Raw genomic sequence first — 144,179 nt, 5'->3', positions numbered from 1 at the left:
TGCTGGGCCGCCACACAGAGATAACTAGATGGCAGAAAGACCCCAGAGGCACAGCCTCAAGTTGCCTGGAAAATAAAAGTCAGAAAATGTAGCAGAAAAATTTAAGTTCAGGAACCAGAAAAACTGAGTTCCGGTCACAGTATCTTTAGATCTCAGCTTATCATTTTATTGTGAAAGGACTGACTCAGTGGGAGACTTTCATATTGTGCTTCATACAGCCCTCGGGGTTTCCAGATGTTTTTCAAGGGCCACATCAGGGGAAGAGATGTCGAGGGAGTGGATGCAGGTCCCCCAGAGCATCCCCACTCTTGTCCGATATTCTGTTCCTCTGTGTAAGATCGCATCTGAAGAAAGGGTTATGTTGCTTAAAATGCATTGGAAAACCTGAAAAGAGATGAATACACAGCAGACATTTCATGAACCGACATACGCTTCATCTTCTCCCAGGGTTAAGGAGGACTTGTTGACCGATGTGGTCAGTGGGAACTGGGCACTGCTTGTGGCTGTTCCCTCAGCAGCCTACCTCCCCTGTTCCCTCCAGCTGGGCTGCATACCGTCCGAGGATCAGTTGGACTTTGTCCCCAAGCCCATCAGTGCCAGTTGTGCTTATGATTTTGATTGTATTCTTTTAATTACATATTATATACACCAGTGTAATACAGTGAAATGAGTTTCACGAGTATTTCTATGAATGCTAAGGAGAAAGCTTTGGAAAGACAATGAAAACAAGTCACTAAAACTATTGTTATGGAATTACGTGTGAGCAAGTTGATTCTTTGGGGAAAGACTGTAAACACCTAGATGGAATCTACTCTCAGATTGTTTCACAGGTATCTTGGAGTTCTAATTCCACTTTAAAGAAACCCAGCCGGGGAATTGTGCATGGGGCATCAGAAAGTGGGGTTCACCTGTAAGAGGCAACAACACAACTCCAAGCAGTGTGTCCACACTCAAAAGAAGACCTGGGGCTTCCCTGGTGGCGCAGTGGTTGAGTCCGCCTGCCGATGCAGGGGACACGGGTTCGTGCCCCGGTCGGGGAAGATCCCACATGCCACGGAGCGGCTGGGCCCGTGAGCCATGGCTGCTGAGCCTGCGCGTCCAGAGCCTGTGCTCCGCAACGGGAGAGGCCACAGCAGTGAGAGGCCCGCGTACCGCAAAAAAAAAGAAGAAGACCTGGCCCTAAATTAGACACTGGAAAATAGACATCTATGTTTTAAGGTAACATAAAATATTTAAATATATATATGCATATTATTTTTATCATTTTCCACTTCGATTTTTTCAATTATCTGATAGTCCGACCACCAATGTATGTTTGTGTATATATCTAGAGACAGACTAGAAAATATTCTTTCTGTAAAAACAAACAAACAAACACAAAAACAAACCCAGAGCAACAGCCCAGGATCCGAGGTTCTGTTGCCATTTTTCCTCCAAACAGAGAAGACACTTCTATCGAAGTGGACCTTGACTGGCCTTGCATTTGTGCAGCTGTCAGGCTCCGCGGCCACTATAACACAGACAACACGGTCGTTTCCAACTTCAACAGGTGTCCCTGATTTTTAATCTTTCTTAAATTTCAGCAGAGACTGCAGTATGATCATGGAAAAAAAAAATTTTGGACTAGAAGAAGAAAGATAGTCGAGGGTGCGGAATGAATGGTGTGCCCTGGGGGCCTCTCTAACTGGTCGGTACATTTGTGGTACCAGAGGGCTCTTCTTGGCAAACCCAGTATCAGGAAGATTTACTGATTCTGCTTTCAACTGTGATCAGTCACTGAATGACTTAGCTCGTTTGCGTCAGGTAGTGACAGCGCATCTACCATACAAATCCATCTCTGCCCAGTGGTAGTTGTAACTGTTTACAGCAACATCAGCATCACTAGAGGTCAACAGGAATGTACCAACTGGGTGGGCACTGGCCTAAAAAGAGTAATACATTAGTGAAAGGGAGATGCCCTATTTCAGTTGGTGGAGGTACAGCCATTGTGCAATCTGAGTGTGGATCCCTGGTATGTAAAGCAGTTTTGTGAAAGAATAATAATTTATTTTATTAGGAGTTTCTATGACCTGTAATTAAATTACAACCTTTAGTAAACAAATCAAGAGCTTAGTGCCTTAAATTATAGATCAGGCATGAGCTCCCAGAGTGGCATCTTGGCCCAAGTAGAATTCCACCTGGGAAAGTGGACTAGGTCTCAAAACACCTCCAAAAAGTAAATCTCTCCTACATCCAGCCACTCTCTGACCTCCGCAGCCCCTCTTCTTTATGATAGCCATTGTCTCAGTTCGACAGATTTTATGTATATTAAAATATGTTTTCTTTTTATAACACAGTTGAAATCACATTTTATATACGTTCTGCAACTTGCTTTATGCGTCTTATTTTTTACGCTATATCTTGGTGCAGAGTTCTCTTCATAACCAAAGATTATTTAGCTAGCTAGCTCATGTCATACTTTAACGAGGGAATATGGGCATAGTGGGGAAAAAAAGCATGAAACCAGTACAGAAGGATACAACTTTTTCAAAAACTGCTGACAACATGAAAGATACAAGAGATCATGTGAGGGGTGGGGAAGGGGCTGACATCTGAGAGGAAGACATTTTCTTTTTAACATCTTTATTGGAGTATAATTGCTTTACAATGGTGTGTTAGCTTCTGCTGTATAACAAAGTGACTCAGTTATATATATACATATGTTCCCATATCTCTTCCCTCTTGCGTCTCCCTCCCTCCCACCCTCCCTATCCCACCCCTCTAGGTGGTCACAAAGCACCGAGCTGATCTCCCTGTGCTATGCAGCTGCTTCCGACTAGCTATCTGTTTTACATTTGGTAGTGTATATATGTCCATGCCACTCTCTCACTTCGTCCCAGCTTACCCTTCCCCCTCCCCGTGTCCTCAAGTCCATTCTCTAGTAGGTCTGTGTCTTTATTCCCGTCTTGCCCTTAGGTTCTTCATGACCCTTTTTTTCCCTTAGATTCCATATATATGTGTTAGCATACAGTATCTGTTTTTCTCTTTCTGACTTACTTCACTCTGTAGGACAGACTCTAGGTCCATCCACCTCACTACAAATAACTCAATTCGTTTCTTTTTATGGCTGAGTAATATTCCATTGTATACATGTGCCACATCTTCTTTATCCATTCATCTGTTGATGGACACTTAGGTTGCTTCCATGTCCTGGCTATTGTAAATAGAGCTGCAATAAACATTGTGGTACATGACTCGTTTTGAATTATGGTTTTCTCAGGGTATATGCCCAGTAGTGGGATTGCTGGGTAGACATGTCTTTTAAGAGCAGGGATAGGCCTGCTGTGATGAGCCTTACCACCTTCTGTGAAAAGCAGGGCTAACCTCAGTCTCAACGAGGCTTCATTTTCCAGGGAGCAACCTGTAGAACAGAACTTGAGGAATATCAGGAAATGTCTTCCAGCACTGTCATTATCCCCAGTTCATCTCTGCTAGTTTATAGCACCTCAAGTAAGGTACTAATTAAGTAGGAGTCAGAGTTTTTGAACGCCAGGCTTTCTGGTGGAGTGGGAGTCAAGCTATTATGAGGGCTCTTTATTCCCTTGGTTAATATTTTTCCTTTCCTCCAGGACTGTGCTTACTCTTTGTGGGGAAGCTGAGAGAGTTTAATGGAGACCTCTGTATTAACAGGGCCAACTGGAGCACAGTTCTTAAGGAGTTGAAGAGTCTTGGGTGTCTTTACCTTCCATCAGCATGGATGGAGTTGTTGGATTCTACAAAAAGGGCATTGGCTTTGGGGTCAGACCACGGGCTTCAGTTCAAATCCAGGGTCTACTACCTACTAGCCATGTGACCGAGGCATGACTTAATCCTTCAAGCATATATTTACTCATATGTAAGATGAGGGATATTAATAATATAATAATATATAATATTATATATAATAATATATATAATATATAATATATATAATAATATATAATAATAATAAATATAATATTATAATATGATCCCATTATAGGGCTATTGGTAAAAGTCACTCAGATAACGTATGTTCTCATGGGTCAGGTCCCTAACCACACTGGGTCAGGCACTGTGCTAGATTTCCAGAGATTGGACACATGTTAAACACGTGGTGGTCAGTCACTAGAGACTTGTTGAGCTGACACGATCTCCTAAAGTAATAGGGAGACTCAAAAATAAAACAAATAAATAAACACCATCGTCAAAAGGGCTTTGGAACTGTGTTATGAGACAGTAGATTAAATAGCTCTTTCCACATAAGTTCCACAGGCCTTCTTCCCCAGAAACAGAAATAGAGAGAAGTAGGGAGAAGAAAAATAAGATATTTCTTGAGACTAAAAAAAAGATTCATAGAAATAATGTATGTAATACGTCTACTGCAGCATGATTATTAATGAAAAATTCCATTGTGAAGGGTCACAGCTTAAACCCTGGCCCTGTTCTCTTTGGATGCAGATACTGAGGACAGTGTTTCTCAACCTCGGCGCTATCGACATTTTGGGATAGATATGGCTTTGTTGTTGGGGGCTGCCCCATGCTTCTTAATGTGTTTAGCAGCACACCTGGCCTCTACCCACTAGATGCCAGTAGCACCCTCCTCCAAGTTTGACAGCCAAAAACGTCTCCAGACATTGCCAAATATCCCACGGGGGATAACATTGCTCCTAGCTGAGAACCAGGGCTCTAGGGTCTATTTGACCAAAGAACTTAAGAAAAAATATATCCCCAAGGAAGAGACTCAGTACCCAGGCTTAGCCCAATAGCAACACCTCAGTTGCTGGGACACTTCTGAGTGTGGGTGTTTCTGCCACCCAGATCTGACCTCCAGTCCAGCTGCATATTTGTGCCCAAAGGGGGACAGGACTACAAAAATTGGAAAGATCTGCTTTCACGGAAGTGTCTCCGAGACATTGAGAAATATCCCTCCTTGCCATTGCTCCCTCCTGCTAGCTTCCCTCTAGCCACCCCGCCCCTTTGATATTCCGCAAACATACTGTATTAATTGTGTCTTTTATTCTGTACTTTGGCATCTTGGGGCTTGCTGACCCTGGTGGGACTCCCATCCAAGGGCTAGGCAATTTCTAGAGAGAGCAAACAGCTTGTCTGTGAGTGTGCTCTCCTATGCAAACCAACCAACCCAGAGCCCATACCACCAACTGCCCCCTTGCACACTCAGGGCAACTATCATATTTCCCTGCTCTAACCACCTCAAGACCAGATACCAGACAAGTAGGGACAGTCCCTCTTGCCCAGAGCCTGCTGTAACTATTCAAACTAGCCAGTTCTAAGCTGCATACCCTCCTTGCCCGAAACCATGATAAAGGCTCTTCCATGTGTTTCTCCCTTACTCCCTCAGCCTCCAACCCTTTTGCTTCTCCATGTGTCCCTTCCTCGTGGGATCTGTGAGCATAAGAAATGATCTTTTCAATGGCAATTGTCTCCTGTTCCATTGGCCTCTCCATACCTGGAAAGTAACGGAACCTACTTTTAAAAACACCATGTTGTAGACGCTCACAGCTCCAGGGCTTTCTCCGGTTCTTCAAGCACACCATGCCGCTCCTACCATGGAGTGTTTGCCCTTGCTATTCCTTCTGCCAGAGATGACCCTCTTTCTTCAGACCTAGCGAGCTTCTCCATACCCACATCTCATCTCAACAGCACCTCCCTCACAGAACTTCCCTGAGACCCAGCCTGGGTCAAGTCCCTTTCGCATTGTTCTCAGGGCATGCTACTTTTTCTTTGTGGCACTTAACATAGCTTGTGTTTGATTTCCTGGGCGATGGTATGATTCAGGTTTGGTTTCCTCCATAAGACTGGAAACACCAAGAGAGCAGCAGCTCTGCCTATTTTTCCTCACTTTTGCATTCTCAGTGCACTGCCCGGTACATGCTATGTGTTCAATATTTGTTGACTGAATGAATGGATGAATCCCTTGGGGACTCCTAGAAATAAGAGGTGGAGCCTTTGAAGAGAACCTGAAGCCCAGCAAAAAAAAGTTGGAAGAGAGTCAGAGAAACGTATTTTATTATTGTTAACATGGCTTCATTTTCCCCAGGCAGCTGGATCGTAAGAGAAAACATAAAGTTGACAACATAAGGTGTTAAATAAATTGTGGTATATACACATGACGGAATATCACACAAGCGTCAGAAATCATCTTTGCAATCTAAGTGTCTCATACTTATGTCATAGTCATAAAGAAACACTATGTAGTTATTCAAGTTATATTGCAAATTTTTTTTTTTTTTTTTTTTTTTGCGGCACGCGGGCCTCTCCCTGTCATGGCCTCTCTCGTTGCGGAGCACAGGCTCCGGACGCGCAGGCTCAGCGGCCATGGCTCATGGGCCCAGCCGCTCCGCGGCATGTGGGATCTTCCTGGACCGGGGCACGAGCCCACGTCCTCTGCATCGGCAGGCGGACTCTCAACCACTGCACCACCAGGGAAGCCTGCAAATTTAATTGTGTTAACATGTGAAAATGATCCTGACATATTATTCAGTTTAAAAAAAAAACAGGTTTTAGAACAATTTGTAGAGGTTGATATTGCCTTGTTTAAAATTAGTATGAAATTATAAATATGTGCTTATGATATGCCAGGCACTGTGGAAAACATTTTCCCTTTATATCAAGTATCTTATACTTATATAAGTATCCTTACAAGGAAGATAATATTATTAGTAGAGATTTTAAAGATAAGAAAATGAAGCTTTTAGAGGTAGAACACTTGTCTATGGCTCAGAGATAACTATATTATTAGTGATCTTCTCCAGTTAGTTAGGACTATTTGCTTTCTCTATTTGCTAAATTTTCTTCAAATAAACATGAGTTAATTTAATTTTGCAATAAAACATAATAAATTTTAAAATACATTTAAATGTTTTTAATGGCAAAAATGTTCTTTATGCAGTATTTATTGTCAGATAAGACAATAAGATAAATTTTATATACAGGAGACCTTCAATTATGTTTTCTAAAATGCTGAGAGAACGTACTGGAAGGAAATGGGTACAACTGTTATAAATGAGTCTTCTTTTCTCTCTTTATTTAGGCGTGTTAATTTCCCAGATTTCTTACAATGACCTTGTATTTGCCGTCACTATTAAGCAATTTGCCAAAGTTGCCTACTGTGGAGCAGTTAGCCCTGAGATGCTTTAACTTCAGGCCAATTCCCCAAAAAGTATCTGAGGCAATTTCAACTCTCCTCCCACAGTGTCAGGTGTGCAAGAAAGAGATTGAAAATGCTTTCCTATAGCAATATTCATTTTTATTTCAAATCTTCACTTTCCAAGAATGGAAAATCTTGGTCTCAATACATTTCACTCTCCTTCATTTCCAGCCCACCTCTTCCTTCACCTCTGTCTGCACCCCCATCCCAGGGATTAACCGCGGTGTTTTAGCACATCTCGGATATCAGGGAAAGAGTTACATATGTTAGTATTTCAGAAATATTATCCTGCCTCACATCAGCGGTGCTGAAACACTGAAACAAGCAATCTTGATCCCAAACCAGACCAACCTGGATGTACCCGTCTGAGTGATTGGCCTTTGCGGGGCAGGACTAAATTATAAAATCCATCCTCCTGTGACTTAGTCAGCCAGGCCGACAAGAGCTCTCTTTCCTCAGGTTGAGAGTTTACTGTCAAATGGAGATAGAATCCTCTTTACCTAGAAAGGGTGGTCACACCAGGTCATCCTGGAGGGAACTAAAAGAGTACATTGAAACCTAAGCAGACAGCTGCTTTTGCCTAGTAAGTAGTCTTTCTGCTCTAGAGCAGATGGTGTTGGCAGTGCCACGCAAGTCACTCTGGAAAGACACAAACACATTTAAAAGTTGGCTTTGACGTTCCACATTGAATATCCTTTGAGTTTGTACCTACATTTAGAAAATATATCTTTTTGAGTTCACATATATATATTGTATATGTATATATATATCTTTGAGTTTGATACATACATGATATTGTATGCCCATATCACTAGCATTTATGTGATGTTTACTTGGCAGGCGGGTCTGTCCGTGAATTTTCAATGCCTATCTAATCCAGCACTTGGCACACACTGGGCGCTCAGTATCTCTCTGCTGTATCGATGATAAACAGAATCCACCTTTTCATAAAAGGTGAATGTCCACAGATAATATGCACATAGCTATGACACAATTCAAAAGTATTTTACCTATAAAATGACCCCTGGGGAGTCTTAGGGAAAAGAGTGTAACTAGCTGCTTTTCCCAGAGCTCCAGAGTTGGAGCAGAGTTACCTGGCTGCAGGAGTCCACCTGGAGTAGAAAATACTTAGAGCTGCGCCATGCTGAGTGTGGGGAGGAGGGAGTTCCTCGCGTCATCCTCGGGTATACCAGGTTCAGACCAGAGTGGAGGCATGCCAGGGGACCCGCAGAGAGTCAGCTTCAAGAGCAGCTTATCTCACAACTCAGGAAAGCCTCAGGTAGAAGAGCATCCCTAGATATCCTAGGACCAGCCAGAAGTACACAGGTGGTGACTCCTCATAATGGCTGTGAAGTAGGAGATAGATGGGCCCCTGGGCTGGCAGCTGGCGTTTGTCAGGTGGAGTAAAATGGAAGCTTTGTTCTCCCCCAGATGCTCCAAGGAGAAAGCTAGTGGCAGAAGCTGAGCTCTGCTGAAGTAAAGAGATAAGATGACCACTCCTGAGGTCGAGGAAAGCTTCCCTGTCTGCACATGCGCAGGAAGGCTCCTTGGGGGGGTCAAAAAGGGAGAGGCCACCACCCCATGACATGTGTGGACATGCACCCCCAGGCCTCTGTGGTGGGATCCATCTTAGCAAAAAGTTGCGTACGTGTGTCGGGGAGGGTCCTGGGACCAGTCAGGTGAAAAAAGAAACAAGATAATTGGCCAAATGTAAACAAAGACCCGGAAGGACTGTCCCATATAAGGGATTTTAATCTCCTCTTTACTGCGCCCCTCATTCAGGACTCCCGCACTCCTCTCTGGGTGTGTATTTCTGCCTAGCTAACTTCTGCCTTAAATAAGTAAACTTTCTCTGTGTGCTCTCCCATACGTTGTGCTGTGTCTCTAATAATAAACTTTGTACCTGTTTTTATATTTTTTGCCTCCTTGAAACATTCTTGTTTTCAAAGGGGGGAAAGAGCTAGGGCCCCTTTGCTTCTAGCCTCTAGCCCCTGGTGGTCGGGTGGCTAGGAGTCCTGGTTTTCATCCAGGCTTCCCAGGTTCAATTCCTGGGCAGGGAACTAAGATCTCTCCTAGGACTGCTCACTGCTGTCTCTCCGAGATCAGCTGTAGAGTGTTAGCCTGTACTCTTCAGAACCTGGTATTAGAATCAGACAAAAATCCAAGCTCAAATATAGATCTCATGAAGAGTTTAGGTATTTGGAACTTGGTGCCCGTGGACACCCTCTGTTTTCATTATCATCGTCATGATCGTTAACTTTGCAATTACATTTATTTGAACACCTACACACCAGGCACAGTGCCAAGTACTTTGTTTCTAATCATTGCAACCTCTCTGGACGTTTTCATTATCTCCACGTTACAAAAGAGAACATGTGCCCCAGAGAGGGCTTACATCTAGGAATGGGCTTGCCTTCTCAGCTCAAAAATCTATTACTGGAATCTAAAAAAAAAAAAAAAAGGTTCTGAAGAACCTAGGGGCGGGACATGAGTAAAGACGCAGACGACGTAGAGAATGGACTTGAGGACACAGGGAGGGGAAGGGGAAGCTGGGACGAAGTGAGAGAGTGGCATGGACTTATATATACACTACCAAATGTAAGATAGATAGCTAGTGGGAAGCAGCCGCATAGCACAGGGAGATCAGCTCGGTGCTTTGTGACCACCTAGAGGGGTGGGATAGGGAGGGTGGGAGGGAGACGCAAGAGGGGGGAGATATGGGGATACATGTATACGTATAGCTTCACTTGGTTATACAGCAGAAACTAACACACCATTGTAAACAATTATACTCCAATAAAGATGTTAAAAAATTAAATTAAAAAAAAATCCATTGCTGACTCCCCGTTACCTAAAGATCCCATTTGTATCTATATTTCAAAGAACCCCAGATGGAGCCACGGAGGTACCTCAGGAGTCGTCTCAAGGCAAGTCACAGAGTTCCTCCCTGAAGCACACATTTGATGAAGCTTCCCTGATTTCATCTATTTCCAATAATAGGCAGTCATGTATGATTTCATTTCATTTCTTCAGGGCTCTGCTCTGATATTTGATAAAAATAACAGAAAGAAAGAAAGGAAGAGATTGAAATAGGAAGGGTGGGAGGGAAAGATGAAAAACGACTGGCCTAAAGAAGAAAATCTAAACTTCTTAATTTTGGCATTTCCAGACCTTCAGAAACTTTCCCCAGGATATCATCCCTTAAGGAACCACAATCTCTATTCTTTTTTTTTTTTTTTTTTTGCGGTACGCGGGCCTCTCCCGTTGCGGAGCACAGGCTCCGGACGCGCAGGCTCAGCGGCCATGGCTCATGGGCCCAGCCGCTCCGCGGCATGTGGGATCTTTCCGGACCGGGGCACGAACCCGTGTCCCCTGCATCGGCAGGCAGACTCTCAACCACTGCACCACCAGGGAAGCCCGACAATCTCTATTCTTGACCACTTTTACTCCTGCTTTTAAAATTGTAAAGCAAAAGTAACTTAGTTTGAAGAAGAGCAGGGGAAGAGAGAGAATTTAAATTCTATGTGTCCTGTCTGATCTTCAACAGATCACGTGCCTTTATCTTTGCAATCAGTTTGATTCATTCCATAATGTTTCCTGAGAAGAAAATCCAAATGTTAAACCAAGGTAGGTAGCTATATTTCCAGTAAAACTAACGGATTATTCTGATGGTATTGCAGAGAAGCTATTATCTGTTGAAGCAGATATAAGAGCACTACTCGTGTAATTTACCTTTAGAAGGTATCCTTTAACCATTTGCATGCCACACGTTTCCTTTGATCACCACCGTGCTGCACACATGCTCAGGGCCGCCCTTTGACATGAATACTCGTCACAGCTGACACTGCTGGACACAAAATCATTTCTGACTGGCCAACTGGCTATGTTGACTCATCAGAATATGGATCTCTAATCTTTCTTAAGACGATAATGTGGCAACACAGAATGTTCTTTGATTAAGACAACTGCAAAAATATAAGCGACCATAGAAATAAATTTTCCAATAGAAAATAAATCTTAGAATTATAGAACATGCTTATGGGTGAATCAAAAACCCTGTACGTTTAATCAATGCAATGTCTAAATGCTGCCAACACTGCGTGCCAGAGATCAAATCTATTCTAAAATAACGTCTTACTTTTCCTGAATCATTCCTTTTGCTGTTGTAAAACAGTGAGGGTGGGGCTTCCCTCGTGGCGCAGTGGTTGAGAGTCCACCTGCCAAAGCAGGGGACACGGGTTCGTGCCCCGGTCCGGGAGGATCCCACATGCCGTGGAGCGGCTGGGCCCGTGAACCATGGCCAATGAGCCTGCGCGTCCGGAGCCTGTGCTCCGCAACGGGAGACGCCACAACAGTGAGAGGCCCGCGTACCGCAAAAACAAAAAACAAACAAAAAAACAGTGAGGGTTACAGGAATTTAGAAAACGATGTCTCAGAGTTTTCTCGTTGGTGAGTCACCGAGCAGAACCCGGGGCAGTGAGTAGACCTGTTTATATGAGTTTGGTTACTCATTGATAGCCTCTCTCATCTGATGAGCTAAGATCTAAAGGTTTCTTTTAGAGAGGAAATAGGTGAGGAAGATAAGCTTCTTTTGAGGTTGAAATGAACCTTAGCATCTCACTATCTAGTGAACGCGTGTCAAGTAAATCATACAAGTTGTACAGAGTGGATGAAGGCTTAAGGCAGAACATCTAGGGGCCCAATGTCACAGAGTCCTCCATGAATGGAGTTAATAAAATGATGATGGCTCAAGATAGAAAGCTTGAGTTCCCACAGACACTCTGAGAAATATCTTCCTCCCCAGGGGCCAGTGAAGGGGCAGAACTGAGGACACAGTGATTGAGTGGCCCAGGATCCCCCCAAACCTGGAGATGCTAGTTGGAATCAACTTTGGGAGAGACCATCACCATATTTTTAACAGTGCTCATCCAAATGTGTTTAATTTACTGTAGCAAACTCAGAGTGGGATTAATGACAAAAAAAAACCCAAGGTGCAGTATCTAGCTAAGAAGCATGGGATTAGGTTTAGTCAGATTAAGGGAAAAAATCTATGCTTTCTGTGTCAGCCAGTTCTATGCTAGAGTCAAAGACGAACGCTGCCTCAGATTAACTAAAAGATGAAATCATTTTTCTGACTTGGTGACAGTGAGGACGAGGGGAGCAATATAACATGTCCTGAGGATGCTGTGTGCAGATGACAGGGGCCATCCTAGCCAGGAGGCTGGAAAGAGACAGCGGTACAGCAACAGGAAAGGTAAAATACAGGAGGGAAAGAATCAGGACAGCTTAAGGATGTTTAACCTCGTCCAATCTGAAACTTTCCCTGTAGGCATGTTGATGTATTTGATATGGTCATTCAGTAGCTGGTGGGAAGTTTTGAAGTCCCCAGAGGTTACCAGTGGTTACTTCTAACGATGAAAAGAGAATTTACACAAGCAACAGCTTTGTGAACACAGCAGTGGCCCACAGCAATACTCTTCTTAACCCAACAGCAAGACTCAGAAAAGATTTATGATAGAAATCTTGAAATAGGACAATGTCTTGTGCAGAGTGGTGAGTGATACAGAAAGGCCTTCTTAGCCGCCCCAGGCCCACTAGGGCCTCTTTCCTGGGATAGTTTTCTAAACCCAATCTCTGGATTTTGACTTTTCAGTAAGGATCAAATATCATTTTCAGATATAACCCTTGTTAAGGTTATTGCTATTGGCCAGTTTTTAGAAATGTACACTTTAAGTGGGGCCATAAGCACAGACACTTTTTTTTTTTTTTTATTTGCGGTACGCGGGCCTCTCATTGTTGTGGCCTCTCCCGTTGCGGAGCACAGGCTCCGGACGCGCAGGCTCAGCGGCCATGGCTCACAGGCCCAGCCGCTCCGCAGCATGTGGGATCTTCCCGGACCGGGGCACGAACCCATATCCCCTGCATCGGCAGGCAGACTCTCAACCACTGTGCCACCAGGGAAGCCCCAGCACAGACACTTTTGAATGAAATAATCCTTTATGCATAAGTTACCAAACTTTGTATCACGTGATGGTGTTACCATGAGTACAGCTAATTGGCCAAGGGCAGGCAGGCCTTTGAGCCAAAGGCAGTCATCTATAGCTCGGCCAGTAGCTTATGAGCTGAGGAGCCATAATGATGCATAATAAGGACGCTCCCTAGGCACTTCATGCATATTGCAGTCAGATGCTCTCTCTCTTTCTCTCTCTCAGGGAGTTTAACTCAGGGAGACAGAAAAGAAAAGAAACTGAAAGATGAAGGAATAAGGCAGTAAACAGAAGCCTGAGACCGCCAGGTAATAGAGGCTGTTTTCAGTGGCAATAGAGAGGTAAGAGCAGTAGAGGCAAAATGTTCAGTCACCACAATGGTGGAACGCTGGCATAGACAGTGAAAGATGTGTACTGTTGATGGAATGTGGACGTAACCAAAGGCCAACCAAATGAGAACAAGAAAAGGCTCTTGCTTGTTCTGAGCTTGCTATAGCAAGGGAGTTTGCTACTGTCACCTGAATTTGGGCAGAGGCTCAAAGGCAGGTAGAGGAGTGCGAAAGCTTTGTAGTGGACAAAAGGGGAGGCTTCAGCTGTGCCCTGATTGGAGGCTGTTGGCCTCTATGGTGAAGCCATAGGCCGATTAACTAGAAGTGGGCCATCCAGTGGGGTTGGTTAGGGGTGGGTACTTCTCTTTCCCTAACTGGTTCTAAGTTGGAAGCAGGAACAAAAATTAGGGAAGCTGTCAGTTATTAAGCAGGTCCCAGCCATGTTGGACTGATTATTACAAAAGTTATTGTTTAGCATCCTAAACTGTGCTAGAGATAGCAATCTGGCTTCCTGCAAGTGTGACTTAGAACAGGTGGGCTTCCTGGGTTGTTTATTGCAGACAAAGGGTTGGTTTCCGGGGCAACTTGCTGCAGTGTGGGTCAGAGATCTGTTTTTATACATGATCTGGCCATTGTCCATTTGTATATTCGATCTCTCAGGAATCTTTAGCATTTGTGTCTGAACTGATAATCCAGTTCTCCATATGACCTGACACTATGGTGCTTGAGACAGTTCCCCTATATTTTCTGCTTCTGAAATGTTTTCTGTTTCCAAAACTGGGACTGTTTTAGGTTTAATACAAAACCTCCTATATCCTGGGAAAGCCCTCAGTTCCAGGCACATCGGGATGGTAGGTCAGCCTACTTGTATACATTCTTTCAGTAGCCCTAATTAACTGAGTTAATAAGCAAAGCATTGATGGTTTTTAAAATCTCATCATGCTCAATATTCTCTATCCCTTGAAAAATAAAACAGCCTAGCTAACGCAGGGCAACATGATATCCTCGTTTTGTATAATCAGAGTAGTGAAAAGTACATTTGTCTAATATCATTTGCATATGAGTGAGATAGAATGCCGCCCTGGCAATTAGGAGGCCTGCGTTTGCTGCCAACCAGCTCTGTGACCTTGGATACATTGCAAAAGAGCATAATGGTCACCTGCACATATTGTGGACACAGTGTACAGGCTTGGTTTTGACAGTTCCTTCTCTAAAACTTCGGAAAACTGATTTAATTTTTGAGCCCAAATTTTCTCATTTGTAAAAATAGACATTCTAATAATCTAGATTTTAAGATCATTGTAAGAAGCATGTGAAATAATAATGTATGTAAAACAGTTATCCCATTGCCTGGCATGTAATATGCTTCAATACATTTACGCACGTTGCAAATATATTTTCTTGCTGATACCTCCTGTTATGGACTGAGTTGTGCCACCCACACCCCCCCAAAAAAAAAAATTCGTATGTTGAAGTCCTGATCCCCAGTAACTCAGAATGAGAGTATTTGAAGATAGGGCCTTTATAGAGGTGATTAAATTAAAATGAGGTCTTAAAGGTGACACCTCATCCAATATGATCGGTGTCCTTATAGGAAGAGGAAATTAGGACCCATGCAAGAAGATGATGTGAAGACACAGGGAGACAACGGTCATCTACAAGTCAAGGAGAGAGGAAATCAACTCTGCTGACACTTTGATCTCATAGTTATAGCCTCCAGAATCATGGGAAAATTTGCTGTTTAAGCCACCTAGTCCGTGATACTTTGTTATGGCAATCATAGCAATCTAACGTACCGCTTAAAGATGATACAATCCTAATTTAAATAAATAACTTGAAATAGAGTAGCAATATATTCAATATTATAATCTGCTATTTGGTTGGTTATTATTTGATTTGATCTATATCTGATTCTCATACATAAACAAGAAAATATCGTGCAAAATGTTTCTATTCAAGAGATCGCTATAGTAAGCAAATGTTTGAATGTCTCAGAATCAGTGGGTTTCTAATGATGTCTACTGAAATTACATTACTTTTGTGCTATATAAATCTTAAAATCACCTATTGGAAAGCAGATTTCAATTTTTTCACAAACACCTGATTCCTAATCTCAACAAATGAGAAAATCTGTGTTTCAAAGAGCAGTCTACAGACTCCATGAAAAAATAGAGTGTTTTCATTGCCAGACAGGCAGGAAGATGCCTCTTAGAAGAAATGGCTGTTGTCAGGAGGGATTCCCTCTTCCCCATCAGTCAGGCTCGGTTGCCAGGACTACAGCCTGGCCTCAGGGTACAGTTGTGAATCTTCAGGTGCTGATGAGCTCTAGTGCGTTAACCACCACACAGCAGGGTACTTCATCCAGGGAACTGCTGGAGAGAGCCAGGGGTGGCCCTTGTCCTGAATCTGTCATCCCTGTGATAGATTAGCTTTTGATAAAGCACCCAGTTAAGGGAGGGAAGAATATTTCAGTGATTCCAGTTAAAAGGTCAAGGCTGCAACTTCAATGCATTAGACTTTTCAACCCAAAAGACTTCAATCCTTTTCTCTTAATTGTCTGATAACAGATGCAGGTTGTCTGCAAATGCCTGACTGGTTTTCAGAGAGACTAGGGTTGATCCATTTCCTACATTCCCGGAGGAGAGTGTGAGCTACTCTCACTGAAGAACCAACTATCAGCCTGGCTTTGGTGTCAATTTCCTCCAAAAAGACAGGATCAGTGCAAGAGAATAAAATCAAATTGAATTAAAAATAAAATAAAATAAAATAGGCAATCTTGCCACGCTAAGTTGCAACCACAACTAAAACAAAGTAACACCACAGCAAATATGCTGTGAAGCACAGTAAACTTGCCCTTTCAAGAAAAAGACATGATAATTTGGTGCCTTTCATTTGGAACACACACCGGAGCTTTGAAAAACAAAAAAAACTTGAGACAACCAAGCTCATGGAGGTTTAAAAAGGCCAGCAACATGGAGTATCTAGGAAGGAAGAAAATATCAAACTAGTATATGCGGAGTGCCAAAGCATCGCGTCGGTGTGAAGCCCCAATTTAGTCGGTCAGCTACAACTATACCGCATGCTTTGACGGCAGTTTGGGATATTTGGGTCTCCTGTAACATCAGCCTCCACATGCTTCTGAGCTCGATTCTCTTCTGCTCCCCTGATGTTAGCTGGGGGAAAGGGATGAGGGTCAAGGTTGGAGGGGGACATGAATTGCTTCTCAGGCTGTCAGAGAAACAGCTGTTCCCTCCTATCAGGGACTGGATTTCAATCACGGTGCTCTTTACCTCTTTTCCAGTTTTCCAAATTTAAATTCTATAAACATTTGGGTATTATTTATTACTACAGAAAATAGCTACACTGATTTACTTTTTAAATAGCCTTTCAAATATTTTGAAATCATTTAGCACTATAATTTGAGAATCCTTAGTTTGGGGAATGTTTTGTTCTCCAAGGAGACAAATGGCAGTTCCCAACCCACAATTACAAAGTTAAGGGAATGTTGCCTGTGACTCTAAACTCTCAACTTCATTTTTCCGGTCAAATGAAAAGGAAGGTTAGGGGAAAAGAGGGTTTAAGTCTTTAGTCTTTGGAAAGTTTGCTCAGCCTGCAAAATCCCTACCAGTCTTTCGCCTTTTCCAGGGACTGTGGCAGTGAAATGCCTGATGACTATAACTTAAAACAGTTTTAATAACCTTCTCCAAAGGTATGGTTTTAATTCAAATTTATACTTCTGTTCTCTCAAAAGCTGACTTCTTTCATGCTTGCTTAATTCCTTTCTTGCCTTGTGCTACCGTAATTATTTTAATATGAATCAAATGCAAAAGGATAGAATTTTCAACCACATCCCTTTACTTGATAAAGTCCTACTTTACACCACGGCCCAACTCAGAGCCTTCTAACAACCTTGAAGAATCTTCTCCAAATGGATCTAGTTCCATCCTCCTGATTATCCTACAGCATCATGTTTGTCCCACCTATAATAGCACTCAACACGTCAGAAATGTCTCTCAACACTGGATTATAAACTCCTTGAGGAGAGAAATAGTACATGATTCTTCTCTGCATTCTCAGGGTCCAGCACAGTCCCTGGAATACAGGGAAAGTAAATCCTTATTGAATTGAGTTTTCAAGGCTCTGTTGAAGTCAAAGACATCTTTGGACACCTCTGTTTTATGAAAACTCATCCATGATCCAGGTGCTAAAAAATAAAGACAGTCCCAAGACAATGTTTATACATGATAGTCTATCTTTGTGATGATTTTCTATAAAGTTACAGAAACAGTCTCAGACCTGTAACATGATGCTTATCAGGGCCGTTGTCCTCGGGATTCATAAAAATGATTGAGGGAAGAGCTGATGTCAAGATCCTTGCAACTCTGCAGGCCAGAAAATAGTAGCACAACATATTTTAAGATCCATGCAGCTCTGAGGGCTACAGTTATTAAAAGGGTGGCTAGAGCATGTGAAGGACCTTCTGAGTTCTCTCTCTTTCTATTTCATCAGGAAGGGCAAGGATCAAAAAGAATCAAATCAATCTTTGCCTTGCATGCTTGTCTCCATGACCATTAAATTTTCTCAGTCACATATATTAGTGACACCTGAAAAGGGCTTGTGAGTTCAGAATGTGACCATGACTTTTCTTAACATACTAAGGCCTCATTCAATAAAAGTGTATAATTTACTCTTTGCTGGGCACAATGTTAGATGCTGGGATTGTGGCAGTCACTAATGTTTTCCTACTCAGAGTCCAATTGTCTTGCCCCTTAGTTCCTTATTAATTTTGTTCAAGCTAACAATGTGCTGAGATGAAAGCCTCAGCTTCCCGGAGTCTCTCAGAATTGGGGGCGGCAAAGCAACACCGTCATGGACAATAACATATAAACTAAAGGTTTCTGGGAGGTCATCCTTATGCATTTAAGCCATGTGGGGGACAGGTCTCTGATACTTGCAGCTGAGTGAAGACAAGACAGCCAGGCGAACCCAACTTGGAGTGTGGCAGTTATCTGCCTGAGTAATGACGGGGCTTAAATGTTGACATCTCATATCCTGAGCCTTTTATCTCTCTACCGACCTGAAATCTTCTCCGTGGGTGGATGAATGAGAAGAATTGAGGAAATACACCTTCTCCTGTTTTAGGGAAGGAAGAGGATTATGGGCCCATATGATTACCATTCACGGCGTGGGCGTTTGCTGTAAGGCAGCATGCGTGTGAATGAATCCATTTGGATTTGGGAGTGTGGTCCCGGTGGGTAAAGAAGTGAAGTTCAAAGTGAAGGTCATTTCCCACAGTGCTATGAAACTCCTCCAGGGCAGCACTCTGGCCCTTCCCGGGGAGGAAACTCGATCATTACAGGACACAGAAGGCATTTATCTCCTATTTCTCTAAATCCAGATTTCCTTACAGACACTGCCATTGATGCCCTTGAAGAGGAGGCAGTCCAAGGTGAGAATTTCCTTATTAGCAAACAAATTATGGCTGAAAGCCAAGACCACTGGTAGAGGAGTATTGGGTTTGGGGAGAGGGGGCAATGCTAAATACAGTGAAATGGCATGACTGAGTTTCCTGCCTCTTTGTTGAAGTCACCTCAGTCCTGAGATCATCTTTGTAACCATCATTCGCTTTTGACTGGAGAAGCAAAGTCCCTCCCACTGTCACGGGTAAAGATAGTAAGAAACTGGAAATGCAAGCCTTTGAGGAGCCAGGATCCTCTATAGGGAGCAACCTCATCTCGATAACACAGAGATACTAAAGCAACTCCAGCTGGCCTGATGGGTGTTCTGGAGCTCAAACAGCTGCTTCCGGATGCAGCATTCCCACTTTTCACAGCCTTTTGGCAGAAAGAGTTATTGGCTCACTCATGGGATAGAAAATCTTTCCAATTAAGCAAGTTGTTGTAAAGGCACAAGGAGGGAGCTGGCAAAGTTTCCTGGAGGAGCCCACCTCGAAGGGCAGCCTGACTCCACACCGAGGGCAAGGGTGCTCTGTGCACATCAGACGCTTTAGTCACAGACAGGGGACCAGGGTGCCTAGGATAGGGTCCTGCCCATTTTTTCTGCATTATCTCATTTCTGGTGTTGGAGTCTTTAATTTTTTCAATCATAACCGTAAATCCTTTCTGGGCAGCTGTGTGTGTGTGTGTGTGTGTGTGTGTGTGTGTGTGTGTGTGTGCGCGCGCGCACATATGCCTGTATGTTTGGAGAGAAAGGAAAGTGGGAGGGAAGAAAAAGCCTCCTACTCCCTGGAGAGTGATATATTTGCAGTCATGAGAGATGTTTATAAATAAATATACTTAAAGTACTTTCTGAATGGCTCAAATATGAGAAACATAAAAAAGAAAGGATTGGACTAAAATAAAAAGTGAGTCTCAGGAAAGGGTCTTGCTGTTTCGTTTAAAGCGTAGGCTTTTTTCCCCTCTCCATCACCTGCCTATCCGGTCTGGGCTGATTCATCTCGCCAAGGCCAGTGACTCAGCAGAGCGTACATCCAGCAGCTACTGAGTGACACCCGGGGAGCCGCAACTGTTGGTCTCTCCTCTTCTGAGCGGCAGAGTGACCTACAAGGCATTGTGTCTTTGTTCTCGCCGTTCCTGTCTTGACATACATGCGCGTGGCTGTGTGCATTTTCCGCGCATTTCCGTGTTGCCTCCTTATCATAAAGTAACCCAGTAAAGGGCTGCTAGATAGGCCGCCTGCAGTCTTCTGTCTCAAGCCTGCAACTTTCTTATCTGACTTGACATTTACAACAGCTAGATGGCTCCAACCCCTGGCAAACATTGCTTGGAGCTGTGCACCGGGGGTGTGTTGCTTTGTGATATGATTAAGTAAAAGCACATGCTTTCTCTTTTGTTGACTTTCTCTGTGCTCAGAACTGCAGTCAACCCAATCAGTAAAATCCTGATGCAGCAGATGAGAAACCCCAAGCCCTCCTACTGTTACCAAGAAAAGCCCATACTCAGCTCCCTTGATCCCCTCAAGGGAGTTTACCCTTTACCTGGAGACCAGTAATTTCCCTCCATGTTGAAAAGCCCGGAATTGCCATTAGATGGAGCTCAATGAAAGAAAGAATAGAGGATTGGCTATTTCTGGGTTAGAAAGAAGTTTTAATGTCCGAGAGATGAAACCTCCATGTAAATTCAGTAGACATCTCTCGGACATCAATGTAATCAGTGCAAACTCATAAGCATGAATGTCAGTGAGGAAACTGCTAAGTGTGGAATATAAGGCTCTAGGAAATGATCTCAAAATCAAATAGAATAATCTAGTTGATATGACAGCGTGTAGAGCATACGAGCAAAGCCAGGGTCCTCGTAATGTGTAAAATGAGATCTCTCTAGCTTGTTCCCACTTCCTTGCTGCTCGGGCACCCACACCGCCATCTCACAAATGGAGCAGACTAGAGTCAAAGAGACGTGCAGCTTGAAAAGAGAAAGGTTTACGGTTAGAAGGCAGTTTCCAGTCTCGCTCTGTGCGATGGTGGCGCGACGGCCGAGCCAACTGCCCAGCCAGGCAAGATTGTTCTCCTTTGCTTTATGGATTGGGCCAAATTAGGTTGTACACGATCCTATGTGAAACAGGGAAAAATGTATGTGTCGTGGGAAAAGTACAACCCTTCCGAGTGACACAGGGGGAAAAACCCCTGAAGATGTTTGGTAACACCAAGCCAGTAATATAATTTAATGGTATCATCACCATTTATATTCCATTGAGTGACACTGGGAATTTGCGAAGGACATTTCATTTAAGCACTTCTGTGTGGTGAGGTTTTCTACTACTGTAGAGCTCAAAACATCAAGGGAAAGAAAAGAAAAATAAATAATTTCACTGCATTTATTCGTACCCATACTAAACCACAGTATGTGATTTCTGGCTATAAGCATTTAAAAGGTGAATTTGGTTCTATGAACTGATCTGTACTGATCAGTTTTTGAAAGAAGTCATTTTTCTGCTCTTTTCTAATATACACATATACAATTCTTCCCTTAATGCAGGGATTGACCATTTGTCCTTTCCTTTTCCCCTGTAGACATCACTTGACACATGAGAAGAGATGTGCCTTTAACACATTTGTTTGTAAATTAAAATATGTTTTAAGGGGCTTCCCTGGTGGTGCAGTGGTTGAGAGTCCGCCTGCCGATGCACGGGACACGGGTTCGCGCCCCGGTCCGGGAAGATCCCACATGCCGCAGAGTGGCTAGGCCTGTGAGCCACGGCCGCTGAGCCTGCGCGTCCGGAGCCTGTGCTCCGCAACGGGAGAGGTCATAACAGTGAGAGGCCTGCGTACCGTGAAAAATATATATATATATGTTTTAATTGCAGTGGGGCAGTCTTTATTACACTGTTAGGAATAATTTCAGAGGCAAAAAACACATCTTTTAGGAGGTGAATAATTAAACTGTTGTAAATCTTTTCACATTAATAGAAGTTGATACGCTAAGTGTGCATAGTATTAAATGTCCCACAGAATGTAGTAAACTGTGGCGCTCTCTACACCTATGGTAGGTGTTCCCAGTTTGACCAACTAGCTCTTGCTTTCCAGAAAGACGTCCCAGAGGTCCTCAAAGATTCCAGAGATCTGAGCTCCTCCACCAGAATTCTGGTGACAACCCCACGTGCCTTCACTGACATCCTGATTTCCACTCTGAAAATGACCTGGTCTTGAGTCTAGTTACATCTAAACACAGAGGTGGGAAGGTATCAGGAAACAATAAACTTGTTCTTGAGTCTCCAGGAAGATACTTCCTCCCAAAGAATCAGGGAAGGAATCTTGAGATGCAGGAAGGCAAGATGCCAGAAGAGGGAAAGGACAACAAAGCATAATTAAAGGGTCGTGACCTTAGCCTGTGGTTCGACATGAGGCTTACCAGTGAGTGCCTGGGTGGAATATTAATTTGGATTTCTATTCCTGCATTTACCTCCTTTGAAAAAGAAAAAAAAAATGTAGGACTTAGTGACTGACTGGAGAGTGAGAGGGAAAAGGAGATCGGGAGGATATTGGATTCCTGACGTGGATGACCCATGGGTGATGGGCTCTTCACTGTGCTCAGGGTGGACCCTTCTATAAGTTCAGTGCTAGGATAAATGCAGAACATGTCTGTCCGCAAGAGTAAAAGTGTTATAAAGAACAGCAGTACTATGACTTTATATTTATATAATGCCTTGTAGTTCTCCAAGTATTTTCAAAAACACTATCTCTTCTGATACTCATAGCAACCCAATAAAATATGTAGGTTAGTTATCAATAGCCTCGTTTTAGAGATAAGAAAACTGAGGCCGCAAAAGCTTAAATGATTTTCCAAAGGTCAAGGGGGAAATAGGTGGCAGGGTGGGGCTTGAACTTTAGTTGGCTGACTCTAAATCTTTAGGCCACTGAATTTAGTATTTAATTATTTTTCATAACTTTATGAGTGTTAGGTTGCTGGTTTGAAATTAGAGTATAAAGTCTCTGAAGCAGAGGAATCATAGCATATATTTAGTTCTGGAGTTTCTTGATCTTAGCACTATTGATCTTTTGAGCTGGAAGTTGTCCTATGCGTTGTAGGGTGTTTAGTAGCACCCCTGGCCTCTATCCACTAGACCACTAAAGGCCAATAGCCTTCTCCAAGTTGTGACAGGTAAATAGGCAATCAGTCATTGCCAAATATTCCCTGAAGGGCAAATCACCTCGGGTCAAAAATCAGTGAATTTAGTCATTTCACAATCCTGGGCACTAAAGAGAAGCCCAGTAAATTCCTGGTGATTGATTGGAAGCTAATACGCATTCTGAAATGTTTTTAATAGAAAGCAATCAAACAGGGAAGTTAAAATGGAGTGTAGTCAAGGCCATTGCCTTTTTAGAGATTGGAATGGTGCCTAACAAATCAGGAAGGCTGTGATGGTGACTGTCCTTGTGCTGACTAGCAGACTTAGTTTAATAGGGATCAGTTTGGGAACAGAAGAGGGACATTGTTTCTCTCAAACGTAGGTATGTGCACAGCCCTGCATCTCCCTGCACACAGCAACAGCGACTCTTGAGTAGAGGACGCACTCATGTATATTTCATTTGTTTAGAAATCCCAGCCACCATGCAAGAGCTCATTAACGGGCTGGAGTAGAAGGAACCCAGGACTTGAGCACCTTGGGAGTGGAGTCTATTTCTAACCCTGCTACTAATCAAGGAGTAAGACCTTTGGCAGGTCACTGCCCGGCTCTGAACTCAGAGTCCTCATTCATAAAACGGGGAGGTTGGAATGTATTATCTTGCAGGTACCTTCCAACTTGAACATTTATTTATGATTCTATGATGCAGGTCCTCAATCCTCTATTTGCAAACGTAGATATTGCATGTGTTCCTGAATTCAAACTCTTCCCATTCTTTCAAAAATAGTAAAGTGCATAAGCTAGTTTTTATAACGCTTCCAGTGAGGGCTGAGGCAACACTACCAAATTAAACACATTAGTATTTCTCCAGGAAAATGTATGGCTGTTCACACTCAGTGAAATAAATTAAGGTAATTAACAGCCTTTCATCTGTTCAGGGAAGCTTTTGTTGCCAAATGGGTTTGCCACAAATACAAACAAACAAAAACGCTTTTGGTATTCAGACCACTTTAAACTTCAGGATTGTGGATATGCTATCGTGTATGTGTACTCAATTCTGATTATTGATATTTCACTAATAAATCATGCTATAGGTAAGTAAATTCTGTTAAATAAGTCTAGGTATACTTTTTTTTAACCCTTTGAGAGGTATAGTTTCATTAAAAAAAAGAAGGTCTTTTCTTAATATTTATTTTCTTGGTTCCCCAGTTTCAAAGTTAACACAATAGGCATTTTTTTCAGGCCTCGACTTTTATTCTACTATTTCAGTATGACGCAAAAAATTATTATCCCAGGTAATGCGTATGGGAAAAGTACGAATGAAAATGAAATGAATTCCTTCTTTAGCTTAATGTAAAAGCATATAATAAATTTCATGAAAATAGTAACTGAATGAAAACTTATCAAAATAAATGTAACAAAATTAACAAATAAAATATTATTGTTTGTTTGTCTCATGTTATGTTAATTAGGGTCACGTTAACCTGCAGTTTGGCAAAATGAAAAGGGAACAAGATTCAGTAAATATCCTTCCCGGGGCAGTAATACCAGAAAGCTTGGGTCGTTTCCGGCTGGGACGGACGTCAGGCTCTCAGGTCGGACATGAGTCTCACTCCTACGGGGTCTCCGTTTTCCAAATGACTATTAATAGTACTGCCAACCGTGGCACCTTCCTTCACTCACGCAGCCCTTTCTGTCACATATTAATAACACTCCACAACAGAAAAAAACCTCTGAACTAAATATGTTTAAAAGTCTTTACCAAATAGAACATGCGTGCTCATGGTACTGAAGGGGAAAGTAAGGGAGGTCGTGAGTCGACAGTAAACGTCATGCGATCTTTCAGTCAGGAGCCAGGAGCAGAATACAATTGTCTCGCACTTTCTGTGAGCAGCCAAGTGTGAAGCTGAAGCTTTACATATTTCAAGCCGTAGAGAAATGAGAGAGAGAAAGTGTTGGGGGAGGGACAGAGGGAGGAAGGGAAGGAGGGAGGGAAGAGTTTGTGAAATGGTGTCGGTTACAGAAAATTTCCGTGCAACGTCCACCGGTTCAGTTGCCCATTTCGTCTCATTCATGACTCTGCTGCTGATAAATGTCAGTCACGGTGCTAGGGGTGGGGACTACAGTGATGAACGAGACGCTTGAAACTTAAAGCTTAGTGGTATAAACAGACAGTAAACAAGTTAAGAAAAATATAATTTCAGAAAATGCTGCGCAGGAAAACAATCGTGTCATCAAATGACACGCCACTTGTACGGGATGCTTCCGATGGGATTGTCGGAGAAGGCCTTTCTAGGAGGTGAGAGTTAGACTGAATCCTGAAGGAGGAGAATAAGTCGGCCCCAGGAGGCACTCCCAGTGCCAAAGCCAGAGAGAGGAAAGGGCTTGGAAGAGAAAGGAGGCCTGGGGATGAAGCGGGAGAAGAGGCAGGCTCCAGGGCTGCAGGGCCAGTAAGTCAGGTTGAGGAGGCCGAGATTTAGGCAGGGACAATGAGAAGGTCCTGAAGGGCTTCATTCAGCAAAGGAGAGATGGGCTGGTTTATATTTTAAAATGAACATGTCAGCTGCTTTGGGGAAAAATGGATTGGAGAGGGGAAAAAGTCAGAGCACGTCTGAAGGCTGATGCAGACGAGGATATTGCAATTTAAGAACGTTCTATTAGGGCTTCCCTGGTGGCGCAGTGGTTGAGAGTCCGCCTGCCGATGCTAGGGGACACGGGTTCGTGCCCCGGTCCGCGAAGATCCCATATGCAGCGGAGCGGCTGAGCCCGTGAGCCATGGTCGCTGAGCTTGCGCATTCAGAGCTCTGTGCTCTGCAACAAGAGAGGCCGCAACAGTGAGAGGCCCGCGTACCACACACACAAAAAAGAACGTTCTAATAGACTAAGGACTAGTTAACGAGAGAATGAGATATTACCTTTTCATATCATTGTCCTCCAAGCCTATAATTTTTATAAGCTTTACGTGTATCTTTTTATATTGTCAAATTGCAACCTCTTTATGATTAAAATACAGATGCATTTCTTGGTGTGGATGCTTTTTTATAATCCAAATATAGACAAGACTTTCACAAAGACCATATTGTTAAAGACCTAAGCATTCACACTGTCGTCAGATGAACAATTCCTCTTTAACTTGTTCACCTCCTGTAGGATATTAAAGACTTAAATTTTATTTCCTTTCAACCTTTATCTTCCTAGATTGAAAAATATCTGTCTCATATATATGCCCCTTTATTATTGTATCTATTTTCAGTCCTCCTGCCTCTCTTTTTTCTCCAAGTTGACTAGTGGATTTTCTTGAGGTGTGCAATTAGCACGGCATCTGAAAAGCCGAGCGTGAATCCTATGATTTATTTTGTTTCTTTTAGAGCAAATTTTTACCTTGTTTTGGAATTTGTATTATACTTCAATGGGTCAGCAGTTTGTTTCAGCTCAGAACCATGAAAGGTGAGGAGGACATCTGTTGTTGTTGTTGTTGTTGTTGTGTGTGTGTGTGTGTGTGTGTGTGTGTGTGTGTGTGCTGGCTTTAATGATCCTATTGTTAAACTTCTTAATCAGGATTTCATATGTTGATGTCAACTTTAGTCATCCTGTTAAGACTAAGCTTTGTGTTCATACTCATAATGACTTGCTGTTGAGTTGTTTGTAGTGACAGCTTTTGTTTGCTACACACCTCATTGGCTTGCTTACCAACACCAGTTAGATGTGGTTCCCTCTTTCGTATCCAAACCAGAACACATTTGGGTATTCCTGAGACTGTATAGAGCGTGTCTTGTTTGTTATATGAACCTAACCCACCTTGTTGTTTTCTCATATTAAGAAATGTAAATCTACTTTGCTTTAGTGGAGCTATTTTGGTAATGTTCAAGCAATTTTGGTTCTGTTTAGGGAGTGAATTCAAGGTTTCCATCACTTGATCTGGGCTTTGTTAATTTTGTCCCAGTAATACACCATTTTGATTTATCTAAATAAAACATTGCTTCCCCTCCCCTCAACCGAAAGACTCTGCTTTCATGGTTGTCTGAGTAGCCTCAGTGTTCTCACTGGTGAAATGAGGTTAAAGGAGGGATTTAATTAGTTATATGTTGGTGTGTAACCAATTTCCAAACCTAGCAACTTATAACAAGAACTATTTACTATCTCACAGTTTCTATAGGTCAGGAATTCAGGAGCAGCTTAGCTGGTTGGCTCTGGCTCAGGATGTCTCATGCAGTTGCAATGTCTGCCAGGGCTGCCGTCACCTGAAAGCCTGAAGCTAAAAGATCTGCTTCCGAATGTTCACAAACTGAATCTGGCTCTTGGCAGGAGGCCTCAGTTCTTTCACAGGGCTGCTTGAGTGTCCTCCTGACATGGCAGCTGGCTCCCCCCGGAGGTAGGAATCCAAAAGAGAATGAGGCTGGAACCAAAATATCTTTTATGACTCAGCCTTGGAAGTCACATTCCATCATTTCTGCAACATCCCATTGGTTACCTAGGTCAGCTGTATTCAGTGTACACCCAGGCATGAGTACCAGGAGGTGAGAGTCATCGTGGGCCATCTTGGAGTCCCCTACCATAGGACGTAAGCTAGAACAGGGAGAGGCATACAGGGGAGGAAGAGGCCGTGGAACCAGACACACGCCATGACAAGGAGACCAGCTGTTGTTCTTTTGGGGAAGTCCCACTGGCTAGATGCAGAAGCTGGAAGGTGTGGTAGCAGACGCCACTTCTAGAATGTAGAGAGCTGTGCAGTGTTACACATGTGTGGATCGGGCATCGAAACATGGCATCGGTTCATGTCAGAGCAGGAGGTATTCTGATTCAGATGGGCACTAAGCAGCATCTGGAAAAATATTTATTATTCACTTATATATTAAATATTTACTGAAGAACTATGGGCACTGGGCACTAAGGATACAATGGAAAGATTGACTCCCTGACATCATGAAGCTTTGAATTTAGGAAGGACTGCGTGTAAGTGAAAAGGTCACTATAATGCGATGAGGTCTGTGATAGGAGAAGCACAGGATGGTGGGGATTTCATAAGAGGAACATTTGACCATAATTTGAAAGGTCAAGAGAGATGAAAAGAAGAAGTGACATTGGAACCAAAGCTTGAAAAGGAGTTGGAGGTGAAAGACAGGAAAACAGAGAGTATTCTAGACTATGAGCATAGCACAGGGAGCAGAGATGACCCTGGAGCAAGAAAGAACAAGTCCCCTAAAGCAGATAAAATGTGTCCGGAGCTATGCATGTAACCCTGAGAAGCAAGAGTGAGAAGGGAGTGGCGATCCAGTGCAGGGTTTCAGATGGGGTGACGGGGCAGAACCACAACCTTGGGATGGGGGGAAGCTCAAGGGGAGGGAAAGGAATGTCCAGCCCTGGAGGCACAGGGATTCTCTGAAGTCTTCCAGACAGGAACTGTGAGACTGGAACCGACATGGGCGGGAGGTCACAACAACACAGGCAGCATCTAAGGTAGGAGGTCTCTAAACATCTAACCATCTAAGATGAGAGGTCTGATTGTTCATATCAGAAGCCATCACCTTCATGAAAGTGCTGGGATAGGGGGGACCAGGAGAGGTGGGGAGTGACCCTGAGAGGATGAGGCAGTAGATGTGCACAGGAGTCCTCAGACAATAGTGTCCAGAGGATAATGCAGAAGTGAAGATGATGCAAATAAGGGTCAGGAGATAAACCCACAAACTCTGGACAAACATCCCTTCATGCAGGGCCCTAAACTTCTTGCCAGGAGAAGAGTAGCTTCTCAGAAACCCTCCCCAGACTAGACAAGATGAGTAAGGGGAAACTAGCCTGCTTCAAATTAATGTCACAAGAACAAAGCAGAAATGTAGCTATCCCTGGAGCCTAACATTAGAGCAGACCTGCGGGAGTCAGACTGGGTCCTGTTGCCTCCATTAAATCAGAGATCTTCAGGATTAGATTGGGAGATTGCATGGGCTGAGCTTCCAGAAAGGGCTCATCAGTGGTCCTGATGGTGAAGAAAATAAGTAGGACCCAACATCCGACGGTTCTTGACCCATGGAAAATGTGAGGCTCTGCATTATTTCATACCGTGGTTCTTAAACTTTATAGTCTGCATTAGAATAAGGTGAAATCCTTATGAAAGGCAGATTTCTAGGGCCCACCTCCAGGCACTCCAATTCATCTGATTAGCAGTGGAGTGCAGAAATCTGTGTTTTAAGAAGACTTGCTGGGCAACATTGATGGACCTAGAGATTGTCATACTGAGTGAAGCAAGTCAGTCACTGAAAGACAAATATCATATGATATCGCTTACATGTAGAATCTAAAAGAAGGGGTACAAATGAACTTATTTACAAAGCAGAAATAGAGTCACGGATGTAGAAAAAAAACTTATGGTTGCCAGGTGATAAGGGGGGGAGGGATAAACTGGGAAATTGGGATTGATGTTATACACACTTCTATATATAAAATAGACAACTAATAAGAACCTGCTGTATAGCACAGGGAACTCTACTCAATATTCTGTAATGGCCTGTATGGGAAAATAATCTAAAAAAGAGTGGATATATATATAACTGATTCACTTTTCTGTACGCCTGAAAGTAACACAACATTGTAAATCAACTATATTCCAATAAAAATTAAAAAAAGAAAAAAGACTTGCGGGTAATTCTGAGGCCAAGAAGGTGGCAGATCACACTTTGAAAACAATTATTTGGAACTTAAAATTTAGCCTAGTGGGTAAAAGTGTGGCCTCTGTGTAGATATCAATGCCCAGCTCTGTCACGTCCCACAGTCTCCCAGAAGGTCAATCTATGCCTTGGTTTTCTCAGCTGTAAAAGGAGGTGATGATACCCACCTGACTGTGAGGTGGCAGAGGTTGGACAAGTTAGGAAATGTAAAGTACAGAGCCTGGCACAGTTTGAATACTTAATGTTAGCAATTAACTGCAAATTCATGCAAATAGTGCTTGAAAAAATGTTACATGTGAAATTCCAAGCCTCATGGATTTTTTCAGGGCTAAAGATTTATGGTAGAAGAAAAAAGAATAAAATTTACATCAAAATCCATTTCTGTCTCAGCTGATCTGTCAAATACTTTATTTCTTTCTGCCTATCCTGAAACTCTTAAGCTCAGTATAATTATTTGAAAATGTTAAAAATGGGAGGAAGTTAGAAACAATATTGGAAACACTGATTAAATGGTATAAAGATGATGATTGTCATTTGTGTGACATGCTTCTTGCCTGTCTGCATTCAAAGGGTGGTGTGTGTGATGAGCTCTGATTGGGCCCCCTCTGTCCACCCCACCACCCATCATGCTGGTCAGTGGGTGATACCACGCACTCGCCAAACTCGCTCGGCACTGATACTTAGATATCAGATAAGATAACTCGGCCCTGACCTCTGATTCGCTACAAGGAAGACAAGATTGATGGCAGCTTCCACCTCTGTAATTCTCAGCCATTCCCTCTGTAGGGATATAAGGCAAGTCATATTGTTCCCATTTTTATGAATGAGGAAGCTGGAGCCCAAAAAGTATACGTGGCTAATAAAAAAGAAAATCAGTATTCAAACCCAGGCCTTCAAATGCAGTCTAGTCTTTAAAAATATATATATATATATATTTAATAAAATGTTCTTTATATATATAAGATATATACATATCTTACTATGCTGTTCTTTTATATAATAAAAAGAGTGACCATTAAAAATAACATTCTACCTACCATTAAAAATAACATCTACCTAGGACTCAAAAAAGAGAGAGAGAGAGAAGGAAAGCAATACGCTAACTGTGCCCGTGAGGAACAGTAAGCTAGTGATATCACAGTCTAAATGTTTAGGTACCCTCACTTGAGGGGCCTCAAGTATGACACCTTTGTATGACACATGTAAGAACTATACATATAAAACCTGTACATATAAAATGATTTTGAGCTCTACAGATATGCAGAAATAAACGTCATGGCAGTTGTCGAAATAAGAGTAATATGATACAAGGGGTGTTATTTGATGCTTGTATGGAGATTCTGATAAAGGGTATTTTCACACCTGCTTTTGAGAATATGTAGGAGAACCATACTCAGTACTAGTTATTGCGCACCTACTCTGTACTAGGAATTTTAAAGAGGTGATCTCATGTAGTCTGAACACAACCAGAAGAGCTGGGAGTTGGTGTCCACATTTAGCAGAAGAGTAGCTGAGACTCAGAGTAGTTCGTCCAGTGGGCTGGGACTTGTAATGATGGAGAGAGTTGCTATTTGAAGTCTGGTCTGTCTGACTCGAGTCCACAGGGTCTTGCTCCTACACCAGCTGCTGCAAATTAACGGAACCTAAAGAATTCTCATTTCTTTCTCTTCCGATTCCTTGATGCTGAGTCTGCTAAAAACCTGTTCTCGTTAATTGACGTTTCTCCCAAATCTGCTTCTCCTCCTGTGTTTTCTCTCTGTGACTCCCCCAGCATTCATTCCAATTAGTCAGGCTTGAAGCCTTTCTTTCATTCATCCCCCATCCAATCTGTGGACCAGTTCTGGCAGTTCTAATCCTGTCTTCATTTTCACACCACTCCCCTATCTCTGCCTGACAGAAACCACCTACTGTAATGCCTCACTACCTCTAGCCTACTAGATGGAAATAACCTCTAAAATGGTCCCTGATGATCCCTGCTTGTTGATATTTACACTTTTGAGTAAACTCCTCTCCTTGCGTGTGGCCTGGGTTTGGCAACTCGCTCTGTATGAATAGAATAAGGCACCATAAGTAGAATAAGGCACATGTGGTGGGAAATCACTTCTGAGACGAGACTACAAAAAGACTGGTTTCCACCTTGTTTGCCCTCTTTTGCTCTCTGCCACACTGACTTTGATGGACGCTGGCTGCCGTGCTATGAGCTGCCCCTTGGAAAGGCTCACGGTGGCAAGGAAGTGCCTTGACCTATGGCATCGAGGAACTGAGGTTCCCAGTCCAAAAGCCTATGAAGAGTTGAATCCTGCCTATAACTACACCCAGATTTCTGACTTACAGAAACTATAAGAAAATGAATGTTTGCTGTTTTAAGCTGCTGTATTTTGGGATAATTTATCATGCAGCAATAGATAACTAGTATATTTCCTAATGGGTATGCCCAAATCCAGGAATAGCACTGTTCATTTTTCTGCTGCCAAATTAAACTTTTAGAAATACAGTTCTGATTCCATCATTCCCATGTTCAAAACTTTTCAATGAGTCCTCATTTGCCTGCAGAAAGTATCTAAGCCTCTCAGCTTGGCAATGATGATGCTTTATCACCAAGTCTCAGAACACCAGTTAATAATTAATTAGGGATTAGTTGAGTGCAATAGTGTATAATTCAGATATCAGCTGAGGCTGCTCTGTCCCTTAAAGGCTAAATAAGATTGACTCAAACCACTGCTACACATTTTTGTGGAAGATCCAACATCCTTCCCAAGATTCCTACCAATTCCTGGTGGGTTTATGTTCTCACAGTCACCTCTGGCTTCATTTTGCTTCTGCTGAATTAACTCAGGGTACGGATTACCTCTCCATCCCACACCTGTTATGGTTCCACATCATGTCAACCCAGATATGGAACTCTGTCCCTTCCCTTGACACACACACACACACACACACACACACACACACACACAACACACATAAATACTTCATACAACACTGTTGTGTGAAACAGACTTTACCAAATTTCAAGAATTTGCCTCACAGCTCAAATAACTTAAGTTGAATACTAGACATCACTATTAAAATATTTTTGGAAGGAAGGCAGAAAATAAAATATAAATTACTTTTGGTTTGTATTTGCACAAATACTGGAAAGAAGCACTAGAAAGTAAAAAGGCAATTACCTGGTGGGGATGGTAGGGGTGAGGGGGAGTGTGCCATGGAGTGAATGGGGCAGAAGTTGAACCACAACATTTCACTGTGTCCTCGATGTTATTTGGATTTATGAATTATGTAAATGGTTTTATTTTTCAGGCAATTAAAATTTAAAAATTAAATTAAATTAAGAAATCATTTAGATGCCCTCCACTGGGAAGTTCTCAGCGGCTGGACTCTGAACGACCCTCTCTCCTCCCATTTCTTCTCCTTTTACACTCCCTGCAGGGTTGAGTCCTTTATGGCTCTAACCTAGATTTTTCTTACTCTTAATTCAACCAAACACTCTTTCTGAACCTCATTTTCCTCAGACATCAAATAAGCAAACAGAAACGAGCAATCCCAGATTAAAGGCCCTGGCAATGTTGACATTCTATGTATACATGTTTGGCTTCTATACCTTCCTAACTGTATCCCACCACATCCCCACACTTCTTCACACATTCCATGTGTTAATCAAAAAAACAGCCCACAGTTCCAAGGTTCGCTTATTCCCTGCCACCTGCATGCCTTTGCTTTTATCTCAACAGGCCCATGCACATCCAGAATGCCTCTTCCTTCAGCAAGCTCTCTTCGATTTCATCCTGTTGGATACCATCACCCTCTCCTCTGACATCCTGGGATACTTAAAGTATATGTCTCCTGTGACAACATCATTTTCTACCTTATATTTTAATTATTAGTTTACATTTTGTCTATTTCAGACTCTGAGTTCATTTGAGAGAAAGATATTTGCATTGCTGAAATGTACTCTGCCCATCAGAGATGTTTACCAAGAATTTGTTGAACTACTTAATTCATTTAAGAATGTTAATACCGTCAAGGCACAACTTACATCACAAAAGAAATCTTTTCATATTAGAAATTTAATATTAGAATCTAATATTAAAACATCTGAATCAAGTGATCAAGAAGTCATCATTATTTTAGAGGACAATATGTTTCTGCGTCAAGGTTTGTCATGAGACAGCTAAATCAGTTGCGTCTGGTAATTGCTATCCCATAGGCCTTTAATCTGGAGAGAAGGACCATAAATGCCTGTCTGAGAAAGTGTGTGTTCATTTCTGAGACTGAATAGCACTACCTTCCTAAGTAGGGCAGCAGGGAGACAGCAGAAGAGCTGACTCTGTTTGTCTCATGTTGTTGGTCTTTCTCTCTCTGGCCTCCTGGGTGTAACAGATGCAAAAGAAAGGCTTTGCACAGTTATAGCTAAGCCAGGAGAACCAACCCCAGGGAAGGTTCAGTTAAGCTTCATTAGTTGCTAAATATCTTTTGCAGGTTGTTGCTAAATTAAGTTCTGTAGATTAGTGACTTTCAGTCTTTCCATGCACAAAGCCGACTGTTCTTGCTCCTGTGAGTACTCCCTAAGGAAGTCATAGCCGTGATGATCAATGTGGGCTTGAGAGCTAAACTCAAGACCAGAGGGGTTATCAGGGTAATAGGTTTTTTTTTTTTAAGTCAGAATATAACATAATGATGTAGAATGCTAGCAGGTATTAAAACACAGGTATCTTTCAAACAAGAACCTTTACAAAATGATTTACAGAGAAAAGACAGGTGTGTCTGTTGCATCTGCAAGGAAATGATGACATCTGGCAATCAAAGACCAGGGGTAACTGAGAACCTCCTTCCCTGGTTCTCTCAGATTTCACTCTACCTGGAAAGGTGTGTCACACTTCTTGTTCCAGGGAGAGTTTCTAAGATTCACAGCAGAACTGTACCTTGCCTTGAATCATAGTTACATTGTCAAGGAAGAAGAATGATACATACTCAGACATGTTTTGCTGAATTTGTTAAAAAGCATCTCAATTTTGAGTTCAGCACTTACTGGAAAGCAATATGAAAATATGTATTCAAAGTTTTAAAATGTGCCTGTACTTTTTTTTTTTTTTTTTTGCGGTACGCGGGCCTCTCACTGTTGTGGCCTCTCCCGTTGCGGAGCACAGGCTCCGGACGCGCAGGCTCAGCGACCATGGCTCACGGGCCCAGCCGCTCCGCGGCATGTGGGATCCTCCCGGACTGGGGCACAAACCCGTGTACCCTGCATCGGCAGGCGGACTCTCAACCACTGCGCCACCAGGGAAGCCCAATGTGCCTGTACTTTAACCAAGAAATTGCACTTCTGGAAATTTAACCTAAAGAAACAGTTCAAGATTTGCTCCAAATATGTACTTCTAAGAATATTTGCATGAGAACTGTTTGTAAGAGTGAAGAGTCAGAAATAACCTCAATGCCCAACAATAGAGGATTGGTTACATCAATTATAGCCCAGCCATATGCTTGAGTATTATGCAACTCTTTAGAGGGATGTTATAGAAAAAGTATCATTGCAATTAAAAGATATTCACTATACATTCTTAACTTGAAAAATAATATGTAAGTTACACACTGTTAAAAAAAACTCAACAGCTAAAATGTATTCAGTATTTACTATGTACTAGCATTTTGGTGCATTTTCATACTTAACTCTAAAACAGTTCTATGAAGTAGATATTACTATTACCTTCATTTTACAAATGATGAGTGTTCTCAAGGTCTTATGATAGTCAACAGCAGAGCCACAGGAAAAAAGAGTGAGAGAGGGAGAGAAAACTCAGAAGGGAGAGATAAATGAGGATACGACATTGAAAATGATCTGCTGCAAGATGTTAAAAGTTGATCTCTCTGATTGTATGGGATTGTGTGAATTTTGTTGTTTTCTTCTTTTTGTGCATATATTCTGTGATTTTTTTCCTCTAAGGGGCCTGAGTTGATTTCATAATTAGAATTGCTTAGTCTCTCAAATGTCTTTTCTTCTCCTTAGTCCTTTTCAGGATGGCCTCACATTTACAGGAAGGAGGTCTGGCTCACATGACCTCATGGTTGGGGGAATGGTGGGTAAGACATGAATCCACACAGAGTCCTCTAGATCTTGCCACGCTCTGCTGCAGAGTGGCTGGTCTCAGGTGCTCCTTGGACCAGTGAACACTGAGGTGCAATGAGTCTTAGCTGACTTTTTGGATAAAGTCTTCCATTGCCACATGGTCTTTGGCCACTGGGATCCTCATTCTCAGTGACCGCTTCTTCCCAACCCCAGGCTCTACAGATCAATGATGTTCTAAGAACAACTGTGCTCCTATAAGTCAGCACCTGGGCACATCTGCACCACATGAATAATCTGTGTAAACTGGAGTATTACCTCTTTTTTTATTGTGTTGAGAACAGATAACATGAGATCTACCCTCTTAGCAAAATTTTGAGTGCACTTAAACACAATGTTGTACGGCAGATCCCTAAAACTTACTCATCTTGCATTACTGAAACTTTATATCCATTTCCCCCGTTCCCTAAGCCCTGGCAACCATCACTCTACTTTCTGCTTCTATAAGTTTGACCATTTTAGATAAGAGGTTTTATCTCTTAAGCTCACTCCTGCTGGTACCCTTCCACCATCTCTCCAAATCTTGTTGGAAATGGTCCCAAGGTTGGCTTCTCATAGAGCCTTGTAGCTTTTCTCCAGCACACTCAAGGATGTAGGACTCCTCTGGGTTGTTCTTTCTCTGTCACCCTCTGAAAGCTCCTTTCTTCCCCCTCAGTCCATCCCCCTTAGAAGGAGGAAGGCTTTCCTCCCTTCTTCATTCTATCAGATCGGGACTTTCCTTAAAGCCATCTTTATGAACAAGTACAGCAAGCCTGGTTCTTGATATGCTAAAGGTGAGTATAAAGGAATTTTATAATTTTCTTTCTCCAAAATGCCTAGCTTTCAAAATTATCATTACAAAATCATATTTTGGATGCCAGAAGAGGAATATTAATTCTTTCTTTCTCTTGATATTCCTGATGCTACAATTCGAAACCTTCCTAAGTGAATCAGTCAGAGGTAGCAAATGGATTCCTTTGGAGGATATAGGGGAGCTCGGTTCAGGAAAATTCAAACACATAATATTTGTATTTCCCTAGTACATTGCTATAGAAAAGATTGAAATTTGACATAAAGATTGTGTAATTAGGGAACAGGACAAATTATGAGGACTTTCAAAGTTATAGAAAAAAATCTAAATTAGTGGAGGCTTAAGAAAAATGATCAGATATTTTGTCTTCCTATAAAGCTCTGGGAAAAATATTCTGAGAACATCCTCTGAGAGCGCTAGGTAGTGGTGTACTCTGAATGGGAGTTAGAACAGAAAGGCAAATGTGGAAATGGCCACACAGAAGTACTAGTGAAATAAGTAGGATACTTCGAAACAGAAGTCCGTGAAGCCAACTCAGAAGTAAGAGGAACTAAAAGAGATGACAGTGGAGAACCACATGTAACCACCTGTCACGAAAGCTGTCAAGAAGGAGGAGCCTGAGCTTTGAGGTCACACAGAACACAAATCAAATGCAGCTTTGCTAGTTACTGATGATATGACAACTGGAAGTGACCAAACTTCTCCCTCACCCTCAGTTACCTCATCTGAAAGATGGAAAGGGTAATACCTAATTCAATGAGATGTACAGAGAATAAAAATTAGATAAGGAGTCAATAAGAGTAAATAATGTATGCAAATTTCTCACAGCAGTGTGTGGCATAGAATAGATGTTCAGTAAACAGTGGCTAAGTAAAATGCATCATCACCATCACCGTCACCACCACCATCATTAGAAAAGGTATCGTATGAAAAACTAGGAAAAGGCTCCTGGTCCAGGCCTAGAGGAATCTGTTAGAGGTCATGACACAGATGATGAGTGAGAGCCACAAAAGAAAGTGGGAGATAAACCAGACACTTAAGGAACTCGGAGGGAAGGTAAAAGGAGAATGGGGGTGCATGTGGGATCCTTATGGATAGGCAAACAGGCGTGGTAGTAAAATCAGACTCCATGCAGCTGAATTCAGAAAGGTCATCTTGCTTCCTCTGCTTTGAGCCACACAACTCTGAAGGAAGAGGGAAGAAGCTGGGAGGAAGAAGAGGAGAAAAAAATAGTGTCCGCTATATTTAGATTTTCCCAATTGCGGTAAGAGCCATGAATCCTGTAAGCCTCCTCCACAAAGGTAGCTTCAATATCCAGGCATGAAGCCCCTTCTGAGCACAGGATATGTTGCAGCCTGGGTGTCCTCATGCTGCTTCTGCACAGGGCCTGCTCTTCCCCTTCTTCTCTTCATTTCCTCATCTTCCTGCGCAAGGCAGTTTTAACTATTGAAAAATCTTTACTAATTGCTCTGGCTGGTGCCATGCTGGGGACAAGGCTCCTGACACACGTGGGTGGGCACAATGGCTTACCACTCGGGATGGGTGTTTCAAGGAAAGGAGAGATGCCACGGTGAGGCTTCCTCTGGGAAAACCTTCCGTCTGGCACAGGATCTAGGAGCGGTGTTCCAATAGTTGCCCCCGTTTAAGCCTGTGATCTGTTCTTTCACAGCGGTTCTTCGAGTCTGTGGAGCCTGTTTCTAGCCTACAGCGTGGCAGGCCCGGCCCCCGTGATGAGTGTGTGGGTGAATGGCTGCCTCCCTCTTTGTCTCTCTGTGCTCTCCTCTCCAGGAGCCCCACACAACTACGCGACCAAAGAGCAGACGTGTCTGCGGGCTGCTTTGTGGTCTACTTCTCTGCCAGGCAGGACAGCGCTATGTGGCAACATTCTATCCTGGCGTGAGTAAAAGCTTGCTTACCTCTCCCAGCAGACCAATGCATATGTCTGTTCCCACACCACATACGGTTTCACAGCTGGGTGGCTCTAATGATAACAGAGAATTATTTTTGATCTACACTAATATTATTCTTTGCCTACAATCTCTTCTTAGAAGGACATTGTTAGGAAAGCGGGGCTGAATTATCTCATCTTCATCTATGCATTTCTGTATGTACAGAGGTTCAGGAAAAAGCAATGTTGCACATTCAGAGAACTTGGAAATGAATGTTTGCATTATTTATACTATAAAAATGCTCTTCTCCCGTAATACAACTCCAGAAATCCTTTACTCAAATCATTTACTATGATATAAATATTGTGGCTAAAAGTACTAGCCTTTGGCTTATTCTGTCCTCCAAGTCTCAAAAATGTCTCTTCATTTAATTAATGCCTCAGTCTCAAATCACATTTATTAGCATACGAAAATACTGGCCAGGTTCAGATACCCAAAGTCTTCTGAAACTCAAACACAGCATTAAAATCCAAAGTCAGCTTAATTGATTAACGATCCTTATTTGTTAAGGGCCTGCTAGTTTTGCTCCATTCCACTCAGTTCAACAAGTGGAATGTGCCTTGCCAGGCAGAGGGGAGACAAAGATGCCCTCAGACACCTGATGGTCTCCTGGGGACAGCTGGAGCACAAACACGTCATTTCAACCCGATGCCGGAGTGCTCCGGCTAGTCCTCCCACCGGTTGCTATGGGAACACAGAGAGGGAACAATTTAGCAGTCTGCAGTTTGGAGAGATCTGGAGGAATTCTCCACCAGACCTAAGATGTGAAAGATGTGTAGAAATTGATCAGGCCAGGGGAGAGGATGGACACCTGCATTCCAGCAAAGGAATTTACCCCCTCATGTGACGTATGAGTGAGGAAATGACAGTAGATGAGGCCAGAGAAGTTTTAGGTTACCCATAAAACATGGCTAGAGTCAAGCATTTTGACCTACAGAAATGACAATTTCATATGGTTCCACCATCTATCAGAGGGAGGCAGTCACAGACAACTTTGTATTAATTCCAGGTTGAAGAATTTGCACTTTTTCTTGCTTGGGGTGGGAAAGTAATGAAGAATTGTAACTAGATGAGTTTCAAACTTTACTCTTTTTTGTTTCTGCAGTGCCCCTTCTCTCCTGAGCAAGCACCTTGTTGCTTCACTTAGAATATTTCTGTGAGAAAAAGAGTCCCATGCCTAAAGGCTGTTCAGCTGGCAAGGGCACCTCATCTCCCTAAGGAGCGCTCACATTAATGATAGGTCTTTCTTGCTGCTCGAAATTAAAAGAAAAAAATTGCTGACATTTCTATAATGCTTTTTAGGTTATTTTATGTACATCATTACACAGCTTTAAATATGTAACATGTATTTAAATTTACATTGTATTCAAATTTACATTAAATTACATTGTAATTACATATTTAAATATGTAAATTATAATACAAAAAATTATTTAATTACAATATCTGTACATTTCCCAATTACCAAGAACTTTCCATAGGTGTATAATAACCACTTCCTATAACTGCAGTATCAAGTTTTCACTATTTTCCTTTCCTTTTTATTTCATCTGGAATGTGTCCTGTCCTTCCAGTTGGCTCTTCTGAATCTTTACAAATCTCTGACTTAGGCATTTCCACTAGATCAATAACCCCATTCATGCAAATGTGATTCTGTGTGTTTCTTTTCCTCCTTCAATTTGCTCACACCTGACCAATTTGTATTCAAAGAATTCAGAGACCCTGCATTGTTCTTTCCTCCAGCCTTCTCCATCTTTTGGTCAGAGTATGCTGTAGGCCCTGAATGCTTCACTGCCTGTAGCCAGCAGAGAGCTATGTGAGTTTTCCTTGTATTTCTGCCGTCTAAGCCCCTCTATTTCCTGAGCTCATGCCTCATCCTCAAGTCCACTCCTTCCTAAGGCTCTTCTTTATATAGTATAAAGCAGTTGTTTGGAGCTCCTTTTATCCATTCATCTGACAAATACTGTTTGTTGAGCTTATATTATGTGCCAGGCACAGGTGTGTTATCTCTATGTATCCAATGATGAACAAAATAGACATCATCCCAGATCTCAAGGAGCAATAAGGAAATATATGTTGTTTCAATTGGGTTAAGTGCCAGGAAGGAAATAACCAAGGATCACTGAGGAGAATAAAAGAGGAGACCTACTTAGAATGGTCAAGAAAGACTTCTTAATGAAATGTCATTATAGCTGGGATCCTAACAATTTTTCTATGATACACTTCCCTGATTTTCTCTTTGGGGACTTTTACCCTTGTCCTTCATTCACCTCCTAGGATTCTTTCATAGAGGTGCCTTTCTCTGTTAGCAAATCTCCTAGACTAACACACCCTTGCCCACACCTTTTTGCAGAACTGGAAAAACTTGCTTTCCTTGTTGTCATCTCTTGCCTTAGAAATAAAAGAGTGCTATCCTCTGGTGGCCTACACATGGGTACACGAGCCGCCAACCGTGCTCTACTATGTGGTCAAAATAAGATCCCCTCTATAGATCGCCCCACCACCCAGACAAACTTGGCCATTGGGAGAGAGATTTGGCACCAGGCGCCACGTGACCAATTTTATCCTGTTTTCTGAAAGCTTTTCTGATCCAGTCCTAAGATCTTTTTTCCACATTTTGATTTCCGAATTTCTTCTGCTGCCTCATCCCCTCTGAATGGCATATCAAGGTTCCCTTTAACCATCCTCCACGTGTCTAATACATCTTTAATGGCTTGAAGCGCCTTTATTCCCTGGACTCTCAGCTTTGGGAAGCAGAAAAGCACAGTGGTTAAGCACACAGCCATGCACTTGAACCCACACTTTACCACTTCTTCCTAAATGACATCTTTGGTGATATTATTAACTTCATCTTCCCCTTTCCACAGTTTACAGCACACTGTAATGTAACACTTTTTCTGATAGTTTTACTGGTGCTCTTGGGTTGGCCAAAAAGTTCATTCGGGGTTTTCCAGAAGATGTTACAGAAAAACCCGAATGAACTTTTTGGCCAGCCCAATATTAACTTATCACACCAGATTTAACCACTGCATAATACCATTTAAAACCCCTAATCAGTTCTGAAAGAGGATGAGAAGTTTTTTTTTTTCCCCCTGTCAATGGCTCTTTTTATCATCCCCTTTCCTTGATAAAATAAAGCTAATAAATGTAAAACAAATCTAATTACTTTGCTGTTCCAATGGGTGTGGGTTCCCCTCACACCCATTCAACAAGATTTGTTCCAGCAATGAAATTCTATTCTTCCACACATCTCTTCTTCCTTCACAGAATTTGAAGTGCTACAACCATTCCTTTGGTTTCATCTCAATGGAATTAATAATCAAAGTACTCAGTGCCTTGCTGTGGCCAATGTACGTTGTCTGCTTTCCTAGTAAATCCAGAGAGTCATGCTTTCTACATAAAAATGAAATTCCAAACAATACTAAAACCGTTATACTTTAGTAGGATGCTAAGGATAAACAGTAATAGATTTCTTAATCTCCAAAGGTTGAACCATATTCTAAACTTGATGAGAGACAGTTAGAAATTCTGTATTTTAAAACATATGTCTTGCAGAAGTTTCAGAAATGATTTTAAGCATCCAGCCTCTTCTGGTTCAAGATGTCCCCAAAAGCCCCTGAGCTCATCCTGCCCCTTTTGAAGGACCTCTCTGGCGGCTACTTTCCTCTCCATCATGTGACTCACAAGAGTAAAAACTGTGCCTTCCTTAAAGTCTCTCCCATTGAGATTCTATGAATGTTACTCATGCTGGGTAAGGAACCATCCACAAATTATTTAAGCTGTCATTGGTGTGAGAGTTGTTGTTGGAATATTTTTGGTCTTTAGGCAAATATATTTTTAAGCAACAATTCAGTTTTATTTTTGGTTTCTAAAGGATTTTTAGGAATCAGGGTGATCAAGAGACTGTTCTAGCAGTCGAAGCTTCCGACTTGATTTCAATGGCTTCCGAGATGTATTTGCCAAGTGAGACCATGGTGGGAGACAAAAGAGATACGTGACCTCAGCCCTAAAAATGCCTGCCTTCTGGCAGCGAAGATCAAACTAACTAGGATCTTTAAGACAGTGAAAGGCCAAGACATGCAAATTGGGTGGTACTGATGAGAAGTGTAAGAGCAGTTCAGAGAAAAGACAGAAGTGTGGGCTGCAAAATCAGGGAAGGCCTCAGGGAAAGAAACAGTATTTTAGACTGAACTTTAGCAGTGCTTGGGATTAGGGTTGATAGGGTAGGCAGGAAGGCACTGTAGTCAAGAGAAATAGCATAGGCAAAAGCATGGACATCTTTCCTGGAATTCTCAATGGAGGAGAAAAATCTTCAGCCTCCAGCCTTTCCCTCCAAGATGTGTGGGTGCCTGGCCCTCACAGGACTCTGAAAGCACCCCAACACTGAGGCCCATGTGTGTCAAGTGAGAGAAGACGTGGACATCTATCTCCAGAATACTTGTGAGCAGTCTCTTGATTTTTTTCCATTAGATTTTGAAAAAAATAAATGAGCAAATGTCAGATTCAAATAGATCCCCCAAGAAGGATAATTTTAATTGACTGTTTGGGACTGGCAGCCTGTCTGGGCACGTATAAGCACACAGATATCAGTTACCTTTGCTTACTGAGGAGGAGAACGTGTCTCAACAAAGCTTCTGCTAGCCAAACTGATTTAAAATGACACGGTCTTCCTCCGCAGCCTCAGGGATTAGCGAGCGCGACAGGCCCAAGATCACCTTCTCTACAGATGGCTTCTGAGGACATCTGTACTTAATTAACTGTCACAGTCGATGGCTACATCTGAACCTGATATTCTGTCCCAAAAGAAACACGAGGTTATAATAGTACAACGCCGTTGAGCTCAGGACCTGGAGAAAGTGACTCCAGGCTATCTGTCCCGGGTTCAATGACTTTTGGAACGATGCTGGGTCTCTCTGAGCTCCTGTGTAACTCTAAGTAAGTCAGGCAAAGGTACAACTTATTATGCTTTCTTATTGCTGTGTTATTACTTTTTCAATTTGTCAAGCATGTTTACTGAGCATTTATTTAGTCTGTGCAAGGCTCTCTGCAAATGTTTGAGGGAAAAAGGGAAACACAAAGGTGAACGAGGCAACTGATGTCTTCAAACAGTGTAAAATCTTCTCTGGTATCTCAGCAGGGCAGAGTAAGTCAGAGTAAGACAGGTACAGAATATGCCAAGGGAAGCAGGGAGTCGAGTGATTAATTCTGAGGGAAAGTATCAGGGATGACTCCTCATAAGTATCTTTTGACTTGTATTTGGCAGAACAGACAATATTCTGACTGGGAAGAGAAACATTCGACCATACTGGAAGTGTGTTAACAGAAGTACCAGAATATGCAAATGCAAGGTGTATTTGGAAAGGATCGGGAGCCCGGTGTGGTTGGAGGGGATATAATGTAAAATGTTTTCCAAGGTAGGTTGAAGTTAGATGACGGGGAAGTCGAATGCCTGGCTATATACAAATAATAATATACAAATAATAAAGAGTGACTCAAAGTTTTGAGGAGGATATAGCATGTAAACATAGTATGTAAATATTAGTATGTGAAGGATGGCAGAATATGCCACCCCAAAATAGGCCACTTGGGCATGTGGATTATTTTGAGCTGAAGGCAACTGAGAAAAAGCAGACACGAGAAAAGCTCCCCACTCTCCTCTTATTTGTCAGTCTAACTTACAGGGCCCCATTCAATAATCCTAAGGTGGGTGGAAAGAAAATAACTTTTCCCTCCCCTACATATGCTATCAGGAACGGGAATGCTGGATGGGAGATTTTTAAAAAGGCCAGTTAGGACTAGCATTCACCTTATTCCTAGAGTGAGATGATGGAGGCCTGACCTGGTCCAGAGAGGTTGAGAAGGGCTAAAAAAGAGGCTGATTCAGTACAAGGTACAGAGAGGAGGAGAGCATGGCCCCGAATCTAGCTGGAGTTGATGTTTGAAGGCCATCTTCCACCACGCTTTTCGCTAACATCCCATCTCATGGATGGGACCTCAACCCTATTCACAAGTAAAGAAACTTAAATTTACAGACCTTCTAGAACTTTCCAGACCACAACTAGCTATGAGTAGACTAAGGCTGGCCAAGGATCTGACTTCAAATCCAGTAACTGGGAGAATAAAAATAGTTGCAAATGAGGAAGAGGGAAATAACCAGAACCAGGTCATGAAGGGAGACACTGAGAGACACACTTGCTCTTCAGCTGCCTGGTGACCATCAGGGTAGCGGTCACCCAGGGGTGATGAGAGATACTCCCTCGTTCTCTCACAGCACTTGACAGAGGTGACGGCTGCTAGTGCAGATATTTGGGAACACTTAGGGTGATCTTTTGTTTGTTTTCTGTTCCTCTGTTTGGAAAGTTAACAATTGGGGAAATATAAGTTTCAGTTCTGGTGAACCTTCCAAACTAAAAACAAGAAGAAGGAAAATATTCTGAGATCAAATTTCTTCTAGAAAACTTCAGCAGAGTGTAGAGGCAAACGTTATGGGAAATCTCGTAACAGAGATACAAAGGCCACGAGCATTTGTCTTTTAAGCGGGGAGACCAGGTCTTTGGCCTGATGGCATGGGATGAGGTTCATTTATTTTAATTACATCTACTAAGACCCTTATCTACATAAGCAATTGCTTTTGGCCAATTAGAAAGCGTTATGCCTTCCTTGAATGCCATCTTGAAACATGCTCTTTCCCAAAGATTCTGAGGAGGGGGACTTGTGATCTTGGGGAGCTCCAAAGAGGTGGTCCCCCAAGAACACACCTCTGCTCTGAGAAGCCTGTAGGTCTTGCCTCAGGAACAGGACGGGCAGCAGCCCTTTGACCAAAGAGCTCATTCAGGAATGGCAGAAGTAAAGCAATTCGGTGGAATTCCTGCTGAAGAGTTTCAAATTCCTCTGAGAGAAAGTTAATGCGCTCGTGTATTTCCAGAGCAATTATTAAAGATTTTATTGGTTGAAAACTTTTAAAAGATTCAGATTACTGGAATTAATACCTTTAAGTGATCTTGCCCAGCATCTAGATAATCAACTTGAACAACTTCGGTAATAACATTTGCTTTTACTCCTTCGAAAACACTTGTAAAACACGATTTGGAAAATACACTCTCGAATGACAAACACAGAAATATAAAGCAAATTTGGTACCCAGATGTGGGCATTTTGATATGTTTATTCATAGTTATTATTGAGCAGTGTGTTGATCCAATTGACAATTATGATCATTGTTACCTTCAAAGGAATATTTACAGCGTAGGATTTCAGAGTAATTGTGTGTGTGTATACGTGAGTTTGTGCGTGTTTGAGGTTTGCCTCAACTTACAGAAGAAGACTTGCATAAATTTGCCTCGTAGGAAACTCTTTGTCCAAAAAGAGTTCTTGATTCCTGTACTATATCATTACCTTACAGTTTGAGGATAATGAAAACGTCATCTGAAAGGAAAAACGTGCTTAGGAAATTCGCTACGCCTCTTTTTGATTTTTTAGGTAGTTTCCACAAAGCTGACATGAGGTTTTTTCTTTGTGACTGTTTCTCTTCCAAAAGAAATGAACAAATATATGACTGAGAAGATGTTTTTAACAAGAGTGAGTTTTACCGCTGTATATGATCCTAAAACCAAACATTCTCAAGACACGAACGTCCCAAGCGAGGGGAAACAAACAATAACATTCTCTGTAAAAATGCCGTCTTGCCACTAATAAGAATGAGTGTTGGTGATTACAGCTAGCCGTGATGCAAATTCCCATGACACAGGGGCAGTGTGACATTAGGCATGGAAAGTACAGACCCTTTCTCAGAGCCTTGGACACCCTCTCCGGTCAAGTCCTCTCTGCCCCAGGCCTCTTTCTGGCTCATTCCCAGCCCATGGCCTCTCATGTGGAACCTTGTTTAAATCTGCCAGCTCCACCGGGTCCTACACTCGGTGGAAACTTATCATCTGCCCATGCTACTTCCCATCCTCCATGCTGGAAGACGCTGCTGACATGTAATACTCCAGACTTCCAGAGTCATTGCCAGGAATTCACTATGTTTCATGGCAGGCGTCCATGAACCACTCTCCTCTATAGATGGTCAGGCTGAGTCCCAAGGAGTGAATGACTTGCCCTTTGAAAACAGAGCAGAGGCAGAGCCAGATTCAGAAGGTAGGAGGGCCCCCCTAAAAAATGGGTCACCCCACATGCAAACTCAGGAAGTGAAAATGTGGCCTCAAGCTCTACGGCAGGGGAGGACTTTTAGTCCGGCTAAATATAGTGACCCGAACTGGAGGACAGCCAGCGCGCAGGGTACCAGCCTCACGGGAGCATTCTAGGATCCTTAATTGCCACAGGTGGGCTGCATAGTTCTTTTAAAGCTCGCCTAAAAATAAACCTTCAATGAGTCTAGCTCCAAGGGTTGATTGTATTATCATTATAAAAATCAGGATGAAAAAAGGTAGTGGTGAGGAAGAGAAAGAAGAAGTAGGTTATTCTTTGGAAATTGGAGGAGGTACCTTCCACGAGTTGCTGGGGAATGATGTTGAAAATCGATATTTTTTTCCATCTTCTTTTTAAAACTGTCTTACAGACAACTATTGTGTTTGCTGTTTACAGTATTCTCTTTGTTGTGTAGAAGCCCGAGAAATGTACCTGTCAATCTGTGATTCCTCACTGCCTGAGGTCTGACCATCTCACCTCCGGAGATGTCTATTTGCAGCCTGGGGCACCAGCCCTAAGCAGGGAAAAGTGAACCCACCAATAGGCCGGCAAGGTGCCTTCTCCACTCCCTGGGGAGCCCTAACCTCCTTGGGTGCAACAGGAGAACAGGGTGGGAATGAACAAGAGCTTTGGAGCCAGATAGACCCAGAGTTTGAAGCAGGGTTTCACTCTCACTGCCGTTTCTAGATGCAAGCCTTGGGTTTTTGTTTCTACCTCAGAAATAATAAAATACCCAACCTTCAAACAGAGGTCACGAGATCAGATGAGGGAATGGTACAGGGTGGCTTTCAAAGGGCCTGACACGTGATACCGTCAGTCCACTTTTAGGGGTCCTTGCTTAGCATCTAAATAATCACCTTGAACAATTTAGGTAATCGCAGTTACTTTTAGTGCGACTAAAACACTTTTGTTTAACAAGGTTTGGTGCTGGGAATAGAATACTGGGGACAGCATCAGTTTTACAGTGGCTTCCATGGGATAACTTGCAGAGAATAACTTATTTTATGACTATCAGAAATACAGAGGGAAGACCTCTTCTTTTTTTAAAATTTAAAATTTTTTTTATTTCTCTTTTTTTGGGCCGTGGTGTGGCATGCGGGATCTTAGTTTCCCACCAGGGATCAAACCTGTGCCACCTGCAGTGGAAGCACAGTGAAGTCCTAAGCACGGGACCAACAGGAAAGTCCCAAGACCTCTTCTTAATTGGTATTTCACATGTCCTCTGATTTTTTTTATTTGACTACCCACTTAAGGTCAAATGAATTTCCTTCCTGGATAGAAGGTGAGTGAATTACCGGGGCCCAACTATGCCGACCTGGCTCCTTGTTACACGTTTGCTATCGGGCATCCTCCATACTGTCGTGTGCCTTTTCCCTTCCTGAAAAGCAGAAGCCTTCGTAGCCACATCTGTTGTTCTCTTCTTCCCCAAGCTAGTGACTCTCTAGTGTTCTGTGAATTCTTCATCCAGTAACATTGGACTCACGTGGGACCATTTTCTGCTGAGAGATTTCTCCAGACACACAACCTGCAAGCTGAGTTTCCCGGTCCCTGAAAGCCACTTTCTCCTCTCAAACTTGTGCATTTAAATATCATCCTCAATAAACAAACAGTTTGTGCCACTACCAGTTGGCCCCTTGTTTTTGTTTGACTATTTTTATTTCCACCCAAGTCTACTCCTTTGTTTTCTTCCTGTAAAATCTTTTTAAAAACGAGGTTTTACTTGGAGACTTTTAGCTTTCCTGAGGCCGGGGTGGTGAATTTCTATTGGTTGAATTTTGTCGATGTGATTGAAAAATTCTAATTAGAACCCTCTGGGGAGTTTCTCTGCACACGGCTGTATGAAAGAAGAGCTGGAAGGATGACCTGACACACCGGCGAGGATTAAACAGACATGTCACTCTGGGGCTGGGCACAGCTGCCGCAGGTCGTGCCCCAGCCAGTAACCCTGGGACAAAGGTTTGCTGTGATACATTGTTATATTTTCCTGGGTGCTTAGAAGGAGACCTCTTCAAGGAAGGATTCTGTAGCACTGTTGATTCAGGTGAAATTGGCTGCCTCTCCCAGCTGATTTAGGGTCACCAAGGAGTCCCCGGAAATAATCCCCCTACCTTATTCTCTGAAAATGGTCCAAGCCTTTCACCTTATAATTAAAAGGTCAAGTGTGGAATCTAAACAACCCTGCTAAAGCCACCGTGTGCCACTTTACAAGAGAGTCACCAACTGGTCAGGGAACGGTCACAGGAGACGCCATGACGTCTTAGAAGTCCCCTTAGAAGGAAAAGCTTTGGAGAAAGGAATTTATGAATATGTGCTGTCCCTGGGCCAGTCCAATGAGAGGAAATAGATTTTCTCATTAAGGACATCCAGTGAGGTGTCTCAGGACAGCCACTGCCCCGACCCCCCGACTCTCACGGCCCTTGCTTTACCTTAGAGCCTACAATCCACCATGAACGTCTAGCCCTTTGGGCTAAGAATTGTCTTTTTCCCTGAGTGCCTATTTTTGGTTGCTGTTTGCAGATGTAGGGGCTGGGGGTGCTGGCAAGGAGAACACCAGGTTGCTTACACTTTTGCTTCTCAAAGTTCACCCTATGGCCCATCACCTGGGTTGATGTTGATGAGAAATGAAATATATGAATTGGAATTAAAGTCTGTATTTTAACAAGGTCCATGGATGACAAATACGCATATTAAAGTTTAGGAAGCACTGACTAGCAGCTTAATGTATACTTATTTTTGTTTTTGTTTTTGCAGTACGCAGGCCTCTCACTGTTGTGGCCTCTCCCGTTGCGGAGCACAGGCTCCGGACGCGCAGGCCCAGCGGCCATGGCTCACGGGCCCAGCCGCTCCGCGGCATGTGGGATCTTCCCGGACCGGGCACGAACCCATGTCCCCTGCATCGGCAGGCAGACTCTCAACCACTGCGCCACCAGGGAAGCCCCTAATGTATACTTATTTATTTGGGGTTTGCATGTCGGAAAGACAATGGACCATTTCTGGATGTTGAAAGAGGATATGAGGACACAAGAAAGTGGACCTCATTCTATTCCCTGGTAGATTTACTTGAATGTCTCCAAGGCCCATCAGCTTGGCTGTCCTAGGTAAAGCCCCTTTACCAGTTTGTCCCCGTGCTGACTCGACCCACACCCTCCACCCGCCAGTGGCCCGGTCCAAGTCACTCCGCATTCTTGTGTCTGTCTCGAGGGTCCTGGAAGGGGAAGGGAGTCTCTCACAGACACTCGGGCCTCTACCTACTGCTCCAGCTGCCGCTCAATTCTTGGGCAGTCTCTGCTTCCAGTCTCTGAAGTTTAATGCTGCTACAGACACAGGTCTCCAACCGCGCATGGGAAAAGTGGACACGTTCCAGACCTCCAAGCCCAGAGCAGCTGTTCTCTCTTCTACTGTCACCTGGAGCGCATTGCCATCTGCTTCATGGTCTCTGATACTCACCTCTTTTTCAGGTAAGAACATCTCCATCCACGTGGCCACCTCTTTTCTGGAGAGGAGGCCAGGGACAGAGAAAGTTGGGAGAAGAAAGGAGCCTCATGCAAGATGGTGGAGAATGTGATCAGACGGCAAAACTGATCCCCAAGTAATGCTCTGGGGAGGGGCTGAAGAAGACATTCAGCAGAGAGAGCCTAGTATTCAATGTGAAGATTTTCTCTGAGCTGTACTACAGTATGAGTCTCTCTCCATCTCTCCAAGCAAACCTTCAGTAAAGCTTGCTGTCTCCAACTCTTTGGCAGGAGAAGTGAAGTTCGAAGGACCACGTGTGGCCAGAGGTCGGGGGTGCAGTGAGGGGAAGCATCGCCTGACCTAAGAAGGCAGCCGGCTGGCAAAGTGACCCAGATTTCAGTGGAAGCCAGAGTGGAGGAGAGCAGTAACTACGAAAGTGTAATCTTGGGGAGATCCTTGGATTTGCCACAGGATATGGGATGGGGAAGGCTGGAACAAGTACTTTTTAAATTAAAGGAGTGAAAAAGAATAGATACATGTACATGTATAACTGAATCACTTTTCTGTACACCTGAAACTATCACAACATTGTTAATCAACTACACTCCAATATAAAATAAAAAGTTAAATACATAAATTAATTAATTAAAGGAATGAATACCCCCAAAACGGATGTGGGTCACCTAGGAAACAGTTACACTACTGAGTGTCATCGGGCCCTTTCCTTCCAGGACACGAAGTGCAAGAGGGTGAGAGAGGTTAGGTTGAGCTGAGGTCAGGAAAAGCCACTGCTACCTGCCTGCATCGAGCCCTGAGGACCCCCTTCGTCACTCCCCAAAATCCAGCTTCTGCCCCTGTCTGTCAGGCATGTGTGTGTCTGAACCCTAAGTCTGGATAAAGTTCAAATTCCCTTTCATGGGACTCCAGGGCCCGCAAATTGCCAGTGATATTGAATAATCCCTGACCCCTAAGAAGGCTTGGAGCACACAGGGGGATCCTCACGGGGGGCCACCACACCCTGACGCCTGCAGAGAGCTGAGTCTCAGCTGAGCTGCAGCTGAGAGACACGGGCACAAGAGAACTTGGCGTCACTTAGCTGCCCCCGTGCAAGCAGGAAGAGATCCTGGCCTTTCCTGCTTTTAGAAGTTCTCCTTTCTCCCCATCCCCAGCCCACTGCCAGCCAGCACACACAGATGTTTCAAGGGAATGACTGCGCCTACCTTGGCGAAGAATGTTGACAGGTGCAAACATGGGCAGCGGGCACGCCATGCCCAGCTTCCTCGGCCCAGGCTTACCGCACTCATCCTTTACCCGCAAGGCCCCAAATCTGTCACCATACCACTCTTGGTCTGCAGGCTCTTCCCTAGTCTCCAAGAGTCCTCAGCTTTTGGAGGGTATAAGAATTACCTGGGGCGATGGTCAAGGATGCAGATTCCGGGCCCTGGGCACGGCTAGGATTTTGAGGCTGTGGACACCCTGGGAGAAGCCCAGCTCCAGTGCTTGGTCTTGGTTATCCAGTGCGCTAACTCCAAGCTCCCCGCCCTCCAGGGTCTTCTGGAGCCATTCATTTTTCCGTCTACATGGCCTTTGGATCCTTAAATTCCCTTCAGCTTCATCCTTTCTACTTCTGGTATATTATTGTTTTAACAGTCACCTACTTCATCAATTTAGCCAAGGGCCCTCTTTTTTAGTTTCCCTGATCCCTTCATTTTTCTTTTCTAAAACCCTCTTCTAGTTCCTCATAATTCTGCCCTTCCTCCTGCTTTCTCACTCCACTTAACCTTCTAGAAAAAAAATCACCTTTGTAATAGTCCCCTTAATATAGACCAAAAAGACCAAAATAAAACACAATTACATTTTAAGGGAAACTTCTCTTTATTATCATTAGAATGTTTAAAATACCAAAGACCTCACATTTATATAGTTAACCAGAGACCTATAGGCCAGAAAGGAGCAGTGACAAACAATCTACTTCAAAATTCTTGCTGTGGCCAAATCATGTTCTGTGTCAATGAGCGCCACTCTCAATTTGTTGCTGCGTGCAAGTTTCCTCTAGTTGTGGCGAGCGGGGGTTACTCTTCATTGCAGTGCGCGGGCTTCTCATTGCGGTGGCCTCTCTTTGTTGCAGAGCATGGACTCCAGGCGCGCGGGCTTCAGTAGTTGTGGCATGTGGGCTCAGTAGTTGTGGCTCGCCGGCTCTAGGACGCAGGTTCAGTAGTTGTGGCACATGGGCTTTAGTTGCTCCGCGGCATGTGGGATCTTCCCGGACCAGGGCTCGAACCTGTGTCCCCTGCATTGGCAGGCGTATTCGTAACCACTGGGCCACTAGGGAAGTCCCTGAAATGAAACTTCATTCAGTGAAAGGATTCTGCTCTAGCCGTTTAATAGTTAACAGTTAATAATAAAAGACTTCTACTTTAGCAGTTTGATAGTCACCCACATGCTTTATTTTACATGAAAAATTAGATGCTTTGAAGATTTATATTTACTAACTGGGGGGGGAAGTAAGTACTTAAAATATATTGTAATTGCAGGAACAAAAATCATTTCTAGGTATACAATTGAAGTTTTAGGTTCAAATCTCTTTTTACTCATTCAAATCCTTTTGGTAAGGGTCGGAAAGCTTTAAAGGCAAGGAAGGCAGAATAATGAACGGAACCATTTAAAGCCCGATGAGAGAGGTAATGAATGTTACTTGAATCATTTAATGGTTTGGTTTTTAGTATATCTTCTACAAATGAGGTGTTGGGTAGTAGTGCTTAAATTCGGCTTCTTTAATAAAGAGCTATGCATACTTTTATAGATAAGAGGAAAAAGCAATGGATCTAATCTCCACTCTGGATAAAGCAGCCGCCGCAGAACCCCCTAACCGGTGCGGTATGACTGCCACCTAGTGGCGGCATATCCTCACCACAGGAGTCCTGCCCAGTGGAGGTGAAGGAGAGGGGGAGCCCGAAAGCTCCCGGATGGCAGGGCTGATCTGCAAGTTAAAGCACCCGGTAACTAGAATAAAGTTATATTTTTCTATCATGTCAACTCTTACAGCTTCTATCTTAAGGTCTATTTTAAGAAATATACTTTTATTGATTCAGTTTCAAAAAGAGTTATATAAGGACATGAAACCTTGGTTTTCACTTGAGAGTTTATCTTTATTCCATGCAGGCTCCAAATGGACAAATAATATATATCATATGTGTGTGTGTGTGTGTGTGTGTGTGTGTGTTTGCGTATCATATATAAAATATAAATTTGCATGAATTTAATTCTAGCCCAGAAAGCATTTTGTGACTTAAAAACCCTGAAGTTTGCTGGCTTTGGAATCACTGGAATCAGTAAGGAAAGAACCATGAGCTAAGTCAGATTCACTCAGCTCCACCACTGACCAGCTGCCGGACCTCAGACAAGTACTTTATTATGTTCCAACCCATTTGCCCAACGTGTTAAACAGGGGAGTTGAAATAGATTCTCTCTAAGATGCTCTCCATGAAAAGTTCTAAGACCTCTCCTGTTGATTAATTTCCACCCTAAGGGTGACCAAACATTTTGAAATTATAGCTGAGCTACTCCATTCCCTCTGCACTCCCCATTGCCACTCCCACAGCATTATGGGTGATTTCAAGGCTGACCCATTTTCATAACCTGGTTCTGCCCTGGAGCCTCCAGAGAAGCTAGAATATCTCAGAAATATCTCAGCTGGCCAGCTGGTCAAATAATTTTTGCTCTTTGCTATTTGCCCCTATTAGTTAGTACAGCAATCTTTTCAAATGAACTCAGATCAAGACAAAAAGTATTAAAATAAGGCCCACAAGATCTAAAGGTGTGTAACCTGACATAGTTTCACTTTGTTGAGGTAGCAGCTAATTTTTGCAAGCTGGAAAACAAAAGCTGGTGTGTTTGAGGTTTCACTTCAGTCCGTGCTTTCACTATTCAGCAATCAGTGCAAAGACAGTTAAGCATGACCTTTCCATACAGACGGTGCCACCCTTCACCAGCTCAAAGAGCACCTGTCGCGTTAACCCTTGAAGGCAGATGTTTGCTTATTTTTGAGACCTAGTCTGTTAAAATGGCAGAGAGCGCTGAAGTAAGGACTTTGCGGAAGGGAACATAATATCACTTAATCTGCTTGCACTACTTGAGAACAAAGTCATACTGCCGTTCTAGGAAATTAGTCGGAGACACATAAAACAAAGCACTCTTCTTAAACCACATGTACACGTGCTTTCTTAAAATTATTACAAACACCGCTCTATTTGAAGGCATATTGATCACAGCGATAAGAGGTGTTCTGTTGAATGCAATGGTCCCCAGCTTCAACACAGAGCATAATGCGTACTGCTTGTGGGCAGGAGAGCTTCAGCAACCCTGCAGGATTGTTCCAGAAAGTCTGAATATCTCAAAGTTTAAAGGAATCTTAAAAGCGATTTCCTCCAAATACAAGAATCCTTGTATCAGTAGCTACAAAGGCAGGGTAAATGAGGGGGTGAGAGCAATCCAACCCCAAGGATAGCCAGTAAGGAATGAGAAACAATGATAAACCCCATGAGAAGTCAGCCTGCTTTTGTTATCACCAGCCACCAGCAATTCTGAACGACCTCAGTGATAAGATGCTCCTCTTGGCAGGGGTAGGCCATCCCCACTCCCCAGACCCACCCTACCCCATCCCCTGCTTTCTACCCTATCTGGCCTCTGATTTAATGTTAGGTGACTAAGAGCACGCTCCTTTCTAATTTTTTAAAAAGAGGTTTTCTACTTCATATCTCCTAATTATCGAAGTGATATTTTATATCTTAGAAGATACACAAACAATATTAAGAAGCATTTAAGAAATTGTTGGGCTTCCCTGGTGACGCAGTGGTTGGGAGTCCGCCTGCCGATGCAGGGGACGTGGGTTCGTGTCCCGGTCCGGGAAGATCCCACATGCCACGGAGCGGCTGGGCCCGTGAGCCATGGCCGCTGAGCCTGCGCGTCCGGAGCCTGTGTGCCGCAACGGGAGAGGCCACAGCAGTGAGAGGCCCCAGTACCATAAAAAAAAAAAAAAAAAAAAAGTCATGCAGTGTCACCTCTACCCCAGGCCTAGCTGACACCACCACTTGGCTGCTTTGTATTTCTCAATGACTAAAATTTACCTTTATGAACTATTTCCTGAGCGTCTGAGAGCCTACACCTTGGGTCTGCTGATGCTATGTTTTCAGAACTTTAAATCACCGAGGAAACCATATTTTCTGTAGGAATGCTTAGGAAAGTAAAATCCAACGTGTTTATATCCTTCCTTTCCCCTTCAGAGAAAATCCTTTCATTTGTTTCTGGTTTTCTGCTCTCCTGAGAGAGGAAGGGATCAGAGTGAAGTTTATACCTGGAAGTTGGCGAGTTATAGCCGCATACAGACAGCTTTATCCAATAAAGAAGCTAGGACTGGTTATCTAGACGAGAGAAGAAAACGAAATAGGGTCCCAGTTAATTCAAGACAACCAATTGCCTTGGCCTTTGATACTGTAGTAAGTGATCACATAATTGTGGCAGAGAACACAGAAGTGGCAGCTTGAAATAAAACTCCAGCTGACATACTTTTAAAAGCAATATGGCAGCTGTGAGCTGGCCACAGAATTAGGAGGAGAGCTGGAAGACTTCCCTTTGGAAAGCCGGCCTGCAGCTGAAAAACAATGGTTAGTTCTTTCTTCCTCTGCTGTTCCTCTGTTCCAATTTAATATGAAATGATAATTTCTTCTTTTTCATGGGTGGGGAGAACAGCCAGTGGGAAACAGAGTAAGGGTCCCTCAACCCCAAGCTGTGGTAACCTCAGTCCATGGTAATCCCAAGTCATGGTTTCCCTTTACAGAATGTATCCTTTCTTTCCCACCAGCATCAGTGATGGAGAAGAGATCATGCTTATGTAACAGTTAACAGTTAACCAACCAAAGGAGCTAAAGGACCATTCCCTCTGTGCTGTGAAGAGCATGAGTAGAGCTGCCCTTGCCAGGTAAGCAGGTGTGAAGCAACGCTGTGATATGTGAGCTTTCTGTAGAGACGAATAAATTAGGAAAAGATTTAAAAGGGTCTTCAACCCGGAGGAATGGATAAGGAAGATGAGGTACGTATATACAATGGAGTATTAGCCATAAAAAAGAACAAAATAATGCCATTTGCAGTGACATAGGTGGACCTAGAGTTTGTCATACTGAGTAAAGTAAGTCAGACAGAGAAAGACAAATATCATGTAATATCGCTTATATGTAGCATCTAAAAAAAGGGTACAAATGAACCTATTTACAAAACAGAAATAGAGTCACAGATGTAGAAAACAAACTTATGGTTACCAAGGGGGAAAGAAGGGAAGGGATAAACTGGGAGATTGGGATTGACATATATACATTACTATACATAAAATAGATAACTAATAAGGACCTACTGTAGAGCACAGGGAACTCTACTCAATACTCTGTAATGGCCTATATGGGAAAAGAATCTTAAAAAGAGTGGATATATGTATATATATAACTGATTCACTTTGCTGTACACCTGAAACTAGCACAACATTGTAAATCAACTATACTCCAATAAAAATTAATTTAAAAAAATTTTAAAAAGAAAAAGTTTCTTGAGCAATTATAAGAAAAAAAACCACATGGAACTATTTCTTTTGAAAAAGTTCTTCTTAGAGTAGTCCCAAATGTTAGAAATTCAAATCTGGGGAATTCCCTGGCAGTCCAGTGGTTAGGACTTGGTGCTTTCACTGCTGGGGCCCAGGTTCAATCCCTGGTCAGGGAACTAAGATCCTGAAAGCTGCGTGGTATGGCCAAAAAAGAAAAAAGAAAAAGAAAAGAAAATTCAAATCTGGACAGAATAGCTCTCCCTGAAGCCTCTTTATGAGAAAATTGATGATTTGAGTGTGATAGTCATCCCGACGATGACTATCTTGATAATATTTATAACATTTCTTGAAAAAAAAATATTTTTCCAACAAAAAATAAGATGTTCCAAAATTGTTAAAACGCTTGATTGTTTGTGCCCATTTCTATGTGCAATACAGTGTGGAAAGAATTCAGTTCCATGAACAAGCATCATTGAAAATAGAATAATGAAATAAATAAGAAGTGAACTATGTGCTTTTAAAAAATATTCTTTGTGCTTGTTTGCAAAGTGTTTGAAAGCAAAAGTAGCAGTTTCTTTAATTAAAAGAAATAATGTAGCATGTGACCAATCTAATATAAAAAATATTACCAATAGTTTATGACTGTCCAGCATTTTACTGAAACCATCTAGTAATTCTGTGGCAACTGGATCCCCTATGACGCTGAAAGCATGCGGACTTAGTGGAGCAGAGGGGTGGGAGGGGTCCTGGGGAACACGGAATAAGTGACAAAAAGAAAGAATGACATCAAAGGAAAGGACAACAGATGGGATAGCAAAATGAGAAAGGGAGGGGACAGGAAGATTGAAAAGGGGATGAGGGTCATACAGAGTGAAGTAAGTCAGAAAGAGAAAAACAAATACCGTATGCTAACACATATATATGGAATCTAAAAAAAAAAAAAGGTTCTGAAGAACCTAGGGGCAGGACAGGAATAAAGATGCAGATGTAGAGAATGGACTTGAGGACACGGGGAGGGGAAGGGTGAGCTGGAACGAAGTGAGAGAGTGGCATGGACATATATACACTACCAAATGTAAAATAGATAGCTAGTGGGAAGCAGCCACATAGCACAGGGATATCAGCTCAGTGCTCTGTGTCCACCTAGAGGGGTGGGATGGGGAGGGTGGGAGGGAGACACAAGAGGGAGGAGATATGGGGATATATGTATGCATATGGCTGATTCACTTTGTTAAACAGCAGGAACTAACAAAACATTGTAAAGTAGTTATAAAGATGTTTTAAAAAGTAAAAAATAAAAATATGTTTTTTAAAAAAAGAAAAGGGGATGAGGGTTGTCTTAGTAAATTCTGCTACTTTCCTAAAAAAAAAGTTAAGCAAAAGAACAACCAGAATTTGCTTAAACAGGAACGGAATGGATACTAAAACCCTGAACAAAGAGTTGTAGAAAGGAAACAAGAACTCTGCCCGGCTCTCCCCCTATCTCTGCTGTGTTCACATTCAGCACCTCCCTGGCCAGGACTGGCCTCTGCTGCAAGTGGACCCTGTGCTTCTCTCCAAACAAACTGTAGCCAAGAGAATTTTAAATGTTGATGTACCATAATCAGAGCTCAGTCTCCACTCAGGAATCTCTCCCTGGCAGTCAGAGTAAGCCAAGGTCTCACACATCACTGACAAACGGATCATAGGGAAGGACTGTAAGAAAAGCTGGAATAATGCCAGGTGCCGACCAGCCCCTCCTCTTGGAACAGCTCTGCTATCTTGGTTTCCTATAAAGCGGTCTCCTCAAACTTTAACTCGCACAGGGGTCAACTTGGGGATCTTGTTTAAATGCAAATACTGGTTCAGAGGCGCTGGGATGAACCCAAATTCTGCATTCTAACAAGCTCCTGGGGACCCTGCTGGTCCTCAAGACGCACTGGGAGAAGTGAGTTATAGAGCACCCAGGTGAACCTTGAGTGAGTCAGGTGTGACAAGAGGGAGAGACAGAGAGAGAACAGGCGAGAGAGAGAAGCATACTCTCTCCTGCAGGTTACATACACAGAACACAGGAAGCAACATATGTTCTTTGTTCATTCATTACGGTACTTTGTCCAATTCCCCAGCATTCAGAGTGATGACAGTTTCCCTTCTGGACTTTTCGGCAGCTGGCATTCTCTACACATGAGTCTGGACCCAGAGCAATACCAGCTGTGAATAAGCCCAGGGAAGGAAATGGAACTCGAAGACTCTAGGAGTTCTAACCTGCCCTGTTAGCTGGGCACCCGGCTGGCCCCCCTGCAGCTTTTCCTACCTTCTTCTCACCCAATCCTTCTTCCACGGAGGAACGATAATTGTCTCTGAATCGTGCTCAACCTGAACGTCAAGGGTATGCTGGAAAGCTTAGGTGATTGAAGCAGAACTATTGAGAAAGTGCTAAAAACCAGACTTGAGTCTGATTTCTTTACCCCTTTGAAAGATGTTCCAGATCCAGAAGCTTCCTCGACGTTCCTTATGTTTGTGCGTGAGACGGAAGGTATAGGTGATGGAGTGCATCCTGGACAAACCGGAGGCAAATAGCACTAAGGAAAAACTATACTTTGGCCTCATGAAGAGAGTTGGAATTAAGAGTCACTCTCAGTTGGAGCAGTTTGATCTTTATTTCCTTTGCCAGAAGCTGCGTGCAGCACGATGCCGTGTGGGTGTCCTCAGAGGTGCTACCTAGCTTTGCATGTTTCCTGACGGAGGCAGCACTCCTGCCAGCACCTAAGTGGGGAGTGTCGGTGGGAGGAGTAAGCAGGTTTCACTTCCTTGCTGGTTGGAGACTCAGCTACAGCTGGCTTCTCTCTCAGCGGGGAGAGGAGGGCGTGAGGGGCAGCAGAACGTGTCTCTCTCTGCCTCTCACCCAGAGCACCTCGCAGGGGCTTAGCGGACGCGAGGGGTGCGAATGGGCAGAGCAGAATCTCCAGAAGGGAAAATGAGCATCCAGGATCCTTCAGATCTGTGGAGCAGGTCGGACGGAGAAGCTGAGCTGCTCCAGGACTTGGGGTAAGTGGGCAGGTCCCCTTTTCCAGGCGTTTATTGGGTGAACCTTAACTCCTCACCCCTACGCAAATGCTCATCTTGATGAACGATTCTCTTTTAGCACTCCTTCTCTCTGACACCCCAATCTTCTATCCTTTCCACTTTACTCATCTGTGTCTGTGGGGGCCCAATTCCATTGTGAAAGTATGGATTACCTTTCCACATGTGAAAACAAGTAGGTGGAGAAAATGGGACAAAAAAATCAAATGCTGGACGTTCTTTGAGATTTTAGGGACAGAACTGGGCTGTAGTCGCGGTTGTTGCTGGGTTTCCTTGTTATTGATCTGGTCTATGAATAAATGTGCAATAAAAAGTGCTGAGCTCCAAGCTACTGACAGTAAGAGGGCTGCGCTGCTGGTGGGATAAACAGAAAGCCTAGACCCTACAGTAAGGGAGAGGGACTTTTTCAAGAGAACGAACGAGGAAGTGTCTACAGCAGTGTCCCATGTGTGTTTCTTTCTCCTGACACTGCATTTGTGAGCTCTTGTATGCATGTATGTCTTTTAGGGCAACTTTGAGCCTTTTAAGTACTAACAAGTCAGGAAGAGGATAAACACTCTGCCCCAGACAGGTTACACATTTAGGTAGGAAGAGGCACTGTGGTCCTGTCTTTAAGAAGGGACCAGATGCGACAACTCATCAGGATACTTAATAAAAGAAGCAAATGTTACACAAGAGAGGCGTAGGGGATTTCCTACAGAAACTGCTCCTTTCCCCTGAAGCACCGGGAATAGCCTGGTGAGGCTGATTTTGACACCTGTGATTCCTAAGAGGCGAGACCTGCACCTGCTGTCTCACTAAATAGCTCTAATCTTCACAAACACTCAAGAGCTGTGATCATCTCCATCTCACAAAGGAAGAAAACAAGCACCAAAGGGATTGAATAACGTGCCTGCGGTCACACATCAGTTACCAATCAGGATTCCAATCTGCCAAGTCCACGTCCTTATCCAGAGAAAAACTAAAATAGGGATGAAATCTCTCTGCGTCAAGACTGCAGAGATTGTATTTTGGGGTGTTGTAAGCGTTCTCAATAAGTCCTGTCTTTAGATTTTAAACTTGAGGTCTCAGAATTGAACTTTACCTTCATAAGGTAAATCAAACGTAACAGCTAGACTTTTCAGTAAAGTAAACTCCCCTTACGGGGAGTCAGAGCTCCAGGACACCTCTAGCCTTCTAGACCAAATCCCCAAACTGCAGAGGTAAAATGTTCCCTGAGCATCCAAAGCGGTGTCACAGAGTCCAGGCACTAGAGCTGGACCCTGGGCTCTCACTTAGATCCGTATGAAATTATTAAACTATCATTCTTTATGTGTTTGGTTATGTGGATTCCCAGCCCACGATCGGTAGGAAACCACAGAGGAGAAGAGAGACAAAGGAACTATTCAGCTCTGGTCCTTTAATTCAACAATCTTTGAGCCTAGGCTCTGTGCTTGAGTACCCTTGGCACTCACTTGGATGACAAAGATGAGCTAAACACTGTCTCTTCTCCCCACCTTAGTGCCTGTAGCAGGAAGCAACCTTAGGTAAAACCCACTAGGAAACAGAACTGTGTCTTCCCTCCATGTGCAGAGATGGACATTCAATTCAACCCAGAAACACCCCAAAAAGGTGCTTTTATGTCCATACTTCACTATTTCATAAAGTCTGGAAATGTCTTAAACATTGGAAGATGGTTTCTGTAACAGGCAAGTTACAGTGGTCTAGGGAAATTGCTCTACGGTTGCGGTTCTTAACCTTGGCTGTGCACTAGAATTACCCAAGGAGTTTTTTAAAATTCCTGCCCAGGCCACACACCAGACAAATGACATCAGTATCTTGGGGGTGAGCGTTTTCTTTTTTAAACTTTCCAAATGATTTCAGAGCAAGACCAAGGTTGAGAATCACTGCATAGAATAGAAATCCAACAGAAGCACTGAGTAAATGTGCCCTTATTTGTTGGATACGTACCTGAATCTTAAAGCCATTAATAAACGCTGACATTTCGTCTGTGGGTTTGGGAGCATTTTGTTTAACAATTTTATTGAGGTATATTTTATAGATCATAGAGCTCACTCATTTCCAGTGTACAATTCAGTAACCTGTAGTGCCTTTAAAGAGTAGCACAGCCATCACCATAAATCAATTTTAGAACATTTTCATCCCCCCAGTAGGAAACCTCAGAAGCATTTTTTAAAATATACTCAGTGGTGTGTTAGTTAAACCACCTGGGTGAGGGATAGCCCTGATTCAAGAGTCTGCCTGTTTCCCTGGTATAAATACTCCAATCACAGGCATTTTCAAGCTGCCAAGGGTTTAACTACAAAATTCCTGAGAATTTAATAATGGACTTGAGTTAGTACCTGTGCCTCTGGGACAGTCCTGATATACCTCTCATAGGTCATAAGATCTGAGCAAACTTGAAAATGACCTGTTGCCTCTGGCAGAATTCTGAATAAAATGAAACTTCTTCTTTGAACCTCTAGGCTACTGGTTAGGTATAATCTACCCCCAAACTTCTAATTAATTCCGTTTTTAAAACGCTCCCTAAAAACAAAATGATTTAAAGCAGTTGATAGATAAAAAGTGGCTGGTTTTAATGCCTTCATTTTGAAATCGTTTTTAATAGGTTATCTGAGTAGTTAGATAGGTTCTTACCTTTGTATTTTTGATAGATACAGACAGACAAGGTGGTGGTTAAATTAAAGAGATGGGATCTTTGTTCTTTGGTCCCATTTTTCTTCAGGTTCTGGCATCTGTAAGCTCTGCAGATTAAACCCTGCATTGCAGCAAATCCATCCCCTGCCTTTCTAGGACACACACGACTTGCTCAGAAGACATTCTTTCTAAAGTACCTAAATCAAGCAACTCAGATGCATTTCTGTGTCTCACATGCAGAGTATCAGTTTAAAGACACTTAGTTTCCTTCATCCTAAACATATTAATGCTTCCAGAAGCAAAGGGGAAATAACACAATGTGCAATGGTTGCTCAGCTTCACGTACACGTTGGCCGAATGGGATGGGGGAGGGAGGGGCAAAGGCTGTGGAGAACGGTCGGTGAGAAGCAGGAGGTGTACTGGGAACAGAAGGCAGGCTGTGTGTGGCTTCCAAAATGAAGCGACGGGGCTGTGAAACAAATAGTGAATATTTGAGGCACCCCCTAAGGAACAAACTAGGATAGAATTGCTAATCAGTTAATAATTGATGATTCCAGCAATTCTTTGGTTCTAACAAAGGTTCCTACAAAACCATGTAGTTTTGTATGTAACTACAAACTACATAACTACAGACACAAAAGGGATACTGTGGAATAAAAATATTTTAGCATATCTTTAGATATTCAAATTATCTACTCAGACATATTCCTTCAAGCAAGAAATATGATAAATGTTCCCTTTTTTATATATTTTCCCGTCTCAAATTTTATAAGGAAGTGTCTGTGTTTGGCTGTGCTGTCAGAGTCAAGAAAGTAGACTCGAAGCTCTGGCAATTTAAGTAAATTAATTAAAAACTAATTTCTCTGCTGCTTCCCATATAAGAGAAGGTTGGAGCAGATCAGGGATCAGCAAACTTTTTTTGTCAGAAGCCAGGTAATAAGTATTTTAGGCTTCGCAGGCTGTATGATTTCTGCTTCAGCTACTCACATCTGTCATTGTCATGCAAAAACAGCCGTAGATAACACAGAAACAGATGACCGTGACGGTGTTCAAACAAAATATTATTTAAGGACGTTGAAATTTGAATTTCATACAATTGTCACGAGTCATAAAATATTCTTCTTTTTTTCCCCTAACCACTTAAAAACGTAAAACCATGCTCGGCTCACAGTCTACACCAAAACGTGTACCCTGGTAGGAACTGGCCCTCACATGGTGGTTTGCTGACGACCCAGGGGATAGGTAACAATCACCAAAGCGCGGTCTTATGAAGAGGCAGACATTTTGCATTCAGGAGCTCTGTCCTTCAAAAGGTATCTACGTTCCAGCTTTACACATGAGGAGACTCATTAGCAGAGAAATCAAGCTGCCTGGAGTCCCAGAGAATCTGGGTCCCAAGGCCATGCTTATTCCACCAAACCAGGTTGACCTCCTGTTGTGAGGGTCAGTGGCCGGCACCAGGTCGTTCACAGAGTTTGGCCTTCACAATAACACCATCAATACAGTATGATTATACTCATCTTATAGAGGCAGAAGGCGACTTCAGATCGGTCAAGTGAACTGTCCAGGTCACAGACCTCATAGGTGGTGCCCCGAGAGTGCCTAGGCGCGTACTCCAGAGCTGACTCTCTCTCCACCGATGGAAGAAGGTACACCTTCTAAGAACGGCAATTTAGTAAGGGTTGGATGCTCACCATGTGCCAGGCACTATTTTAAGCCTTTTGCTTGTATGACTTATTAAATTCACACATCACTGCCAGGGAGTTACTACCACTAGTGACATTTCTGCTCACAAATGAGAAAAATGAAAGACAGTGCTTTTATCACATGCTCAAGATGACACATTCATAAACCTTCAAATCCAGGAGTTTGGCCCCAGAGCCCACATGCTTCTCCACTAACACAACTTCCTGCTTATTATAGCAGCACTGTTAGTGCTAGTGAGAACTGAGAGAAAAAGTAGTTCTGTGATTGCTACCACCAACACATTTTTTTACTAAAAGACATTATTCTTTCACATGCTTCACATAACAGACATGCATATACAAAGCCAGATCAATATCCTAATTCATCAGAACTTCTTTGAATTGTGTGTAGATTCCTTTCTTCGGGGCTAGGCACATCGAATAGGCTCAGAAAAGCATAGTAAATTCAAAGCTTTAAAGGCAGCTGTTTACAGAGCTGATACCAAGTAGAGCAAAAAAGCTTGTTCCTCTTCTGGGCACAATTCCGTAATCTTGGACTCTAAAAATGGAAGGTGATTCTCTTGTGGCCGAGCGAGAGTATGTAACTAGTGTACAGTTTGATCTTGCTTGGACTCAAGCGAATTTCCTCTTCAGTTGTTGTGTTTCTGTTCCTCTGTGGGTAACGGTGACTTCCTTCTACTTACGTGTGGAAATCCAGCCACACACGTTCTCCACATCGAGTGGGTCACTTTGTTTCATTCATTCTCTTTTCCATTTTTTCATAGACCTATCTGTTGAATGATGACATTATGCAAGGCAGTGTGGGAGTTACTGACAGTAAGAAGTGGTTGTCCCCTCAAGGAGTTTACAGTGTAGAGGACAGAGAATGCACGAGTGGGTGGAGTTAGAACGCAGGATAGAGGGACTGAGGGTCATTGCAGTGTCTACATAAAGAACACAGCAGATGGCAAGAAAGGAGGAGATCATTGGATGTGGAGAAGATGGCCTTGGAACCCATAGGATTTTTGTCAGTTGAAGGCAGAGAAGAAGACATTTTCTAAAGAGAAAATGGCATGAATAAAGCAGTAAAAGTGGCAAAACATATGAATATTCAGAAAATAAAAAGTGTCCACATGGACTCAGACCCTCCCAGTCCCTGGGACCAAGCAGTTACTCATCGTTCAGTCTTGCTCTGGTCTTTACCTCTCAGAGTGCCCACCTTCAGCTACATTCTATGAGAAAGCTTCCACCTGGCTTTCCTCTTCTAGTTTCTAGTGTCATAACCATACACTTAGCCTGTTTTTTTTTTTTTTTTTTTTTTAAGCCTGGGTTAATTTCTTGCTCCCACCAACTCCTCTCAATGATCCTGTCAACTAGGATAAATTCCTAGTCTGAGCCCCCATGCTCTGGCTACTCCTCCCTGAGGTGGACCTGTCTGAACCCAACCACAGCTCACGTAGCCAAGTCTTGGCTGTCACTCGGTCACCTACAGATTCCCTGTGGTCTTGCTTCCCCAACTACTAGTGCCTGCTCCTGTTATCTGTTGTTAGACTTTCTTTGCTCAAAAATATTTAAGTTTGGGCTTCCCTGGTGGCGCAGTGGTTGAGAGTCCACCTGCCGATGCAGGGGACACGGGTTCGTGCCCCGGTCCAGGAAGATCCCACATGCCGCGGAGCGGCTGGGCCCGTGAGCCATGGCCACTGAGCCTGCGCATCTGGAGCTCTGTGCTCCGCAACGGGAGAGGCCACAACAGTGAGAAGCCCGCATACCGCAAAAAAAAAAAAATTTAAAAAGCCTAAAGGCAACAACTTAATTTGTTTTGATAAAAGTATAGCTATGTAAGAGAATGTTGCTTTTTAGAGACACATGCTGAATTACTTAAGATTAAAATGCTATGATATCTGTAACTTACTTTTAAAACATTCATCCAAAAATATATGAAGGAAATCTGGCAAAAATTATTCCACCTAAAATATGGGTATTATTTAAATGTGGGTATTATTTATACTCAGTTTTCTACTTTCTTGTGTATTTGGAATTATTTATAATAAACACTTTAAAATAATAAAATGTATTAATTATTGAAAATTTGGTGAATAAAGAAAAGCACCAAAAATGTCAGCCCTGTACCACCACCCAAAATGACATATTGGTCAACTTCTCTCCAGTCTTTAAAAAATATTTTTCTGTAAACACACACACACACACACACACACACACACACGTGCACGTAGATTGAATTGCGCTCGTACCATGCATATAATTTTGCTCTCACTTTCTGGTAGCATACATTTTCATCATCTGCTTCTTGTTCGTTCTCAAAGCAGGTTCTGGGTCTGGTCTTTCCCAGGCTATCCTGTTGCCCTGTATTAAAATTTGAATATTTAGATTGATCCAAATTCCGGAAGGCCTTAAATAGATTGAGTTTGGACTTTGGTCAAACATCATTTGACAATATGTAATCATTGAATGTTTATAGGAACGTGGAACTACATGGTCATCATGGGTTTTTTTTAAGGTAGATTAATCTGGTAGTTGAGCATGATCTATAGTAATGAGTCCAGAGACAATAAAACTAATGAGTGAGAGAGTTTACAGATTGGTGTATAAGAAACTAGAGTGAGGACCTGGGAATAGTAAGGAAGGAACAGGGGTGGAAGCCAGTAATTCTACTGAGCTAAAAACATAAGTGATTCACAATCAAATAAGAATGAGTTCTGCTTTTGTATAGTTTTTCAAAATGGCATCAAAGCAGTTTTGAAAATCTTAATGGCACGAAATTCTTCTAATTCATCCATGGTTTGCTTTCTCATTGTAAATATCTAAAGTTGCCTGGGTCTCATGTGATTGCTCGTATGATTCTGACCCCCCACCAGTTGAGTCTGTACTTTGGGTTAATTCTCTACATAATCTTAGAATCATTTTCTAGATGTCAGTCCTAAAGCCCTAAGAGGTTTGGCCACCTGATCTAGGCTGAGCACCGCACACTCTTTTTGACAGTGATCTCCTTAGGGGCAGGGCAGTAGGTTATGCGTATTTGTCTATTCCATCCAAGCTCAGCACTTGACGAATAGCAGATGTCTAAATATCTGAATTGTCCCAAGTTGGGTCAAAGCCAAGACCAGAACTCAAGGTCGCTGACTTCAGCCCACCACACCAACACTGGTGACGTACTTGTACTTATTACCCTCAGACTCACTCAGTCCTCTTAACAAAAGTTTTTACTGCTGGGACAAATTGACATTGGTTAGAGGCAGCATCTGAGCAATGGAATAGACAGGAAATAACTAATGAAACAAAGATCTTTTTTTTACATCCCCCAAACTTTGGGACTTTTTCCTAGAGTTATAGCTTCCTGAAAGTGACCTTCTCTGTCTCCTGTCCCAACCCACAATGGTAGGTTGTCAATGGCAACTACAGTCCAAAGACAATTACCCTGAAGCAGCATTTTATGATGTATAGAGGATGCAAGAGTAACCACAGTAAGTGCAGAGTCAAGCTTGATTCCACTCCGAGATGAGCCCTCCTGAGAGAGCCTCTGGTTTGGAATCTCTGCCCAGGCGTTCAAGTCCCCCTCAAGCTCTTATCCATGAAATAGTTTTTCTAGTCAGTCTCTGAGCTTTGGTTCCCAGTCCAAATCAAACATTCCCTGAGCCCCAACCACTGGAGGAGCAATGATGCTCTTTCGGTTTTACAGCCATTTGTGTACTGTGCTGACCTGGGGACTGGAGAGGACCTCTGCTGGAATGAGACGCAATTTGCCTCCCAGCCCCCATTTCCCCATCCGTGACTCTGCCCTCGGGTCTCTCACGTCTCTGACAGCCCTGGGTGCATTGACCCATGTCATGCTCTGTGGGTCTGTATCTTCTCTCACTTTGGTTTCTCTGCCTCTGTCTCTGGACCACTCTGATTGGGTCTCTATTTGTGTTCCCTAGGTCACTGTCCCTAGGTGCCTCTGGCTATCTACATGAGCCGCTGTGCCTTTCTCTTGTCTCTAGGTCTGTATACCTCTCTTTCTACAGCTCTTGACTTATGTATCTCTCACTCTTTGTGCCCATCTGTGTCTCTGGATCTCTGAGTCTCTCTCTTTCTGTGTTTCCATCTCTCAGAACTCCTTGCCTCATTCATCAGGCTCCTTCAAGAACAAGTTTATCCTGGTTTCCAACTCCCACAGAATTATCATACCCCTTCAGTCTTGTTTCCCTGTAGCTGAACCTTGACTCCCACAAAAAAACACTTGGGGCCCCACCTTTAGTTCATTGTTTGACCAAATACGTACTCTGCCTCTGTCATCACTCAGGTATGCTTCCTAAAGCCTGGGGCAGCTGGCCTCACCATTTAGCTCTGCTATTAGCATTTGTAAATGTGGACCATTTAGAATGGTAATGTGGAAAGCCTCAGACAAGCTGGTTCCATCACAGAAACCTCCTGATTGGAAAGACTATTGTCTTTCTTCAGCCTCCCCTATGTATCACACTACGATACATAGAACTTTCAAACTTTTTGCAAAGCCTCTCCTGGGTTCTCTCCTTGGTCAGGGTCCATTTGCTATGATCAATGGAAAGGTAAGCCCACATCTGTGAACAGGGGACTTAACATGTTTATGTGGTCAACACCACGTTGTCACATAATATACGCCACGGCCTGACTATAATACAAATTGCCGCACTGATAGTTTTTGAGCTAAATAAGACATTTCCTTTTCCTTAATCCATGATTTCTGATGGCGTAAAGAGTCAAGGGCTTCGTGTTTTCATGAAGTCAAAGTGTCTAGCACCCACGCTGTGAACAAATGTACACAAAGGCGAGCAGCAGTCAGGCAGATCCCATGGAGTGACTCAAGTGTTGAGGACACATGAGCCCAAGTTAAAATTGCTTCGATTGAGATTGCCTAATAGATTCATCTTTTATTCTATCACCATTGTGTTAGCAGGATTCTGAGGCCAAGCACAGACCTAGCAAGCAAGAAGACAGATCAGTGAGCTGTTATCCATGGCCTTAAGAGAAGCTCTGTTATCCATGGCGTCATAGGTTACACATTTACCATCTTTGGTCTAGAGAGTTCAGAAAGTGTGTCAGCATCATTCAAAAGTGAGACTAAGGTTGAAAATGAAAACAAAAGTGAAAATTCTCCAAAGAAGAGAGCTTTCATTGGCTGTTCAACTCCAACGCCTGTTAGCCCTTCTTACACAATTAGGAATTTCTATTATTGCTTTGGGTTGAAATGTATGTCCTCTTTATAAGCCTGAAGGGACAGAATCTAGGTTCTATGTCACTTCTCTTTGCCAGGAAGGGGAAAAGTATGTCATTAAATATATGAATAATCTGTAAACATGGGTTACTAAGAAATTTTCTCCCCAAGATGTATGTAATGTAAACGGATGTATGGCTCATGTTTTACCATGCAAGACTGATTTCTGTGCCCACTTGTTCTTCCAGTCTTGTTTTGCATTACTCCTCAACATAGACCCTCTGTTCCAGGTAGGCATTGTGTTTCCTGTATACACCATGCATATGTCAACCTCAGTGCCTTTGCTTATGCTACTGCTCCGGTTGGAATGCTTTTTTCTCTCACACTTGATGAATTCTATATCTATGCTTCAAGTTCCAACTCATGGTATTCTTCCTCCATGAAGTTTTCCCTGATCATTTCATCTCCTCACGGGCTCCTCCTTCTATACCATTTACTGCCCCCATCACTAAGATGGCAGCTATTGGGGGATTTTTTGATGAAATTTGCCACAGATCCTTCTCTTTTCCTCTAAGTACTTATTTCCTAAGTACTGTAAAGCTCCTTAGTACACTCTTTGCTCTCTCTGTCCCGGTTTTAGATACCACACTCTGTACACTCAAACCATCAAGGTTATTGAAATGAGTTAAAGTTTTTAGGACCAAGAGTTCTTCAGCTCCATGCTTCTCAAATGCTAAACTGCATAGCAATCATGTGGGGCTCTTGATAAAAACAGATGATAATTCAACAGGCCTAGGAAGCCTGCAAATGTGAATTCCTAACAAAATCTCAGGGTATTGAGTGGAAAGGCTTCGCGTTGTTTTTCAAACACCAGGTACAACCCAAGAGTGTTCTTAAAGTGTATTTAGTGGGTCACAATCAATATTTGTTTAAAAAAAATAGAAAAGAATATAGTAAATAGTGTTTAGAAGAATAGTGTTGTTTCCTATAACACTTTTTGGGTTTTTTTGTACGTTTATAACGTAAGTGTGTGTGTGTATGTATGTGTGTGTGTGTGTGTATAGAGAGACAAAAGAGAGGGAGGCCAAATGCATTTTATACTGTGGACTAATTCGAAAAGTTTGAAAGCCTCTCCTTTAAAGGACAGAGCAGAATGAGATATAAACTTGTATCAGCAAATTAAGACAATGAAACCGATTGGGATAAGAAACTGTGAAGGCTCCAATAGGCAGGGGCAATTTCCCAGAAGGTTCTAACACAAAGGGCACGGGAATGAGAGCAGAGGCAGAACTGAGGACCAGCTTTCTGGATCAAGCCCGACTGCCTTCTCTGTGGTTGATCTTATTTCCTGTATCTTACTGAGAGGCAGCTATGAAAATTCTTTAGTGAGTGGGTGTTTCCTGATTTGTTACTGTATCATGGGAGGGATAAGGCCACTGCTTCCTTCAAGGCCAGCTGTGGGTTTGATAATCATAAACCCAGTACAAATATTCTCTGGAAGCTTGGTGAGCCTCTGCTCACTATTAGCCTTGAGACTTATTTATGACGATGTGTGGACCTTGGGGGAAAAGGAAAATACAACATTGCTTCGAAAGTGCTGTTATAAAGAGTAATTTCTTGCTCTTTTTTACTTCTTCAGAGAAAATGAGACAAAAAGGCTTTTTTTTTTTTTTAAGTTTCAGGAGAATGAACCCTATCCCAAATAGCAGAGAAGTCGTATTCCCAGCACGCAGCACAGTGCCCAGCATATTCATAATACGTTGTATAAATAGCAAAGTGTTTACCTTGTTCTCTTCTGCAAAAGTTAAAGACTCATATAAGAAGTTTATTAAAGAAGTCAGTGTTCCAACATGAAAATAAGAGAGTTTTCCTACCAGGTGTTATTATTAGTCACCTTGGCAGATGAGAAAGACAGAGGTTGCTACTCGTGTGGTGTCACATAACGAACGCGTCAGAAGTCATTGGAGCAGAAGGACTCATTGCTAAGGAAAAGAGTGGAGACAAAGGCCAGCTCTCATCTCACAAAATTTTCACTGACACTGCATGGGTGTTTGTGACCCAAGTTAGCTGCTTATTAGCATTCCTTTTCGCTTGGCAGTTCCCAGGAGCAAAAAGGTTTCTTATTGCACTTAATTCTAAAAACATCATCTTTCTAATGCAGCTGTGGGAGAAGTGGCAGAGCCGCAGAGGAAGATGACTTGCTTGGGGGTTTTAACCAACAGCAGGTCTAGCGTGAATCAGCAGCATGATGCAACTGTCAAGAAACGAATGCAATCTTGGGTTGCCTTACGGTGTACCTGGCAGCCAGGATGGGGAGATCTTGTGGGGCTTTGTTTTGCACGTCAGGTCTTACCTTGAAGATAGATTTTGAAAATTTAGAAGGTATTCAGAGGAGATAAGTTCTCTGGGTGATCAAGGGACTGAAAATCTATTGTGAAAGGAGAAGTTGAAGACGATGGAAGCAAAAGAGGGAACATTCTAAATGCTTCTAACTATTTGTATAAGTATCATCTATATAACTCCAAGAAGTAGCTCTGAGACCATCTGTTGAAAGCCGTACAGCAAGAAACGGTAATTTGATATATAGGCAAGAGTTTTCTGGCCATCAATCATGGAAGTATGGAATGGGCTTGCCTATACAAGTAGTGAGTTCCGCATCATTAGTAATATGTAAGCAAAGATTGAATAAGGGTCTTATTAGGGTTTAGACTTTGTACAAAATTTAGAAATATAAACCAGGCTGCTAGTTGTGATTTTCTCTGCGATGAGGGATTATATGTGGCTTTTATTTACTAAGTTAAACATTTTTAATTATTTAATTTTTAAAAAAATAAAAAGCAGACATGGCTTTTATAATCACCAGAAGTGAGAGAGTGAAGCCAATGAAGCTTCAGCTTCAGGTCCTCTGCCTTGCACAGACCCTAGTGATGTAGTTAAAATAAATGTAGTCAACTCAAAGTCCCTGAACATTACAATTTTAAACACCCTGAAATCTTACAGCTCATTTATGAAAGAAATTTGATAGAGGTTCTCAAATTTTCCAACGGTCCTAAAAACTTCATTAGCAATATCACATCGTGAAGTTGAAAATAACTTTTCTATGCTATCAATAATTTTAAAAAGCATTATAGGCAAAAGAGTGGCTTCTTATTCTATCCTCTATATAGAAAATTGTAGTATACAATTGTTTTTAGATGAAGAAATAACCAGAGATGACATGGCCAAAAGTATAGAGAAAAAAAGGTATAGGGGTATGTAAACACTTAATTAATGAATATAAGTTGTTTTCTCAGTTTTGAAATGTTTGTGGTATTTGTCAGTTTTTTATTTTTATTTTTTTAATTTGTGATATAATTGACATATAACATTATATTCATTTCAGAAGTAAAATAAATATAATGATTTGATAATGTATATATAGCAAAATGATCACTGCAATCAGTCCAGTTAACATCCATCACCACACATGGTTAACAAAACTTTCTTTTTCCTGTGATGAGAGCTTTCAAGACTCACTTTTCTAGCAACTTTCAAATAAGCAATACAGTATTATTAACTGTAGTCACCAAGCTGTACATTACATCCCCATGACTTAGTCATTTTATAACTGGAAATTTGTACCTTTTGGTACCCTTTACCCATCTCACTATCCCTTCCTCCGCCACCTCTGGCAATCAGCAATCTGTTCTCTATATCCATGAACTTGGTTTTTCATTTGTTTTTTTGTTTTTTTATTTTTACTTATTTATTATCTTTTCATAGTTAAAGCTTGGTGAATTTTTATTCTTTTTTTAATCAAAATACAGTTGACATACAATATTATGTTAGTTTCAGGTGTACTACCTAGTAACTTGACACTTGTGTGCATTATGAAATGATTGCCATGCTAAGTCTAGTAAACATCTGTGCCCTACAAAGCTATTACAATATTATTGACCATGTTCCTTATGCCGTATATTGCATCCCTGTGGCGTATTTATTTTATATCTGGCCGTTAGTACCCCTTAATCTCCTATACATAGTTCACACACAACCCCCTCCCTTACGGCAACTATACATTTGTTTTCTGTATCTCTGAGTCTGTTTTAGTTTAGTTTAGTTTGGTTGGTTGTTTTGTTTTCTGGATTTCTCATATAAGTGAGATCATACGGTATCTATCTTTTTCTGTCTGACATTTCGTTTAGCATAATGCACTCAAGGTCCACCCATGTTGTCAAAAATGGCCAGATTTCACTCTTTTTATGGCTGAATGAATATATATATATATATATATATAAAACATTTTCCTTATCCATTCATCCATCAATGGACATTTAGTTGTTTCCATGTCTTAGCTATCGTAAACAATGCTGCAATGAATATCGGGGTGCATATATCTTTTCTAATTAGTGTTTTAATTTTCCTCAGATAAATACCCGGGAGTGGTATTGCTGGGTCAATATAGTAGCTCTATTTTTAATTTTTTGAGAAACCCCCCTACTGTTTTCTATAGTGGTTGTACCAATTTACATGCCCACCAACATTTTCTCCACATCCACACCAACACTTGCTAGTTCTTGTCTGTTTGACGATGGCCATTCTAACAGGTGCGAGGTGGTAGCTCACTGTGGTTTTCATTTGCATTTCCCCAATGATTAGTGATGTTGAGCATCTTTTCATATATCTGTTGGCCATCTGTGTGTCTGCTTTGGAAAATGTCCATTCAGATCTTCTGCCCATTTTTAAATCGGATTGCTTTGGATTATTTGTTTTTTTGCTATTGAGCTGTATGAGTTCTTTATCTATTTAGAATATTAACCTATTATCAGATATATGATTTGCAAATATTTATTCCCATTCAGTAGGCTGCCTTTTCATTTTGTTGATGTCAGCTTTTAAAATTTGTAATCTATTGTGATTTCTCATTCTAAATAATTATTCTTTTCTTTTTTTGGTAATTTTACATTAATTTTCATAAAGAGACTTTCAAATTTTGTAAGTTTCAAGCCCCTTAAAATTGGACTCTTCCATCTAATAATCAGAAGAACAAAATAAAAAAATGTTAAACACAGTCCCAATTACAGGAACTTGAGGCCCATGCAATTAGGACTCTATGTAATGAGCTATTGTATATGCGTATTAATCCATAAAAAGCCCTGTAGACATCAGCCAGGGAACTGTCAGCATCCAGGGCCCAGTATAAGACAGCATCAGTCTCCCCCCAGCTTCGTCTCGCCATGCCTGACTGCTGCCCTTTGGCACTCACCTGAATTACTCACCCCACCCCACCATGCAGGGCTCTGACCCTGTACATACCTGGCATTCTCTTGCTTCTTGGCCTTTGTTCCTGTTATTCCCTTTGCACAAAATAGCTCCCTCAACGATTGTCACTCCGTATCCCACCAGACTTTAAATAGAGAAAAAGTCTCTCTCTCCCTCCCCGCAAATGCTAGGTCATTTCCGGTGTTCAATAAACAATAGTTGAATAAGTAAATTAAGTAAAATAATTAAATAAAGCCAACATTAACAGGGCCCTGGAGGTTGGATCAAGGTAGACATACAATTTTCTCTTTTTCAAATTTTAGTTACCCAATTAATATATGCATGTATTTTATTTTATTTTTCATTAGAACAAGCTAAATTAGGAAAATTTGATTGCTCTAAAGTCCCCTTTAACAACACCCTCAATGCTGGCTCCTTCTTTTAAGGACCAAACTTATGAGTTTGGTGTGTATTTTATCAGACTTCTAGTTTGTGCTTTTATATATTATTGTATGTGTTGTATTGTTTGGAGGGAAGGAGAGAGATTTTTCAAAATGAAGTGGTTTCAGACTATACCTGCCACCAGTTCCTCTAACCTAACAATATGTTTTGGGATCTGTCAACTTTGATGTGCGCGGACACAAATATTCACTCCATGTTTCTCCGTGGGGGAGTGATTAGCATTCTGAGCGGGACAATTCTCAGTTGTTCAGGACTGCGTCGGCCATCAGAGGGTGGTAATCATTCCTGGTGCCCCCTCACAATGTGTTGGTAGCACCCAACCCCCTGCCTTTAGCATTTGGCAACCAACAATGCTCTTAGCTTTTCAAACTCTTTCGGTTAACTTCTAACATAATCTCATCCTATGAGCACTCACTGCACTGCACTTATCTGTCATCTCACTGTTGGTAGATATTTAGGATAGCTCCTAAATTTTATTCTCACAAACGCTCTTCAGTAGACACCTTAATTCACACTTCCTTCTGTGTACATGTGAGTGTTTCACTAATAAGCCACCAGAAGTGGAGTCGCTGGTCATGTGTGCATGTCCAGTTACACTAGATGTGCTAAGTTCCCCTCCAACTTAAACACCTGCCAACAGTAGATGATAATATCCAGGGCCCCCAAATTCTCCAGTACTTAATGCTAATCCTTCAATTTTAGCAGATCTGGTGGATTACAAAAGTACTGCATTGTTGTTTTAATTTGCATTTTTCTGATTAATAGTGAGACTGTTTATTTGAAATACATATTTCCTCTTCTGTGAAAGACTTTCATTTTCTCTTCTGTATGTGTACATATTTTAATTTTTACTACATATGCTTTATAATCAGAAAAAAATAATGCACACCTTAAAAAATAACTTACATATTCTTCAAGGCCTACTTAGATGTTGGGTCATTCAAAAAATGGCCTTGATCTTTCCTCCTATAACCCCCGCTGGATACTTTACTCTCTCTTGGATGTAGTTTGCAAAGTACTTGTCTTACCCTCTTGACTAGATTAATGGTTTCTTGAGGCTCGGCCTGGGTTTGTGTTTCCTTTGACCTGCCTAATACAATGCCTTGCACAGATTTGAGCTTAAGAGATAAAGATTTATAAAGTTAAATGATAGAAGGTAGAGAAGGTTGACTGTGGGAAAACTACCAGCTGAATAAGACTGTATTTTCAACCTTTTATTCTCTATGTACACAGTCTTGAACCATCCTTACCAAAGATGGACATATTCCTGCAAAGGGTATGTAATGTTATTTGGCTTTATAGTCACTTCCCTGGAAGATATGCTAATCGGAAGTTCCTAGGAAAGGATGCTTAACTCAATTAAGACAGGGAGTTTAGGTATTTGTGGAAGAGTTGTTTGGGGAATGAGGGTTCTCATTGCCCTGCAGACATCATGAAGCGTAGGTGGCTGCCTGGCAGCCTCTGTCTTAGGTTTGCCCAGGCCCAGGACTCCACGAAAACTGTGACAGTGATGTTGACTCAACCAAGTGATGTTTCTCACCCAGAAATTAACACTCGCTGAGATGTTCCAAATTAGAGCACAGTGTGATCCTTCTTGCTTTATATTCAAGGATTTCTTATGTGTTTATGATATATAGCTACTGTTTAAAAGATTACCATAAAAAAGTTCTCAGTAAAAACTGCCGAACTGGAATGATCAGAATTCTGTAAATGGTTTAGATAGACATCAGATCTTGTTGAAAAGAATCCCAAGGAATGTTCAAATTCTTTACATTTTAGAATTTTGTTGATCAAATTTTGTTGCTTCAAGGGACTTCCCTGGTGGTCCAGTGGTTAAGACTCTGTGCTTCCAATGCAGGGGGCGCGGGTTTGATCCCTGGTTGGGGAACTAAGATCCCACACACTGTGTGGCCAAAATAAATAAATAAATAAACAAATAAAAAATTTTTGTTGCTTCACATAAGTAATCTATTGGCTCAAACTAAATGGTTTGCTGAAATGTTCATTCAAAAAATAATTACAGGCAAAATGTATTTAAGAACTTGTGACCTTGTAGAGATTTCACTTATCAAAAGGAATTAGAATTTTGTCTGTAAACAAACCTGACGTTTTTGAGAGCCTCACTTTTAGCTCCTCCAATTGTCCTTTTTTTAAAAAAAAAAAAAAAAGAGGTATAATTGACATACAACATACTAGTTTTAGGTTCCAATTGTCTTTTATAGTAATTTCATTCCGTGAAGATTTGAGCATGTCTGGGAATTAGTCGAATGAATGGGTAAATAAGTCAATGGGATTTCTTATAAAATGCTTCACCTTGCCATTGCTTTCAGCTAGCAAGCACATTTCTAACACAGGGTGGAGGCATCTCTGCCCCAAAGAGGAAATGTGCTAAAGAAGCAGATATTAGCAAATGCAGATTTAGAAAACAGATAGCTCGGAGACCTATGTAGAAACTTCCTTCTACATTTAGTCTTACGTTTAATTTTTATCATCAGGTGAAAATATTGTGCCACAGGGACATCCCAGTAAGATCCCTCACCCCAGAGCAGGGGTCTTCCTTGTACACCATGCACATTTCTTTAACAGTACTTAGTTCACTGACATTACCAATATTTGTGTAATTGCTTGTGTTCCCTTCCCCTCCACTGCCCTGGACTGTGGGTTCCTTGCAGCAGCTACTGTCCCCAGGACCTAGCTTTCTGTTATCTGCAGTAAGTTGAAAGTAATCAACAATTATATTTGAGCAACAAGAAAATCACGTCCCAGAAGATACATTGCAAGTTATGGCTTTGTGGATCTCAATGGCTTCGTGACAACTCCTAATGTGTTTTGAGCCCTGCTGTTTGCCAAGCCTGTTTTGACCATTTCATATGTGTTAATGTGAACAGAACTTACAACTGGCCCACAGGGTACAACTGTTACTAATTCTATTTTAGAGGTGAGAAGACGGAGACTCGGATTGGTTAGGTAACTTGCCCACAGTGGTACAGCTAATAAGAGGTGCCACCCAGATCGGGACTCAGGCAGATTGACTGCAGAGCCCACGGTCCTCATCACCACACTGAACTCTCTCTACCGCTCATTAAAAAGAACGGGAAAAAGCTGTCATTAGGAAGAAGGAGTGAGGTGCACAACAGTGTGCCTGGAATGCTCTTATTTCCATAGAACTGCGGTAGCGGACAGGCCTGAATGCGTCTAAATGCACGGGATACCTCTCAGGAGGAAGCACAAAAAATGGTTAACGTTGGGGTCCTCTGGGGAAAGGAATGGGGGACTGAGGATTAAGGGAGAGAAAAAAGCTTTATGTTCATTATGTTTTCTTTTGAACTACGTAGATTTTTTTTCTACTGTGGATATATGTTACCTTTTCTGATGTGTTTCTGTTTTCTGGTTTTTATTTTTATTTTTTAATTTTTTTTTTTGGCTACATTGGGTCTTCGTTGCTGCACATGGGCTTTCTCTAGTTGTGGCAAGTGGGAGCTTCTCTTGCTGCAGAGCATGGGTTCTAGGCGTGTGGGTTTCAGTAGCTGTGGCACGTTGGCTCAGTAGTTGTGGCTCACGGTCTCTAGAGCGCAAGCTCAGTAGTTGTGGCTCACGGGCTTAGTTTCTCCGTGGCATGTGGGATCTTCCCAGACCAGGGCTCGAACCCGTGTCCCTTGTATTGGCAGGCGGATTTTTAACCACTGCACCACCAGGGAAGCCCTGTATTTTGTTTTTTAAAACACACACATCAGTTTGAATGTCCTTGGGACTTCCCCAGCTGTGCAGATATTTGTCAGTTTGAAACACTATTGGATGGGGCTTGCATCTCAGTATAAAACATCTGAATTCCTTGTGCTCAACTTCATTTCCCTCATGACAACGGACTCTGGTATAACAGCTCAGTGGTGTTCTACACTGCAAAAGGTGGTACCACACTTTCGAAAGAGAGTGTGAGAGAGAGACCAAAAGAAAGAGAGAAAATTGGCCAAAATCTATTCTTATGGTTATTTTTGACTTGGATTTTTAAAAAACTTTCTGTCTACAAAGTAAAGTGTGTGTTTGTTTGCTAGGACTGCAACGACGAGGTAGCCACAAAACGGGTGGCTTAAACAGCGGAAACTGATTCTCTCACAGTTCTGGAGGCTAGATGCCCGAAATCAAGGTGTCAGAAGGGTGGGTTCCTTTGGAGGGCTGTGGAGGAGGATCTGCTCCAGCCCGCCCTCCTTGACTTGCAGGTGGCCTTCTTCATGTTCACATGGTATTCTCCCTGTGTGCAAGTGTGTCTCCAGAAGTCCCCTTTTCACAAGAGGACGCCAGTCCTATTGAATTAGGGCCCACCTTAATAACCTCATTATAACTCACTGAAGACCCTATCTCCAAATAAGGCCCCATTCTGAGGTACTGGGGCTTAGCACCTCAACAGGATACAATTCAACCCGTAACACTCTGCGATTAGCCAACTCTCTCCTTTCCCCTTCAGCCTCATCCAGCAATTTCCTTTTCTTGATGTTTTGGCTCAGAGTTTGGTCTCGGGCCTCCCAGAGTGGAGAATATTGCTGAGAGGAAAAGCCAGTGCAGGAAGAGTCCCCCTGTGGTTCACCCTGAGTGAAAGCGCTGCTCTCTCCTCCGCAGGTGGTACCATGGTAACCTCACCCGACATGCAGCCGAGGCTCTTCTCCTCTCCAATGGATGCGACGGGAGCTACCTTCTGCGGAACAGCAATGAAAGGACAGGGCTGTACTCTCTCTCTGTGAGGTAGGATGCCTAAGAACTCTATAAATTCAGTGGGGTCCCACCTCTTATTTATCGGGGCACTGACTCCATGGTCACACTCAGATTGCCAGAGAACCGAATTCTCTTGATTCCTGCTAGACCAGCAGGTCCCAGGATGCCAAGCTCTGAGTGGTGAGCCTGCAAAAAACATTCTTGCCCCTTCCATTGGTGGAGAAAAAATGTTAGAGCTGAAGGAGGTTTTATGAATTGTTTAACCCAGAACTCTTGCTTGACTGATGAAGAAACTGAAACCTGAAGTGGTAAAGTGTCTTCCACCCAATAAATCAGTGATAGAAACAGCACCAGAATCACATCCCTGAAACCTGGCCCGGTGCCCCTTTCACTATTCCTTGCTTCCTCTGGAAAATCAGAATGACTTGTGGCTGCAGTTTTCATAATCACAAACTCAAGCAGGCAGTATGCAACTTTTAGTTTTTTTCTATAAATGGACTGACCTTCTTTCTTGAATTTCCATTTCACCTATTAAGAAAGTTAATCTAGGACTTCCCTGGTGGCGCAGTGATTGAGAGTCCACCTGCCAATGCGGGGGACACGGGTTCGTGCCCCGGGAAGATCCCACATGCCGCGGAGCAGCTGGGCCCGTGAGCCATGGCCGCTGAGCCTGCGCGTCCGGAGCCTGTGCTCCGCAACCGGAGAGGCCACAGCAGTGAGAGGCCCGCGTACCGCAAAAAAAAAAAAAAAAAGAAAGAAAAAGAAAGTTAATCTAGTGCCCACCATGTATGCCCTGCTCAAAACAGTGATTGTCCTTCCAGGGTTTCTCTCCCATCCCCTTCCTCCTGGTTGGCCTCCCTTTCAGAGAAGGTGACCTAGTCACGTGATAATCGGGGGGAGTCATTTGTTATCTGTCAGCATCTGTCACCTTGGCGTCCACTGACATGTAGCAAGTCTTTCTGGGTTCACAGGGAGTTGCCCCTGGGTCAGAATGGTGATGTGAGGACTCCATGTAATTGCCCTCGGCCACCCAGCCAATAACCTCAAACCATTATTGTTTTATTTTATTTACAAATTTTCTAAAAAGCATTTTTGGGAAAAATATTCACCAGAAATAGAATTCTGCTTTGGGGGAAACAGGAATTGTGCTTTCTCAGATCAACAGCAAACGTTAAAATTGCATTAAAGTGGTTAGATGGTTGATCCTTTACCGCATGGATCTCCCCCAGATCTCAAACAAATCTGTGCAATTGTTGGCTAAAAGAAGGTTAACTTTTCACTTTCGTATGTCTTGCCTGAACAATTATAAGCTCCTTACAAAGAGATGATATATATATTACATCTATATACAAAGTTAAAATATAAAATATTAATTTCCATTACAAGCACTTAGAAATGCTTTAAAAAATAATAACCACCAGCAAAAGTAAGAGGAATCACAGACCAGCTCAGGAGAATGATTGTTTTTATTCATTTGGTCATTCGCTTCCTTAATAATAAATGTTTCAAAGCATCCGCTCTGTGCCTACCACTTTGGTAAGTGCTGTAGAAGATTCAGAGACCTTGACATCAGGAAGTATAGCCTCACAGGGGCAATAAGACCATAGCCAAATACCTTACTACAAAGTAGAGCGCTGTAAATGCCATGAAAGAAAACAAGGTAAGTGCTTGGGTTGTTGAGAAGAGAAAAGGCAAGTAACTCAAGCCGGAAGTAGCAAGCAATATTTGATAGAGTAAGTGGCATTTGAACTGAAACTTGATCAGGAACGAAGTGGAAGAAGTCACAGGTGAAGGGAGCTGTACGAGCTAAGGGACAAAGGCAGAAACTCCTAGGAGAACAGTAGGCGTGGCGGCACTGCAGCAGTTCCCAAGGTGTGGTCCCCAGACCAGTAGCATCACCAGAGAGCAGGTTAGGAATACAGATCTCAGGCCCCACCCCAGACCTACTGAATAAGGAACTCGGGGGGTAGTGTCCAGAAACCTGGGCGCTGCAGGTGATTCTGATGCTTGCTAAAGTTGCAGCATGCCCTGCAAGAGAGGAATAGTGGAAGTGAGGCTTGAAAGATAGGATTGGGTCAAATCAAGTATACATATATAAATTTTTTAAAATTTAATTCTCTGCCTTATTCCAAAAATGAAGTGGAGAAAGACAATGTAGGAAATCTGATATTTTATGCAGCAGGCAGTGGAACAGGCATGGGAGGCAAAGGGCTGGGCTCACATAACTGATTAAGTGACAGAAGCAGAATTTGGATTGACTCCCAAACAAGTAAGGGAGGAGGGCCAGGCACAGAGAAGAATACGGGGAGGGAGTGACTTGCCATTTCTATCATCTCTCTTCCTGCCCTTCTTAAACTCATGCCCCTTAAGAGGTTAATGTTCAAAGACTCGTTCGGCAAGTCAGAGAATTCACAGGGAGCACCGGCTCTTGTCTTTCATTAGAATGAAAAATTGAGAGCACGCTCTGCCCGAAGAAACCAGCGCTGTTCTTTAAGTGCCAGTGGTTTCAGTGATGGTGTCAAAACTCTCAGCTTTTAGAAGGTTTAATGGTAATGCTAATGCCTAAGGTTACATTCCACTTCAAAAAAGATACTCGTTTCTTAAATAATGTTAAACATTTTTTTCCCTTTTAGAGCCAAAGACTCCGTCAAACACTTTCACGTTGAATATACTGGATATTCATTTAAATTTGGCTTTAATGAATTCTCATCTTTGAAAGATTTTGTCAAGCATTTTGCAAATCAGCCTTTGATTGGAAGTGAGACAGGTAAGCTATGAACAGATACTTGACCTGTGAGATATCGTTTCAGGATGGAGGCGGGACAAAGCGGATTTCAATTAAATAGTTGTCACTTCTATTGAATTATGTGCATACTATAGGCAACTGGATATGTTTAGAAACTTTTTTTCCAATTACAATGCCATATGCTACATTAAAATATATATATATATTTCAGTATATAATATACTTCAGTATATTATATACTTCAGTATATTATATTTCAGTATATATATACTTCAGTATATATATATATGTGTCAGTATGTTAGTATTATTTTTAGGAGAAAACAATGTGCCTTGTGCAAAATAGGTATTTTTCTCAGAATGTGTTATTTAATGGATTGATTAAAAGCACACATTTCTTTAAAATGACCTATTTGTTTTATGATGATATATACAGTAAACAAAGAAAGAACAAAGGAAAGAACAGCTTTTTGATTCCTCAGAAGTTTAGGTATGAGAAGTTTGCATACCGGGGAGACCCCAAAATGATCATTTTGAGCAGTTTTTGAGCATTTTAAAATGAAATGCAATTTCCCAAAGATCATTGAATATTAAAAATACTGACTAGAAATTACTCTCCTGAACAATTTCTTAATTTCATCCTAAAATTCTGTTTCTCTTGTCTTGGTTTCTGATAAGTTTTTACATGGCACTTAAGTATGGCTGGAAATAGTTTAAAATTTCCTTTCTGGGTGGTTAGAGTCAAACCAGAAAATTCAAGTTAAAAAACAAACACACTCGCTTGGTATTTAAATTACCTAACTCATTTGTCTATACTATTTAAATAAAGTAAAGGATTTCCTCTGTATTTGTGACATAGAATCACAATTTTATATGTCCTAAATTGTTGATGATTCTCAGTTAATCAAAAGTTGGACAGTTCCAAGAACCAAGCACAAGAGGAATTCATACCTTAATAGCAGAGTCAGTTGCTGCGAATTTGTACACACTCATTTTCATGGTAAACTTGGTTAGTGGGCTTTTTGTTGATCACACTGGGAGAGATGCCACCAGTGCCTTTTCCTTTTCTGCTATTTCTGTGGCCTGAATAGACCCTGATATGACTCACACAGAGTCAAGGAAAGACAGAAAGCACAGTGGAAACCACAAAATAGTTGACTTACTTTATACTGACCATACAAGGTCTTTGATAGATTATTTCAAACCATAAAATTGAAGCAGTCATCTTTTTTGTTTCTGGTGGAAATTCTCCTAATCAACCCTGAAAATTACTTTATCATTTAACCAGCAATAATTCTCATAAACAAAGGGCAAGTGGTAATGATTTTATTTCCTTTGCTACTTTGGTCTTGGCAAGCATTTCAATTTCAAATCCCTTCCCTTCAGACTTATTTCTTACTTGTGTCCCAAGCTACACTCATTTTCGTTCAATTCTTGGTCACTGGCAATGGACAGGAGATATTGAAGCCAAGGACTCTGTTTTGTCTACTTCAATTTTTGTCCTTCTCTGTGTCTCCCAGGTCCTGGTACAGTGCATGGTGCTTTGGGTGAGTGAATGAATAAATGAATGAATGATGACTGTAAGTTGCAACTCTTTGTATCCTTCAAAGCCATTACCATCGTTACTTTCCAGCCTCCTCTTCTCTCGCCAAGCAAAATCAGCTCCCTTCTTTTAAACTCTCCCTCTAGACTCTATTTTCAGTATCTTTGGTCATTCTCCGTACTCCTTTCCAGACTTTCTCCAAGTTAGGAAAAAGTACATATTCTGCCTGCTAGCAAGTTTCAAACCCCCCCCTTTTTTTTTAAAAAGTTTTTTTGTTTTATTTTAAATTCTTTTTAATTGAAGTATAGTTGAAGTACAATACTATATGTTACAGGTGTACAATATAGTGATTCACAATTTTTTAAAATTTTACTCCATTTATGGTCATTATAAAATATTGGCTATATTCCCTGTGCTATAGAATATGTCCATGTAGCATTTTTTAAGCACAATAATTTGTACCTCTTAACCCCCTACCCCTATACTGTCCCTCCCCTCTTCCCTCACCCCACTGGTAACCGTTAGTTTGTTCTCTATGTCTGTGAGTCTGCTTCTTTTTTATTATATTCACTAGTTTGTTGTATTTTTTAGATTCCACATATAAGTGATATACAGTATTTGTCTTTCTCTGTCTGACTTATTTCACTTAGTATAATGCCCTCCAAATCCATCCATGTTGCTGCAAATGGCAAAATTTCTTTTTTTTATGGCTGAGTAGTATTATCATCGTGTGTGTCTATGTATGTACCACATCTCTGAGATCAAAGTGAACGCAGTACTTTCCGGTTGAGCTTTTCTGGCACTGATCCAATCACTAGGTGACAGGATCACCTAAGACTGCACCAAAGTAAAGGCTCCTCAGATTACATTTGGGTCAATATTAAGCTTCCCAGCAAATAGATTCATCTGACGAAAGAAGGTTTGTGATTAATGCAATAGGAATTATAAAGATTTGTAATCCAGACACCTATGGGAGTTTTCTTCAAAGTGACGGAGGGCGGGTGGTGGTGGTGTGATGAATTCGGAGATTGGGATTCACATATATACACTAATATGTATAAAATGGATGACTAATAAGAACCTGCTGTACAAAAGAATGAATACAATAAAATTCAAAACTTAAAAAAAAAGCTGAAACTTGCTGTAGCCTTATCATCACTATAATTGTTATTTTATTTATTGCAAACTTAGGAAACTGAGATTTTTGCTCTCCATTGCCTCTCCTCTGTTCTATTCATTACCCAGTTGGGAATTTGTTGCTATTTAAACCCCTGCTACAGACCCTGAGTGCCAATAGATATGTACTTGACAAACTGGCTTCCGGCTCTTGAGTTAGATCCCAGTAACTCTGAAATATTCCTCTTATCTGTCCCTGCCAGCTGAAGGCAAAGCCACCAACGCTGGGAACAAGGGGCAAAACCCATGACATAGGAGCTTCCGTTATGCCCCCTGAGAGTAATAGGCCTCAGGAAACAAGATAACCTGCTGAAGCTATGATGGCTTTTAAGCCCAGATGGTCCTTGGAAGTCACGGAGTCAGCAGTGTGACCTATGAATAACAGTGAATGGAAACTGGGATTCCATCTTCTAAAAACAGATCTCTTCTTGTTCATTTAAGAATTGGTTCCTGGGGACTTCCCTGGTGGCACAGTGGTTAAGAATCCGCTTGCCAATGGAGGGGACATGGGTTTGATCCTTGGTCCAGGAAGATCCCACGTGCTGCGGAGCAACTAAGCCCTTGCACCACAACTACTGAGCCTGAGCTCTAGAGCCCGCGAGCCACAACTACTGAAGCCTGTGCGCCTAGAGCCTGTGCTCTGCAACAAGAAAAGCCACTGCAATGAGAAGCTGGTGCACAGCAATGAAGACCCAATGCAGCAAGAAAGAAAGGAAGGAAGGAAGGAAGGAAAAAAAAGAAAAGAAAAGAAAGAAAGAAAAGAAAAGAAAAGAAAGAAAAGAAAAGAAAGAATTGGCTCCTGAAGAAAAGGGAACCCTCCCACACTGTCGGTGGGAATGTAAACTGGTACGGCCACTATGGAAAACAGTATGGAGATTCCTTAAAAAACTAAAAATAGAACTACCATATGACCCAGCAGTCCTACTCCTAGGTATATAGCCAGACAAAACTATAATCCAAAAAGATACGTGCACTTCTACGTTCATAGCAGCACTAGTCACAACAGCCAAGACATGGAAACAGCCTAAATGTCCATCAACAGACGAATGGATAAAGAAGATGTGGTCCATATGTATATACACTGGAATACTACTCAGACGTAAAAAAGAACAAAATAATGCCATTTTGCAGCAACATGGTTGGACCTAGAGATTATCATACTAAGTGAAGTAAGTCAGAAAGAGAAAGACCAATACCATATGATATCACTTATATGTGGAATTGAAAATATGGCATAAATGAACTTATCTATAAAGCAGAAACAGACTCATAGACATAGAGAAATGACTTGTGGTTGCCAAGGGGAAGGGAGAGGGATGGACTGGGAGTTTGGGGTTGGTAGATACAAGCTATTACATTTAGAGTGGGTAAACAACAGGACCTACTTTATAGCACAGGGAACTATATCCAATCTCCTGGGATAAACCATAATGCAAAAGAGTATTTTTTAAAAGAGTGTGTATATATACGTATGGCTGAATCACTTTGCTGTGCAGCAAAAATTAACACAACTTTGTAAATCAACTGTACTTCAATTAAAAATTTAAAAAGAATTGTCTTCCAGTGATCAGGAGACCTCCAGGCTGATGATTCCTTCTTCACCATCAGATGAAGTGTAAATTCTTATTAAAAATTTTGGTCGGTTAAGGATCACCAGGGGAAGCATTTGTCTGCACGATGGATGAGGCCCTGCCAGGGTTCTGACCTCCAGATCCCCAGAATGGGAAGGACTAGAACTGGGTATTTCAGGCCACTCTGCAGACCAGCCCAGACCCACTCAGGCCAGCCTCACCCTCCAGGGCCTGGGGAGTGAGTTTATTTAAGAGAGACTTTCTCACACTCATTCACCGGCAGGAATGGCATCACCTTTGAGGGCAACAGGGAAGATGTCCAAATAAACAACAACCGTACACTTTTGCCTCACAATTTTATATCTATTTAATGTCTTCAGTAGAGTGAAACCAGAATTCTTGGTCCTGGGTCATAAGAAAATATTTGCTCTCAGGATAGGTAAAAGTGTTAACCTAAAGGGATGAATACTCTTTTAAGATTTCTTTTTCCTATTTTATTCCTATTATGTAAACTCCCAGGATTTCTGCCTCCTAAGCTAAAGAATGAAGATCTTGTAAGCAAGGTCTAACCCTCCTGACAACTTTAAGATTCTATTATAATTTTCCCTTTCCCTTGTTGTAATCTACATTTAATCTCTCTAATCTGCATTAAAGTTTCCGTTCACTCTAATTTCTCCTTATGAATACCCACAAACACTCTTAAGATATTTCTCATTCTCAAAACCCAATCATCTCCCAAGTATATCATAGAGATATATACAATGTACCCACTTGCTTTACTCTCTTCAATGGCCCATTTACCTTCTAACATATTTTTAATTCACTTATTTTTTTAAAACCTTCACACTCATATGTAAGCTCTATGTGAAGAGCGATTTTTGTCCGTTCTTTTTCCCTGTTATGTCCCAGCACTAAAAGAATAAACACTAATCATTATCCACAACATTCTGTGGTGGGTATCCCATTACCAAAGCCCGCATTGCAGCTTTCATGACAGCATCGCCACTAGCAAGCTACTGACAATTAATGTTTACTTCCAAAGTGGATACAAAGCATAATTTGAAAATGATGATTTGTGTTGTATGTACGCTCAGTAATGATCAAATTCAGACTCTGCCTTTCATTTGTAATAGTAAGATGTTATGTAAAACTTCTATTCATATTTGTACAAGGCTTCTAAATTCAACTCAAATAGACTTGGAAATTTGAGACTTTTTTTAGTATGAATATGTTTGGTCCATTATTAATTTTTACTGTTTCCTCTTGTAACTGACTGTCATCTTGGAAAATGTAGACACCATTTATCTTTATGCTTAAATGTCCAAATAGTATTAAAACAAAAATCGCCTTTCCCATTACCTTTTATTTATATTGCAATACTTTTGTACATGAAATTGTCTTGTACAATTTATTATAGGAATTACTGTGTTGTTGCTTTAATCACCTAACTAGCATGAAAAAATACGGTATAAGTCAAGTGTGCTGTGTTTGTGCTTTACCCTTTATAGTAATTGGTTCTCAGTTTTGAAGATCCTATCTGGTTCTTTCTTAAATGTCAAATTTCCACTTCTCTTTTTGTTTTGATGTGGGGATTCCCAACCTTTTAATAACTGCTACAGTTACTATTTTATTTTGTGACACCAGCCATTTTACCCAGCCAGCATTTTAAAATAATTAATTTAAAATTAATTTAAATGTGAGAATTATGTGACGCTTCTGAAAATAATTGGTGACAACTTGGAACGTTGCCAAACCATGACCAAGAGTTGCTTCTTTAGTTTATGTTTGCCAAAAATATAAATCTTCTTAGTTTGTAGAGGAGCTGTGTTTGAAAAAGGAAAAAGCAGGCAAGGAAGAGAATGAAACAAATCTTTGTGGAGTTTTACTAAGTTTGAGGTATGCTACTAGATATTTTCACATATACCAAGTTATTTAATCTTCTGAACTACCCACTATAATGTGTAAAGTGGTCCCATTTTCAGATGAGGAAATAAAAACTCAAAGATTTTAATTTATTTGCCCAAGCTGCGCACATAGAAAGCATCAGAGCTGAGACTGGAATCCGGGCTAACTGGTTCTAAAGTGTGTGCGCTTTCCACTCATTTTGCTGTCTCCTGAAACTGGTGTCACAGTGACACCGAAATACAGTATCGCCACATCACAGCATGGCCTTGAACGGATTTGAATGGGAAGAATCCCTGCCACATGATGTAACAGAATGCTTGTAGGATACGGCAGGCCTACAATACATGTTTTAGTCCTCAGTCTCTTTAAAACCTTTAATATTTTTGGTATGTGATATAAAGCCACTGTTCTAAAGAATGTGACTCAATTTGAACTTCTGTCTTCGTGTTTATTGCTCTTCTTAATTTATTTACATAAATTGCCATTGGAGAAACTATACTAGGAAATCATAAAACAAAAGAAGGCTGACTAGGAAACATCCCCCAAATACTTAGCCCCATCTCATTCATGCCTCTCCAGAAAGGATATAAAATAGCCTACATAATTACAGTAAAGTAAAATAAAATTTAAAGTTTGAAGAGAAGGTGGAGGAAAAGAAAAATGAGAGGCAAAAATAAAATGACATCAGGACTAAAGTATATCAAGTGAATATTGTACATTTGCAGAAACAGGAGAAACATTTTGTTACTAAGCATCCTAATATTTCTTGCCCTTCAGTTGGGCCTGTGCTTTTAACTAGATTTACAGAATGTTGGATTTGGAAGGGAGCTCAGAGACCATTTCATTTCTCCTTTACAAATGAAGAAACTGAGGCCTGGTGAGAAATGTTGAAGCAAAAACTCTCCTCTTCTTTCCTCAAGCTTCCTCTTAAAGAAATCACTTCTTCGAATTTTGATTTGTACATGAGATCTCTGGCCCACAATAGCCAAGAACAGCATTTCACATGCCGTAGAGAGTTTCCATGGTGGTCATTATCACCAAGGCTGAGAAAAACGTATGGTATAATGAGTAAATACGTGAACTCCCAGTTCTAACTCCAGCCTTTGCCATGTATCAGCTAACTGTGTGTCCTCGGGCAAGTTATGTGACCTCTCTGAGCTTCAGTTTCATCATCTTATAAAACTGAGCTGATGGTAATAGTTGATATCTTAATGACTTGCTGTGAAGATTGAATGAGATTAGGCATGTAAGATATTTAGAATCATTCTTAGCGTGGCATAAATACTTACTCATTATTACTGTTATTTAACGAAGCCCTTTTATGGTAATTCATTCCAATAATTATATGCGAGAGCTGTATATTCTTTGGCATATCATGAAGAGTTGGTTTAGGGACAATTGGATTAGTGTTTATCAAATCTTTGTAATGTCCTCTTCAGATTTTAAGCCAGCTCCATAGTGCATTCATTTGAAAGGTAGAATCAAGTGCTCCAAAAAAAGTGACCTGATTTGACTTGTTTGTTTAACAGACTCTTCTTTTTCTCTGGCTAACTGGTCTGCTTTTCCTACTTCAGTATATTTCTCTTCTCTTACTATTTTTAATATTAAAACCAATATTAAAACCCCTTCATCTATAAATGAATGTGGTTTTAATAGCCCCCTTTTATGATGAGTTCAAGTTTATTTGCAGAAAAGGTAGCAAAGAGAAAGATCTTAAATATTCTTATAAACCCCCTTAGAAAGTCACTTCCCATTGGTGGGAGGAGATAGAGGAACCCACCATGCATACACCAGTTGGAAAGTTTGCTTTCTGAACCTGAGGGCAATAATAAAACATGGATGGATATAATCTTATTTTATTTTAATTCATAATTAACAAATACGTATTGAGTGCCAGCTACGAGCTGGGCATTGCTGGCCACTGATAACACAGTGATAAAACAGGTATCATCCTTGCCCTCAAACATCTTACAGTCTAGGTGGGCAACCTGGCTGAGTAAGTATTGAATACTAGCTTTAGTGCATAAAAGAAATATTCTAAACAAAAGTGTTTTTTTTTAGGAGCTATATGTGCCCTGCCCTACTCTCTATTTTAGATATCAAACCAGTGCCTAAGGCTTGAGACTGCCCTTACACTTTTTCTGAATTCCTGCTGGGATACAAGATAAGGAGTCCTTCAATGCAATCTCAAAGTATTACACACTGAGTAGGTGTCCTATAAGTTACAGTACAGCCAAAGCAAATTTAAATACGTGCCTCGATCCTGCTGTGATCACTTCAAAAATATACCTCCGCCAAGCATTTCTGATACCAGGTTTCATGTCAAAGGCAGGAAACAGCAGTCTCCTCCTTCATGTAGTTTAGAAACTGAAGTGAAACTTACAGCGAGCATTCCAACCTGTGCTTGCAGATCTGTGTCTCTTCTCCCTCTACCAGCCCTCGTCTCCTGTTGCCTTTTATCTGAATCTTCAAACCAAGTCCTGGGGTTAATTTTGTCTGAATATCACTAACCCAGAGTTCTCTCTAATGGAGCCAACGTGCTGTCTTGAACCTTGGGTGGAACTTATATAATGAGTCTGTGGTGGCAACATTAGATAAGTTTCATTTGACTGCAAATGACAGAAAGTAACCCTGGCTAGCTGAATTTTTTAAAAAAAAAAAAAAGGAAAAGAAGGATACAGGGAGAAAAGTGGAATTTTTTGGAAGGATATTCATATATCCGCTCAGAATTTAAGGGCAAGCTAAACCACGAGAGACAGTAAGTAATCAGCCCAGCGATCATGGCAACTCTGTAGCTTTCAGCAAATTGAAATGCCTGTCTTCCTCCAGCTCTGATCATCTCAAAAACGTACCTCCACTGAGCGTTTCTGAAACCAGCTTTCATGTCAAAGGCAGGAAACAAGTCTTCTTCATGAACTTAGAAACTGAAGTTAGTGGACCTTTTTCCCAGAGAAGTGACTAAGCAGATCCCTGGGTTGGCCCAACGAGTGTGTCCAGGTTAGGTGTTTGTGGAGGAGGGCCAGGGTCTTTGGGGTCTACTTCTGTGTAAGGGGATGGAACGATTTCTACAAAAGGGGAAATCATTGTAAGGCTAGCAGCCATGCCAAGAAGTCCATATATTGGCCCTTCCTTGGGCAGAATAGTTGGCTAAGGAGACCTGTTTCTCAAGAGGCCATACTTTTATCAATGGAAGTTATTTTATTCATTTATTTATTTATTTTCGGCTGCGCCATGTGGCATGCAAAACTTCCCCGCCCTGGGATCGAGCCCATGTCCCCTGCATTGGAAGCGCAGAGTCTTAACCACTGGACCACCAGGGAAGTCCTGGAGTTATCATTTTATAAGTAGTTTGTCATTTTCTTCATTCCACCATTCAATCTAGCCTCATTCATGGTCTTACCAGTTAATATCTATCTATGGTCAATTCTGCTTTCCTGGTTGACTCAATAGCATTTACCTTAGCTTAGCTCTTCATTGGTTAAACTTCAGAGGAAGTTTCAAAATGGAATTTGGGTCCCCACAATGGAGACTTGGAGAGCCGAATGTGGAGTTGTTGTCCTATCCTGTCCTTGCCCCAGACCAGGGTAATCATGGACCTGGAAGAGCCTGGTTCATCTCAGGCTCTTCCCTGCCTTAAACCTGAATTACTGCGGCATTCATTCATCCATTCACTCATCAAGCCTTCCCTATGTCAGAAACTCTATCAGGAGGTAGGGATACAAAGATAAATTTGGCACCATACCTGCTCTGAAGGGACTCACAGGGCTTGGAAATGCACGTGTTGGAGAGGCAATGGCTTTACAGTACCAAGTGGTTATGGCACTGCAGGCTCAGGCAGCAACCCTGGCCCAGAGATCCTTACACTGCAGCACAACAGGCCCCTATGGCTATGCTTACCTCCCAGAAACTGATACCGTGGTAAGCAGGGTAATGACCACCCCCCCAAAAGCATTCACATCCGTCCCCGGAAATGTGAATGTTACGTTACATGGCAAGAGGGAATTAAGTTTGCTGATAGAATTAAGGCTACTAATTAGCTGACTTTGAGATGGGGAGATTGTCCTGAATAATCAGGAGCAACCACTGTAATCACAAGGGTCCTTAGAAGATGGAGGTAGAAGAGGGAGAACTGGAGAGATAGCAGCATCAGAAGGACTTGACCCACCGTTGCTGGCTTTAAAGATGGAGGAATGGGGCCACCAGTCAAGGAATGCAGGCAGCCTCCAGACGCTAGAAAAGGCAAGGGAATGGACTGTCCCTTAGAGCCTCCAAGAGGAAAGCAGCCCTGCTGATACTTTCTCTTTAGTGAGACCCATTTCAGACTTCTGACCTCCAGAACTGTAGGATAATAAATTTGAGTTATTTTAAGTCACTACGCTTGTGACGATTTGTTACAGCTGCAATAGGAAACCTGTATAGGTAGGCATATACCTGGGGTATGCTTGGTTCTATGCAAAAGGGCAGAGGATTGACCAGGTAAATCTTTCTTGGGCATCATTTTAAATATTATTTTCATATTAAGCATATGGAAAAGGATGAAAATTTAGCATCAACTTTGAAGATGAAGCACAAGATTTCGCATTTTTTTCTTATTTGCGAGCTGCTTTGAGCCCTGAGCTCCCGTCCCCCTCTCCTCCACTGTCAGATGAAATGTTTAAGAGGCACCTGTTTGTCTTAGTGCTATGTCGTCGGTGCCTACTAAACTACTGCCGTTTTTATTCTTAGCACATCGTTACACTTAGATCTTTCTCATTTTAAAATCCACACCCAAAGATGGCACTCATTGGAATTTCACTCAAGGATTTAAAAATACTCTGTATCAAAGCATAACAACATCGAGCATTGTTATAATCCTTTCACAAACACTTCTTTATTTGGTGCTTAAAGCAGCTTCATGAAGAAAGCGTAATTATGCTCACTTGTCAGAGGAAGAAACAGAAGCTTGTGATAGAATGTCCGAAGTCCACAGGTGCTGAGTGGCCATGGTTGCTCCTTCCACGATGCCTAGGTGGCTGCCAGGAGGTGTTTCTCTGGGGTAGGTCACTTAGAAGTCAGCCCCCAGTTCACCAAGCATCTGCCGTGTCACAGGTGCATCCACAATGCCCCTGAGCCTGCATAACGGCTGCTCTTGATTTAGCTGTTGCTGCTTTCATTATGACTGTAAACCTGTAACTGGCCCCTTGTCCTGATATGACTGGATCTGTTCTCATGAAAGAATCACATTGACAAAAGGGTGTACAGACAAGGTGCATGAACAGTACTGGAACTTCTCATAACTGCAAGAGCCATTCTTCACTGTGTTCCCAGGGTTCCTGAGGTGAATTGGGTACAGAGAGATATCAGAAGGCACGGCTCTGGTTTTGCAGTCAGTACATTGTATGGACTCAAGCCTCATAGAAAGGTTTTGCTTTGTTTGTAGGTTTATCGTTATTATTAAGGGCTTTTTAACTGCAGAGGAGGTATTTTCCTTTCCTCCTTGTCTCTTTCTTACTGCAATTCAAGGTCTATACTTTCTATGAGCTTTCTGTCACCCTGTCAAAGAAGGCTTCCCTGACCTGATATAAATACCACCCTCCCCAAACCCTCTTTTCGCTCTCTGTTCCTTTGCATTGCTCTGTTAGGGTTTTCATAACGATTCTCTCACTTGACATATTCTTTTGTTCAAATATTTTTCTGTTTCCCCTGCCATGAGAGCAGACGCTACATCTCCTTTGTCTGTTGCTGTATCTCCAGGGCCTAGACAAGTGCCTGGCACTTAGTAGAGCTCAGGAAATATTTGTTGAATGAATTACTGAATTCTTTGCATCTCCCCCAGTGTCTGGGTCTGCCCTATAAAAGACCTGAGTGAAATTTTAAAAGCAAGAAGCCATAGCAAAGGGAAGAAAACCCTTAACTTAAGTCTTTTTGTAGTCAGTTTCTAATTTCTGACTGACTGATTGACTGGGGAAAGGGAAGGATGCAGAAGGGGGAAATATCAATGTTGAGCTGAAAGCGCTCCGCCCTCTGAATGACTCGCCGAAGCCCCCAGTGCCTGGCGCCTGGGGGGACCCTTTTTCTGCCAGGACTCCCCTCCTCCAGATGGAAGTGAAGGTAATCACACAGGAGCCCCAGCCTATTTACTTCACGTTCACTAAAGAAAAGCAAAGATTTCATTTCCTCCAGTGTTTATTGGGTGGTAGGAGATACTACGGAAAATGCTACGAGTTCATATTTTTCAGGTCCACTGATTTGTTGCAAGTTGTTCTGAAACCAGTGAGAAGTAGGGCAATGGAATAAATCCTCCTATACCCAGAGTATTTGATTCGTTTTGTTTGCATGGCTTTTGTAAAGCCCACCTGGAAAACCTCCAGTTACAGCTTTAAGGTCTAGAACGGTGTTGCCTCCCCTAGGAAAGAGTTTCTGAAGCATTCCATAGAAAGGCTCTTCTTATGCATGATCTTTTTGTCTCTGTGGTACTTTTTCTACCCTGCCACCAGTGACATCTCACCTAAAAAGCACAGTTACCACATAGGTTCCCAGCATGCTTGGTTCACGTGGCCAACGTTGGTCTCATCACCCCGTTCAGTTAAATGACTATGTTCATTGCTGGCTCTGTCCCAGCACGAGGAGGCCAGATATCGTCTCATCCCGCTTTGTATCTCCAGCGACTGGCTTAAGTGCCTGGCATGTAGTTCATACTAGATACATGTTGAGAAAATGAGTAAGTGAATCCATGAAAAAACAAGAGACTTTACAATTCAGCCACAGTTATCCAGTTGTTAGCATTTGGACCTTATTTCTGGGGAATCTACTTACAGTTTTTTGTCTTCATTCAGGCACTCTGATTGTTCTGAAACATCCCTATCCAAGAAAAGTGGAAGAACCATCCATTTATGAATCCGTCCGGGTTCACACAGCAATGCAGACGGGAAGAACAGAAAACGACCTCGTGCCCACTGCCCCTTCTGTAAGTGGCCGTCAATCTACCCACAGGGCTCACTGTCTAAAAGCGGTAACAGTTACACACTTTTAAAAATACATTTGTTCACATAAGAGTTCTAACTTGGGATATAAAAGCTGGAAACGTTCGAAGGAAGGGAAAGGAAAGGTTCCTTCGAAAGGAAAGGTTCGAAGCCTATGACTCAGTTCATCTGGTCCAGGGTAAATTGTAAAAAATTACAATGCGATAGTGATAGGATTTTTTTTTAACATCTTTATTGGAGTATAATTGCTTTACAATGGTGTGTTAGTTTCTGATTTATAACAAAGTGAATCAGCTATACGTATACATATATCCCCATATCCCCTCCCTCTTGTGTCTCCCTCCCACCTTCCTTATCCCACCCCTTTAGGTGGTCACAAAGCACCGAACTGATCTCCCTGTGTTATGCAGCTGCTTCCCACTAGCTATTTTACATTTGCTAGTGTATATATGTCCATGCCACTCTTTCACTTCGTCCCAGCTTACCCTTCGCCCTCCCCGTGCCCTCAAGACCATTCTCTACGTCTGTGTCTTTATTCCTGTCCTGACCCTAGGTTTTCATAACCACTTTTTTTTTTGGACTCCATATATATGTGTTAGCATACATTATTTGTTTTTCTCTTTCTGACATACTTCACTCTGTATGACAGACTCTAGGTCCATCCACCTCACTACAAATAACTCAGTTTTGTTTCTTTTATGGCTGAGTAATATTCCATTGCATATATGTGCCACATCTTCTTTATCCATTCATCTGTCGATGGACACTTAGGTTGCTTCCATGTCCTGGCTAATAGTAAATAGAGCTGCAATGAACATAGTGGTACATGACTCTTTTTGAATTATGGTTTTCTCAGGGTACATGCCCAGTAGTGCGATTGCTAGGTCGTATGGTAGTTCTATTTTTAGTTTTTTAAGGAACCTCCATACTGTTCTCCATAGTGGCTGTATCAATTTACATTCCCACCAACAATGCAAGAGGGTTCCCTTTTCTCCACACCCTCTCCAGAATTTACTGTTTGTAGATTTTTTGATGATGGCCATTCTGACTGGTGTGAGGTGATACCTCATTGTAGGTTGTTTTTTTGTTTTTTTTCTTTTTGCGGTATGCGGGCCTCTCACTGCCGCGGCCTCTCCTGCTGTGGAGCACAGGCTCCGGACGCGCAGGCTCAGCGGCCATGGCTCACGGGCCCAGCCGCTCCGTGGCATGTGGGATCCTCCCGTACCGGGGCACGAACCCGTGTCCCCTGCATCGGCAGGCGGACTCTCAACCACTGCGCCACAAGGGAAGCCAATAGTTCTTTAATCCATTTTGACTTTATTTTTGTGCATGGTGTTAGGGAGTGTTCTAATTTCATTCTTTTACATGTAGCTGTCCAGTTTTCCCAGCACCACTTATTGAAGAGGCTGTCTTTTCTCCATTGTATATTCTTGCCTCCTTTATCAAAGATAAGGTGACCATATGTGCGTGGGTTTATCTCTGGGCTTTCTATCCTGTTCCATTGATCTATCTTTCTGTTTTTGTGCCAGTACCATACTGTCTTGATTACTGTAGCTTATAGTAGACTCTGAAGTCAGGGAGCCTGATTCCTGCAGCTCTGTTTTTCTTTCTCAAGATTGCTTTGGCTATTCAGGGTCTCTTGTGTTTCCATACAAATTGTGAAATTTTTTGTTCTAATTCTGTGAAAAATGCCATTGGTAGTTTGATAGGGATTGCATTGAATCTGTAGATTGCTTTGGGTAGTAGAGTCATTTCCACAATGTTGATTCTTCCAATCCAAGAATATGGTATATCTCTCCATCTGTTTGTATCATCTTTAATTTCTTTCAACAGTGTCTTATAATTTTCTGCATACAGGTCTTTTGTCTCCTTAGCTAGGTTTATTCCTAGGTATTTTATTCTTTTTGTTGCAGTGGTAAAAGGGACTGTTTCCTTAATTTCTCTTTCAGATTTTTCATCATTAGTATATAGGAGTGCCAGAGATTTCTGTGCATTAATTTTGTATCCTGCTACTTTACTGAATTCATTGATTAGCTCTAGTGGTTTCCTGGTAGCATCTTTAGGATTCTCTCTATATAGTATCATGTCATCTGCAAACAGTGACAGCTTTACTTCTTCTTTTCTGATTTGGATTCCTTTTATTTCTTTTTCTTCTCTGCTGTGGCTAAAACTTCCAAAACTCTGTTGAATAAGAGTGGTGAGAGTGGGAAACCTTGTCTTGTTCCTGATCTTACTGGAAATGGTTTCAGTTTTTCACCATTGAGAAAGATGTTGGTTGTGGGTTTGTCATATATGGCCTTTATTATGTTGAGGTAAGTGCCCTCTATGCCTACTTTCAGGAGGGTTTTGATCATAAATGGGTGTTGAATTTTGTCAAAAGCTTTCTCTGCATCTATTGAGGTGATCATATGGTTTTGTCCTTCAATTTGTTAATATGGTGTATCACGTTGATTGATTTGTGTATATTGAAGAATCCTTGCATTCCTGGGATAAACTCCACTTGATCCTGGTGTATGATCCTTTTAATGTGCTGTTGGATTCTGTTTGCTAGTATTTTGTTGAGGATTTTTGCATCTATGTTCATCAGTGATATTGGCCTGTAGTTTTCTTTCTTTCGACATCTTTGTCTGGTTTTGGTATCAGGGTGATGGTGGCCTCGTAGAATGAGTTTAGGAGTGTTCTTCCCTCTGCTATATTTTGTAAGAGTTTGAGAAGGATAAGTGTTACCTCTTCTCTAAATGTTTGATAGAATTCGCCTGAGAAGCCATCTGGTCCTAGGCTTTTGTTTATAGGAAGATTTTAAATCACAGTTTCAATTTCAGTACTTGTGATTGGTTTGTTCATATTTGCTATTTCTTCCTGGTTCAGTCTTGAAAGGTTGTGCTTTTCTAAGAGTTTTCCATTTCTTCCACGTTGTCCATTTTATTGGCATACAGTAGTAATCTCTCATGATCCTTTGTGTTTCTGCAGTTTCAGTTGTTACTTCTCCTTTTTCATTTCTAATTCTATTGATTTGAGTCTTCTCCCTTTTTTTCTTCATGAGTCTGGCTAGTGGTTTATCAATTTTGTTTATCTTCTCAAAGAACCAGCTTTTAGTTTTATTGATCTCTGCTGTTGTTTCCTTCATTTCTTTTTCATTTAGTTCTGATCTGATCTTTATGATTTCTTTCTTTCTGCTAACTGTGGGGGTTTTTTGTTCTTGTTTCTCTAATTGCTTTAGGTGTAAGTTTACATCGTTTATTTGAGATGTTTCTTGTTTCTTGAGGTAGGATTGTATTGCTGTAAACTTCCCTCTTAGAATTGGTTTTGCTGCATCCCATAGGTTTTGGGTCATCGTGTCTCCATTGTCATTTGTTTCTAGGTATTTTTTGATTTCCTCTTTGATTTCTTCAGTGATCTCTAACTCTTATTAAGTAGTGTACTGTTTAGCCTCCATGTGGTTGTATTTTTACACATTTTTTTCCTGTAACTGATATCTAGTCTCTTAGCATTGTGGTTGGAAAAGATACTTGATACGATTTCAATTTTCTTAAATTTACAAAGGCTTGATTTGTAACCCAAAATCTGATGTATCCTGGAGAATGTTCCATGAGCACTTGAGAAGAATGTGTATTCTGTTGTTTTTGGATGGAATGTCCTATAAATATCAATTAAGTCCATCTTGTTTAATGTATCATTTAAAGCTTGTTTTTCCTTATTTATTTTCATTTTGGATGATCTGTCCATTGGTGAAAGTGGGGTGTTAAAGTCCCTACTATGATTGTGTTATTGTCGATTTCCCCTCTTATGGCTGTTAACATTAGCCTTAAGTACTGAGGTACTCCTATGTTGGGTGCATAAATATTTACAATGGTTATATCTTCTTCTTGGATTGATCCCTTGATCATTATGTAGTGTCCTTCTTTGTCTCTTTTAATAGTCTTTATTTTAAAGTCTATTTTGTGTGACTTTATGAGAATAGCTACTCCAGCTTTCTTTTGATTTCCATTTGCATGTAATATCTTTTTCCATGCCCTCACTTTCAGTCTGTTTGAGTCCCTTGGTCTGAAGTGGGTCTCTTGTAGATAGCATATATACGGATCTTGTTTTTGTATCCATTCAGCCACTGTATGTCTTTTGGTTGGAGCATTTAATCCATTTACATTTAAGGTAATTATTGATATGTATGTTTCTATTACCATTTTCTTAATTGTTTTGGGTTTGTTATTGTAGGTCCTTTCTCTCTCTTGTGTTTCCTGCCTGGAGAAGTTCCTTTAGCATTTGTTGTAAAGCTAGTTTGGTGGTGTTGAATTCTCTTAGCTTTTGCTTGTCTGTAAAGGTTTTAATTTCTCTGTCGAATTTGAATGAAATCCTTGCTGGGTATAGTAATATTGGTTTTAGGTTTTTCCCTTTCATCCCTTTAAATATGTCCTGCCACTCCCTTCTGGCTTGCAGAGTTTCTGCTGAAAGATCAGCTGTTAACCTTATGGGGATTCCCTTGTATGTTATTTGTTGTTTTTCCCTTGTTGCTTTTAATATTTTTTCTTTGTATTTAATTTTTGATAGTTTGACTAATATGTATCTTGGCGTGTTTCTCCTCAGATTTATCCTGTATGGACTCTGTGCTTCCTAGACTTGATTGACTATTTCCTTCCCCATATTAGGGAAGTTTTCAACTATAATCTCTTCAAATATTTTCTCAGTCCCTTTCTTTTTCTCTTCTTCTGGGACCCCTATAATTCAAATGTTGGTGCATTTAATGTTGTCCCAGAGGTCTCTGAGACTGTCCTCAATTCTTTTCATTCTTTTTTCTTTATTCTTCTCTGCAGTAGTTATTTCCACTATTTTATGTTCCAGGTCACTTATCCGTTCTTCTGCCTCAGTTATTCTGCTATTGAGTCCTTCTTGAGAATTTTTAATCTCATTTATTGTGTTGTTCATCATTGTTTGTTTGCTCTTTAGTTCTTCTAGGTCCTTGTTAAATGTTTCTTGTATTTTCTCCATTCTATTTCCAAGATTTTGGATCATCTTTACTATCATTACTCTGAATTCTTTTTCAGGTAGACTGCCTATTTCCTCTTCATTTGTTTGGTTTGGTGGGTTTTTATCTTGCTCCTTCATCTGCTGTGTGTTCCTCTGTCTTCTCATTTTGCTTAAGTTACTGTGTTTGGCGTGTCCTTTTCGCAGGCTGCAGGTTCGTAGTTCCTGTTGTTTTTGGTGTCTGCCCCCAGTGGCTAAGATTGGTTCAGTTGGTTGTGTAGGCTTCCTGGTAGAGGGGATTGGTGCCTGTGTTCTGGTGAATGAGGCTGGATCTTGTCTTTCTGGTTGGCAGGTCCATGTCCGGTGGTGTGTTTTGGGGTATCTGTGACGTTTTTATGATTTTAGGCAGCCTCTCTGCTAATGCGTGGGGTTGTGTTCCTGTCTTGCTAGTTGTTTGGCATAGGGTGTCCAGCACTGTAGCTTGCTGGTTGTTGAGTGGAGCTGGGTCTTAGCATTGAGATGGAGATCTCTGGGAGAGCTTTCATCATTTGATATTATGTGGACCTGGGAGGTCTATGGTGGACCAATGTCCTGAACTCCACTCTCCCACCTCAGAGGCACAGGCCTGACAACCGGCTGGAGCCCTAAGACCCTGTCAGCCACATGGCTCAGAAGAAAAGGGGTGAGAAAAAGAGATAAAGAAAGAAAAAACAATAAAATACAGTTATCAAAATAAAAAATAATTATTAAAAAGAAAAAAGAGAGAAGAGAGCAACCAAACAAAAAAACAAATGATAACAACGATAACACCAATGATAACAAGTGCTGAGAACTATACTAAAAAAAAAAAAAACTAACAAAAAACAGACAGAACTCTAGGACAAATGGTGAAAGCAAAGCTATACAGACAAAATCACACACAGAAGCATACACATACACACTCACAAAAAGAGAAAAAAGGAAAAAAAAATATATATATATGCTTGCTCCCCAAATTCCCAGCCTCAATTTGGGATGATTCGTTGTCTATTCAGGTATTCCACTGATGCAGGGTACATCAAGTTTATTGTGGAGCTCTAATCCGCTGCTTCTGAGGCTGCCGGGAGAGATTTCCCTTTCTATTCTTTGTTCTCACAGCTCCCAGGGGCTCAGCTTTGGATTTGGCCCCGCCTCTGCGTGTAGGTCGCCGGAAGGCGTCTGTTTTTTGCTCAGACAGGACGGGGTTAAAGGAGCCGCTGATTTGGGGGCTCTGGCTCACTCAGGCCAGGGGGAGGGAGGGGCACGGAGTGCGGGGCGGGCCTGCGGCGGCAGAGGCCGGCGTGACATTGCACTAGCCTGAGGCGCGACGTGCGTTCTCCCGGGTGAGTTGTCCCTGGATCCCAGGACCCTGGCAGTGCGGGCTGCACAGGCTCCCCGGAAGCGGGGTGTGGATAGTGACCTGTGCTCGCACACAGGCTTCTTGGTGGCGGCAGCAGCAGCCTTAGCGTCTCATGCCCGTCTCTGGGGTCCGCGCTTTTAGCCGTGGCTCGCGCCCGCCTCTGGAGCTTATTTAGGCGTCGCTCTTAATCCCCTCTCCTCGCGCACCTGAAACAATGGTCTCTTGCCTCTTCGGCAGCTCCAGACCTTTCCCCAGACTCCCTCCCGGCTAGCCGTGGCGCACTAACCCCCTGCAGGCTGTGTTCACGCTGCCAACCCCAGTCCTCTCCCTGCGCTCCTACCAAAGCCCGAGCCTCAGCTCCCAGCCCCGCCCGCCCCAGCGGGTGAGCAGACAAGCCTCTCGGGTTGGTGAGTGCTGGTCGGCACCGATCCTCTGTGCAGGAATCTCTCCGCTTTGCCCTCCGCACCCCTGTTGCCGCGCTCTCCTCCGCGGCCTCGAAGCTCCACCCCTCCGCCACCTGCAGTCTCCGCCCGCGAAGGGGCTTCTAGTGCGTGGAAACCTTTCCTCCTTCACAGCTCCCTCCCACTGGTGCAGGTCCCGTCCCTATCCTTTTGTCTCTGTTTTTTCTCTTTTCTTTTGCCCTACCCAGGTAAGTGGGGAGTTTCTTGCCTTTTGGGAGGTCTGAGGTCTTCTGCCAGCCTTCAGTAGGTGTTCTGTAGGAGTTGTTCCACGTGTAGATGTATTTCTGATGTATTTGTGGGGAGGAAGGTGATCTCCACGTCTTACCTGTTCACCATCTTGAAGGTCTCCCTTCAGTGATAGGATTTTAAAGACCTCGGAAATGGCACTTAAATCCCGGCCTTACTTCACCAAAGAAGTTCGTGGTAGAATGGGCCAGAGATGTTTATGGTCACACAGTTGGCTAAACTGTTATTCTACAAATTTCTTAAATTAAGAATAGAAAAATCTTCTTTTACATTTCAACCTTCTATGGAAGAAAAAGATTCTCCACCTTGGCTGCAATCTCTCAGGATGTTATTTTTCCCTGGCCTTTTCTTCCTTCACTGAATGAAGGGTACGGACAGAAGGCACTTGCATTTCTTTGCAACGTGTGAGCCACTGTTCAGTTTCAGTGTATCTGGGACTTTCATTGTTCTCCTCAGTCCGTTTACGTTTGTTCTGGGAGCTGTGACCCTGCAAAGATTCTTCTCCAGCACCCTTTTCCCTTCATCATGTGCAGCGCTCCCCTATTCTTTCCCTCTTCCTCGTTGGCTACATGCTTTGGTATAAGACATCTGCATGTGTGCCGATGATAAAGGGGACAACAGCCAAATGAAATCTCAAGACCTAGTTCTAGACAGCAACCATGATGCTTGAAGATGTTCAGTTACAAATTATGTTAAAACACACGTGACCTTTTTGTCTTTGCGGTACTTTCTCAACCCCGCCAGCAGAGGCATCTCTCCTAAGAAGTAGGTTTACCATGTGACCTCCCTGCTTAACATCCTTCGGTGGTGCCCACTGTCTTCATCCGCCTGGAACCTGCTCACCCCTCTGGCCTGACCTCATGCTCCTCCTACACTCACGCTATGGACCCCACCTCTCTCCACAACTGTTCTCCTCTTCCCCTCCCTGCATCAGAAATGCTGCCAACACTGCTACTGTCCCCTCATCCTTACAGACTTGCATCCGGGATCAGCCTCTTCCAGGAAGCCTTTTTGGATCCCTCTTAGCTTCCTCTAAAATGCCCCTCCTCTGTGCACCCTGGGCTCACCTTTATGCTGGAATCATCATACTAGGGGCTGACTACCTGCACGCTGTCTGCCCTCTCCAGGAGCCTGACACTTCGCGGGACAGAAATCATTGCCTGTCTTCATAGCTTTATAGCCTAGCCAGGTTCCCGACATATTACATTGTTACTATGCTACATCTACTCAAAAATAAAAATTCTGGAAATTGGTTGAGAAAGATGTTTTAGCTTTGTTAGAGTTAGAAGGGCAAGTATAAGACCTCAGAACTAGAGAAATTTAGGAAAGCAAGACAACAAATAGTCTCACGTCAAAACAGACCAAAGAACACATTAAGATCTACCCTCTAACCAATTCTTTGTTTTCCCGTTGACGGGACTCTTCCTAACCTTCCTCTTTACGATCCTTACCCCACCCCCGATCACTTTAACAGCGTTTTCATTTGTACTCTCAGTTAAAGTTTACATTCTCATCTGTTACCTTCCCCTAAAGATCTCCACTCAAGGTCAATCGAACCATACCCTACTACGTGCATCATTTTTCAACAGTAAAATGCAGATAAGACCTAATTTGTGGAGCTGGTGTAAGCATGAAACACAGCATACTTAGGTAGATACAGCCCTCTTGAGATCAAATTCTGCAAGTCTTATTGCTTACCTTCTTTGCTCGCTCCAGGTATCAGATGGATTCACCTTCAAATATGAATATACACAAAAGGTTCTGTATAATGGAGTTTTTAAAACAGTGATGAGTGGATAGTTGAAAATGTCTGCACTCACACTGTATAATGAGAGGTCCATGCATTTATTGTGTATTGATATAGACAGCAAACGCTAAAGGTTTTCTAGTGGATTTTGCAGTCACACTATTCCTCACTAAGGAATGATTGATAACTGGACCAGCCTGCTGGGGAACCAGTTCTAGTCTGATTAGAAGCTCTTGTCCCTTGCTGAGCACAAGAGTTCACAGCCTTGATTGATTACTCCCATGCACCTATGATACTGCCCCTCCACCCCAACCTGAGAGCTCTGAGGGCTTCTAGACATCTGCCTTCTCCTTTGGGGATGGGGTTCTTGCACAAGCTCTGGCAGTGGAGGAAGAGGATTAAGTGCTATTTACAGGAAAAAGAACTTGCTTGAAGTGAAAATGAAACTAGGTGTCTTATTGCCCAGAAATGTAGATGTTTCTGCAAAACTGTTTACCATCCTTTGGCAACCACATTTGGGGAAATTACAATTTATATATTTTATACACAACGTAGGATCATGCTTCTGAGATAGGATGAAATTTAACTGATTCATTTATTTAACAAACTTTTTTAAAAGTGCCTACAGTGCACCCAGGACTGTTTTAAGCACTGGAGAGTTGGGAATAAATTAGGTAAAGGTTCTGCCCTCACTGAGCTCACACTGTAGTAGGGGGAACACAGACAATCATCAACAGAATATTATAAACCCAGATACTAATAGGTCATAAAAAGAAAAAGTAGGATAAGGGTAGGAGAGGGAAGCAAGGGAGACCTCTAGGAGGAGGTGACATTAGAGCAGAGGCTTCACAGAAGGGAAGGAATGACTCAGGTCAGGATGTAGAAGAGCGTTGCAGGCAGAGATCAGGACAAAAGCCTCGAGGTGGGAACTAAATTGAGGCCGTTTAAAGACTAGTAAGAAGATCTAGCAACTGGCATGGAGTGAGCTAGAGGGAAAGTGGTAGGAGATGAGATTATTGGGGTGATGAGAGTCAGATCATGTAGCCAATGGAGTTCTCAAAGCGCAGTGCCACCCAGCTGAGTGTTTGGAAATTTATGAGCATTTCAGTTGTCACAATGCTCTGGAGCACTGCCAACATTAGTGGGTGTCTGGAGCTGTGAAGGGTCTGGGACTTTACCCTTCTTGCCAGCTAACAAGTTCGCCTGCCACAGTTTCACAGGTGTTGAAAGACACAAAAGGCTTCTGCATGTCTGTCTTTTCCTCTGAAGGGAGCGCTATTTCTACCTTTTCAGGCTGTCTGCTATACAAATATGCTTTAAAAATTGGTGTGGGACAAAGGGCTATCGGTGCCTTGCTCGTAAGACATGGAGAAACAAAAGAGACCCCTGGAGAATTGTCCAACAATGGGCAGGGGTCATGGAGGCTAAATATCCCACAACACATGATGAAGAATTACCCAAAATGCTAATTGTCCTTTCCTTACACAACACGAAAGGCCTTGTAGGATAAAGTAGAGAATTAATTTTTTTTCTAAGCGTTGATAAAATAAATCATGGGAGTTTGAGTTACAAAATTTGTTTAAGTTTTAAATTTTTTAAAAAGATAATTTTCACTACTAAGTTGAAAATGGAGTCGGGGAAAAGTTGGAGGCAAGGAGACCAGTTAGGAGGCTGTGACAACCGTCCCGGTGAGAGACTGTGGTAGTTGAAACCAGAGAGGGGAATAAGAATAGTAGTTAGAACAGGAGGAAGCCATAAGAACTGGTCAGCTTCACGATGTGTTTCAAATGTAGAAGAAACAAGACTTACTGATGGATTGAATGTAGTGTGCGAAGGAAAGAGCAACGGAGTAAATACTGCTGTTTACTGAGATGGCTGAGATTGTGGAGGAATGGGGGATGGGAAAGGGGTGTAGTTTTGGACCTGGGGACTGCAAACCACCAGTTAGTTTTGTTAGTAGAGTTTACGGGAGGTAATATACGTCAAGTGCTTGACATAGACCAGAGCCTATCTCAAACGTTAGCTCATTAGCTTCCTTAGCTTCCCTTTTGTGGTATTTGACATTTTTAAGAACTCTCTTCCTCTAAAAATTCTGTTTCCTTTGCTCCTGCAACCTCTTTCTGTCTTTATTATGTTATCTTTTCAGCACATTTTACAGTTCCTCTTCTTAGACACCTCCCTTGCATGCTGGCCTTTCCAGTATTCTGTCTTTGAAGCTCTTCTCACAGTTTTGGTGTCTATCCTAGTCTTTTTCTTGAATAAATATATATATTTTGTTAACTGCACAAAGTCATGTTTGGTTTTGTCCATTTAAACATTATCACCCAATCCTATTCTAAAAGACAAATGCTCATTAAAAACAAACAAAAATAAAAACTCACAACCTTAATAACCTAGAAGATTTGTCATTTAAAGAAGGTTTAAAAGGAAAAAAAGGGGGTGGCAGAAGAGAGGTTTTCTTACAAGCTTTTCAGCAAGTGTCACATTTTCTCCTTAAATGGGAAGGATTTCAAAACAAAGGTGAAATGGCTTAAATAGAAATATTCATAAAAAGGAACTTTACAGAATTGTCAACAATATTAAGACAACATTGACTAACCAGTTTCATTATGGCGTCTTCCCCCACTCTGCACTGTAGAGTTATAATATGCTTGTTTAATTAATTATATATTGTGAACATCTTCCACGTCACTACATAGTCTTCTAAAACATAATTAAAACAAATTCCTTAACATTTCATTATTTGGATATATCATAATTTATTTTGTTAATTCTCTATTATATTTTACATGCTATTTTTTTATTTTCAATAACTGCAAAGTTATAGAAAAATTGAAAGAACAATACAAAGAAAGTAAATTGCCTGCATGATGCCATCACCCCAGTACTTCAGTGTGTATTCCCTACATGCAAGGACATTTGCCTCATGACCACACGGAGCCATTCAAATGAGGAAACTCACATTGATACAGCACCATGGTCCCATCCACAGATCTCATTTAGGCGTCACCAGTTTTCCCAGTAAGGCCCTTTAGAGCAAAAGGATCCAATCCAAGATCACAAGTTGCTTTTATTTGTCCTGCCTCTTGAGTATTCTTCACTCTGGAACGCTTCCTCAGTTTTTCCTTGATATTGTGACTTTGACACTTCTGAATACTAAAGGCTAATTCTTTTGAGAACTGTTCCCCAACTTTAACTTATCAGCTGTAACCTTGTGATTAGATTCGGGTTTTGCATTTTTTGGTAGAAATACCACAAAAGTGATGCTCTGCATGTCTCACTGCATCCTGTCAAGTGGAACACGATTTCAATTTGTCTTATTCCAGTGTGTTTGATGACTTGATTAATCGGTGTCTGCCAGGTTTCTTCACTCTGAAGTCACCTTATTCCCTTTGTCATTAATGAATATTTTGGGGGGAGATTATTTGAGACTAAGTAGGTATCCTGTTCCTCATTAAACTTGCATCCACCAATTTTATCATCCATTGATGTTTCTTGGCTGCTTTAATTATTACTGTGATTGTTGCCAAGGGGTGATTCTGTGGTTGTCTTATTTCTTTTACATTTATTGATTGTCATTCTACTGAAAAGAAAAGCTTTTTATTCTTTGAATTTATCCAACTGTTTTTATATTATGGGTTCTAATCATGACTGTTATTATTTATTTTCATCCCTCAAATTTCCCCAGTTTGGGCCAGTAAGAGCTATTTCCACATGACTTTTTGTATCCATACAACCTCATAATTCTTTGAGAATTTTCTTAATTTCTGGTACAGCAAAGTGTTCCAGGCTTATCTTGTACTTTTCTTGTATCCAGCTCTACAATTAGCTATTTCTGGAGAGTAGTACTTTAGAAATCCAGATCTGGTTGCTACAATTGCATTATTAGCAGAATGTCACTCTCCCAGCCCACTCTGCGAACAGAGCTAGGGAAAATATGTATGTCTATACATATGTACACTTACCTATATTGCTGTCTGTATTTCTTTCTAGTTCTATCTATCTAAATTTCTATCTATCTATCTATTTATCTATCTATCTAGCATCTAACCATGGGTTTGCACCCATACCTCCAATCCTACTCTAGTTCCACAAGGCTTTTTTTTTTTTTTTTTGCGGTACCCAGGCCTCTCACTGTTGTGGCCTCTCCTGTTGTGGAGCACAGGCTCCGGACGCGCAGGCCCAGCGGCCATGGCTCATGGGCCCAGCCGCTCCGCGGCATGTGGGATCTTCCCAGACCGGGGCATGAACCCGTGGCCCCTGTATCGGCAGGCGGACTCTCAACCACTGCGCCACCAGGGAAGCCCCACAAGGCTTATTTTAATTTCTTCACTTTTCATAGTTGTAAGTCTCTTTCCCCACAGTGAGGAACATGGATTCCATTATGTTCAATACATTCACTTATTTGTTGATCAGTCAAATGTAATCAGTCTCCAATTGCAGCCAGGCAGGAACCCCGCTGCCTGTCTACTTTCACTCCCTCCCCTACCGCAGATGCCCACATAGCCTGACTTGGCTCTGAAACTGTGCCCTGGCCGGCACCTCCACGCATCTGGGGTGGAAGCCCTCCTCACCCTGCCAGGCTTCAACGCCTGGCACTGACCTGCCACCCCCACCATTGTCCCCACAGATGCCCTCTGTTCCCTGATTTGACTCCACCCTGTGCTAAGGTGCACCAGTGCCCTGCACACACTCACACTAATGCCTGCCTTGCTTCATCCCACCTGATGGTTTTGGACTAAATTTAAGGCAGGTAGGGAGGCAGATAGAAAGAAGGGTAGGCAGGGTAATGCTTTATTTTTAAAATATTTAGGTTGTTTCCAATTTGGGGCTATTATAAACATCTTTCTTATTACAGATCATATATTTTTAAAAACATAAATCTGCTGTATAGTTGTTTCCTTTCTTACCTCCTGAGGCCATGAATAAAGTTGGTATTCTCAGCTTCTTTCTCTGCAAACTTCTATTTATCTATCAAAACCTTAGAAAGATACTAGACTTATAATATATTGTTTGGATGGAGGTAAGATGGAGTGAATAGCATATCCCTTAGTAAGATTTTAGTAAATAATTCTATCAGACTCTTCTATGAAACAATTTACCCTTAATTATTTTGCCTCTGCAGACTCAATAATCCAAAATGTTAACTTTTTTCTATTTCCATAATATAATACCCAAACTCAATTCAGTCAGTTCAATTTTGTTTAGTGTCAAAATAAATCAAGCTGATTATTTGATATCAAATTCTCCAATGTTATTTAGCATTATTTAAATGAACGCCTGGGAAGTTCATCCTTACTTAAATGCCATAGAACTGTAGAGGAAGTGGTCATATATTATTTCTAGTTTTCACTCTCTTTGTTGCTCCTTTTTTTATTTGGTAGGGAGAATTCCCCTCAGGGAAACTCCCAGGAAAAAAACATTGACATCAACAAGTCATTTCCCAGTTTCTATTCATTTTTTTCTTACTAATATAAGATATATTATGACATTATATTAGAACATAACATCTTACCAGGAATTTAATTTCTTTGGAAATTTATGAACTTAGAATATTTTTCATCTGAGGGTCCTGGTTTTATGCAAATTTCTATTCACACAGTTCCCCACCATTCCTTACATTTTGTAGGTGCCAGCTAAGTGTGTAATGTTGTTACTCTGGAATTAATGATGAGTGAGTTAAAAGGAATGACTCATTCTCACTTCAAATCCCTTTTGGATGAATCCCGTGTAAATAAGTCTGCACTCATGAAAATCTGTTCCATGGACTATAGGTCTCAAGAGGCTGTCTGCAAAAAAATAAAAGGGGGTTTAAAGGAGAATTACATGATAAAATAAATGTTGAAAATGCTATTTCTAATGTTCCTTCTTTACAATTCATGAAGCACATTAGCATAAAACAGACTCCGGGAAGTACAGAAATCCTTCTTTGAAGGATTAAAATCCTTCTTAATTCAGAGTTTCCCAGATACTGACCCCATGTCAGTGTGTGTGGACATATTTATGGGCATAACACCCCACCAACAATGCAAGCAGCTGGGATGCACACACACACTTTGCCCAATGCCGACTTTTATGAGTGGTATGATGTGGCTGATTGTTTGCAAACTGCGAACTCGTGTTAGAGGAGAATCTGTCCATTGTTGCCTGTTGCTACAGAATCACACCCGATGATCTGGTCTGAAAACAGTCTCTCACAACACAGGGAGGATTTTCAAGTGCCTAGATGAAAACTGAGAGGCAATTACTTAAAGATCAAAGGCAAACTTGTGTTTCATTTTAAAATAGGACAGAAATAGAAAAACAAAAATAAAGTTGTGATAGCTCTGGGCTTCACTTGTTTCGTTCTTTTTTCAGCTGGGCACCAAAGAAGGTTACCTCACCAAACAGGGGGGGCTCGTCAAGGTAAGGAAGCACGTTGCTGCCAGCCACAAAGAAAGAGAGCACGTCATGGGGGCTCAACCCTCATTTTGACTTTTTAAAAAGCAGAACCTACTTATTTTGACCCAGTTATAGTATTTACCTGTTTCCAGAGTTCATCTTTATGGCCAATATTAGTCAAAATTCTGGAAAATGACTTGACTATTCTTTGGCAAAGCCGAATGTATGAGAATAGCCTACATTTAATACCCAAGAAAACATATAATCCTTTTGATGCAGTGATTGAGGATGAATGTAGCAAGTTAACTCTAGCACATATCTTGGCCTTTTAAGATTTTTTAACAAAAAAGAAGTCAAAATTGGATGAAATGTTTACCTAACAGTAGGCCCCAAAAGACCCGTCACCAACATGAATGTAACTATATTATAAAATCCCAAAGAAAACAAAATTTAGGACTTTACTAGTTGGGAGGGTATCCTCTATTTATGTGATTATACCTTTAAAGTTACTCTATTCCATTTTCACATGCCAAGAAGACCTTCATGGAATGTGTCTGTTCTTTCCCATTTTAAGAGTCAGGACACTTAACCTCTCAAGGATACTGGCCTGCTTGAATTTAACCTAAGTATTTAGTTATTTGTGTCCCTACTGGACTGGATGCTCCCTAAGGAGAGGAAGTATTCATGTTCACAGCATTATGTTTAAATCCAGTTACTTCTTTTAACCGGGAACATTGCCACCCAACATCATTAGTGTTCTGTTAGTACATAAGAAAGAGGCAGTGGGTAACCGCTGTTTTTCCACCAAGGTCATGGAGCTCTTAGGCAAGGTTTAGAATAGCATGTGGTTGAGCTTCCTAAACCTCAATCTGCTTATTTGTAAAACAAGAATAATAATATTGGGTTGGCCAAAAAGTTCGTTCGGGCTTTTCCATAGGCTAGTAGAAAACCCCGAACGAACTTTTTGGCCAACCCAATACTTGGCAATGTTTGGGGATTGGCTATAATGTATATAAACCTCCAAGGACAGTGTGTAGCCTCAGTAGGTGCTGAACAATGATATCTGTTTTTATTATGGAGTTTTATTAGGATTATTAAGTCTTATTAAGATGGAAATTTCAGCAGTTTGTTATAAGTCACCTTGAATGTTTATGATAGGTTATTTCTTTTCACTTGTTTAAAAATGTTGATATCTTTGCCTTCGTTGTGAGCTTAATGCATGGAATCATTTTAATTTTTGAAACTTTAAAATTTTAAGTTTTATTTTGAAAGTTTTTCCCTCAGAAACACCACCACAAGAATATCTTATTGTATCTAATCTTTTAGGTATTTTTACAACAAAAGGAAATTATCTAGTTCAAATATTGTGGTCCTGTATTCAAAACCTACATGTTTTAATTTTTTTTTTTCAGACCTGGAAAACGAGGTGGTTCACTTTGCACAGAAATGAACTGAAATACTTCAAAGACCAGATGGTAAGAAACATGGTCATATATTTTCCCTTTAAAAGTGAACCCAGTACCACTATGGAGAACACTACAGAGGTTCCTTAAAAAACTACAGATAGAACTACCATACGACCCAGCAATCCCACTGCTGGGCATATACCCTGAGAAAACCATAATTCAAAAAGAGTCATGTACCACAATGTTCATTGCAGCTCTATTTACAATAGCCAGGACATGGAAGCAACCTAAGTGTCCATCGACAGATGAATGGATAAAGATGTGGCACATATATACAATGGAATATTACTCAGCCATAAAAAGAAACAAAATTGAGTTATTTGTAGTGAGGTGGATGGACCTAGAGTCTGTCATACAGAGTGAAGTAAGTCAGAGAGAGAAAAACAGATACCATATGCTAACACATGCATATGGAATGTAAAAAGAAAAAAGTGGTTCTGAAGAACATAGGGGCAGGACAGGAATAAAGAGGCAGATGTAGAGAATGGACTTGAGGACATGGGGAGGGGGAAGGGTAAGCTGGGACGAAGTGAGAGAGTGGCATGGAGTTATATATACACTACCAAACGTAAAATAGATAGCTAGTGGGAAGCAGCCGCATAGCACAGGTAGATCAGCTCAGTGCTTTGTGTCCACCTAGAGAGCTGGGATAGGGAGGGTGGGAGGGAGACGCAAGAGGGAGGAGAAATGGGGATAAATGTATATGTATAGCTGATTCACTTTGTTATACAGCAGAAAATAACACAACACTGTAAAGCAATTATACTCCAATAAAGATGTTAAAAAAAAAAAGAGCCCTGTAGATGAAATGTCTGCCTTCAAAATCCCTGAAATTTTATGAGCACCTGAAGCATCCTATAAACGATTGGAGATGTGAATTCTTGATTCCTGATATGAGCAGTGTTCTTTTGCAAAGACGAGATGTGTATCCCAGACACGGCTCTCTCAGGCTGGCTAACCTCTAGCTCCCTGAGGACATCATTCCCTCCGTCTAAGGCAATGGAATTGTTTTCTTGCCACAGTATTAACTGTCTCTTGCAGCAGTGTCCCCCTTTATTAAAAATATGTCCATTTCTCATGCCGATTTCATTAAACAAATTTAAAATTATTTCATCTCTTATCTCTCCTACACAAAATTTCTGAGTAAGTGGATGTTTAAAAACATGGGAGACAAATATGACTCCCTTCCACGTGTTAAAAATCCATCTCCACCAAATTTAAATTGACAAAGAAAATCTCTTCCTAATGTCCAGTTTCATGAAAAGCCAATCCCCAGATGAGCATGTGACTTCCCTTAGGAAGGTTTTCTATAATCAGTCCCCGTAGTGGAAGGAAAGTTGACAGTCGCTCATAGTGGAGACCTGTTAGGGGAACAAGTGATGTACAGATTTGTATGTGTGTTCTTATGATGACACAGTTTGCCCTTTTATTTTTTTAAGTCACCAGAACCAATTCGGAGCCTAGATTTAACAGAATGTTCGGCTGTACAATTTGATTATTCACAGGAAAGGGTGAACTGTTTTTGGTAAGTTGTTTTATAAAGTAAATGTTTTTAAAATCTTCTTGCCAGACAGTTTAGCAGAAGAATAAAAAATTGTATGTCTTAATGTGTACAAATGTTCTGATCTGAGGCAAGTGGGTTTAACCGTCACACAGGGCATGTATGTCAGAAGTGCTTTCAGCCGAGTGTGACATAATACCTCATTTAAAGTGACTTAAACAAGTAGGAAAATCTCCTGGGTATAATTGTTTAGGTTGTACACTGCACAAGTATGATGCACTGCACAAGTAGGATGCCATTCACATCTTAGACAGCTTTTATTCCTTTGAGGTGTTTTATTCAATTTCAATTACAACCTTGTTGACTCCAACAATGAGTGATTTGTATAATGATGACAATTCTGGCAGACGGCACAAAAGTGTTTTGTTCTGTCACAATCAGTATATCATGACAATTTTCTAACTGGGAGAAGTAAAGTATCTTGAGAAAAGAGTGTCTTATTTCTCACCCTGAACTAGTTGAAGGTACGTTGCAGACATCATGGCACTTTATCCCTGAATACTTAAATTTGCATCTCCTAAGGAAAAAAAACCACCTATAGAACTACAATACCGTTGTCACACCTAAGAAAATTAACATTAACTACTATTAATGATTGTATAGTATCAACCAATAATGGAAATCTTTTTAAAATTCACATAAAGGTACCATATGAATTAACAGGGGTTATATTTCTCATATAACAAGCAATTGGGAGATAGGCAGCTACCTTGACAAGGTCAGGTCCAATGTCTCTATAATTGTCTTGGTCTTTTCCTCATGCTTACTGCTTCAGGGTCCAAGAGAGCTACTCTAACTGTAGGCCTCACATTTTCATGTAAGCCATAAAGAAAGATGCTGGGATGGTATTAGCCAGGTCTGCCCTTTGTATCAGGAAAGCAGACATTTTCCCAGAAACTCTTCTATCGGATTGTTCCTCATCTCATTGGCCAAGACTGAGTCCCATGGCCATCACTAGCAGCAGAGGAAGCTAGAAAACAGTATAGTACGATCATAAGTGGCTCCGACTAATTATAATTTATCACCTGGGGTTCTGTTAGCAAGAAGAGAGGAAAAATTATCTGTATTAACAGGCAATTGATCATGTCTCTTTCAGGGAGGACAAAACAATGACAATTCCAACAACTGGTTCTGTACACAATATCACACCTTCCCCCCAGCTCCCCCTCTCTCTACTCACTGCCCAACCGGACCTCACATCAGGGTTTACCTTTTATACACAGGGACTTACCTCTTGTCTATTCAACATTAATTACTGGTATAACCAGATGTGCTGCTTTGGTTTTAGGATATAGAAACCCTTCTGATTTCACTTTAAGGCTTTTTTTTTAAATTAATTTTTTATTTTTGGCTGCATTGGGTCTTTGTTGCTGCGCGCGGGCTGTTCTCTAGTTGCGTCGAGCAGAGGTTGCTCTTCGTTGCGGTGCGCGGGCTTCTCACTGCGGTGGCTTCTCTTGCGGGGCACAGGCTCTAGGTGCTCGGGCTTCAGTAGCTGTGGCACGTAGGCTCAGTAGTTGTGGCTCGCGGGCTCAGTAGTTATGGCTCACGGGCTCTAGAGTGCAGGCTCAGTAGTTGTGATGCATGGGCTTAGTTGCTCCGCGGCATGTGGGATCTTCCCCTACCAAGGATCAAACCGGTGTCCCCTGCATTGGCAGGCGGATTCTTAACCACTGCGCCACCAGGGAAGTCCAAGGCTTTTTTTTTTTCCTTTTTCACAAAAAGGACAAAAAGATTTTTAGTGTTTGGCATCTCAACTGTAAGGACAGGAGGTGTGGGTGAGATATAAGTCTGACGATTTTGACTCTATAGCCAAAGAGACAAAGGAGGAGTTAACTCTATTCCTAGAACAGTCTTTCATGCCAGTAGGCAAGTTTGTCTTCCCTTCAGCAAAGATTAACTCATGGCCAGAAGTGGGCAAAATAAATAGTTGAAGAGATTTATTGTCTCTTTTTCCTGCCCTGAAAAGTTAAAACTGTCTTCATCCACAGAGGGCAGTGTCATCCTTGCTGAAGTCAGCTAACACAAATGAGCTCCTTCAATAAACTCTCTTATCTGTCTTGCTTGTTCTTTGAATCATAGCACAAGTTCTGAGTCATTTAACAGATCAGCTGAATAAACACATATGTGTATTCAGTCTAAGACATGAACAATAAAGTGATCTGGGGGTGACCTGGACCTTTTTTTTTCTTTGGGCTCTCATTAGAAAATACAAATTTGGCCTGTAATACTAATATGAATCTGCAGCCTCAACATTTCTGCGTTTGCTGGCAGGACTAGCTCCGTATATACCAACTCCTCAAGTTCTCACCCAGGTTCTTTGTCAATTCTTTTTCCCCTTGGAATACTCTAATTAGTGCTCAACTAATAGATGTTCAACCAACAATCTGGAGTGTCTTACACTCTTTCTTTTGTCTTATCAGCTTAGTATTTCCATTCAGGACATTTTATCTCTGTGCAAAGACAGGAGTAGAAGCTGACGAGTGGATCAAGATATTACGCTGGAAGTTGGTGAGTTATTCATGTCTCTGGATACCTAGCACTCAGAAATCACGTTGATGATTTCAAACATATTTCTATTGAAAGAGTCAGACAACCCCCGAGAACGGACAGGAGGTCTACTTGCAGACTTATGGAAGAGTCTGTTCATTCTTCTGGGATGTGGAAGGGATGGAGATAGGAGTAAAAGCAAAAGAACGAAAATGCACTGGGGTCTCAGCCCCAGAGCCTAGCCTCGCACCCTGGTGTCTATCAGGCTTCCTTTAAGTGTGTGGGCTGGTCCAAGTTTGCCTGGAGGAGGACATGTGGGACCAGAGGCCAGACAGAGGAAAGCAGACATATTTCTATAGTAGAAAATCCTTTTATTTTGTCAGAGAAGGAGGCTTGCCAGAGAGACTTAGCTTAATGTCCAGTGTAAGCGTTACTTTGTGCCAGTCAAGGACCAAAGGTGTGTTAATTTATCTGCTTTCTATGTACCTCCCAGGAGGAAGACAAAGGGCTTATAAGAATTTACTAGTCTCATGCATTTTTTGTGTGTTTGCAAGTTAGTGAGTTGTTAGCCAAGAACTTGTCCTTAAAGCTTTCTCAAATTTCCTATAAATACCATCTTGAAACCCTTCATGTTTTCAACTACAGACAATTATTCCTAATTGTTTAAATGAAATTAGCTGATATATACAATCTTATTGAATATTCCTTTCCAAATACTGGGATTTTTGCTTTTGGTTATCTTTTCAGTTTGAGATCCAAAGCAATATACTACTCATTCTGAGACAGTTCCAATGTATTTGATATTCAATGGGGAAATACTCTGCCATATGAAGCTTTTGCTCAAATACAAATCATTTTTTATTTCTTCTATTTTGTAACTATGCAAGTGACACAATCATTATAGAAAATTTAAAGTAAAAATATATCAAATGCACATCCTTTCAGACTTCTCCCTCTGCAAATAAATATTAGAAACAAAATTTCATCATTCTGCAGTGTTCTTTACTTGCTAACTCCACTTAACAATATATCATGAACATCTTTCCAAATCAATAAAGTTAGATCTATATCTTCATTTTGATTCATTGAATAGTATTGCATTTTATGGATTACTAAAAGTATTAGGCCAGTTCCCAATTTGTGCATGTTTTAGCAACCACTTTACAGTATAGTCTCCTGAGAAAAATACAGAAAACCAGAATAAAGGAGGGGACATGATAATTAATTTGTAGTTGCACGGTTTTCTTACTAGTCAGCATTTCTTATTTAATGTTTGTTAAAAGCCAAAGTTTGTTATCTTAACGTTGCTCAATAATAAATACACGTGGGTGTGCTTTCTTGCAGTCTCAAATACGAAAACAGCTTGATCAAGGGGAAGGCACAATCCGATCTCGGTCATTCATCTTTAAATAGACAGACCTTCCTCGATGAGGGATGCCCTGACCCAGGAGCAGGGTGGAATGTTCCTGATGTTGTGATCCACAGCAGGTTTCAGATGAAAGCTAAGGATTTTTCTGTAGAAACAAATCAAAAGCAGATGCGGATTTGGACCTCTCAGAAGACACCACATTTGCTGACTCACAGAAGACTGCTGCCCTTCAAGATCCTGCCATGTCCCTGAGAATACCGAAGGCTCCTTGTTCTGATGGAGACGGATGAACCACTGCGACCAGGTGTGCTCGATCTTAGAACACGTGATGGGAGATGGTTTTTGTTTTCCCTCATTGTTGTCCCCAAGCTGGTTGACATTAGTTACCCAAAGTCCCACTCTGCACCAGGGTCAACTCATCTGACTTCCAAGTTGTGCTATTATCCAGGAAGGAAACAGCTATATATGTAGCCCGAGGTTTAGACGGCTTTTCAGAAAGTGTATTGGGATAGCAAATGTCCAAGACTGGGGCAGAGGAGCAGTGTTGTTTTTACTTTTTTTCCCCTTTATACAAAAAACAAAACAATTTCCAAAACTAAAATGGAAAATGTTTGTAGTATTTATTTTCTCTTTGTAAAAGGCTCAGATATCTACCGGGTCCTTTCTTCCCCTCTAATGATAAACCTGTGAGAACTAAATCTCCTATGGGCTATTGGGTAAGATGATAAGGATAATGGAAGGTACAATCTTAAAAAAGCATCTTTTAGTCATTTTGGGGGAAATGCTTTAAAGAGTGAGAAAACATAAATTGAGGAAGAGTGATAAAGTAGTAACTTGTAGTTTAATAATAATTATCACGATAATTATTATTATAACAATAATAGAGCACTTGTAAGCACTAAGTTATCTTCATCCAACACTTCTCAAACAGACTGAAAGAAACTTCCAAAGTAGAGTGTGTTATAACAATCCCTTCCCCAGAGTGAGAGGGAGGTATTTGCCCAAGAGAAGAAAGATGTACCCTGCACTGCACGGAGCACCCTACACCTTATTCAAGAGGAACTTCTTTTGTCTATTGAGGGAGTAACACTAAATCCACATGCAAAGGGTAATGCTGTGTTTGTTACACAGCATTTTCAAGCCAGAACAAGGGGATTGAAATAGGGGGATGAGACACTGGCATCCAGAGCTCCTAAATAGATTTTAACCCCTTCTATTATCTTTATTAATACTGCTTTTTTAGACTGAAGTTTGAAGGGAGACAAAAGTGGAGGAAGAGCCCAAAAATAAGGTTGTGGAGCAAAGCTATGATATGACGCTGCTCTTGCAGTCCAAAGGGCTACCTTGTTGAATACGTTTCTTCTGTTATTTAAACATCTAGGACTCAGAAATTACATTAAATTTTTGTATGTTTCAACAAGGTTTTTAATGTATTTTGTAATGTTTGTATCATACGGAATATAGCAAATGTCAAGTTAAAATGTATTGTGTTGGGCTTCCCTGGTGGCGCAGTGGTTGAGAGTCCGCCTGCCGATGCAGGGGACACGGGTTCGTGCCCCAGTCCGGGAAGATCCCACATGCCATGGAGCGGCTGGGTCCGTGAGCCATGGCCGCTGGGCCTGCGCGTCCGGAGCCTGTGCTCCGCAGCGGGAGAGGCCACAGCAGTGAGAGCCCCGCGTACCGCAAAAAAAAAAAAAAAAAAAGTATTGTGTCAAGTTTGCAAAGTAAGGAGTTAGACATAAATCTTCACTGAGACGTACAGTTTTGTTTTGTTTTCTTAGATCCAAGGGTGTTGTGTAGGTAACATTGTTTTCATTTTTTGTAAAATATGTCATGTTTATTTACATTCTTTGGTTATGTTTATTAAAAACAGCATGATTTTGCTGTGCCTGTAATATTTTGCTACTGAAGTGTTTTTAATAACTGTAATTTAAAAGAAATATAACCAATTAATATCATAAATAGCAATGAAGAGTCCACTTTGGTTAGACTATGAGCTACAAAGGATTGAAAGATTCAGAGTTGAAGAAATAGTCCCCGTCCTCAAGGAGTTTTCAGTTGAATATGGAAAAGATAAGAAATACATCCATGACGACGTACAGAAGTAAATACGATAAATACTTCAAGTGAGGCACACAAAGCTATATGATGGAGTGGGCTTCAGCTGGGATAAAGCCATTGTTTGGAGGGTTTTGACATGAAAAGGGCGATCTAACATACACCATGCAATTAGTACTACCCCAGATGCTTTACCTGCTCTCTTTACCTGTCTCAGCCCTGAAAAGTGATCATGATTTCACCCCGAGGGATCTCAGGGAAGGGCCCTAGGACGAGGGAGGATGATTCGTGCCAAATCGGACTGGGGCTGTTTGGGAGAATAGCTGTCTGTGTCAAGCTCTGTCGCTAACAGTATGTGCTCATCATAAAGTACCTCAAGACACAGCCGAAGGATTAGCAGTTATTCTCAGAAACCCCCCAACCCCGGGAAAATCTTGCCCCGCAGAAGCACTGCTGCCTCTGGACCAGGAGAGCCCCGCTCAACGGTAAGATGGCTGTTACTGCCTCGGAGGGAAACCCGTCCCTATTCCTGGGCCACTGGACAGGAGGACACTCAGCAGGCCACAGGCCTCTCTCTCCAGCCCAGGGCACTCGGGAGACTGGGCTCTTTGGTCCTTCCCTCTCACTCACGCTCGGGGTGCAGGTCAGGGAGTTACACTGAGTCCCTGTTTCAGGCAGAGAGCAAGAGAATTATTACAGGATGAATATAAACTCTACTTCCCTCCTCTCTACTGCTACTTCAGGTCAACTGCAGCAAACTTGTAGTTTTGCCAAAGTCTTCCCAGCCACATTGAGCCTACACTCTGCTCAACACGATTCAGGCTGTCTGGGCATGACGTCGAGCAGAGCTTCTTAAATTATCTATGGAAAAGGGCCAGATTAATTTTCTTTTAAAATTTATTTTCTATCACAGACTGGGAATTTGTAAAATCCAATACGTTATTAGAACACTGAAGTAAAAATACAACTATCACAATCCCAGTTTTTAAATCAAATTCAATAGACATGGTATGTCTGCTGTTTTTTAAACCCTTAACCCTCAACTTCTGTAACTTATTTTGTACTAACAAACAGAACAGTCCAGTCTGTGGACATTTCAAGTAGGTCTGGCTAGTGGACAGCCACGTAAAATAAAGCAAGAGCCTTCTTGAGAAAGAATTCATCTTGATGCTGCTATGAAGGTATTTCATAGATGTGCTTAATAACATCTACATTCCCCTGAATTTATATAAAAGAGGTTATGCTCCATAACATGGGTGGGGCTCATTCAAGCAGTTGAAAGGCCTCAAGAGCAAAACTGGGGTTTCCATGGGGAACAAATTCTCCCTGTAGACTGCAGCCTCAGCTCCTGCCCGAGATTTTCCAGGCTTCTGGCCTGCCCTGCAGATTTTGGGGCTTGCCAATTTCCAAAATCAGGTAACCAGTCCCTTGAATTAAGTCTAATTCATGTATATATCCTACTGGTTGTTTTTTGGTGAACCCCAAGTGATACAACTTTCTTTCCCAAATACCTCATCACCATTTTATTATAAATTTTGTTGTTTGCTGAAATATTTTATTTAGTTAATTTTATCACTTTTGGATAGTTAACAATTCAATAAGTAAAGTTTACAGTGAAAAGGGTCGCTCCTGGGAACCCTGTCCCCCAATTACCTAGTTCCACTCCACCCACGTTACCACATTCTGTGCATCTTCAGAGATACCTATCATATACAAGCAAATATGAATATACATCTATATTTTTTCTTCCTATACATAAGTTGTAACATAGCACACAGTTTCACACCATGCTTTTTCTTCTGAACATTATGTTTGGGAGATCATTCCATCTCAGTACCCAAAGTCTTCTTCGTTCTTTTTTCCATTGGGCAAATGTAGAAATTTCTTTAACCAACCCTCTATGATTAGGGTGAACATATAATCTATCTAAAGTGGGACCCTTCAGAGTTGAAAGGAGCACTAATAATTACACCGAGAACAGCAGGTATAAAATGGCATTGTTACAAAAAAAAAAAACAGGTCACCTCATCTATGATGGATACTTGTTTCCAATCCTTTAATGTTATTAAATTGCAATGACTATAAGTATATACTTTTCACACATCCATATGCATCGGTAACATGAATATCTAGAAGTGGAATTGTGGGCTTTTGTGTCAATCTGACTCAACATGGGGTGCCCAAATTAAATATTTTGTCTCTGTGGGTTCTCTTTCTCTGGAGAATCCTAATACATTGGGTAAAAGGTTATGTGCACTTGAGATTGGTAGAGATTGCCAAGTTGTCCTATTTAGAAGGATATAACAATTCACACTTCCATCAGTAGGGCATAAAGAATGTCTGTGCTAATTTTTTTTTTTTTTTTTTGCAGTACGCGGGCTTCTCACTGTTGTGGCCTCTCCCGTTGCGGAGCACAGGCTCCGGACGCACAGGCTCAGCAGCCATGGCTCACAGGCCCAGCCGCTCCGCGGCATGTGGGATCTTCCCGGACCGGGGCGCGAACCAGTGTCCCCTGCATCGGCAGGCGGACTCTCAACCACTGCGCCACCAGGGAAGCCCTGTGATTTTTTAATAAACCTTTCCCAATTGACTTATGATGTCATCTTCACAATGTTTTAACTCCTCATATGTATGTACTAAAGTCTGTTTCTGGGTTGTTCTGTTCTACTGATCTGTCTAGTTGTGCACCTGATGTAGTTTTACACTATCCTTTAAAAATAATCTATTTTTATATTACCTTTTCAAAAATTCCTTAGAAGTTTCAACTTATTTTTCTGGATGAACTAAAGAATAATTTAACTATTATACCCCTTAAAATAGAAATTTTAATAGTAGCAGTGTTGTTCACCATGCAAAGGTTAAATATCTCCATTTATTAGTTCTCTTTCCTGTGGTGGGTATGAATGTATGTAGGTATACATATAAAATTACCAGTAATTACAATTTTGGTCACCTCATTTATAAAAGACTTTCTTGCTTCATGCATCACTGCATTGGCAAAAACTTCCTGGACACTGTTAAATAATAATCTGGATAATGGGAATTCTAGATTTTAATGGATGTGTCTAATGCTTCATTAGGTTATAACAATTAACTATTTATAGCATGCTGCAGGTAAAACATATCTCCTGCCTCTATTTCTTTGTAAAGGCTGTTGTTCTTGCCCAATTTAAATGCCCCATTCTGTGTTTTCTATAGCATCCTGTGCACAGCTTCATCACAGCACTTCCTATACCTGTTCCGTTTACTAAGCTGTACATTCTTTAAAGATAGGTACCACAATTTAGTCTCATATTTGTAGAGGATGGGAGAAGAGAGGGAAGGAGGGAGGAAGAAAGGAAGGCAAGAAGGAGGAGGCAGACACAGTGCCCGGCTGATCTTACTGTACAACTTGAGAGACTGCATTCGTACACGTCATGTAAAATGCACTCCTGGAGCAGAGAAATATGATGTACACTGTGCTCCTTAGAATTCTGCAATGTGGTAGCGCTAGTGAATGGCGCACAGTAGGTGCTCAATGCCAGGTACCAGTGACAAACTCTGATTGTCAAAGATCCTAGGAGGAAATTAACAACCTTGAATGGACTGCATTCCTGAAAATGAAAAGCACATGCTAGAACTGTGATACCAATTTCAGAGATTAAATTAGGCTCATGGATGAGGTTTATTTTCCAACTCACAGTTTATGTTAGGTAAAACGGTCTCCAAACCAGATGTGAAACAGTCACTTATTCGTGTGGCTGAAAGAGTGAATTAAGTTAATTATAGTCTTTAAACGTTTGAAAATAGTCTGGGGGGAAAAAACCTACATAGTGCTCAAACTGTACTTCTAAAAATACTATTTTATTTATACTCATGTATGAAAAAAAAGGGCTATACTACCATGTTTACATACATACCAATATTGGAAACAATTCAATAATGAATCACATCTAAATTTTATAAAGAATACACAAACATTAAAAAACACTGATTGGTTACAGAAAGCAGAGTGGAAGAAAAAAACATTAGCTATCATTTTCATTTCCATTAAAGAGCAGCACCCTCTGAGAAGAATCAAATCAGTTAGTAATACTCACCTATACTGCAAAATAATATATACAAAGGAAAGTTAGTGATTGTACTGATTCTATTACTTTTACTAAGCCATTTTATCTTCCTCTCAATGCAAATAAAATAATATGAAGAAAAATATGTCCTCACTATTCACAATAAAAAGAGTCTGCTTCATTCTGCAGGCCTGGCATATTGTACAATAGGGAGCACTTCATGGCTCAAGTGGATCAAAGTATCATTTTGATTCTGAGCCACTGAATAGAATCTCATGCATATTTGGTGACTGGACTAACTCCATAGGAGCTGTGATAGATTGAACCATTTCTGTGGAATCCCCAGATCTCACAAATAAGAAAAGGCCCTACACAAGAAAAGATAAGAATCAATCTGTCCGTAAATTCTATCTATAGGCTCTTTCTCTAGTGTAAGGTGGAAAAAGGGGCCCTTTCTTGAGTACATGGATACAAGTGTTGTTGTGGTCTAAAGATTGCTGGATTGATACTGTCTGATATAATGAAGATAAGGTATACACAGAAACCACTGCCAGATTAAGAAACTTCCACAACTTGTCTCAATTCTTCAAATAATGGAGCAAGTTCCTTTTCTAGGCTGACAATTAGTCCTAAAACAAAGGGATTAAGAAAATTTGAACATTAGAAAAATGTTTATCAAAATGTATAATACTAAAAAAGTAAGTGAGACATAGTTCATTCTCCATTACTACAACATACTTAAAACAAAATATTGTAATTCTAAATAATCAAAAACCCATATTCATTATGAAGTTTATTTTTATCATCTATTAACATAAATAAATGAAAATATTTATATGTATTAGAAGATGTAAAATGAATTACATATGTGCTATAATTTTGTTAGTTTTGAAAGGAAAACTTTAATTTATACCTTATTATTTCAAAATCTGCACTGATTCAGGAATAATACACATGATTTTTACTAAAAAAAGGTATACTTTTTTCCTGAGCCAATTTTAATGAACTTTATCAAGATAGGTAGATAGCAAAGGAATAATCAAATATTTATTATATAAATTCAATAAAGCTAAGATATAAATGGGTATTTCAAATGAAAAGAATAATTTTAAAGATGCTTGGTAGGAGTATAAAACATACACTGAAAGAAACAAACTAGTCTAGAAATTAGCTTCTCCTTAGTTTACCAGAGTAGAAGGCTATATATATCTTAAATACTGCTTGTTTTATGCTCAAATAAAGATCTTCCTCTGTCTCACAGAGCATTAAAAGCATCTGGGATTCTCAAGGAAATGTTCTAAGTATCAATACTAAAATACAGTTCTGCACATTATCATAATTTATAACAACTGATGATTTTATCACATGACTGATTTATCAGAACTGAGGTTTAATATACTTAAAATATTGACACCACTCCCATCCTATACAATTTATAAAGTGTTTTCACATATGATATTTTATAGCTTCAGAACATTTAGAAATGGAAGAGACCCAATAGATTATCAAATCTAAACCCCTCATTTTAAAGATGAGGAATCTAAATACAGGCTTCAGTGACATAGCTGGAAACAAAGCAGGCTCAAAGAGCTTGGAAAGAGAAAAAACAGAAAAGGAATGCATAACAGTTCTAACAGTGGTGAAAGCTGAAGGAGACAGACCTTAAAAAAATTCCACTTTAACCAAAAGAGGAAAAAAATTACAATTCAACTGAATACTGTCATTATTTTACATGAAAATAGACAGTGAAGGCTACTGGATACAATGAGATCTTACTATCCTCTTTAGAAAGTACAGCTTCCCAGTGTTCGTCCTCAAATTCTTCCACCCTAAAGAAGAATGAGTATATTCATCCTAGTCACACTCTTTAAATTCTCAATCACATTCATCTTGCCCACTATTGTTCAACATTTTATAGATTGGTCTATATGGAACTGAACTCATCCTTGATGGTTTTTACGTGTTCTGTTTGGTTATCTTCTCTACTCTTCTTTGTTTTCTTAAACTGTTGTAACGTGAGCAAGATACAGCATTCAAGAGGTGAAGATAACATTTAGTTTTCCTTTCTATCTTAAACGATCACTTACCTATGTATACACTGTCTCATTTGAACTAAAAAATAAGCGCACAAGATCGAGAAAGCAGACATTAGCTCCATTACACAGATATGAAAAACACAGTTCAGAGAAGTTACACTTCCAGAGATCAAGGAACAGATGGTAGACTGGGCCATGAATTTAGGTTTTCTTACTCTAAATCTGCTATTCCTATCATATTAGACTGCTCAGATATGGTATTATAAAGAATTAAAAGCCGTATTAAAACACACCTGTATTAGCATTGCTGCTGGCTATGAAACTCACCACCAAAGGTAAACGATTGAATTGAACCACCTAAAAAGAGAACAAGATCTAAATAATATGTTACATAGTGAAAAGATAGTGTAATTCAGATGAAATATCTTAATCTTCCAAAAAACTTTAAATGGTCAATGTGTAAGATACTAGCCTAACATCATGGTATTACATCATGAAAACATGCAACAGTGAAAATAAGTATTTCCATAAAACAGGCTTACTGATTATCTCCTAGAGACATTAATACCACTTAGCCTGGAAAGTTTTAAGGTGGGGCTGTGTCTTCATCTTTTTTTATCTTCTAAAGCCCTGCAGAGTGTCAATTACATAATAGGGTCTCAATAAATATTTGATAAGCAAATAGGTCAAAGCAGTATTTCTCAGTCATTCAAGTGGTTATAACTTAATGATCTTCTGCCTCCTCTGAACCACTATAATTTAAATTAATTTAAATTTAAATTAACTTTGAATCAACTATCTTTTTAAAAAATTTAGCTTCAACCTAACCCTTATTGGCTAAATTAAAGGTCAGATGGGCTGGTTATCTCTTGCCTAAAAGACATTAAAATATATAACTTTTAAATTAAAAAATGTCACTTATGTACCATCAGTAGTACATGACATACTCTGGGAAACATTGTTCTAAAGTAGAAGTGATTAATTTATTCTAAAGAAGAAAATCCAGCTGGAGGTCAAGAGATATGTAGCAACTAATTTCTTTCCCACAAATAATAACCTCACTTATTTTATATATTTCAAACCAAATGAAGGAATTAGTAGTGATAACAAATTTAAATAACTTATCATTTGACTTTCAAGGAAAATTCTGCATCTGTCACCACCACAATTAAAAAAGTGTGGGGCTTCCCTGGTGGTGCAGTGGTTGAGAGTCCGCCTGCCGATGCAGGGGACACGGGTTCGGGCCCTGGTCTGGGAAGATCCCACATGCCGCGGAGCAACTGGGCCCGTGGGCCACAACTACTGAGCCTGCGCGTCTGGAGCTTGTGCTCCGCAAGGGGAGAGGTCTCAACAGTGAGAGGCCCGCGCACCGCCATGAAGAGTGGCCCCTGCTCGCCGCAACTAGAGAAAGCCCACGCGCAGAAACGAGGACCCAACACAGCCAAAAATAAATAAATAATTAATTAATTTAAAAAAAAAAAGTGTGTCATTTGAGAAATCACAGTTGTTAAATAAGCTAAGGGCACCATCTACTGGAGGTAATAGTGACCTGACTTACCCTTTTTAGGATAACATATACTTTACTACTAAATCTTCTAATCTAGTTTTCTATATTAATTAATTCCTGAAATGTGAAAAAAATTACTACAGTTTAACATAACCAATTTGAAGGTTAAGATTTTATAATTCCATCCCCTTCGAAACTAAAATTTAGAATTATAAAACAAACTACTTTATACAGAAGACATAATAATAGTTGAAATCATCAGCAAACCATTTGATAATTATGAACTTACCTGGTAGGTGTTATAGTAACAGATGATACTCTTATTTTTTGAAAGTCCAAGCTTGCTCCCTTGGTCTGTTGCAAGGGCAAAAGTAGACAAGAAACCAGGTCTCAAAGCATGCTCTGGAGCATTATCATTGGCCACTGGAAATATAAATGATTTAAGTAAAAATTATGCAGGAAATATGGTAGGGAAAAGATCTAGAGCACTTTTTTTTAACATAAACCTGTAAAAAATGGAGCACAATGGTTATGCTTCACAATACAGAAAATCGTATTACTAATTGGGTCTAATCAATTTAGGTGGGAAAAACCACTCAGCCAGAAGTTAAGTGATCATATCTAAGGGAAGAAATGCTGGTTCTCACAATTTTTTAAAATTTTCAAATGAATACTAATTGTTTCCATTTTCTTAATATCTAACTTAAAACACAGATTATGATTATCAGTACAATTAATAAATTGAATGTTTTGGTTAACTGAGAGCAAAGCTAGAATAGTAAAAAAAAAAAAAGCTTCAAAAACCTTTGCTCTTATAAAACCCACAGAAGTATCTTTTGTAGATGATAATAATTCTACAACTGGCCATGTGTTTTAAGTTTCTTTCACTCATGAAAAGGTCTAAGTGGAGTTAGTTGTACCAGTAAGTGCTGAGCTTAAGGGCTTTTAACACAGCGATCCTCAGAAAGAACATGAGAACTGGAAAATCTCTGAGATTACTTTCTTCAAAGCCCTCATTACAGAACTGAGAAAAGGTAAGTGACTTGCCCATGGCTACCTATGTTCTATGCTGGGTTAGAAAGCACACTGGATCACACATCAGGAGATGATGGGTTCTTTGCCTATCTTGTCACTGACGCATGTGCAACTTTGGACTGACAATGTATTCTTTGTGCTTGACCATTTTCATTTATAAAATGAAAGAACTAAATTAGCTAATTTCTAAACTTTCTTTCAATTCTAAAGTCTGAAATTATCTGACATATATGATAACCCCAGGTGGAAAATAAATTGTAAACAAAATATGCAGAACATTATTTACTCTTTCTGTGACATATATACTTTAAAAATAAGGTAAAACTCAGGCAAAAAGAAATCCTTTTCTTTCCTTTTTTTTTTCTTCCTTAGGTTAACCAGTTCTTCTTTAGGCAAAAATTATTGTTAGATTCTGGTAAACTAAAGTAATTGTGCAGTTAAAAGTTTTTCAAAATCTTACTTCCAGTAAGGAAGCAGAACAAGAAAGAGTAAACAAAACAATAAATTTATGTTAATTCAAATGTATGGATGTTTATCCTAAAACTACTAGCAATACTGATAAAAAACATATATTGGGGGAGTCTGTGTGTATAATATATCTAGCTGCATATATGCCCCCTCTCATCACTTAGATTTACTAATCGTTTACATAAAATGTCTTTAATGGGAAACTGGGTTTGTGATGAATCCATGCTTAAACTCTGGACGATATCGTGATACATTTGATATATAATAAGTTACTTAAGATTCCAACCCAGCCTTCAACACACAAAAGCAAACATTTCCTCCCAAACTAAGACCATCTCCTGAATGTATTGAAATGGGTTATTTTATGCTTGCCTTCTATATTACTCAGATATAAATACATTTTTATTCAAAAGCAAACAGGACACTGGCATGTAATTGCTCCATTTTACCTTTAATGACAGGCACTCCATCTCTATCTGACACAACAATAGCATGGAGCCCCTCAACACTAGAAAGAAAACAAAAAGTTAAAATATTATAAAACATTTTCTCAAAATACGTACCTTCAAAGTCATAATGGTAATTTTCATGTATTATTTCTGAAAAACCATGGGAACTCAATTATTGATATAAGCTCCTATAACATGTTTGCCAAAACTCTTCCACCATAACAAGCAAAAAGAGACACAGTTGCCTTCACACAACTTATAATCTAAAAGGAGAGCAGCTATCATTCAGATCACCTCATGCAAATATAAAACTACAACTTGGGAAGTGCCATTAAGAGATATGTGGGGATACGTAAGCCTATAAAAGGGGGGTTGATTCAGACAGGTGGGTCAGGGAAGGCTTCCTTGAGGAAGTGGTATCTCAGCTGAGATGCTATGGTACTAAGAAAAGAGGGGCAGAAAGATCATTGTAAGCTGAGGGAACAGGACAGAAAGAATGGAGGTCATACAGCAATCCTTTCAGCCACGCCTACACAAAAAGTAAGCAGAATGGTTAAGTCTACAGCTGTGAAGTTAGAAAGACCTGGTTTCCAGTTCAGAGTCTGGTGCTTACTGTTTAAGCTACCTTGCGTCAGTTAAAAAACCTCTAAGTCTCAGTTAATCTGAAAATGGGGATAAGTGTACTTATTTGGCTACTGTGAAATTTAAAAAATAATGCATGTAAAGCAGAGGGTGGGTGGTACATAATTAACATTCAAAAATATTAATTAACATCAATGTTGTCACCTGTGCACACTGAGAATGACATAATTTATCCACGCAGTTTAAATACTAAATTATTAGTGAGAATCCCTAGAGCACAAAAATGTTGAAAATTATAATGGGGAAACATCCTCAAACTTTCATCATTTACAAAGGACCTATAGCCCCTTAAGTATAACACAAAGCCTACAGTCCTGTAACTACAGGCACACCTCATTTTACTGGGCTGCACTTTACTGAGCTTTGATAACCCTGCACCGAGCAGGTCTATGGGCACCATTTTCCCAACAGTATGTGCTCACTTTGTGCTTCTGTGTCACATTTTGATAATTCTCACAGTATTTCAAACTTTTTCATTATTACCATATTTGCTATGGTTATCTGTGATAAATGATCTTTGATGTTACTATTGTAATTATTTTGGGGTGCCACAAACCATGTCCATACAAGATGGTGAACTTATCTGATGAATGTTGTGTATTGTGACTGCTCCACTGACTGGCGGCTTCCCCACCTCTCTCCCTATTCCCTGTGACATAACAATATCGAAATTAGGCCAGTTAGTAACCCTACAATAGCCTCTAAGTGTTATAGGGAAAGGAAGAGTCACACATCTCTCATTTAAGTCAAAATCTAGAAATTTGATAATTAAAACTGCTTTGGACAGTTCCAGCTTGGATGGTCATTTTTATGGCCCTGCCCTACTGTGCACAGCTGAGGCTACTGGTACGGCTGATCATTAGGTTGAGAACAGAATCGGCAGCTTGTCTTTACAGTTGCCAGTACTAGGAGGGAGACAGTAAAAATGAATCTAAGTATCATATTAACATAAAGTCAATGGTGACAAATAACACTTCAGTAGTGATTTCTTTCTGAGTAGAGAAGAATATAGATAAATCAAAACTAGAAGATAATACTAATTTCAAGTGCTCTGTAATCAGAGTAAAGGCACAAGCCTAGGCAAACCACACAAACCAATTTAGGCAAAAATCCAAACAAGTGTTTTTTTTTTTTCTTTCCCCACCTATGTAAATTGACATCTAAAACCTTTTTAACATCAAACAGATTCGGAGAATAAGAAATAAAAAAAAAAAAAAGGATCTCACTACATATTCTGCTATACTAATTCAAAGGTTATTCAATTCTTCTGGAATGTGAGAATGGATGTCTCAATATATTCCTCTCTTTCAAGCCCTTAACTCTAAGGTATCATTTTACATTAAACTAAATGTGAATTTTAATTCAACTAAAGTGACAAAGTCCTTTGAATCAGTAAAATACCTAAAAGGAAGTCACTGTCCTCAACACAAGAGCCTAATTTACAAAATGGTACATCAAATGGACTGTGGGCAGGTGGAAGAAAGCCTTGTGATTTTTCCAAGTATGAGCTGCTAAGTCTAGCATTTTCCGGTTATGTAGACTCAGCAATTAGGTCTTACAAGCAATGTGAAAAATAAAGGCAAATTCTTAGGGTTTTTTCCCCTTGAAATTACTCCAACTACGTCAAAGTATAATCCAGTAAATCGCTATGAAAGAACTCTAAAGTGGCAAGAAATCTGGGTTCTAGCCCTCTGGCATTCACTAGCTGTTTAACCTCAGACAAGTCATGTAACTTCTCTAAGCGCTCATGTTGTTTATCTGCAAACTCAAAGCACATCACTTGTGCTACATAAGATTATGTTAGGTATTTGAAAGTGCTGAATAATAGCATAATACACATATATTAGTCTAAGATAAACAGAAACAAAATACTACATAAAATTAACATATGTTAAGCAGAATTTATTTACTAACAAATTAGTAATTTTTTACCTTGGTAATTTTTTGTACAGGAATCGTTTTAGGTCCTGAAAGAGAATATAAAAAATCGTATTATAATAATGCCTTGTACTGGTTCTCTAGACACCGTCCTATCCACATCTCAGGTAACTTAAGTATTCATTCATAACCATTCTTGCTTGTGTTCTTTCTCTTTCTGATTTTGATGCTTTAACTAGCTGTGTGATTTCCAACAAGTTAACTAACCTTTTTCTCTAAGCCTCAGTTTCATTATTTGTTGAGTAGGGATAATTATAGAACCTACCTCATAAGATTGTTATTGAACTTTATTGATACGATGCATGTAAAGTGATTAGCATATCCAGAAGTGGAAACACAAATACATATTAGCAGTAATATTAGATCATACTTTTCATACTATTGTACATCTTCTTGTTGCTAACTTTGTGTTCACTTGAGAATATATTATGAACATCTTTCTATATCCACAGACTTTCTAACATCACTTTAACAGTCTTGGGTAAGTTGACAAGCTTCTCTGAAACTCAGTTTCCTTGCATGGCTAAAGACAAACCACAATGTGTGTCAAGTGTTTAGCATGGAACACAATTACGACTAAAGAAACAGAAGACTACATTGTCTCATTACACTCTCTCATCTGGGAGTTTCATTGACAATCCCGGCATCAATCATGAGCTCTACATAGGTAAATCAGACTGATTTGGCTCCTTAATCCCTACTATTCTCCAAACCTGGACGTTCACTTTATTTCATGTTATCACCATCAGCTTACCTTTGCACACACTATCACAAAGCTCAACTCATCACTTTTCATCCGAAATCCAGATTTCCCCAATCTCTTCTTGTTTCCACTAATGGCACTACCAATCCCTGTTACTTACTCAGCTTTGAAACATAAAGTAATATTTAACCCAAAACTCACATGTATCACTTTAAAAATCACTTGTGAAGCCAAATGTTTTTAAACTGATGTTCTTCTCTCCTTTCCAAATGATGTTACAGTTTAGGTTCAGTTTACTGTTTATGACTTACACTGGCCTCCCAATTGGTATGACGGTCTACCATTTCTACCCCACACATTTCTACACAATGCCAATAATCGTATTATTCTCCTTCTCTAAATCTATAGTTGCAGTGATTCTCAACCCTGGCTATGGAAAACACCTGGAGAGCATAAAAATAACTCTGATGCCTGGTTTGGAGGGGCTCCCCACATGATTCCCTGTGCAGCCAAGATCAAGAATCAATGTTTGAATGGCTCTCCACTGTTTACCAAATTATGTACAAATTCTGTAGACATCTGAGGCTCCCTACAATATGGTCTACAACTAATTTTACAGTCCTGCTTCCTACCACTCCCTCATACACTTCCTCAGCCGCAGCTGAAATGGATTATTCACAGCTCCTCCACATACATCTTTTCCTTTCCTATCTCTAACTTTGCTTATGCTATTCATTCTACTAGTAATACCTTCTCGGCCTTTAAAAAAAAAAATTGCTACTCATCATTTAGAGCTAATCTCAACCACCAAATACTCCAAACCAGCTTTCCTGATAAAGACAAACCGAGGCAATCCCTCTCTCCTTTGAATTTTTACACAATAATGTATGCACATGTATGATCACTTGCTTACTATACTTTTTTTTTTTAACTTTAGAAACCCTTAAGGAAAGAAATCATACCTTAGTCATCTTTATTTCTCTCACAGCCCTTACTACAGCAATCTTTTCAAGGGAGATGCTGAAAAGAATTTAGTGATTTGATTATGCCTGGAGAATAAGGCCTCAAAAATATAATGGAAGACACCCAAAAATGGAGTGATAAAGGCATAAAAAGTTGCTAACTGTTGAAAAACAATCTTGCAACCTAAACAGAAAAATCCGATTCATATTGCTGTTGAATGACCATTTAGTGTGCTGGTTAAGAGCACGGGCTCTGGAGCCAGTCTGCCTGGGTTGCTATCTTGACTCCACAACTTCCTAGTTGTGTAACCTGAGGAAGTCACTTGATCTTTCTGTGCCTTAGCACCCTCATCTATAACACAGGGATAATAATAATAGTGCCTACCTCATAAAAGTTACTGTAAGAATTAAATGAGTGTATGTTCAAGGTTCCAAAGAATGTTTAGCATGTATGTCAGCAAAATAATAGTATGTAAACTATAAACAAACACAGACGTTAACAGTATTAATCACCTGCTGTTTCTAGGAGTGAAGTTCTCTAAATTTAGAATTTTGCTTGTATTGCTGTGCTAAAGAGGTGTTGGTTATAAATCATCTGCAATTGCTACAATAAGCTCAGAGAGACGTAACACTTACTGGAAAAAGATTCAGAGCAACAAACCATCATTTAGAAATCGAAATGGTAGATATGCAGAGCTTCTCTCATGCCCGCAGAACTGGGGCGTGGGAAAAAAAAAAATCTTCTCAACCTCAGGCACCTTAGAGTCCTCCAAGCCCATTCCAGGCAGAAACTCGGGACCCCGCAAACTACTCAAATTAATCTCTCACTTCGGATCCTAGAGAAAATAATGAAGTGGAGGGAAGCGCTAAAACGAAACAAATTTGTACTTGGGAAGCGCTACCTCTCCCCGCCCTCTCTCTCCTTCCTCTTGTGTAAACTCACATCCGCCATGATGAACCCCTTCCTCTCGCAGGATCAGTCTCCACGCCTGAAAAAGAAACTCCTGATGACTCTCCTCTCACCACTTCCTCGCCCTCCCCACCTCCAACCCAATACGCGGGGTCAGCTTTCCTCAGGGTCAGACAAGGATCCGCGACTCCAGGGCTCGTGACAAGGAGGCTGAAGGCACTCGGAGTTTCCACATACCCAGACGGGTAACCGAGAGATGCCTGACCTCAGCCCACTTCACCCTCTCACACCCAAAACTCAGGCCTAAAGGGGAGGCGAAAGGGGCGTCCTCTCTTCCGTCTCACCGCCCGCGCCACCTGCGGGCCCAAGCCTAACACGGGGCAAACTGGCTCCAGTTACCTGGGTTTCTGGGCTGCCCGGTTCCCTGAGCTGTCACTTCAGACGACAGCTACTGACACAGGTTCCTCCAAAAGCCGCTGTCACGTGATTTGTAACCGCCTCCGTGCTCCAGGAAGCACTTCCCAGACCTCCGACCCCGGGGACGCCGGATTTCCGGGGAGGTGCTTCGGCAAAAGGGAGCGCGCAGCCGCGCGACGCGCCCAGCCCGACCCCTGCCCCCCAACCCAGGGGCTGCTTCCTGCGCCTGCACAGAGACCCGGACGTCGCGACCTCGGCTGTCGGATCGAGATTCCTAAGAGATCGCTGAGCCGTGAAGACCCCTGGAAAACGCAAGCAAGAAGACGTTTTTGTTTGGAGAGGGTGGAAAAATCTCATTCGTTTTTTTAGGGCCCGTTATCTTAAAACCTCTTCTTGTAGATGGAGAAATTTGAAGGGGTGCTGTTACACGCTGAACAGCAAACACCAGATTGCCCGTGATTAGAAGTCCCAGGTCCATAGGTTTCTGACCCCAATTTACTAGTCTCTTTTGGCTTTCCCATGGGTGCTACCCACGTACTGTGACTCAAGGCCCTGTCTAGATTGAATCGAGGATCCATGAGCTTTCTGGAGATGAGTTATGTGTGTACCTCAAGCCTCTACACATGCAGACATTGAACAACTTTCTTTCATTGGCTCTTGACTTAGAAGGCTATACCTTTAAGGACTGCCTACATTACTTTTTGTTTGGTGCATTGCTTGCGTGCACATTTAAGGAAAACCTACAGTAGGTGGTAGGAAAATGAGGTCTATGGGAACTTGTATTCGACTGATTGTCAACTCCAATCCCAAAAAGTAGAAGTGCAAAAGGAACCATAGTCCAAGACGTGGTGAAGAGATACTTATTTCCTAGTTATCCTTAGGAGGACGAAATGGTAAACTACAAAGCTCCCAGCTGTTACAAATGACCTCCTTGTCATTACAAGTGAACTTGACAGTTCCATAGCAACTGACGTCATTGAAGATCACTTCCTTTTCCTTCCTTTCATTTCTTAGCTTCTAGGACACTGCACTTATTTTAGCTCCTCACCCACTCTAGCCTCCTCTTAAATGAAGGCATTTAAAGCTTGTCTTTCATTCCTCTGCTGTTTTTCCCTTTCCACAGTGTCCTGATAATGTGAGTCCTAAATCTGCACTTTTCATCTGAGTTCTACGTTCACATTTTCAGCTGCTTGTTGGATGTTGAATATTTGTACACATATGTCTGTCAGTTCTAACTCAAAGGCTCTAAAAATGCCAGTATACCTGTTTCCTGATCTATGTCCATGTTGGTTCCAAGATTCCATCAGGTATCATGTTTGCTCTCTTTCCTTCCTCATGTTCTTTTCTTCCTTAACAATGCTTTTTTACATCTAGATTTTTTCAGTTCTTCAAACCATTATTCCATTCTGCAAGACTGTATCAATAGCCACTTAACAATGGCCAGTTAAACCTTTCTAAAATAACGTACATTATTGCTGATCAAAAAATCTTTAGTGATATACCACTGCAGACAATAGTTGATGTAGTCTTTAATCTGGCACTAACATGTCATTTTATTTTACTTCTAAATGCACTCTATTGTGAATCCTATACTCCCAGCCGAATTGATTACCTCACCCTTCCATCCAAATGACTCTTATTTTCCCATGCTAGTTATGGAGGTTCCCGAATCTGAAATGCTCATTTTTCTCGTAGGAGACGCAAAACTTCCTTTTACCTTCTTTGATTTTGTGGCTGGGTCTAACAATGAAATTAACAGACAGATTAACAGGAGGAAAATCATACAAATCCATTGAATATTTTTACATGTACATGGGAGTCTTCAGAAGGAAAATGAAGACCCAAAGCCGTTAGGCCCGAAGTTTATATACCTTTTTACACAAAGAACAAATGGTGGGGATGAGACAGACAAGGGGGCTTGGGCTAGGGGCAGTAGATTGTACAACAGTGACTATTAAACGTATGGGATAAACTAATGGAAGGTAAGGGTTATTTTAGTAGGTTTGTTTGCACAGGTCCATTTCAGTGTCAGTTCCATCTCTGGTGGTAAGAATGTTCTTCTCTTCCTGGTAGAGGGAGGGCACCTTTCTCATGGGAAGTTTTATGACAGGCCTTTAAGTAGAAAGTAGGAGGTCAGAGAGCCCTTCCTGCATTTGCTGTTTCCTAGTACCTTCAGATCAAAATAATCAATATGCTAAAGTGGCATATTTCAGGGTGGCATGTTCTAAACCCCTTCATTTTCTGCCTTAGTTATTTAAATCTTGTTTCCTTATAACACCTTCTCATCCATCGCATTCTCTTGAATGCTCCTATATACTACCAAGAATCGTTGATATTTATTTGTGCATAATTATGTGTCATAGTTTTAGTTTGTTTACCCAGTGAGACCATAAGGTCTAGAAAGAAGGGTCACGGTTTAGATTTTTTCCAGTTTCCTACAATGCCTCTGTTTCTTGCATTCTGTAGGTACTCATTTCAACATTTGTAGAATGAAAGTGATTACAAGAAACCATTAGTCCTGGCCCTGACTAAAACTAAAACTCCTTATTTCCCCCGTACCTCCCCACCATCTGCCCCCAAGTTTGGAGGCAAATAAAAATATGAACTCTAGCAAGAACTTCCAATTTCTGGAAGCACTACTTTTCATTTTAACATAATTATCCATTTTAATGACATTATTATATGGTAGTTGATCTGGAAAATATTGCTGATTTTTTTCTTCCTCTTGAGTGGCAAAAAGGGAGAGCACAGCTTTCCAAGATCTCCAAATACCATGATGTCTACAAATTGAAAAATCTAGTAAGATTTTTAATTTCCAAGTGTGGTGGTTTCCAAATTATGGCATGTCAATAGGAGAGTTCCTTATGTACTCAGATTGATCTGTTTGCATTTACCCATCAATAACACTGCTGTTGGTACAGGACTAAGGGAAATATTTACTGACCTAAAAGATTATCAGCACCGTGTGCCAATTCTCCAAAGTGGGATTTAACAGATGATCTCTGAGGTTCAGAAAGAAACAGATAGTATACACATACATGCATATGCACACAAAATTTTTATCTCATTATACAAATTTGCTATTTTGTTCTACTATGTACACAGCATACTAGTACATTATATAGTCAACAAACATACACATGTTAAAGTTCTGAGTTTATTATATCAGAGCCTTTGTTTCTGCTTCTCTTTAGCTTAAATTTCTCTTCGCTGTTGTATACAGCAGAGCTCTCAATTTTTTTGTTGTTTTTAGATTCTGGTTTCCTATCAAAAAATCAACAATCAATCATCTGGATTTAGGCTGGCTCTGCTGTCTGTGTGAAAATTCTATTGGTATTCAAACTCGTAAGGGGAGGAGAGTCTTGCTGATTCTCCAACATACAAAAATGAAAATTTTATCACTTACACTGGCCAAGTTGGAAAATGTCTTACAAATTTTGATTTTGGCTCTGGTTTGGGATTTGGCCCACTGAAAATACAATTATAAGGTCTATACAATAACTTTCTCTAGTCAATTATAAGGTCTATACAATAACTTTCTCTAGACTTAGGCGGTCACCTCAGGAATCACTAATTCCCTCGATCTCTGGCTTACATCTAATAGTCAGTGAAACCACTCACTTGTCAACATCTTAAATGCCCCTACCATCTTTCCTGCCTACCAGAACCTCAAATTTGGAAGAGTTAAATGAGTTGTATTCTACATGTCTATGCCAAGGCTGCTGGACTAAGTTGGAAAAAATACACAAAATTTAACAGATTGTAAATTCTGTCACCACTGTGGGATCCAAAGAAATCCTACTTTTCACTAGTCAGATGACTCAGTGAAAATGATTCCTTCAAATTGCCTTCATTCTTTTTGAAGTGTCTGCTTATCATCCTCTCCACCCCCTAATTTTCCATAAACTGCTTATCTTATTAAGAAAATACAAGCCATAACCCATATATTCCTTTCTGAAAGAATGCTGGTGGTGTCTCTTACCTAAAGTAATTATTCCATCTTTGCAGTGGCTCCAACATCCTCTGGAATATCAGGTACTTAATGCTATTATCCTTCTTTTTCTCTATTCTTTCACTTTCTACTTGCCCCTTTCCACCAGAATAAAAAGAATTAGTAAGGTCTCCCATGTAATAAGTAGTAAGGTTTCATGTAATAAATAATAATTGAAAAAACAAAAGCCTTCTTAGAAACCACATCTTCCAGCTACCACCCCTTTTCTCTACTTCTTTTCATAGCCAAATTTTTGGAAAGTTTTTAATTGCTGCCTCCATTTATCCCAAATCCAATCAATCAAATAATTCTCTTGATTCTACATCCTGACTGTATCTCAAAATCAATCACTATATTCCTACTCTGGTCCAAGCCATGATCATCTCTCCTTTGACAATACTTCCTATCATTTCCTACATTCACTTTTGCCCTCCAGTCTTCTTTGCACAACAACTAAAATGTTACTTTAAAAACTCAAGTCTCATCATGTTAACTCCTTCATTAAAAATCTCAGAGTTTGGGCTTCCCTGGTGGCGCAGCGGTTGAGAGTCCGCCTGCCGATGCAGGGGACGCGGGTTCGTGCCCCGGTCCGGGAGGATCCCACATGCCGCGGAGCGGCTGGGCCCGTGAGCCATGGCCGCTGAGCCTGCGCGTCCCGAGCCTGTGCCCCGCAATGGGAGAGGCCACAACAGTGAGAGGCCCGTGTACCGCAAAAAAAAAAAAAAAAAAAACTCAAAGTTTTTCTTTGAACATAAATCATCATGGTTTATATATAGCCTCATGGGATCTGGCCCTTATCTTATTTTAATTCTCTAACTTAGCCTGGCTTCCTATGTCATAATCATACAAGTTTGTTTTCTCTTCTGTAAAGTTTCTATGACTTTATCAACTTAGCACACTCTGCCTGAAATATTTATCTAGCATTCACCTCACTCCTACTTATCTCATCTTTTGGGTTTCAGCTTAAGCTCACTTCCTCAGAGAAACCTCCCCTAATCTTCCCAGAGTAGGTTAAGCCTTCCAGATATATGCTTTTGTTGTACCTTGTAATTTTCTTTGTAGCATTCATCATAATTATAAGTAGTTATTTACTTGACATTTATTTCCCTTGCTAGATGTAAACTTCATAAGGATTTTTGCCTTGTTCAGTGATTAATTTCCATATTACTGCCTGGGTTATAGCAAACATTCATACATTTGTTGAATGGTTGAATGAATGAAGGAAAGGCCATATTAAGAATATAAAACATGATAAAAACAAATCCTTTACAGTGAGAACAGACCTTCTTTTTATTCATATATTGAGATAAACTGCAGAGACTGAAAGACAAAAATTCATCATAAATCATTCAGCAGAACACTCATTAAAAATCAAATGCATTTTCTTTAACAGAGTTCTCACACAGAAAATTTTATTTTATATAAGTCTGATATAACATTAAATATTTTACAAATCAGACATTTCATTGACATTTCATTTTGAAATCTAATTGTATAATCTTGAATGCACTATAGACAAATAAAGTTAAGATCTCCTTTACCAATTTCACTTCATTTAACTTACACAAGGCTTCCAGTAAAATTCCATCACACCTTGAAAATTACCTGCAGCTTTTAAAAAACATGATCTAAACTTCATATGGAAAGAAAGTCTTATGTAGCAACCCAAAAATTAAACAAAAAAGGTAAGAAGCATTTCTTAATACAAATAAATTATAAAAATATTATTTATGTGTGAGTTTCTTTCTTCTCATTGATATAGTCATCCATCCATATACAGTCCAAAGCAGTTCATTTTTAAATTGATGCTTAAAATACTCCGATGTTATTGAAAAATCTCTATTATTTTAGTGGTGCTTTTAAATGGCAAAGTAGAATATCAGATTAGAATGTCCCAACTCATGGACTGAAGTGAATGAGACATTCACATTCATGCCAGATGTCATCTGTTATGCAGTTACCAGACAGCTTGGCAACGAGTAATTCCAATTTTTTATGGTAACTTACTAAAACATTCCAAGAAACACTTCTTACCCCTACATACTTCCAGATTGCTATAGAAAGATACAATTATATTTGAAGTATGGGCCTTATAATAGGAATCTCTGTTAAAATATGGGAAAGATCAACAGAAAGAATCCACACCAATGAAATTCTGTGGACTGATTTTCAAAGTTAGAAATAAGAAAATCCACTGCTAATGGAAGCCCTGCTCTGTGCAAATATAATGTGGTATATATTAAACAATCACATATTTGAGGTATTAGCTGGAAAAAATATATATATATACGTGTATATATATATATATATACACACACACACACACACACGTATACATGGACACATCCACAGAATATTCACAAATCTATTGGCCCCAAAACCAGCAGATAATAAAATTAAATAAATGAAAAGGAATCACATATCAACAGGAAAGTTACATACAGGAAGTTACAAAAAATGTGATTACATAATCCTTAATATAAGGAATATGTTTTGAACTAGTGTTTTGAGGGAAAATGTTTCCATTTATAAGAAACTGTCTATTTAATAGTAATAAAACAAAGAGGAAGCCTGAATTCGAGGACTGTATTGCCTGCCAGATTATTAAAGGAATGTGCAAGAATTATTGAAGATCATCATTCTACCCACTTCTTCTTTGAACTTAAAAATTAGAATTAAAAAAACTTTGAAGTTATTGTGAGACTACTCTCTTTTCTTTTTCATGGGTTTATGGAGAATTTTATGGACTTTGGGCAGTAGTCCAATATGGCCAAGAGACAAGGTTTTTCAGCTATCTAGTACAGATTAAAATTAAGATTTATTGTTCATTTTCAGAAGATTTTCTGTTCAGTTAGGAAAAAAGATTATGGGGCTTCCCTGGTGGTGCAGTGGTTAAGAGTCCGCCTGACGATGCAGGGGACATGGGTTCATGCCCCAGTCTGGGAGGATTCCACATGCCGCGGAGCAGCTGGGCCCGTGAGCCATGGCCGCTGAGCCTGCGCGTCCGGAGCCTGTGCTCCGCAACGGGAGAGGCCACAACAGTGGGAGGCCCGCGTACCACATAAAAAAAAAAAAAAAAAGAAAAAAGATTATGAATGCCTTTTCAGTTGGTTCACTCAGTATGAAGACAGATAATAGTAAGAGTAATACTCAACACAAGCTTCATATGGGAAAGCTAAATAAGTGCACAAATTCTCCTTTTGAATCATTTGGTCTTTTGACATAATTCTTACTTAACTAAAAAGATGGCTCATTTGGTCCTCAGGCCAACATCTAGAAATATTTCACTGCCTTAACACAGGTGGGATATTTTTTAAATGAAATACGTTAGAATGCATTATTAAGTAATACTAACACGTCACATCTGTTAAATAACAGCTGCATTTAAAAATATTACAAATCAACAAAGGGAAATCAAGAGGTTAACCATTTCTCTCAGTAACAATTTTACATACTAGTATAACTAAAGATTTAACAGGAAGAACACTTAAGCATGAAAGTGCAATTAAAGCAAAGGGCTGGAATTCTATCTTCCTGTTCCTAATAACACCTGAGCTGACATAAAAGCAAAGTGGTTTAATGCACTGGCATATATATACCTTAAGGGCTTACTCTTCTCTACCAAATCTTTGTAATTATCATATATAAGAATGTAATGATTATGAAACAAATACTTATTTAAGCATTCAAATGCAGTCTGTTCCCAAAACATATTGTTTTCACTTATTATTTCTCATTGTTGAGAATTAAATTCTCAGATTTGATCACAATAAATTCCAAAACTTACAAATGACTAGCACCTATTTGGAAACAAAGGAATTAAAAGAGGAGGAGAAAAGGTACTATTTACTTTCCCCCAAATCCTCGCAAAGACAATGATGTTTGTGTATGTGTTTAAAAAGGGATAAAAATGTAAAGTACTAATAAATATAATTGCTGCCAAGCTTCTAAAATACCAGTTAGAAAAGCTAGTAAATCAATACTCAAAGATTGAGGGCTTTTAGGCAATGATTAAAATGAAGAGGACAAGTTATCAAATTAAATTGGAAAGCTCAGGTAGCTAAAAATAAGATGGCAAAATGGAATTTTTGTTAGAAGAGCAGCAAATGTGAAAATCTTACATCTCAAGATAGCTGACACTGTAAATCATACACTTTGATTAAAAACAAAAAGATAGTAGAAGTCTTTTTACTTTGTAGAATTAACCCCAAATTCTAAGACACTTGGACGGGCCTTTACACCATGATATAGGTGACATTAAGGACTTACTTTTTACTTGCATACTTTACATGTGGCTTAAATTGTCAGGCACTCGATCAGTCATTTCCCACAGTTGTTTGAAAATTTTATCAAATGCATTTTATGAAATGAAATGTAATGCAACTGAAATATAGTACTGTCCAAAAGCCATGTATGACTTCACAATATATAACTTCACTTAACTTGATAACTTCACCTATCCCCTTAAAGTCAGGATTAAGGGAAAAAGAATCAGTCAACAAGAGTTCAATTCACATAAGCATCAATCACAATAGTGTAAATATCCCATTAAAACTGGAAAAATAATGGATGAAATTTTTTCATTTATATTTGTATAGGTTTTCTGATGCATATAAACTTTCAAAGTTAATTAGAATGCTATGACCTTGTTTTTAAGAAACTAATTCTATAGGCTGAAGAAAATATTTTAAATTGTATTTTCTTTTAAGCACGATATTTTTTCTTTTTAAGGTTGCATTTCTAAAGAAAGTTGGTTAAGCTGTCCAGTTTTCCTAGGATAGTATGCTGTTTAGTTAAACAACTAATTCAATCAAGCATTTCTATTGATTTACCTGGAAAAGGGGATACAAGAGAACATTTAAAAAAGAATGGTCATTTCAGAAGTTCTATTCAACAGATGGTATATAAATTACATTCAGAAAAAAATCTTTAAATAAAAGAACACTGCACTCTAACTAGCATTCTCTCACACACAAAAAAACCTAACCAAAGATGTGCTCATGTTCTGTTAAATGAGTATGAAAGCAAAATCATTAAAATACAACTGTTAAACATAGAAGAAAGAAAAAAAACATAGAAGACTAGAAATCAAATAGTTTCACATCCAACATACAGGCACCAAAAACTTCAATTTCCAGCTGATTTTTCCAATTTATATTACGGATTTAATTATAAGGAGCTTATTCCTATAGGATTAATTGAATTACTCAATGGTGAATAGATTTTAGCTCAAATTTTTGTAAGGATAACTTGCTAT

At 40.9% G+C, this 144,179-nt stretch overlaps 2 protein-coding genes and 1 long non-coding RNA gene across 12 annotated transcripts; 2 read left to right on the top strand and 1 right to left on the bottom strand.

Annotated features, from left to right (window-relative positions):
- Positions 1-43,261: 43,261 nt before the first annotated feature.
- LOC117312446 (uncharacterized) lies at positions 43,262-48,394 on the top strand. Its single transcript, XR_004526764.2, has 2 exons — positions 43,262-43,520; positions 43,849-48,394. It is a non-coding gene; the product is annotated as an uncharacterized lncRNA (long non-coding RNA).
- A 3,677-nt stretch (positions 48,395-52,071) lies between these two features.
- LAMTOR3 (late endosomal/lysosomal adaptor, MAPK and MTOR activator 3) lies at positions 52,072-135,038 on the bottom strand. Of its 8 annotated transcripts, XM_073805571.1 has the most exons (9): positions 134,914-134,950; positions 134,548-134,593; positions 133,605-133,662; positions 131,934-131,968; positions 129,360-129,418; positions 127,697-127,830; positions 126,194-126,257; positions 123,496-123,555; positions 52,072-52,562 (listed from the first exon to the last, which is right to left on the bottom strand). In XM_073805571.1, exons 3-9 carry the CDS (start codon positions 133,611-133,613, stop codon positions 52,234-52,236), a joined length of 690 nt encoding a protein of 229 aa, XP_073661672.1. In that variant the 5' UTR covers positions 133,614-133,662; positions 134,548-134,593; positions 134,914-134,950; the 3' UTR covers positions 52,072-52,233. The 8 variants fall into 8 exon arrangements, 7 of the variants coding, with proteins under 7 accessions (XP_073661672.1, XP_073661671.1, XP_033713261.1 ...); XM_073805570.1 differs by lacking the exon at positions 133,605-133,662 and having other exon boundaries at positions 52,075-52,562; positions 134,914-135,038; XM_033857370.2 differs by lacking the exons at positions 52,072-52,562; positions 133,605-133,662 and adding an exon at positions 98,268-110,282 and having other exon boundaries at positions 134,914-135,034.
- DAPP1 (dual adaptor of phosphotyrosine and 3-phosphoinositides 1) lies at positions 59,666-119,652 on the top strand. Of its 3 annotated transcripts, XM_033857367.2 has the most exons (10): positions 59,671-59,841; positions 79,708-79,830; positions 82,434-82,567; positions 84,066-84,092; positions 95,556-95,686; positions 110,851-110,898; positions 112,287-112,349; positions 113,780-113,865; positions 116,322-116,409; positions 117,733-119,652. In XM_033857367.2, the coding sequence occupies exons 1-10, from the start codon at positions 59,741-59,743 to the stop codon at positions 117,799-117,801; spliced, it is 870 nt and encodes a 289-aa protein (XP_033713258.1). In that variant the 5' UTR covers positions 59,671-59,740; the 3' UTR covers positions 117,802-119,652. The 3 variants fall into 3 exon arrangements, with proteins under 3 accessions (XP_033713260.1, XP_033713258.1, XP_019782019.1); XM_033857369.2 differs by lacking the exon at positions 110,851-110,898 and having other exon boundaries at positions 59,666-59,841; XM_019926460.3 differs by lacking the exon at positions 84,066-84,092 and having other exon boundaries at positions 59,679-59,841.
- Positions 135,039-144,179: the final 9,141 nt, after the last annotated feature.

The sequence above is a fragment of the Tursiops truncatus genome, chromosome 5 (genome assembly GCF_011762595.2).
Source record: "Tursiops truncatus isolate mTurTru1 chromosome 5, mTurTru1.mat.Y, whole genome shotgun sequence".
In the NCBI taxonomy this organism is placed as follows: domain Eukaryota; kingdom Metazoa; phylum Chordata; class Mammalia; order Artiodactyla; family Delphinidae; genus Tursiops; species Tursiops truncatus.
Note: the sequence above shows the minus strand (reverse complement) of the source record. Positions and strands in the feature narration are given on the sequence as shown.

What these genes read in the sequence shown, in the direction of transcription:
- DAPP1 (XM_033857367.2), top strand. Translation starts at nt 59,741, where the DNA reads ATGGGCAGAGCAGAATCTCCAGAAGGGAAAATGAGCATCCAGGATCCT. An exon ending in GAAAGGGTGAACTGTTTTTG is followed by an intron (nt 113,866 to 116,321) that starts GTAAGTTGTTTT and finishes TTGTCTTATCAG; the next exon opens with CTTAGTATTTCCATTCAGGA. An exon ending in AGATATTACGCTGGAAGTTG is followed by an intron (nt 116,410 to 117,732) that starts GTGAGTTATTCA and finishes GCTTTCTTGCAG; the next exon opens with TCTCAAATACGAAAACAGCT.
- LAMTOR3 (XM_073805570.1), bottom strand. An exon ending in TGGAGTGCCTGTCATTAAAG is followed by an intron (nt 127,831 to 129,359) that starts GTAAAATGGAGC and finishes TTATATTTCCAG; the next exon opens with TGGCCAATGATAATGCTCCA. An exon ending in CAGCAGCAATGCTAATACAG is followed by an intron (nt 123,556 to 126,193) that starts GTGTGTTTTAAT and finishes TCACTCTTTCAG; the next exon opens with CCACACGAATAAGTGACTGT.